This window comes from Pecten maximus, chromosome 15, assembly GCF_902652985.1.
Source record: "Pecten maximus chromosome 15, xPecMax1.1, whole genome shotgun sequence".
Classification (NCBI taxonomy): Eukaryota; Metazoa; Mollusca; class Bivalvia; order Pectinida; family Pectinidae; genus Pecten; species Pecten maximus.
Window position 1 is genome coordinate 37,499,348 of NC_047029.1, and position 122,465 is coordinate 37,621,812.

The 122,465-nt window shown below is 37.5% G+C and overlaps 4 protein-coding genes and 2 long non-coding RNA genes across 7 annotated transcripts; 3 read left to right on the forward strand and 3 right to left on the reverse strand.

Moving 5' to 3' along the window:
- Positions 1-30,921: 30,921 nt before the first annotated feature.
- LOC117343612 (gem-associated protein 2-like) lies at positions 30,922-38,051 on the forward strand. Its single transcript, XM_033906048.1, is given in 9 exon segments — positions 30,922-31,130; positions 32,511-32,592; positions 33,246-33,335; positions 33,497-33,523; positions 33,526-33,555; positions 35,118-35,273; positions 35,853-35,921; positions 37,145-37,255; positions 37,665-38,051. Coding segments are annotated over 9 exon segments (792 nt in total). The 5' UTR covers positions 30,922-31,002; the 3' UTR covers positions 37,764-38,051.
- A 4,125-nt stretch (positions 38,052-42,176) lies between these two features.
- Positions 42,177-47,495, reverse strand: LOC117343616. Its single transcript, XR_004536044.1, has 3 exons — positions 47,465-47,495; positions 44,733-47,292; positions 42,177-42,431 (listed from the first exon to the last, which is right to left on the reverse strand). It is a non-coding gene; the product is annotated as an uncharacterized LOC117343616 (long non-coding RNA).
- Positions 47,496-47,627: 132 nt separating this feature from the next.
- On the forward strand, positions 47,628-48,519 carry LOC117343617. The gene is made up of 4 exons (XR_004536045.1): positions 47,628-47,663; positions 48,020-48,273; positions 48,305-48,342; positions 48,413-48,519. It is a non-coding gene; the product is annotated as an uncharacterized LOC117343617 (long non-coding RNA).
- Positions 48,520-50,577: 2,058 nt separating this feature from the next.
- LOC117343615 (coenzyme Q-binding protein COQ10 homolog B, mitochondrial-like) lies at positions 50,578-63,266 on the reverse strand. Its single transcript, XM_033906050.1, has 5 exons — positions 63,140-63,266; positions 60,555-60,812; positions 54,229-54,421; positions 53,070-53,171; positions 50,578-51,515 (listed from the first exon to the last, which is right to left on the reverse strand). Exons 1-5 carry the CDS (start codon positions 63,217-63,219, stop codon positions 51,351-51,353), a joined length of 798 nt encoding a protein of 265 aa, XP_033761941.1. The 5' UTR covers positions 63,220-63,266; the 3' UTR covers positions 50,578-51,350.
- A 177-nt stretch (positions 63,267-63,443) lies between these two features.
- Positions 63,444-83,847, forward strand: LOC117343613 (splicing factor 3B subunit 1-like). Its single transcript, XM_033906049.1, has 19 exons — positions 63,444-63,507; positions 64,785-64,978; positions 65,320-65,409; positions 65,901-66,018; positions 68,103-68,176; positions 69,177-69,591; positions 69,733-70,178; positions 70,556-70,759; positions 71,017-71,118; positions 72,689-72,955; positions 73,511-73,781; positions 75,026-75,171; positions 76,007-76,279; positions 76,808-77,029; positions 78,415-78,597; positions 78,919-79,283; positions 80,538-80,810; positions 81,692-81,908; positions 82,437-83,847. Exons 1-19 carry the CDS (start codon positions 63,480-63,482, stop codon positions 82,593-82,595), a joined length of 4,047 nt encoding a protein of 1,348 aa, XP_033761940.1. The 5' UTR covers positions 63,444-63,479; the 3' UTR covers positions 82,596-83,847.
- Positions 83,848-86,249: 2,402 nt separating this feature from the next.
- LOC117343618 (corepressor interacting with RBPJ 1-like) lies at positions 86,250-112,138 on the reverse strand. 2 transcript variants are annotated; one of them, XM_033906053.1, is made up of 11 exons: positions 111,976-112,138; positions 110,828-110,922; positions 109,967-110,045; positions 109,472-109,536; positions 107,233-107,384; positions 106,653-106,756; positions 105,693-105,778; positions 104,464-104,561; positions 89,005-89,079; positions 87,074-87,701; positions 86,250-87,019 (listed from the first exon to the last, which is right to left on the reverse strand). In XM_033906053.1, exons 1-11 carry the CDS (start codon positions 112,045-112,047, stop codon positions 86,911-86,913), a joined length of 1,563 nt encoding a protein of 520 aa, XP_033761944.1. In that variant the 5' UTR covers positions 112,048-112,138; the 3' UTR covers positions 86,250-86,910. The 2 variants fall into 2 exon arrangements, with proteins under 2 accessions (XP_033761944.1, XP_033761942.1); XM_033906051.1 differs by having other exon boundaries at positions 86,250-87,701.
- Positions 112,139-122,465: the final 10,327 nt, after the last annotated feature.

Consider the following 122,465-nt stretch of genomic DNA (forward strand, 5'->3'; position numbering starts at 1 on the left):
ATGTCGAGGACAGTATCTCCTTCACTAAATGTCGGGGACAGTATCTCCTTCACTAAATGTCGGTGACAGTATCTCCTTTACTAAATGTCGGGGACAGTATCTCCTTCACTAAATGTCAGGGACAGTATCTCCTTCACTAAATGTCGGTGACAGTATCTCCTTTACTAAATGTCGGGGACAGTATCTCCTTCACTAAATGTCGGTGACAGTATCTCCTTCACTAAATGTCAAGGACAGTATCTCCTTCACTAAATGTCGGTGACAGTATCTCCTTCACTAAATGTCGGTGACAGTATCTTCTTCACTAAATGTCAAGGACAGTATCTCCTTCACTAAATGTCGGTGACAGTATCTCCTTCACTAAATGTCGGGGAGAGTATCTCCTTCACTAAATGTCGGGGAGAGTATCTCCTTCACTAAATGTCGGTGACAGTATCTCCTTTACTAAATGTCGAGGACAGTATCTCCTTCACTAAATGTCGTGGACAGTATCTCCTTCACTAAATGTCGGGGACAGTATCTCCTTCACTAAATGTCGGGGACAGTATCTCCTTCACTAAATGTCGGGGACAGTATCTCCTTCACTAAATGTCGGGGACAGTATCTCCTTCACTAAATGTCGGTGACAGTATCTCCTTCACTAAATGTCGGTGACAGTTTCTCCTTCACTAAATGTCGGTGACAGTATCTCCTTCACAAAATGTCGGTGACAGTATCTCCTTCACTAAATGTCGGGGACAGTATCTCCTTCACTAAATGTCGGTGACAGTATCTCCTTCACTAAATGTCGAGGACAGTATCTCCTTCACTAAATGTCGGGGACAGTATCTCCTTCACTAAATGTCGGTGACAGTATCTCCTTTACTAAATGTCGGGGACAGTATCTCCTTCACTAAATGTCAGGGACAGTATCTCCTTCACTAAATGTCGGTGACAGTATCTCCTTTACTAAATGTCGGGGACAGTATCTCCTTCACTAAATGTCGGTGACAGTATCTCCTTCACTAAATGTCAAGGACAGTATCTCCTTCACTAAATGTCGGTGACAGTATCTCCTTCACTAAATGTCGTGGACAGTATCTCCTTCACTAAATGTCAAGGACAGTATCTCCTTCACTAAATGTCGGTGACAGTATCTCCTTCACTAAATGTCGGGGAGAGTATCTCCTTCACTAAATGTCGGGGAGAGTATCTCCTTCACTAAATGTCGTGGACAGTATCTCCTTCACTAAATGTCGGGGACAGTATCTCCTTCACTAAATGTTGGAGACAGTGTCTCCTTCACTAAATGTCGGTGACAGTATCTCCTTCACTAAATGTCGGTGACATGATCTCCTTCACTAAATGTCGGTGACAGTATCTCCTTCACTAAATGTCGGTGACAGTATCTCCTTCACTAAATGTCGGGGACAGTATCTCCTTCACTAAATGTCGTGGACAGTATCTCCTTCACTAAATGTCGGGGACAGTATCTCCTTCACTAAATGTTGGAGACAGTGTCTCCTTCACTAAATGTCGGTGACAGTATCTCCTTCACTAAATGTCGGTGACAGTATCTCCTTCACTAAATGTCGGTGACAGTATCTCCTTCACTAAATGTCGGTGACAGTATCTCCTTCACTAAATGTCGGTGACAGTATCTCCTTCACTAAATGTCAAGGACAGTATCTCCTTCACTAAATGTCGGTGACAGTTTCTCCTTCACTAAATGTCGGTGACAGTATCTCCTTCACTAAATGTCGGGACAGTATCTCCGTCACTAAATGTCGGGGACATGATCTCCTTCACTAAATGTCGTGGACAGTATCTCCTTCACTAAATGTCGGGGAGAGTATCTCCTTCACTAAATGTCGGTGACAGTATCTCCTTCACTAAATGTCGGGACAGTATCTCCTTCACTAAATATCGGGGACAGTATCTCCTTCACTAAATGTCGAGGGACAGTATCTCCTTCACTAAATGTCGGGGACAGTATCTCCTTCACTAAATGTCGGGGACAGTATCTCCTTCACTAAATGTCGGGGAGAGTATCTCCTTCACTAAATGTCGGAGACAGTATCTCCTTCACTAAATGTCGGGACAGTATCTCCTTCACTAAATGTCGGGGACAGTATCTCCTTCACTAAATGTCGGTGACAGTATCTCCTTCACTAAATGTCGGGACAGTATCTCCTTCACTTAATGTCCGGGACAGTATCTCCTTCACTAAATGTCGGGACAGTATCTCCTTCACTAAATGTCGGGGACAGTATCTCCTTCACTAAATGTCGGTGACTGTATCTCCTTCACTAAATATCGGTAACAGTATCTCCTTCACTAACTGTCGGGGACAGTATCTCCTTCACTAAATGTCGGGACAGTATCTACTTCACTAAATGTCGGGACAGTATCTCCTTCACTAAATGTCGGTGACAGTATCTCCTTCACTAAATGTCGGTGACAGTATCTGCTTCACTAAATGTCGGTGACAGTATCTCCTTCACTAAATGTCGGGGACAGTATCTGCTTCACTAAATGTCGGTGACAGTATCTCCTTCACTAAATATCGGTGACATTATCTCCTTCACTAAATGTCGGGGCGAGTATCTCCTTCACTAAATGTCGGTGACAGTATCTCCTTCACTAAATGTCGTGGACAGTATCTCCTTCACTAAATGTCAAGGACAGTATCTCCTTCACTAAATGTCGGTGACAGTATCTCCTTCACTAAATGTCGTGGACAGTATCTCCTTCACTAAATGTCGGGGACAGTATCTCCTTCACTAAATGTCGGGGACAGTATCTCCTTCACTAAATGTCGGGGACAGTATCTCCTTCACTAAATGTCGGTGACAGTATCTCCTTCACTAAATGTCAGGGACAGTATCTCCTTCACTAAATGTCGGTGACAGTATCTCCTTTACTAAATGTCGGGGACAGTATCTCCTTCACTAAATGTCGGTGACAGTATCTCCTTCACTAAATGTCAAGGACAGTATCTCCTTCACTAAATGTCGGTGACAGTATCTCCTTCACTAAATGTCGTGGACAGTATCTCCTTCACTAAATGTCAAGGACAGTATCTCCTTCACTAAATGTCGGTGACAGTATCTCCTTCACTAAATGTCGGGGAGAGTATCTCCTTCACTAAATGTCGGGGAGAGTATCTCCTTCACTAAATGTCGTGGACAGTATCTCCTTCACTAAATGTCGGGGACAGTATCTCCTTCACTAAATGTTGGAGACAGTGTCTCCTTCACTAAATGTCGGTGACAGTATCTCCTTCACTAAATGTCGGTGACAGTATCTCCTTCACTAAATGTCGGTGACAGTATCTCCTTCACTAAATGTCGGTGACAGTATCTCCTTCACTAAATGTCGGTGACAGTATCTCCTTCACTAAATGTCAAGGACAGTATCTCCTTCACTAAATGTCGGTGACAGTTTCTCCTTCACTAAATGTCGGTGACAGTATCTCCTTCACTAAATGTCGGGACAGTATCTCCGTCACTAAATGTCGGGGACATGATCTCCTTCACTAAATGTCGTGGACAGTATCTCCTTCACTAAATGTCGGTGATAGTATCTCCTTCACTAAATGTCGGGGACAGTATCTCCTTCACTAAATGTCGTGGACAGTATCTCCTTCACTAAATGTCGGGGACAGTATCTCCTTCACTAAATGTTGGAGACAGTGTCTCCTTCACTAAATGTCGGTGACAGTATCTCCTTCACTAAATGTCGGTGACAGTATCTCCTTCACTAAATGTCGGTGACAGTATCTCCTTCACTAAATGTCGGTGACAGTATCTCCTTCACTAAATGTCAAGGACAGTATCTCCTTCACTAAATGTCGGTGACAGTTTCTCCTTCACTAAATGTCGGTGACAGTATCTCCTTCACTAAATGTCGGGACAGTATCTCCGTCACTAAATGTCGTGGACAGTATCTCCTTCACTAAATGTCGGGGAGAGTATCTCCTTCACTAAATGTCGGTGACAGTATCTCCTTCACTAAATGTCGGGACAGTATCTCCTTCACTAAATATCGGGGACAGTATCTCCTTCACTAAATGTCGAGGGACAGTATCTCCTTCACTAAATGTCGGGGACAGTATCTCCTTCACTAAATGTCGGGGACAGTATCTCCTTCACTAAATGTCGGGGAGAGTATCTCCTTCACTAAATGTCGGAGACAGTATCTCCTTCACTAAATGTCGGGACAGTATCTCCTTCACTAAATGTCGGGGACAGTATCTCCTTCACTAAATGTCGGTGACAGTATCTCCTTCACTAAATGTCGGGACAGTATCTCCTTCACTTAATGTCCGGGACAGTATCTCCTTCACTAAATGTCGGGACAGTATCTCCTTCACTAAATGTCGGGGACAGTATCTCCTTCACTAAATGTCGGTGACTGTATCTCCTTCACTAAATATCGGTAACAGTATCTCCTTCACTAACTGTCGGGGACAGTATCTCCTTCACTAAATGTCGGGACAGTATCTACTTCACTAAATGTCGGGACAGTATCTCCTTCACTAAATGTCGGTGACAGTATCTCCTTCACTAAATGTCGGTGACAGTATCTGCTTCACTAAATGTCGGTGACAGTATCTCCTTCACTAAATGTCAAGGACAGTATCTCCTTCACTAAATGTCGGTGACAGTTTCTCCTTCACTAAATGTCGGTGACAGTATCTCCTTCACTAAATGTCGGGACAGTATCTCCGTCACTAAATGTCGGGGACATGATCTCCTTCACTAAATGTCGTGGACAGTATCTCCTTCACTAAATGTCGGTGATAGTATCTCCTTCACTAAATGTCGGGGACAGTATCTCCTTCACTAAATGTCGTGGACAGTATCTCCTTCACTAAATGTCGGGGACAGTATCTCCTTCACTAAATGTTGGAGACAGTGTCTCCTTCACTAAATGTCGGTGACAGTATCTCCTTCACTAAATGTCGGTGACAGTATCTCCTTCACTAAATGTCGGTGACAGTATCTCCTTCACTAAATGTCGGTGACAGTATCTCCTTCACTAAATGTCAAGGACAGTATCTCCTTCACTAAATGTCGGTGACAGTTTCTCCTTCACTAAATGTCGGTGACAGTATCTCCTTCACTAAATGTCGGGACAGTATCTCCGTCACTAAATGTCGTGGACAGTATCTCCTTCACTAAATGTCGGGGAGAGTATCTCCTTCACTAAATGTCGGTGACAGTATCTCCTTCACTAAATGTCGGGACAGTATCTCCTTCACTAAATATCGGGGACAGTATCTCCTTCACTAAATGTCGAGGGACAGTATCTCCTTCACTAAATGTCGGGGACAGTATCTCCTTCACTAAATGTCGGGGACAGTATCTCCTTCACTAAATGTCGGGGAGAGTATCTCCTTCACTAAATGTCGGAGACAGTATCTCCTTCACTAAATGTCCGGGACAGTATCTCCTTCACTAAATGTCGGGACAGTATCTCCTTCACTAAATGTCGGGGACAGTATCTCCTTCACTAAATGTCGGTGACTGTATCTCCTTCACTAAATATCGGTAACAGTATCTCCTTCACTAACTGTCGGGGACAGTATCTCCTTCACTAAATGTCGGGACAGTATCTACTTCACTAAATGTCGGGACAGTATCTCCTTCACTAAATGTCGGTGACAGTATCTCCTTCACTAAATGTCGGTGACAGTATCTGCTTCACTAAATGTCGGTGACAGTATCTCCTTCACTAAATGTCGGGGACAGTATCTGCTTCACTAAATGTCGGTGACAGTATCTCCTTCACTAAATATCGGTGACATTATCTCCTTCACTAAATGTCGGGGCGAGTATCTCCTTCACTAAATGTCGGGGACAGTATCTCCTTCACTAAATGTCGGGGACAGTATCTCCTTCACTAAATGTCGGTGACAGTATCTCCTTTACTAAATGTCGGGGACAGTATCTCCTTCACTAAATGTCGGGGACAGTATCTCCTTCACTAAATGTCGGTGACAGTATCTCCTTCACTAAATGTCGGGGACAGTATCTCCTTCACTAAATGTCGGGGACAGTATCTCCTTCACTAAATGTCGGTGACAGTATCTCCTTCACTAAATGTCGGGGACAGTATCTCCTTCACTAAATGTCTGGGAGAGTATCTCCTTCACTAAATGTCGGAGACAGTATCTCCTTCACTAAATGTCGGGGACAGTATCTCCTTCACTAAATGTCGGTGACAGTATCTCCTTCACTAAATGTCGGTGACAGTATCTCCTTCACTAAATGTCGGGGACAGTATCTCCTTCACTAAATGTCGGTGACAGTATCTCCTTCACTAAATGTCGGTGACAGTATCTCCTTCACTAAATGTCGGGGACAGTATCTCCTTCACTCAATGTCGGTGACAGTATCTCCTTCACTAAATGTCGGGGACAGTATCTCCTTCACTAAATGTCGGGACAGTATCTCCTTCACTAAATGTCGGTGACAGTATCTCCTTCACTAACTGTCGGGACAGTATCTCCTTCACTAACTGTCGGGGACAGTATCTCCTTCACTAGATGTCGTTGACAGTATCTCCTTCACTAAATGTCGGTGACAGTATCTCCTTCACTAAATGTCGGTGACAGTATCTCCTTCACTAAATGTCGGTGACAGTATCTCCTTCACTAATGTCGGGGACAGTATCTCCTTCACTAAATGTTTGTGACAGTATCTCATTCACTAAATGTCGGTGACAGTATCTCCTTCACTAACTGTCAGGGACAGTATCTCCTTCACTAAATGTCAGGGACAGTATCTCCTTCACTAAATGTCGGGGACAGTATTTCCTTCACTAAATGTCGGGGACAGTATCTCCTTCACTAAATGTCGGTGACAGTATCTCCTTCAGTAAATGTCGGGGACAGTATCTCCTTCACTAAATGTCGAGGGAATACTGGAATGGTAAGCGTTGTTATTAATGCGTGTGTTACCCGTCATGATATACCCTTTCTAAAATTTGGTAAACTTTCTTTAACTCTGGTGATATGACCCTGGGATATTGATATCCTGTTCCAGTAACGATGATAACTCCATTTCCACCTCAGCAATACTTCTGTTTGTATTTTGTTAGAAAATGAAGTAGTCTATTTGGAAAATAATAGTTTATCATAAAAACTGAAAGAATAAGCAATATGTTTTCGTTATTTGAAAAACATTTTGGAACTAACAAGTATATATTAAGCTAGCTAGCGAAGCTTTGAAGCATACGAACCAGGTCGATATTAATCAGCCCAGTACCGGTAGGACTTGAATGCGGTCACGTGTCTTACAAAAAAATGAAAAAAAATATGCGACATCAAAGCGATGGCTATCTGATTCCACAGCGACCAATTAGAAACCTTTAGAGAAGGAACATGTCCTTCCTCTACATATAGACTGACCTGGTGTTCTCTATATCAGGGACGACGATATTGGTGCTGTAGGCGCCAGTTTATCTTCAGAAAAAAACATAATTCTATAGACCAGCCATTGTCGTAGATATGATATATATATTGAGTATTGAAAACGTGAAGGAGCACCGGGAAGAATTATTATAGAACTCACCTGTCTGACAATGAGTGTGTAGTATTATAGAACTCACCTGTTGGATAATAAGTGGTATTATTATAGAACTCACCTGTCGGATACTGAGCGGTATTATTATAGAACTCAACTGTCTGATAATAAGTGGTATTATTATAGAACTCACCTGTCTAATAATAAGCGGCATTTTTGTAGAACTCACCTGTCGATAATGAGCGGTACAATTATAGAACTCACCTGTCGATAATGAGTGGTTTTATTATAGAACTCACCTGTCGGGTAATGAGTGGTATTATTATAGAACTCACCTGTCGATAATGAGTGGTATTATTATAAAACTCACCTGTCGATAATGAGTGGTATTATTATAGAACTCACCTGTCTGATAATGAGCGGTATTATTATAGAACTCACCTGTCTGATAATGAGCGATATTATTATAGAACTCACCTGTCGGATAATGAGTGGTATTATTATAGAACTCACCTGTCGATAATGAGTGGTATTATTATATAACTCACCTGTCAATAATGAGCGGTATTATTATAGAACTCACCTGTCAATAATGAGCGGTATTATTATAGAACTCATCTGTCCATAATGAGTGGTATTATTATAGAACTCACCTGTCAATAATGAGCGGTATTATCATAGAACTCGCCTGTCCATAATGAGCGGCATTATTATAGAAATCACCTGTCGATAATGAGTGGTATTATTATAGAACTCACCTGTCCGATAATGAGTGTGTATAATTATAGAACTCACCTGTCTGATAATGAGTGTGTATTATTATAGAACTCACCTGTCTGATAATGAGTGTGTATTATTATAGAACTCACCTGTCTGATAATGAGTGTGTATTATTATAGAACTCACCTGTCAATAATGAGCGGTATTATTATAGAACTCACCTGTCAATAATGAGCGGTATTGTTATAGAACTCACCTGTCTGATAATGAGCGGTATTATTATAGAACTCACCTGTCTGATAATGAGCGGTATTATTATAGAACTCACCTGTCTGATAATGAGCGATATTATTATAGAACTCACCTGTCTGATAATGAGCGATATTATTATAGAACTCACCTGTCGGATAATGAGCGATATTATTATAGAACTCACCTGTCGGATAATGACCGGCATTCCTTAATACTGTTGTACCTCTATTCCATAGCTGTGTTCCATAGGAGGAGACAAGAACGGGGTCCCGGAAGAACAGGGGATTTTCTCCCGTGCTTTTTCTGATTAAGGCGACATGGTTAAGGTTGATGGTCGAAGTTTCTTTGATAACGGAGATAAAACAACATAATGCGATTGTAGTTTCTTAGTTATTATAATTCAGACATTTTGTGCTCGTTTATTTCTATTGGTTAATTTTCCATACTCCGTTAGTAACATCCAAATTGATTCGATATTCATTGACATGTTCCATTAGCACGGTTCACTTGGCAGTAGACTGGATTACCTGCCTTAGTACCATTTCTCTCCGCTAGGCTGCGCTCATGAATACGTATTTTCGAAGCGAAGCCTAGCGGAGAGAAGAAAAACTACGGCAGGTAATTCAGTCTACACTTGACAGATGTTGACTACTGAAGGGTCAGAGGAAGGCTTTGTGATCGACGTCATAGTCACATTAGGAAAAAGTCTACTTCACCGTGCGATATGACGTCAGATATGTTCGACTTTAATTGAAATACCCGGTAGTTCCGTTGTCGCCACCTTTGATTTTGGTTGTATGATGTTTGCCGGTGACTTGTTAATATTGTCAGAAACTGCTGGGGGACTCCAAGTCCTCTACTGTACAGAATGGAACTTGTCTGTTTACCCTGGTAGGACCATGATCATCCCACCTTCGATATAGGTAAAATGGTAACCGTGGTAGGACGTATTCTAGATAAAATGGTAACCGTGGTAGGACGTTTTCTAGATAAAATGGTAACCGTGGTAGGACGTATTCTAGATAAAATGGTAACCGTGGTAGGACGTATTCTAGATAAAATGGTAACCGTGGTAGGACGTATTCTAGATAAAATGGTAACCGTGGTAGGACGTATTCTAGATAAAATGGTAACCGTGGTAGGACGTATTCTAGATAAAATGGTAACCGTGGTAGGACGTATTCTAGATAAAATCACGAATAAGCATAACCAATAACTAGTGACATGAGTTCTCAAAACGAGAGTAAAAAAGTAATTTTAAGTTTGTCAATATTTTAATATGCGAAAGTGTTTCATTAAGTTTTGATTTCGAGAACGTAACTTCTAAATAGCTAAAGATATGTTAAAAAATGCCCAGAATACAGACTGTATAACATGTAATTTTTAGTTCCATTTTTAGATAGTAACATGCCTTCTTTTCCTAGGGTGTTTATTTGCTCCAATTAGTTCGGGTATTCAATGACGTGCTCCTATGATAATGATTTCGTTGACAGATGTCCACTATTAGGGTAAAAACACAAGGTTTCAAGGGATGCATGTTGATGAAGATCTTGTGAAGGTTCCATGTTCGACATCATTATCTCATTCGGTAATATTATCACGATTTCGATGTTTGCTGATATACCTAGTGGTTCTGTTGTCACTTGTTCTCAATTGACCTTAATTTGTATGGCGGGTGTCGCCGTGACCTAGATTTGTATGTCGGGTGTCGTCGTGATCTAGATTTGTATGGCGGGTGTCGCCGTGACCTAGATTTGTATGGCGGGTGTCGCCGTGACCTAGATTTGTATGGCGGATGTCTTCGATGAAGCAGAAGACGCTTAGCATTCCGGGACACCTGATCATATTCTTATTTTACTTATTTCTGAGGTCTTCAAGCAAATCTTTAATTTGTGTTCATATTTCCCCTCGTTTAATCGGTTTTTAGTTAGAGTTAGTTAGAATTCATACTGGGACCATACACCAGTCATACTGAGACATACACCAATCATACCGAGACCATACACCAGTCATACTGAGACCATACACCAGTCATACCGAGACCATACACCAGTCATACTGAGACAATACACCAGTCATACTGAGACAATACACCAGTCATACTGAGACAATACACCAGTCATACTGAGACCATACACCAGTCATACTGAGACAATACACCAGTCATACTGAGACCATACACCAGTCATACTGAGACCATACACCAGTCATACCGAGACCATACACCAGTCATACTGAGACAATACACCAGTCATACCGAGACCATACACCAGTCATACCGAGATCATACACCAGTCATACTGAGACCATACACCAGTCATACTGAGACAATACACCAGTCATACTGAGACAATACACCAGTCATACTGAGACCATACACCAGTCATACCGAGACCATACACCAGTCATACTGAGACAATACACCAGTCATACTGAGACAATACACCAGTCATACTGAGACAATACACCAGTCATACCGAGACCATACACCAGTCATACTGAGACAATACACCAGTCATACTGAGACCATACACCAGTCATACTGAGACCATACACCAGTCATACTGAGATCATACACCAGCGCTTGCTAGGTAAAAGAACAATGAAAACAAACATATATTGTGACAAAATATTCCATACGGATTTTTTTCTTCTTCTGAATATGTAAGGTACTTTAAATGTTCAGTTTCCGATATATCAATTAGTGTTTTAGAAATGTTGGAATGAATATTTCTGACATATCAGTCGAGGAGTTTACTCTGAGCCATCGTCTTTATGGATCCACGAGACTTGCATGTTGATCCACGAGACTTGCATGTTGATCCATGAGACTTGCATGTTGATCCACGAGACTTGCATGTTGATCCACGAGACTTGCATGTTGATCCACGAGACTTGCATGCTGATAAATGTCCAATCTAATTAGGATTGAGATGGTCATTCTCACTACGTTACATTCATTCACCTCTAACAACATCCCACAGGGGGTCACGTCAGGGTGACCTTTTGGATTAGCCAATCAAGTAACTACTTCCAGAATCTTGGAATTGAATTTTATATGTCTCAATTAGCATGACTAGAGTGCATAGCTTGCATAATCTGTCAATTTGCTTCAAGTTATTTCGTCCCCAAAAGCATATAGCTATATACATGCTGTACCGAAATGGTTTGCGTCAGATGTATGTTGTGACGAAAAATTTTGCTTCGATGACATTGACAAATTGATAATTCGCCCTAAATGTGAAATACACACATCTCAAAGGTCATCAGAACGTGACCCCTCATGGGATGTTGTTAGATGTTCATGTAACGTAGTGAAAATGACCATCTAAATTTTAATTAGATTGATAAATGTCATGTTTGTATTGCTCAATGGAAAGAAATAATACACAACTCTTTGATGGTAGGAGACTATACAAAATTGATATTTTTTATTATACCAAGAGGACATATTCTTTTCATGTCATCTTTAATATAAACAAACAATCTTAACAATTACGTACAAAGAGAGCATGTTTTCCGACAAGATGTTTTCGCTGTTTCTACATAGACTTTACATATGAAGTCCAGTCCGTACGCGGCACAGTTTGGTACAGTGTCGACACACGGCGCTGGAAGAAACATAACAAAATGTTAAAACCGAACGACAAATTCTTAAAATCAATACCATTAAAAAGCTGACAAACAAACACAGCTATTGTGTCGCATAATGTCACAAAAAGGGAACGTGGGCACAATGTATGCACAATTGAAAAACAGAAAAAGGAGCGTCAAATAATGTACAAAGATGAGTACATTGTACATGCTTTACTAACAAAACCAACGATCTTTGATAGCTGTCGTAAAACATTTATGCAAAGTTAAGGTTAATGCAAATAGCAATATTTGTGCAATATAATTCACAGCAGCCATTTGTATTTCAAGGTCAAAAGAAAATCGAATTGTTTATGCTTCTATAAGGTCAAATCTTGTCAAACAAACGCTCACAATACCCGCTAGTTTGTCCAATATGTCTGATCCACATGAACTTACTGTGTTCTCCTAAAACTTATAATTTACGCAATCCCCCCCCCCCCCCCCCCCCCCCCCCAAAAAAAAAATAATTTAGAGACAGCTTAACAAATTAAATGTCAAGAGCAAGACCCATGGTTAGCCCTGACACACACTAACAATTGATCAATTATATTTGCTATTCACATGAACCTTATGAACATATGTGATTTCGTATGTAATCTGTGTGATTTTCTTTTGAAAGCAGAATATTGATTGCTTACCGTATATAGATAGGTATATAAATCAAATGGATTACTAGATATCGTTTAAAATACACCCTTGGCAGGCAGAACATATTACATATCCCAGAAGGTAACTTTACATTAACCTCGCATTGTTGTTGTTTTTCAATCTCCAATCGCAAAACATTATTATCATAAGAAAATCTCTTCACGTGCTTAATCTATGTTACTCTCAAAGTTCTATTCTTATGGGAGAAAATATAGGCTGAGAAGATTTTCAATTTTTCATTCTTTTCATTGCTCTCGTGTGTAGGCTTTCTACCCCTCTTCGCCTTTTCCCGTAAAACCATTCTCGTCTCCGGAGGAACCTTATTCCCCGAGGTGATAGATATCTTAGAAGGTCTCACATAATGTGAGTTTGTGTCTTGACAATTGTCAAATCACCAATGGTCGCCTTCATCTACGGCTAACGACGAAATGATTATGATTATTATAAGAACATTGCGTTTGTTTTTCATTCCGTAATACAGATATAAAGGCAGATGTGAGTTTTGAACGTTTGTTTATCGTTTGATGGTGCCCAGCTGGAGTGTACGATTCTTTGTGTGTTTTCTATGATCCTGTGAAAGTCCACAATATCCACAAGGACAACTTCTAAGTTTAAATCAATTCGAGGAAACACCATTAAGGCATCAAATATGTAAAAACGTGACATCTCATTAAACCAGACATTACCCCAGGGTTTTTAAAAAGATATTCCTGTTTCACGTGACGCTCGTCATCAATTCCCATGTCATCTATCAATGACAGGGATACAGATGTCAATTATCTATCAATGACAGGGATACAGATGTCAATTATCTATCAATGACAGGGATACAGACGTCAATTAGGGTTCTGAACGAAAACAGCAAAAAAATGTACGGAAGATTGGAATTCGAACTAAATAATCGGAAAACAACAGTAAATATACTAAACATAGGTCACAACACGAATAGGACCAGAAACCGGGGAGTCTAACGAACGGCATATGGCGCCTGATTTATCAGTCTGGATGTTATAGAGATTCAAAATCGAACACGTCCTCCCAGAAAAAAATTAATCTCCCCACATACATGGAACACGATGTACAGTAGAGTTAAAATAAAATCTGTTATAACTTGATGGTTGTTACAATTGAAAAGTTTATGTTGAATCATTATCATAATTACTTCCAAACCTTTGGGAATACATTAAACGGAAATAGTTTTCGAATCTGAAGGAAGCTGTGTACGGTACATACCAAATCCTGTCTTTAAAGAGCACATGTTTCGGCTTCAAAATTCGATAATGCAACAACCGGGACGTACAAAAGAAAATGGAACTCTTACTTGTCTATAAAGGCCACATTTCTCTGATAGCTTTCATAGCCATACTCGACTCGGCCAGTCAATGAGGCTAAATGTGACACAGTAACTACTTTCTTCCTTTAGAGGTATCGCCTGTATATCGCCTGTATATATCCTGTATATATCGCCTGTATATATCGCCTGTATATCGCCTGTATATATCGCCTGTATATATCGCCTGTATATCGCCTGTATATCTCGCCTGTATATCTCGCCTGTATATCGCCTGTATATCTCGCCTGTATATATCGCCTGTATATCGCCTGTATATTTCGCCTGTATATCGCCTGTATATATCGCCTGTATATCGCCTAATACATTTCATTAACTCCATCAGTGGAAACGTAATCCCTTCCGACTAAACACTTCTCTATCACATCCCCAACTCGCCTTGATTTGCATTCTCTTTTTCATTTCGTTAGTCCTTGAAAATCTGTTTCACCTTAAATTGGTCCAAATAGCATCTAGATGGTTCTCCTCGTATCAATCACTAAATTGTATATCGAAGCATACTAAGACTCTGTACACGGGTTAACTCTAAATGATAAGTATTCCTAATCTGTTTATAGATATTACATTGCTCAACTAAAAGTAAGACTGTCGGCTGGGTCTTGTTGAAGTGATGAATACATACCGTTTGTAGACGTGACTGTCTTAGCGGCAGAGGTAGTGGTTCCAATCACTTTTGGTATGTATGTCGTTGTCGTGACGACAGAGGTAGCACGTTTACTGATTGGTGTAGATGTTTCTGTCGCTGTCGTGACGACAGAGGTAGCATGTTTACTGATTGGTGTAGATGTTTCTGTTGCTGTCGTGACGACAGAGGTAGCACGGTTACTGATTGGTGTAGATGTTTCTGTCGCTGTCGTGACGACAGAGGTAGCACGGTTACTGATTGGTGTAGATGTTTCTGTTGTTGTCGTGACGACAGAGGTAGCACGTTTACTGATTGGTGTAGATGTTTCTGTTGTTGTCATGACGACAGAGGTAGCACGGCTACTGATTGGTGTAGATGTCTCTGTCACTGTTATGGCGGACGAAGCAGCCAGTTGCGTGACTGATGAAGATGAGTCATTAACAGCAGTACCTGATTTGGTAAAACGACATAGATGTATTTCAAAACATAAGTAACCATGTACTCGTCTTACAATATCTGATATGATTTTCGTAAAATCTTTATCAACTTTTTTTTTATTATCATTTATTTTGCTTTTTTGTTTATCAAAAGTTAGATATACATGTATGTGTATTTAAGACCTGTGGACAGTCGACACTTGACGGTAACGTTCACATCCTGACCGTTAATCTACAATGGTCAGTCAATAACATTCGACATATTCAGCATTTTCTGTGTAAAACTACGAACCTGTTAATCAACTATGGCAATGAGTTACAGTTCTACAGTAGAAATACCGATGTACCCAATGTACCACGTGAGCTTGCTCCTGATTGTTGGTGTCTATCAGTTTATTTTAAACATTTTTTTCTGCTCGTCTGTCGTCAAATTTATTAACGTTGAAATTCCTATAATCAGTGGCTGTCTACCGAAATACCTGAAGTGGGTCAATTTAGATTGGATTAAATTGCTTAGTGCAAAATAACATGTCATGATACAGTCACTTTTTATTGTAAATTTCGTACAATTAATTATAAATTTATTGTTGAAACTGGCAGATGTCACCAGATTGAGTATAAGGAAAGAAAATGTCCACGTCGTAATAGTCAACAAATTGGTGATGAATTTCGTTATTTACTTGAATGTACAACATTATCTGCTCATATAATTTTATGCATAGACAAATATTGCTGATCAAGACCAAATATCATTAAGTTTACTGAACTGATGAATACAACTAATGTTAAAACACTCATGAAAATGTGTACTTTTGTCAGAATAATTGATAACATAATTTGACCTTGATCAAAATGTGAACGTTATGTCTTGAAAGAGTGCTGTGTATCGACTACGAACACTACAATTGTATGTGTTACGAGGGCGGACTGATAAGTTGTGAGCCTCGTATTGAAGGACGTACTCAAGGATGTTGTTTTTATGTCCTACTGTTCTCTGGCTATATAAGGCCATGAACCCTAGAATTGGTCTCGTTTGGTAAGTTTATAACGACGAAGTAGCACTCTAAAGTAAACAAGACAAGCAGCTTTTGCAAAATGGAAAACATCGGTTAAGGTTAGGGTGAAAGAGTCTGTCATTGCCATGGCTGCCATTCACGATTGTGGCTTTAAATTGATTGAGCATCTGCCTTATTCGCCAGATCTCGCTCCATCAGACTTGCATCTATTTCCAAAACTGAAAACAGCTATTTCAGGCACCATAACCCTAACATGCAGTGGATGACTTTCTGAACAGCCCAGAAAAGGAGTTCTATAAAAGTGGCATTGACACCATTAAACACCGCTGGGAAAGGTGTATAGATACTGAAGGGGATTATGTTGAAAAATAATACAATATGTCCGGCAACATTCAAATCCTTCAATATGAGGCTGACAACTTATCAATCAGCCCTCGTATATTGTAAATATGCTTTCTCTTTACATCATGTGAAACGAGAATGAAAATTGATTTGAATTTTGCCAAAGTCAATCAGCAGTTTAACCTCAGGATGGATACTATAACAGACGAAGCATTACACCAAAGGACTGTACAAAACACATAAGTTATCAGTAACTTAAACACACATTGTGAGTCAGATAAAGTAGAATCAAAACACATAAGTTGTCAGTAACTTAAAGCACAAATTGTTAGTTAGATACAGTAGAGTCAAAATACATAGGTTATCAGTAACTAAACACCAATTGTGAGTCAGATACAGTATAATGAAAATACATAAGTTATTAGTAACTTAAAACACACAATGTGAGTTAGATACAGTAGAGTCAAAACACATAAGTTATCAGTAACTTAAAACACAAATTGTGAGTTAGATACAGTAGAGTCAAAACACATAAGTTATCAGTAACTTAAAACACAAATTGTGAGTTAGATACAGTAGAGTCAAACATATAAGTTATCAGTAACTTAAAACACAAATTGTGAGTCAGATACAGTAAAGTAAAACACGAAATAGATTCCATGGGAAGGTGCACTAACTCCATAATTAAATTAACTTCATAATATTGTATTTGAAAAGAATGTCAAACAGATATGAGCGTATTTCGAAACGGGTCACTATTCAAATTATAGACAGTTGTTGTTTTGCATTTTTTCCGTGTCTAATCTCATTGCGAAAAACAATGTTTTGAATGTAAAAATTACAAACTTTTCCCCAAAAAACTTCAATAAAATTATTTACTTCAATAATTCAAGTAAAACCTTGGAAATCTGTACAAAAAAAACTTAAGATTTAAATGTGTTAAAAGGAATTTTCACTATAAAATATTCTCACCGCCTGGCCAAGGGCACCGCACGCCAACACCTTTGATGTCACCACGTGTGTCTCCGGTCACGTGGTGTAGACAATGAGAGAGATCCGCCTCCACGCCCTTACACGTTATATCCATATTATGTATCAGACAGTCACCTTGTCCTTCGTCGACATGCTGAATTGCCTGTGCGTATCTCCTGGAACCGCACGTGACAAAATTAATAGATAAATAGATGTTTTCCCTAATTGTATTACAGCTGTAGGTCATACTGTATAATAACTGTATCACTAAAGGGTTCATGGCAAATGACATTTTCTGGCAGGAAGAAGATATTCGAATTGCAGTCTTACTCGCCGAGGGACTGTGACGCCCCTGCAATAACTAAATCATATGGAAATGGATACGACAGATGATGTAATAGTTAATGTAACATTTCAGTAACCTACCAAATACGCAATGGCATTCAATTCGGTCACATTTCAATGACAATATCTCAATATCTCCAGATGTGTAAGATTTTTTTTTATTGATATGAATACAGTCACTGTATTACAAGTCTTTTATATATTTAATGTATATAGGGAGAAGACATAGCTAAATCCTTATAACGCGAGCCTATTCCTTTGTTATACGTTTGACAATAGAAACTTTTAGATAAAGTTGAGGTTCAAACAGAGAGTACCGATTATATTGAGTTTGATTTACCTTGGTCAGGATCCTGAACCTTAAGTCTTTCTCGATTGAGTTGAAGTTAACCCTAACTGAGGCTTTAAAAGCCTTTCGGAAATAAATATGTAGTATTTAAAGCAAATATTGGTTATGAAAAAGTAAGCCGTTCGGAAACAAAAGAAAAGGTACCAAGTTCCAAAATACTACAAAAAATGCTCCTCCCAATGGCTTGTAACAGAAAAGAATCCATTAATGAAGTGATCTTTTGCAGGGTTTAGGTTAAACTATAAGGATTAACATAAAATTAGTATTTTATGAAAACCAGAGTGTCTCTCATCATAAACCACTACGCTGTTTAGATAACACTCCGTTGTTTGTGTTATAAATCTATAACATCAAAAATATATTCAAGTTAATCAATGATAAGTTATAGACCTCATCTCATTCTGGTGGTCATAACTCAAGGTTAAAGAGTCAAAGGTCATCTACACGGGACGCATTGCTGCATAGAGGCGCGGGCTTTGGTATTTGTAGACATTAGCCGAATGCGTGAAGGCCATCTACCTCTTTCGTGCCCCGCAGAGAGGGCGTAAGAATTGTACCTGCTGCAGCCATTACACGACAGTAGGGGGCGACTAATTCTGGTATTTTATATCTTCTTTCTAAACTTTCCTGTTACTTATCTCTACATTGACAGTACCTCACTTTTAGGCCTTTAGTTGAGTGTTCGCCGCTGTGAGGAAGGTTTTGGGTTCTGTCCCCTGGCCGAGACATACCAGAGTCATTAAAAACGGTAGTTGCTACTCCTGCTTAGCGCTCAGCATTTTTGGAGTTGGACGACTGGTTGATCCGTTGTCAGTATAATGTGACCGGGTGGTGTGTCCTGCTGGGTGTCTTCGGCAGTATGCTTCAGTGAGATAGCACTATAAATCGGCAAAGGTTCCGGCCTATCACAAGGAGACTTAACACGTACATACCGCAGTCTCCCAAAACACACATACGCACTCACTACACGCATGCATGTTGGACGCACGGGAGGCTGTCCTTAAATGACCTTAGCTGTTAATATGACATTAAACAAATAAAACGAAACCAAACCAAACGTAATTTTAACTCAGAAAAAGTAACAATGTCAAAACACAAACAAAAGTATAGATTTACTTGGCGACCTGGGTAAATATGATCAGGTGTTCAAGGAGTGTTTCCATGACAACATCCACTACATATAAATCCTGCTATATATTTCAAAGTCATATTATAAATATAATTGATGGTACTTGTATAATGCATAACGCTACGTTGATTGGTGAGTTTCGTGTGAATTGGCCATGGTATCCGTGTGGAAGGCCTGTCTCGGAAAGGCTTATTTCTTATTAACCAAGAAACCGAGTTCCAGTATAGAAAGTCGGAGATGGGCTAATACATGACATCGATATAGACATGGGGAGGATAACGGATGTATTGGAAATAACATACAGAGTTCATCACGGGAAAAATTGATTAATGATTCTTATTCAGATCTGTCTTCATTTCTGCGAGCGTCTGGTGCCGTCGACAGGACATGGTCAACCTATTAACCTCTGACCTAGTTACTGGTATACTACTGCAGTCTTAGCCAAAATATCCCTGACAAATACACTAATCATATGCATTGCCTTCATTTCTGCGAGCCTCTTGTACTGCAGACGATGAAGCGTCAGCCAATTAGCCTGTGACCTAAGTATGTAGTCTTAGCCAAAATATTTCCGATAAACCCGTGATAGCCTTTGCTTGATGCATTATTATTTTGCTTTTTGCTAGAAAATTTCTTGAAATAAAAACTATATAACATGAAGAAGGGTACAAATCATCCGTTGTTAGGTATTATGGTGTGAAGTGACGTCATTTCCTTTTCGTTTATCTTCTAAATTTCCCTGTAAGGTTTTTTGGAAGATAATGATGATTTAAATATTTGAAACTCGAGCGTCTAAAATAAAAAAGAGAGAAAAATATGAGATGATTTCATGTATCTCGAATATTTGAAGAATGACTTGTTTGAGCGGCTATATGTTCCCATGGTAGTGGTGATTTGGTTATTTTGTTTAACATCCCATTAACAGCCAGCGTCATTTCAGGACGTGTCAGGTTTGGAGGTGGAGGAAAGTCGGAGTACCTGCAGAAAAACCATCGACCTACGGTCAGTACAAGACAACTGCCCCATATGGGTTTCGAACTCGGAACCGAGAGGTGGAGGGCCAGTGATAAAGTGTCGGGACACCTTTTAAAACCACTCCGCCAGCGCGGCGGTAGTGGCGGCAAAGTATCTCATCAATATAGTGTTAAATGTATATGTATTATTATAGTCGAGTGTCTATGGACAAAGATATGTGTATTGGCAGTCGAGTGTCTATATGGACACATCCGGTACTCCTCGGGAAATCTGCATTATCACACTTTCAGCGACAATACCCGATGAGTTCAGGATATCTATGGACAAATATGTAATTATAAGTCGTTTACAATGCCCTCAAGCTCAGAAAAAAATACAGTTGTATTTAAAAATGTCGTGATCTTTCTGCAGGATAACGATGACAAATCATCTACGGAAGACACGAAACATTCGCCATTATATGTACGATGTTTCCGTTTAGTGAATAAATCAGTCGTGTGAGGGTTCCGTCCGCACTCTAGTCGAATTTTAGACATATCCAGCTAAGTATAACAAACGAGGGATTAGTTTATTTAGTTTGAAACACTTGTTGTTGGTTCTTGATGTTCTTTTGTCTTTTCGCTTGGAAGTATATTTTGTAATATATTGTTGTGGAATCGAGTGGTGTAACATGGCAGGATTGAGTTATCGTATCTGTATGACGATGTTGTCAGACGGAACAGCAACGACAGGAATAAACGTCTGTATTGCTCTGAGGTCTAACCGATAACTGAGGGCTAAAACATAGGTAATATAAAGGCACGAGGCCTTCCGGAGGATAACTACCCGGAATCCTCGGAACCGTACGTAAAATACAATGCTGTTCCACAACATTCCTCCCCGTTTACTAAGAGTGCGATACGTTATAAAAGACAAAAGGTCAGCATGAATTCTATACAATAAAACTACAGTACTAAATGGTAAAGTATACTTGCACTCTGATGAGGTTACTGAGAGGTGACCATAGCAGATGATAACATCGTGTCGTTTTTAAATTGTATATAAAAACTATGATTCATCACAGCTAAACTCTTAAAAAACAGCTAGTAACAGTAGTCCAAGTAATGTTATCAAACCTACAAAATATGTGTTTGTTATAAAACTTGGAACTTGATCACAATACTTGTATCTTAAAATGGAAATGTAACTAAAATAACAGATTTTCTAAAACCGGGACTATGTACAGCAAGTTCCCACCGGTCCTGTTTTTGAAACCTAGTACACAGTTGTGTACTGCATTGTAACTATTGTACATGGCGGGTACTACTGGAATATATAGAATTGGCATTGGTGGAGGAGGCAGTGTGGTTGGTACATGTACTTGATAGGGAGCATATGGAGGTGGCGATGAAAGTGGTTGAGGTGGAAAGCCCGGTACACCTTGATGAGGGATATATGGCGGTGGTGGTAGAGGAAAGGAGCTGGTATTAGGAGGAGAATGATGCTGATGTAGATGTTGATGAGTTAGATGTTGTTGCCGCTTTTGACGATACTCATGCTGAGTTTGGCGTACATCACACAGGTTACTTGGCAAATTCATCTGGATTTTCTTTTTCCTGTGGACTCTTCTTCTCCTTTTTTTCCTTTTGCTTTTATGCCATTGTCCAAAGTGCTCTCGATACTCTGTATGTTGCTTCGCGTCCGAACAGACTCACCCTCCATTTGCACCCTCGCGTCAACCATCTTACCTTTGTGTTCCCCTGTGGTGCATTTCACGCTCTCGCTCCCTGTTTCAGTTGGTTCATTTTCTCTCAACTTATTCTCTTTAACAATTGTAATGGCATCTTCTAATGATTTTGCCAATTCGTTGTCCACAACTGTATAGTAGTCTTCCTCTTCCATCACAGTTTTGAGGAACATGTCTATAGCTGTACGTTTGATGGTATCCTCCCCACACTTCCAATATACAGCTGTAGCTAAGTTTGTGATCCTATCAGCGTAATCATCAAGTGATTCACTAGAAACTTTTGAAACAAGGTACAGCTCTTTCCTACATATAGTCACAAGCTCATCATAACTTAACGAATGCATATTTACAACGATAATCAGAGTACCAAGTTAAGGACCGAGTATCCCTAGCTACAGATTATACTACAGACAAAAATGAAAATGTACAGTACAGTATAAGAACTCAGAGAAACATGTACATCAGGTTATACCTGATTACAAATATCTACAACACATGGGGAAAATTCAGATAGCCATGCACGTCAGAGTATCCGACATTACGCAGTATCCGTTTACAATAATGAAAAAAAGACTAACAATTTACAATACAAGCACATGTATCAGAATACTTCACTCGTTAGAAAATCCGACATTGTACGATATCCGATGATGTGTCTTAATATGAACAAATTTAAGTACAGAGAAAACATGTCAAGAGTTATCGCTGGGCACAAAGTCATATAATCATACTACTTTTGCATAACGGCTGATGAGATTACCTCACCTAACCACATACACAAAAGTTAAATATGTATTGAATCCAAATATGGCGTCTCGTTCCGTCCGTGAACATGTATTGAATTCAGATAATGGCGCTTCGTTCCGTCCGTGAACACAATTTAAGTGTATTTAATGTATGAATACAACAACATAGCATCAGCTTCCTCCCCGCCTAAAAAAATGCAGGCCGAAATGTATCATACAAAAAGTAAGCCGACACAGCAAAGTGTACAAAATAATTTTAAAAAATCACAGAAAAAATGTTTAGAATACCTGTGTGACAAAAATGGATTAAATAATCCAATGTGATGTAGTTAATATTCACAAAAAAGCAACTTCAGTAGACAACCAGCGTTAGCATCCGAGTCGACAATAAAGCTAGCTGAAACAAGAAGTTCTTTTGGTAAATGTATAAAATATGTATACTAAATGACACAGGTAAACTGTACAATGAAATGAATAATAAATGCACAGAGTAAAGTGACCATTCAATTCAAACAAGTGGCAGGGCATCGGCTAGTACCAACGAGTGATTAGCCAGTGAAAACAGCTCACGTACCGAACCACAGGTAAACTGATCAGGTATAGGTCCTATGCGTACACAAAGGAATTTGTACAATCTACATTATTCTCAAAAAATCAAAACTGAAAAATTATACAAAGTTATAACAATGGTCACAAAAGGACATTTCAACCGGAAACAGAACTGTACAAAGCCGGGAAACATCAAACATGTGCATACTGCAAAAAGCTAATGGGAAAACTAAACAATGATTCTCACAAAACGTATACAAAATCTATCACATCTCACTCGATTTCCGAGGGTTCAGGCATATAAAATCCCACTTCTGACACCAATTGTTATGGGTTCGAGTGGTGTAACATGTCAGGAATGAGTTATCATATCTGTATGACGATGTTGTCAGACGGAACAGCAACGACAGGAATAAACGTCTGTATTGCTCTGAGGTCTAACCGATAACTGAGGGCTAAAACATAGGTAATATAAAGGCACGAGGCCTTCCGGAGGATAACTACCCGGAATCCTCGGAACCGTACGTAAAATACAATGCTGTTCCACAACAATATCACCTTAATTGTCGTTATTCAGCATGATTTCTTTGACGTGTTTCTATTTCGGGGAATCGAACCCCGGCCGCCTAGGTGAAAGTAAAGTGTGTTACCTCTTCGCCACCCAACCACCTAGCTGTAAAGCACTTAGCTGATCAACGTATGTCACGTGATATTTCGAGTGACGTTTTAACACCAACAGGTCGTCGTAGGTTTAGGTGATGACCCCATTGGTAGGTGTATCACAGTTGGGACTTGTGTGAAGAGCAATAAAGACAAAGGAATCAAATGACGTAATACCTACTCTTCCAGCCTCATCATCCGGCACACAACCTTGGCAGCGTTGTGGTCCCAACGGGCGTCCATCACTGTGCCCCAATGTCCTCCATAGAATAACTCAATCAGGCCCTCGGTCTGATCATCTCGGAAACGTACGGCCATCCCTAACAAGGATAACTGATTAGGTCTACAATGTATCTACAAACGGACGGACTACAATGTATCTACATACGGACGGTCTACAATGTATCTACAAACGGACGGACTACAATGTATCTAGGTACGGACGGTCTATAATGTATCTACGTACGGACGGACTACAGTGTATATACGTACGGACGGACTACAATGTATCTAGGTACGGACGGTATACAATGTATCTACACACGGACGGACTACAATGTATCTACAAACGGACGGACTACAGTGTATATACGTACGGACGGTCTACAGTGTATCTACACACGGACGGACTACAGTGTATATACGTACGGACGGTCTACAATGTATCTACACACGGACTGACTAAAATGTATCTAGGTATGGACGGTCTACAATGTATCTACACACGGACGGACTACAATGTATCTACAAACGGACGGACTACAATGTATCTACACACGGACGGACTACAATGTATATAGGTACGGACGGTATACAATGTATCTACACACGGACGGACTACAATGTATCTAGGTACGAACGGTATACAATGTATCTACAAACGGACGGTCTACAATGTATATACGTACGGACGGTCTACAATGTATCTACGTACGGCGGGATGCCACTGAGGGCGGGTGCCACTGAGGGCGGGTTGCCACTGAGGGCGGGTGGCGACTGAAGGCAGGGTGCCACTGAGGGCGGGGTGGCACTGAGGGCGTGCCACTGAGGGCGTGCCACTGAGGGCGGGATGGCACTGAGGGCGTGCCACTGAGGGCGGGGTGCCACTGAGGGCGGGGTGGCACTGAGGGCGTGCCACTGAGGGCGGGATGCCACTGAAGGCGATGTTTAAGGATTATTACTAGTAGAGCTGTTATTAAGAAGTGATGGTATCTACGGTTTATCATTATGTTTAATGTAAAAGTATTAACTGTTTAAAATTCCTGATGAAGTACTAGTACCAAAAATTGTTGAAGCTCAAGTTTAATTTTGATAATTATCAGGAAGTGCATAACTTTTAGCATACATGTATGTACTTTCTAATGGTATAATGCACCTGTCATGAAACGGAAAGCTAATAATTGTGTCACCGGATAAATATTCATAGTTACCTGCTTACCTTGCGGTTCAGCTGTGAATAATGTTTTCTCTGTATATTGTTCATGTATCAATATATTTTGCCTTTGTTGGTAAATAATCAATATAAGATTTGTATATACAATGATTTTATTTCGATAGCAAACATGCTTACTTTATATGTTAGTAACGTAATGTAGGCAGTCAATCATTTGTAACGACGCCGGGTTATTTATTAAATAGCAATTAAGGAATAACTCACCAAATAACAAACGAAGCCTAAAGAAAACCATCATCTGTTTTCGGATACAGTTTTGTGCTTGACGATATATTAGTCAGTGTTTAGGGCTGTAATGCCACTCCATGTTATATTTGTAAAACCTTTCAAAAAAAAAAAAATAAATAAAAAAACCCCCCAATAGTGTCAACCTAACCATCTGAACGTCGAAAGTGGAAACAATTTTGGACACGTCAAACTTACCCGACATAATATTCTGACCTAATCTGGATAAAAAATCCGAACCCATCTGGACATATACACACCTGGGCATGACATATATCCTGACCTAATCTGGACATAAACATACCTTGTCATGACATAAAATCCGAACCCATCTGGACATATACATACCTGGGCATGACATAAAATCCGGAACCCATCTGGACATATACATACCTGAACATGACATATATCCTGACCTAAACTGGACATATACATACCTGAACATGACATAAAATCCGGAACCCATCTGGACATATACATACCTGAACATGACATATATCCTGACCTAAACTGGACATATACATACCTGAACATGACATATATCCTGACCTAAACTGGACATATACATACCTGAACATGACATATATCCTGACCTAATCTGGACATATACATACCTGAACATGACATAAAATCCGGAACCCATCTGGACATATACATACCTGAACATGACATATATCCTGACCTAAACTGGACATATACATACCTGAACATGACATAATATCCGGAACCCATCTGGACATATACATACCTGAACATGACATAATATCCGGAACCCATCTGGACATATACATACCTGAACATGACATAATATCCGGAACCCATCTGGACATATACATACCTGAACATGACATAATATCCGGAACCCATCTGGACATATACATACCTGAACATGACATAATATCCGGAACCCATCTGGACATATACATACCTAGACATGACATAATATCCGGAACCCATCTGGACATATACATACCTAGACATGACATAATATCCGGAACCCATCTGGACATATACATACCTAGACATACATAATATCCGGAACCCATCTGGATATATACATACCTGAACATGACATAATATCCGGAACCCATCTGGACATATACATACCTCTTGTACCTAGACATGACATAATATCCGGAGTCCATCTGAACATATAAGTATATACCTGGAAACGACATAAAATACGGAACCCATCTGGACATATACATACCTGGACATCAAATACAATCTGGAACCCATCTGGACATATACATACTTGGACAAGACATAATATGCGGATATGCGGAACTCATCTGGACGTACACATACCTGGACAGTTCATATTGGAATGGCTCTTCGGTACCCATCCGACCTGTTAACAATTTTTTTTAACAGAAGGATTAGTTTAATCCATACAAATTCATGGACAGACGGTGTAAGTTCAGTTTTGCTTCATTGAAAAAGATGAAGTACTTCCAGTATGTGTAGCCTTTCACAAACAATACCACAGTTAAAGCTCTGTCGGTATCATAACATGTCAAAAAGATAGGCGAATTCATTTTATTTATTTATGGGCACTTTATTTTACAGAAATTTAAATAATCGTTATATACCGTATAAAATCATAGAAATGGGGGAATTTGTTTATCGGCCCGGGAACAGCCAGGGTCGTTTTGAGTCTACTTGTAGTAGTTGGTGACTATCTCACTAAACAACACACTGTAAGCACGTACCTCGGATCTAACCGACTGAGCTATGCCCCCCCCCCCCCACCAACCAAACAGGCTTTAACAACTTACGCCATAGTTATATTGTATTTTCCATGATTGGCTGGTTTCGTCGTTGAGGTAGATGTAACATCGACCTTTATGTGCACAATGGAGGGATCTTCGTCCGATTTGCGAGAATGAGAAATTACACCATAAAGTCCGCATACATATTGTACAGGGACTAGCACTGGCTAGGCAATGGTCCGAGAGGAACAACAACAACGCGGTCACCTGAAAAAAGACATCAAATTTCAACAGAAAAACATTCTCAATGATAATGAGAAAAGCTATTGTTTCTTTCGAAAAAGAAAGTTCGTAGCAAGATATGTAAGAGTTATGACACAGTCACGGCACGTGGGAGTTTTACAGAGCGAGTAGAGTTACCGCCCTTAAAGACGAGACTAGTACCTGTGCACTTAATTGGCTCTTCCAGATCACATTATAATTTCCAGGAACCCGACATGGTGACTTTTATTCAAGTACGTTGTACTTTGTGTTTTAACCGGAGAAGAAAAATGCGGTCACCGACATGACTTCAACTCCATAAAGGGCAGTTCCCGGTAAACCGTAATTTCGAACAAGGTAATTAAGATCTAATTGTGTAACTGCCGGTGAGAGAAAGGAACGATAGCTATTGACAACGGTAATGAACGATAGCTATTGACAACGGTAATGAACGATAACTATTGACAACGGTAATGAACGATAACTATCGACAACGGTAATGAACGATAATATGTACGGATTGATAAATCCCTACCGACTCGGTTAGGGAGTTTGTCGCCCTGGTAAGATACTAGCTACTTAATACTAGCTCGACTCTTTTCAGTCTTATCTGTAGAGCATCAGGCTATTAAAACCAGGGGTCCCGGGTTCGATCTCAAGTGGAGGTATTGAAAACATATAATGACCCCTGTTAAAGCAAACTTAACACTTATCACAAAAAACGGTTATAATTTTCCGTCACAAAAAAAAAGTGTCGACAATTCCCCAATGGAGGCCAATCGTCAGTACAGCGTCAACAGGGAATCGAAATGGTTAATCGGTACATAACTTTACTTGTAAACTAGCCGGAATTATTCCACCGGGAGTCAGTAAATCGTTGGCTTACGAAGGCTATATTACACCATTCGAATAAGAAATACTTCCACTGTACATTGTAGATCATTTTAGTCTACGTAGTACGTATACCTATAGTATAAATGGTCAAATTTCACTTTGTACACAAATCTGCTATAAAATGAATTACCTGGATCAACATGGCTGGTTTCCTATCTTGTCGACCTTTTTCTATAAGGTGGGGCATGAATGTACACCGAATGTACACCAGAGTCGCGACATGCTTTAGAAAAAGCACCTTATCTTCTATATTGGCGACAAATCGTGACCCGCCTACCTATATAATAATGATTCAACTTTACATTATTTTTATGGCCTATCAAAATAACATATCATAGATCAAGCTGATAAAAGGCTTCATGGGCCTGTGTCGTTCTGCAGAGAAGTGAAGTCTTTATTTGAAGATAACCAAATTCGTGTTAATTTACAAAAGTTGATAGATCATGGACGAAGAAGGTCAAGTTGATATCCTTTTGTTCAGTAAATTTTACATGCTGAATATAATAACATTGAAAGTGTTGTATTAAGGAACAAATCCTTTGACCCCTGTGACCTTGAAATACCTTTTCATGTAACCTTATATCCCAGCATCAATGGGTAGGGCCCATGTGACTTTTTACAGTATCTAATCACGCCCAGAAACAGAACTGTCGGTTGGCGATGACGTGATGATGACAAAAAGATAGACTTCTCATTTCCGTGCTTGAAGTTTATTCTACATCTCCCTCTTTTCTTCTCTCCTCGATATGAGAGTTCAGAATACAACGAAAGTGCCATTATAATGTGAAGTGCCATTATAATGTGAAAACATTAGGTTAATCTAAAGGTTACATAATGTAACCCTGGTAAATACTAGCCGCAATAAACCGCTCGGCTAGGGAGATCTTCTCTTTAGCTCGATCGGTTGAGCATAAGACTAGTAAGCCAGAGGTCCCGAGTTCGATCCCAAGTCGAGGCAGTGATTTAAATTTAATTAATCATGCGCTCTTTACAATAATTAACTTCCATAGCCGAGGCGTACAAAAGCTTTCTAATCGTGTAATTTAACAATACGAACAATGTGATATGAATACTCGGAGAGCATTACCCTCAATTTATACATTTCACTGGTGGCAAACAAATGATGCCATACATGGTAAGCCATCATAATACATCAAACATGAACATCATATATCTATCATAACCTGGCAACTGAAACACAACTCTATGAATAGTTAGTTTGTATATTTTGTATACAAAGCTGTGTTTTCCTACACAATTAAGGGAGGAGGCTTGAGGCTAACCAATCTTTAGACTTCAGCATCCAATCTAGGAGACCAAATCCAAAGAGAATGTTGTTCGAATGGCCTGGTGTTGTGGTTGATGATGCTCCGTAGAAAGAACTATCATTGATTACTGAAACCACATCCGAAGTACAATCAATAACATCCGATTCCATACCAAGGGGTTGATCTCAAAACCAGGATCCTGAACAGGAACTCGGGCTGATTTTACAGCTTGCTGTAAGTGTAAGAACAAATTGACAGAGTTGGGTTCACGTAAAAACACATTTTAAGACGGTCAACGTGTACTGTTTTTCCCCCTGATATTTCCCCGAAGTCCTTCATTGAAATACTTTGCTCAATTAGACCGGTGGATTTTTTTTTTTTTTTTTTTTTTTGTCAATGGGAGTGGTCAACGGCACCAAATCTGTAATAGGAAGGAGTAATTAATACCTCGCACGTCCCAGGCTTCGAACTAGCGACCTCTGAACACAAACGCTCTGCCACTCTACAAATTTCCCCTATCCTGAGTAAGTAAGATCGATCACCTATATACTCTCGATCTACTTTCACAAATATGAATGAAGACCAGCGGTATGATTTAGAAAGCAACACTTCTCTATTACACTTTCTTTTATTTTACAGTCATGTTACTTCATACCCAGTGATGCCACTTTTTGTAATTTTGATATTGGAGGAATTAAATGATGTCCAATCCTACATGTAGGTTTTTGTCACTTTTTGGCAAATACACAAGAGTAAATATGAGTAAAAGTAGAGATTATAAGGTCATCTTACTAGCTCAGACTTACAGGGATTTCGCTTGAGCCTAGTGCATGGTAGAGGATGTTTGTCTTAAGAGCGACAGGTCACTAATTCGAGACCCAGCGCGGTATTGTTCATTACTCCTTCCTAGTTGCTTATTTTAAACTAACTAGTGCGTTTAAAATATTTGTTAACATTTTTTTCGTCCAAATAGGTACATGTATAACAAATCACGGACAAGCTTGCTGATGGCAAAATGTGAAAGGTAACATGTGGTTGCTTTTAAGACTGTTGAGCACGTGCTCTCGTTCCGGTAAAGTGAAAGTAGAAATTTTGGTATATTAGAGTTGTGTCCCTTAATATGTTTCTACCGGAAGTTCGGGAAATGTGCGTTCGTCGGAGTTGTTGATGTTTTTATCCAAATCGTAGACGACAGATATTATGGAGGACGACAGTTCTGATGATGATGTCATGCAACCTGCTTTGCTGGTGGATGATGATGGAATCGGAGATGAATTCGACCTTGATATACCCCCAACATCAGGCAGTGAATATCTGAAGCGAGTTCGGTAAAATGAAAATAAATATCCTGCCACGGGATACTACAGGCAGCTGTAGTCTACTAGTCTTGATAGCGTCTGTTTGACGTTCTGTAGCCTAACTATAAGAAAACTTTATCGTTTACATTATTAAAATATGCTATTTATTTTTATATGGATTAACATATGTTCTTATCGGGTAATACATGGGGCTATTTATTTTTATATGGATTAACATATGTTCTTATCGGGTAATACATGGGGTGATACCACAGGAATTTGACGTTCTACAGTAAAACCCGTAATGTATTGCTTGGGACTGACGATTCATCTATATATAGAGAATACATGGTCATTGTCTTAAAATATAAGCTGTATTTTGGCGAGGGTAAAGAAAGACAAAAGTGGCGAGCCTTGGCATTCTTTCTGTCCCGAGCCAAAAATACAGCTTATATTTTAAGACACTGACCGTGTATTCTATTTATCCTGCAACAGACATAAAAATAATCATTTTGAAGTGAAAAGATGTCAAAAATGACAGAAATATGTTCGCGTTTTAAACGTAGTTTCACTTTGAAGTAGTCAGTCGAACTGACGCACGTGCTAAGATTCCAAAATACAGCTGTTTTCCTTCACTGCCGTATACATTATTGTACATGTGCAGCAAAAATATATACAGTGGGTGTATTCCAACATTGCGGTGGCAGTTATAGGATAAATAATGTTATGATGTAACCATAAAACGTTATATCTAATTTCTATCATTGGTTTATCATGGGAATATTTCTTATATGAAATACAAGTGACACGGATGATTATTTACAATATCATTTAGTTTAATTGCTGAAGACAACATTTTTCTATTGTAGAACTGATCACTGGTGTATTTATATATAAAGAACTGACAGAAACACTGAAAGTTTTACTTTTAATTGCAACAAAGACACTAACAATAGCAGCTGATGTCTGTAATCAAGCATTGTAAGGCTTTTTATTGTACATTACACCCGGTGAAATTGAGTGATGTGGCTAAACTGTATTACACTAGGTGAAATTGATTGACAGGGCTAAATTATTGTTAATGTAGTGAAAATGAGGGAAGTTATCTCCCTTATTTGGTTGGAACTCATTTCCCAGGTGAGCTCGTATAGAATCCCGCGGGGTGTCCGAGAGCACTTTTCGATCTTGAACCTACAAACAGCTGGACACAATAACATGAGGTACTCACTACTAGAGAAGAGACAAAAGAGTCAAAAAGATTTTTTTTTTTTTTTTTTTTTTTACAAAAATTTCAATATATTTGTCTTGTGTAAGTGAGTTTGACTGTATTTTGTGTTTAATAAGGAAACTGCAATGTGGCAGAAATTGACTTTCTGAAATAATCTGTATTTGTTTTATGATTTTCTGCAGACAAGAAGCTAAAGGATGTCCTAAAGTAGTAGTAGCTGAAGTGGACCAGGCTGGATTTCGTCAAACTGTTCTAATCAATCAGGTAAATCAACACTTAACTCTGGAACAGATTAGTACCGATATCACTGTTTATATACAGCAATAACTGAAACATTTAACTCTGGAACAGATTAGTACCAATATCACTGTTTATTTATATACAGCAATAACTGAAACATTTAACTCTGGAACAGATTAGTACCGATATCACTGTTTATATACAGCAATAACTGAAACACTTAACTCTGGAACAGATTAGTACCAATATCACTGTTTATTTATATACAGCAATAACTGAAACATTTAACTCTGGAACAGATTAGTACCGATATCACTGTTTATATACAGCAATAACTGAAACACTTAACTCTGGAACAGATTAGTACCAATATCACTGTTTATTTATATACAGCAATAACTGAAACACTTAACTCTGGAACAGATTAGTACCGATATCACTGTTTATTTATATACAGCAATAACTGAAACACTTAACTCTGGAACAGATTAGTACCAATATCACTGTTTATTTACATACAGCAATAACTGAAACACTTAACTCTGGAACAGATTAGTATCGATATCACTGTTTATTTATATACAGCAATAACTGAAAAAGCCTAGAGAGGCCAACACAATATCAAGTCAAAGTCACAGGATGGACTATAGAAATTGAAATGTTATTTGTTGCTATAGGCGACCGGCTGTCATCCTGCTCCTAGAGGGTATGCTTTTGACCTTGCTTGGCAGCGTACACAGGTGGCTAACTTTGCAGAGCTAAGACAGGTAAGTTCTTCAGTAAATCTTTTATCAAACACATATCTGTACACTTTCTTTCAATGCATGTGAGTAAGCAGTACAACATATTTGACAAATGAATCAGTCTACTTTATTTATCCAGATGTTACCAAGGTAACTGTAATTGTTATTATTTTTTCAATTTGCAGAACTTGGCAAGGCAAAAGCTCTCCGAAAAAAGCATTCAATCATTCAACAAAGGAGTTTGGTATGTTTGATATTTCTGTAGAACAAATGTAGTTCCTAAAGAATGTTGATCTTTATGAAAAATGTTTGTCAATAAGAGATTCTCTTTTGTATCACCCTATTTATCCTGTAGTAAGACATGAGGACAAACAAAGTGGGGCAGGTTTATTGTAGGAAAATGAATTAACATTTGTTAACTATTACTGAGCTGCACTTTACATGGACAGGGTTTTTGTCAGGCATTGGGCTATTACTAGACCCTGAAATATCTCCAGGCATGGGGTTATTATCTGGCATAGGCTTATAACCAGACATGGGGTTATTACCAGGCATAGGGTTATTACCAGAAATGGGGTTATTACAAGGCATGGGGTTATTACCAGACCATGGGTTTATTACCAGGATTAGGGTTATTACCAGACATGGGGTTGTTACTAGACCATGGGGTTATTACCAGACCATGAGGTTATTACAAGGCATGGGGTTATTACCAGACCATGGGGCTATTACCAGACCATGAGGTTATTACAAGGCATGGGGTTATTACCAGACCATGGGTTTATTACCAGACCATGGGGCTATTACCAGACCATGAGGTTATTACCAGACCATGAGGTTATTACAAGGCATGGGGTTATTACCAGACCATGGGTTTATTATCAGACCATGGGGTTATTACAAGGCATGGGGTTATTACTAGACCATGGGTTTATTATCAGACCATGGGGTTATTACCAGACCATGGGGTTATTACAAGGCATGGGGTTATTACCAGACCATGGGGTTATTACCAGACCATGGGGTATTACCAGACCATGAGGTTATTACCAGACCATGGGTTTATTATCAGACCATGAGGTTATTACAAGGCATAGGGTTATTACAAGGCATGGGGTTATTACCAGACCATGGGTTTATTATCAGACCATGGGGTTATTACAAGGCATGGGGTTATTACCAGACCATGGGGTTATTACAAGGCATGGGGTTATTACCAGACCATGGGGTTATTACCAGACCATGGGGTTATTATCAGACCATGGGGTTATTACAAGGCATGGGGTTATTACCAGACCATGGGGTTATTACAAGGCATGGGGTTATTACAAGGCATGGGGTTATTACCAGACCATGGGGTTATTACAAGGCATGGGGTTATTACCAGACCATGGGGTTATTACCAGACCATGGGGTTATTACCAGACCATGAGGTTATTACAAGGCATGGGGTTATTACCAGACCATGAGGTTATTACAAGGCATGGGGTTATTACCAGACCATGGGGTTATTACAAGGCATGGGGTTATTACCAGACCATGGGTTTATTATCAGACCATGGGGTTATTACAAGGCATGGGGTTATTACCAGACCATGGGGTTATTACCAGACCATGGGGTTATCACCAGGCCCTGGAATATCTCCAGGTCTGGAGTTTTCACAGATTAGTGTGGTAAACCCCAGTTGATATGTGATAAAGCTGTTTTTCTGAATTGTATCATATTAAATTTTCATTCGATGATATCGGAGCAATTTTTATTTTTTTGAAAATTTTACATGAAAACATTGATATTGTTTCTGGCAGCCTGCAGGCAACGATGTGGAGGGTTGGTGCCGACTTTGTTTCGGGAGATTACAACCTGCTGGGTCAAGACCACAGGAAGTAGTACCCGAGGAAGGTGAAGATAAAATGGAGAGAGGAACTCTTCCCTTCCTCAACATCGTCATGGCGATGGACCAGGTGATGTCTTTTTTTTTATTTCAAAACATAAACAATTATTGTTTTATCCTTAATTATAAAATAAAATAATTGGGATGAGGAATATACAATTTCTGAGTTCTGACTTGCACTTTGCCACAGGAGTTATTCCCCCTGAAATTTTAGCCAACATGGGAGGTAGGGCTAGAATCAGAAGGCAAGATGTTGGCACATTTCTGCTGTGTGTGGCAATGAGTAATCTTAATAAATTTCTCAAATATGCAAGGATGGAAGGTGTAAATTCTTTTCACTGCCAAACAGGAAATATATGAATACATGTATTCAGAGAAAGTGAACCTTGCTGATTATGTCTAGCCCACGAAACAAAATTTGGCAAATTGCTCACGTCATGTTGTAGAAGGAAAACCCACCAAGACGAGTCCTGCCCCAACCTTGTTCTCTTATAATAACTGGAGTTTACTGATATGTTGCGATACTTTGGAAGCTTTCATTATTCCTACTTATTTATAAGAGTTTTCTGGTAAATTACCCACAATGTGCAGTTTTAGTGAGAATTTATAAAAGTTCCAACATTGACTGGATGCCTCGTTTGTTTGGCAGGCTGTACTTGTCAAAGTCCTGGAGTACCATGTCAACTGGTTCGAGGCTACAGGATTTACAGACAGACAGGTGTGTATTGTGATTTTTTATTTTGGCTGTGGCGGCAACGCAAATGTTATACTCCAAAAATGAAAAAAAAAGATGTTATACTCCATCAGTGTTTATTATTTCTTCCACTTTTTTCCGCTGGTAGGGTGTCCGAAACTTTTCTTGAAAACCATAAAGCAGAATTTAATGAGACTTATATGAGTGTTTGCAATTTCTTTTTTTTCATCTGTCATCAATTCAGCAGGACCACAGCCTCTGATTGATCGAAGTTTAGATTTTGTCTGATCTTGATGTAATTTGGTATACATGATGTATAGGTAAAGTATGGCAAAGCAAAAACAACCGCAGTGTTCATTTTTTGGAAAAAACAAAATGGCCCTATTTCCTGCCTTTGATTTGTTGAAATTTCAATATTGTCTGATTTTGATGAAATTTGATGTGTAGGTACCTCATTGGACATTCTCATTTTCGTAACCTCACTCTCACATTTCCTGGTCTCTGATCAGTCGAAATGTAGTTATTGTTCAGTTTGGATGAAAATTGGTGTGTTGGGGTATTGGGGACTGTGAATGCAACTGAATTGGTTTTGATATACTTTGACATAACAAACACTATTTCAATATCAACTTCTTCATTTACGACTGCAGGGGTTGTTTGGGGACATATGTGTCCACCATTACAATAAGCACTAATTATTTTTCTTCTTCTTATTGTGGATGAATTTGTCAGACTCATTAATTGAATTTTATTAGATGGATCTTATTAAAACAATAACATCTTGGCCATGGGATGTGCATTCGATCATTTACTGGCCTCTGATTGGTTGAAATTTAGATATTGTTCGATTTCTATGAAAACTGGTATATAAGGGTATTAGGGAACTGAATTCAACTGCATGGGTTTTGTTGCAATGGCAACCACACAGAGGCTTCTGATTGGTTGAAATTTAGATATTGTTCGATTTCAGTGAAAAATGGTATAAAGAGGTATTGAAGAGGACTGCATGTTCAACTGCATGGGTTTTGTTGGCATATGAACCACACAGAGGCTTCTTATTGGTCGAAATTCAGATATGGATTGATTTTTATGAAAATTGATCGATAGGGGATTTAGGGGACTGTGAATTCAGCCGCATGGGTTTCATTGATATAGTCACAACATCTGCATCTTAATGGTACTATTGGGGGTGTTTGGGGGACTTCTGTTTCCCAGTATATTTAGTATTTGTTTACTATATGTTACAGGGGTGCTGGTTCTATGCATTACTGGCTTGGCTACAGAAACCTCTAATACCTGAAGCTTGCTCCCTCCTGCGCTCGCTGGCAAGAGGGGCGGCCAATCTCCGAGCAACTTTAGTGAGTATTACCTTTCTGAATATATATGTCTCCAGGCATTTTTCATGGATAATTTTATTTGTCCAGCAATAAGCCCAGGCAACTCACAGAGATTGACTCAAATGTATGGGTTATGCTTGTGTGTTTAACCACAGTATTCATGTGTGGGCTTATTGCTAAAAGAATATCGCCTAATGCACTTTTTGAAGTTACAATATGTTGTTGGCCATTGAATGTATTTCAGGTGTGTCAATATGTTAAATTTTGAGCATACATTAAAAAAAAAAAATTCTTTTTTTCTATTTCTTAGTTTTTTAAAATACCATATATCTAATGTCATATTTCCTCAGCATTATGTATTATGTTGTTTTTGAGTTCCTGTTTTTAATAACGTACGTTATCTATTAAGAATAAATGTTTCTATTTTCAGGACTCAGCAGATAGCCCCCACCTGGCGCCACTTAACTTGTTCATCTGTTTAGTGTCACGCTACTTTGACCAATCAGATTTAGCCGACCCAGTATCTTGACACCAACAGGAAATTTGATATTCTGTGAACAACCAAACTCAAATTCAGGATGTCAGTCTTCTGAATAGCATGACAATGGAAAGGACGGCAGAAATTCACAAGGGTCGGCAAAAATTCACAAAGGACGGCAGAAATTCACAAAGGTCGGCAAAAACTCACAAAGGACGGCAAAAATTCACAAAGGACGGCAAACATTCACAAAGGACGGCAAAAATTCACTAAGGACGGCAAAAATTCACAAAGGACGGCAAAAATTCACAAAGGACGGCAAAAATTCACTAAGGATGGAGGAAATGCACAAAATTTAAGCCTAGAACCAAATTCATTCATTTTTTGCCGAGAATGAAGTTTTTCAGTTTTAGTTTGTGAATTTAAACTGGAATTTACAACTACATGTTCATTTAAAAGCTGACAAGCGCTGATAAAAAAAATGTCCGGGATTGTAAGGAAGCTGTTTCTGAAATTAATAAAAAAATACATGTTTAAAAATTAATTTCACTGTCAGAGCATGTCAATACATCACCCGGCAGAACTGATTATGACAAGGCAGTCATTCTGTGTCAGAGCTAAGTGAGAAAAGATTATTCATATACAAATAGAATAAACCAGGTAATTAGCTGTTCTCTTTCCAATTCAATGAGGTTTTCTTTTCAACAATAGACATTGTCATTAATATGTCAGCTATTTTTTATGTGGTAAGAATGAGTTTGAAATGGAAGAATGGGGTAAGAATGGAACAGGAAGAATGAATTAGGAATGGAAGAATGGGGCAATGATGAATTAGGAATGGAAGAATGTGGTAGGAATAGTTGAATGATCTTCTGAATGTTGATTTATAATTTTGTGAAAAAAGATGGGTGATAGATGAATATACATCTGTATACAGGAATGTATTGGTAAAGGTTTGTATGTGTTGATTTGTGAATGTACAAGGAAAGTGATGAAATGTGTAAAGTTATGAAATGTAAGTATCATCATATACATACAGTCAATGTACAGACAAAAAAGGACGCCTCATATCACTTTAGTACAATGTACTACATTTGATTTATTCAGTTAGCAGTATTTTGTCAGTTTTTTTTCCAGACTAGTCCAGAATGTCACCTAAAATAATGATGACTCTCAAATGAGATAGTATAGCAGGTGCTTAAATTTAAAACAGGAAAAGCAAGATTTAAATATTCAAGTTTCAAAATAATAAAGATATTGTTATGATTTCGTACGGAAAAATGATTTGGGGACACAGCATGTTTGGATAAATCTAAAGTTCTCTTATGTGGTGTTCAGGTCTTGGATAAATCTAAAGTTCTCTTATGTGGTGTTCAGGTCTTGGATAAATCTAAAGTTCTCTTATGTGGTGTTCAGGTCGGTCTTGGTCATTTGGATGTTTGGGTGATTCTATATTGATTTTTGTATATTTTAGATCAATTGAATGTCAGTTTTAGACAGGAAAATATGTTTTTTGATGTTTTTAACAAATAAAAGCAGCCTTTTAACTCAGTTTCTGAGTTGTGATATAAAATTAAAAACGTTCAACAGTAGGACACCTTATCAAGGCATTTAACTTGTCCTTCAGAGAAGGAGACAACAAATTGATGTTTTGACTCAATACTGTGTAGAGGAAGTCCAGACAAGCTTGTGAGAACTAGGTACAACCTAAACTGATATAATATTGAATGTTTGTGTCGAGTTAAAGATCAATTACTGGAAGAGACTCCCAGGACTATTCTAGTGAAATGTTTATCAGGACCACCTATAGAACCAATTTAATCCAAACGGTACCATATAACAAGAGGCAAAGAGGGCCTGTATCGCTCACCTGGCACTGCAGCAACTTTGAAGTTGATTTAGGTTATTTCTGCAGATACTATGCTGATAACTACTCTATTCAAATATCAGTAGGCTAGGTTTCTTCATGTCAATAAATTTTCTAGTTCTTCATTCCAGTACACAACTGGCCTAATATCAGGTCTCTTTGCTAATGAGAAATCAGTGTTTGAAGAATTCAGCCTACTTGACCTTGAATGTAGGTCAAGGTCATTCATTTGAACAAACTTTGTAGCCCTTTACCCTAGCATGATACAGGCCTAATATTGAAGTTATTTGAAGATTTTAGCCTATTTGAACCATGTGACCTTGAATGAAGGTCAAGGTCATTCATTTGAACAAACTTGGTAGCCCTTCACCCCAGCATGCTACAGCCCTAATATTTAGTCTGGGGGCTTCTAAGTTATTGAGAAGAAGTCGTTTGAAGGTTTTAGCCTATTCGGCCCATGTGACCTTGAATAAAGGTCAAGGTCATTAATTTGAACAAACCTGGTAGCCCTTCACCCCAGCATGCTACATGCCTATTATTAAGTCACTGGGCCTCTTGGTTATTGAGAAGAAGTTGTTTTAAGATTTTACCCTATTTTGACCAATGTGGTTTGGTTTGGTTTATTAGTTTAACATCCTATTAACATCTAAGGTCATTTAAGGACGGCCTCCCGTGCGTGCGACAATGCATGTGTGTGGTGAGTGCGTATGACCCATGTGACCTTGAATAAAGGTCAATGTCATTCATTTGAACAAACTTTGTAGCCCTGCACCAAGGCATGCTACATGCCTAATATTAAGTCCCTGGGCATCTTGGTTAATGGGAAAGAAGTTGTTTAAAGATTTTACCCATTTGAGCCTTGTGACCTTGAATGAATGTCAAAGTCATTCATTTGAACAAACTTGGTAGCCCTTCACCACAGCATGCTACAGGCCTAATATTAAGTCCCTGGACCTCTTGGTTATTGAGAAGAAGTTGTTTAAAGATTTTAGCATATTTGACTGCTGTGACCTTGAATGAAGGTCAAGGTCATTCATTTGAACAAACTTGGTAGCCCTTCATCCCAACATGACACATGACCAATATCAGGTATCTAGGCCTCTTGGATTTTTTAGAAGACGATTGTTTGATGGGAAAAGTTGACGCCGGATGGCCCGACGGCCGGATGGACGACTGACGCTGCACCAATACATAAGCTCACTTGCCCTTTGGGCAGGTGAGCTAAAAGTCCACCGCATAGGAATTCTTCCAGGCAAATATGAACAACATCAATTTCTTAGTTTCAAAGAAGAAGTCATTTATAACCCAAATCAACCCCTTTTGGCTCAACCCCTCAGGTTTCAATCCTGCCAATTGTATAATTTTGAATCCCCACCCCATAGGGATACTGTAAGTCAAATATGTGTGATATCCATTCCTTAATTTCGGAGAAGTCGTTTATATCAATTTAGCTAAACTGACCCCTTTTGGTCCCACCCCAAGGGTGTCGGCCAATCAATTTGTACAATTTTGAATCCCCATCCCATAACGATGCTTCCAGACAAATATGAGTGATAGCTACCGAGAAGAAGTCTTTATATCATCATAGCCAAATTGACCTCTTTTGGCCCTGCCCATCAGGACCTTGGGGAGTCAACCCCAGCATTTGTAAAATTTTGAATGTCAACAACTTGCTTCCAGTCAATTTTTGTTTAATTCCCATCAGCGGTTATGAAGAATTCTGCCATGTTTGCTATGCAATGCCAGTTTTGATTGGTTTAAAACCATGTATTATTTTCCAATAACCCACGCTCGTGCCAATAATACACGGTCGTGAGTCACGGCTGTTACAATTTTATATATCTAAAATTCACCCGTTTCATAAAAGGTTACTATAGCCGAGTGGGCTAATGGGTTAGTCTTTCAATAAATTTTTATCACGACGCAAGTTCGAATCCTACGGAGGCCCCCCTTTTTGTCTTTTTTTGTCTTTTTTTTTCTTCTTTTTTTTTTTTTTTAATTTTCAAAATCAATGCCATATGATAGATGCTCTTGATCGTAGTACTGTATTGCCTGTATATTTCATAGCAAATAATGCAATACTCAAGAAATAAATTTCAAGGTTTTCTCAGGGTTTTTCTTTGCTGTTTTTCTATTAGAAAGAGGTCGATCTCGGAACTAAACAGTAAATAATTTACTTAAGAAATAATCAACTTTGAATCGTGTATTGTTGCAGGATATACAACTCGGCCTTCGTTATTAATTTAATTGCAAAATATCCTCGTCCTCGTTGTATATCCTGCAACAATACACGAATCATCGTTAATTATTTCTTAAGTAAATTATTGGTGGACAGATGGACGCTGGACCCCACATTATAGCATAAGCTCATGAGCTAATAAACAACATTCATTCCCCAGATGTATAGAATTTCATTTATGATTTGCTCCTGAGTTATGATTTTTACTGGACTAATCCTTCGTCCTTTTTAAATAGCTAGGGGCTATAGATTACTTAAGAGTGTTCTTAGTGAACTAGATAACCCTATATGATGTTTTAGGTTCTGAACTTAATCCATTTTATCGGATAAAGGTAGAAAAAACAACATTGAAGACTTCTTATAATAACAATGAGATTTATTTCACTAAAGCATCACATCTGTTCAAATATTGCTGTACAATAGACCGAGTGTGACATTTTAAAATCTACACATTTCTAACACTTAAAAAGGCTTGGCATAAAAAGTACAATCAATGATTGCAAAGCTCTGTGGTACCAAGCAAAATATTAAGTTTTCTTCAAAATGTTTTTTTCTCAAAACAGGTTTGAGACAAAGTAGTTCGCAAATAACAGCATCATAATGAAACATGCACCTCAGAGAAGCTGAATCAGTACATGTCCAGAGTTTTACCTACCCTGGTAACTTATATGTTACCTATTTCTGTGAACAACAAGCACTTGGTTCCCCTATACTATACATTACAGTAAAACCTGTAGATTTGTATTTATGGGGATGTATTCTCACATAGAAATATAGTAAAAATACTTAAACTCCTCATAAAGAGGTATGGATGTAGTGATTTATCAAATATCTTCACAGATTCTGTTTTAAACGATTTTTTCCATAACTTTGAAAGGGAAATATTAGTATCTAGAAATAATTGAACACCGGTAGATATCATACTGTAAACGTGGACATTTACGCAAGGGGGGAATTTACATATGTATTATATTTTGATATCAATTTGCATTATTTTGAACTACGAAGGTGGATCGATCATGAAAATTACCCCAACGCATATAGTTTACATATCGAAATCGCGAAATTACCCCCCCCCCCCCCCCCCCCCCAAAAAAAAAAATAACCATGTTTACAGTACTTACAGTTGAATCTTTTAGAACTACACTCATGAACCATATTAACAGCTTACATAATTCAAATTCCACTCTATACACTAAACGGTTGCACGTGTTCAACACACGGATAAATAATCTTCCATTCTTGAGAATTCTCTCACTTAACACACTCAATGTTTTTAAGTTTTATAAAACTCCTCTCGCACAAGTTCATCATGCAGCAAATTGGGGAAAAGTTTAGAAACTCACTAGTATTGGATTATATTTTATGCTTAACAATACATACTAATTACAAGGTAACACTTGTACATGATAGTAAACAAAAGGATTATGGGGTCACAAACAAATACCTCAATGAAATAAAATGACCAAATGATATCGTTTTTCTTCAAATGAAAAAATATAGAGGTAGCTGTAACAAATTAAATTCATCTTCCATCAACAGAACTTAGCTAAAGCTCTTTTTGCCATCCTATTTGGTTACGCATGATAATTATTATTTATTGCAAATGTTACAATCTGGTCAGCGGAAAGAAAGAAAGATCCATTATTTTGAGTTACAACACCCTAGTCTTGTAGTTCTCTAGCTTGACTTACATGTAAAGGGAAACAATTCAGTAACTCTCTATCCAAGGCTTTATAAGAAGTAAGAACAAAAAAATCATATTCACTAAAATAAACCCTTTGAATTTTTGCAGCACTTAATATAAAAAGTTCTCAAACTGGGTTTAATGTCCACAGAACAGTTAATGTCATATGAAAATGGGTGTCAAGGAGACACCAACAGCTAGGGCCATATGAGAATGGGTGTCAAGGAGACACCAACAGCTAGGGTCATAAGAGAATGGGTGTCAAGGAGACACCAACAGCTAGGGTCATAAGAGAATGAGTGTCAAGGAGACGCCAACAGATAAGAGACACCAACAGTCAGTGTCATGAAAATGGGTGTCAAGGAGACACCAAGTCAAGTGTCATGAGAGAATGGGTGTCAAGGAGACACCAACAGCTAGGGTCATAAGAGAATGGGTGTCAAGGAGACACCAACAGCTAGGGTCATAAGAGAATGGTTGTCAAGGAGACACCAACAGCTAGGGTTATAAGAGAATGGGTGTCAAGGAGACACCAACAGCTAGGGTTATAAGAGAATGGGTGTCAAGGAGACACCAACAGCTAGGGTTATAAGAGAATTGGTGTCAAGGAGACACCAACAGTCAGTGTCATATGAGAATGGGTGTCAAGGAGACACCAACAGCTAGGGTTATAAGAGAATTGGTGTCAAGGAGACACCAACAGCTAGGGTTATAAGAGAATTGGTGTCAAGGAGACACCAACAGCTAGGGTTATAAGAGAATGGGTGTCAAGGAGACACCAACAGATAAGAGACACCAACAGTCAGGGTCATAAGAGAATGGGTGTCAAGGAGACACCAACAGATAAGAGACACCAACAGTCAGGGTCATAAGAGAATGGGTGTCAAGGAGACACCAACAGTCAGTGTCATATGAGAATGGGTGTCAAGGAGACACCAACAGTCAGTGTCATATGAGAATGGGTGTCAAGGAGACACCAACAGCTAGGGTTATAAGAGAATTGGTGTCAAGGAGACACCAACAGCTAGGGTTATAAGAGAATTGGTGTCAAGGAGACACCAACAGCTAGGGTTATAAGAGAATGGGTGTCAAGGAGACACCAACAGATAAGAGACACCAACAGTCAGGGTCATAAGAGAATGGGTGTCAAGGAGACACCAACAGATAAGAGACACCAACAGTCAGGGTCATAAGAGAATGGGTGTCAAGGAGACACCTAACATGCACCTCAGAGAAGCTGAATCAGTACATGTCCAACATAAAGTTTTACCTACCCTGGTAACTTATATGTTACCTATTTCTGTGAACAACAAGCACTTAGTTCCCCTATACATTACAGTAAAACCTGTAGATTTGTATCTATGGAGATATATTTTCACATAGAAATATAGTAAAAATACTTAAACTCCTCATAAAGAGGTATGGATGTAGTGATTTATCAAATATCTTCACAGATTCTGTTTTAAAAGATTTCTTCCATAACTTTGAAAGGTAAATATTAGTATCTGGAAATAATTGAACACCGGTAGATATCATACTGTAAACGTGGAAATTTACGCAAGGGGGGAATTTACGATAATTACACGGAGTCCTTTTGATCGCGAAAATTTCTCCCATGCATATTATTTTGATATCAATTTGCATAATTTCGAACTACAAACGAAGGTGGATCGATCGCGAAAATTACCCCAACGCATATAGTTTCCATATCGATATCGCGAAATTACCCCCCCCCCCCTCCCCCGAAAAAATAACCACGTTTACAGTACTTACAGTTGAATCTTTTAGAACTACACACGTGAACCATACTAACAGCTTACATAATTCAAATTCCACTCTATACACCAAAGCGGTCGCACGTGTTCAACACACGGATAAATCTTCCATTCTTGAGAATTCTCTCACTTAACACACTCAATGTTTTTAACTTTTATAAAACTCCTCTCGCACAAGTTCATCATGCAGCAAATTGGGGAAAAGTTTAGTAAGTCACTAGTATTGGATTATATTTTATGCTTAACAATACATGTACATACTAATTACAAGGTAACACTTGTACATGATAGTAAACAAAAGGATTATGGGGTCACAAACAAATACCTCAATAAAATAAAATGACCAAATGATATCGTTTTTCTTCAAATGAAAAAATATAGAGGTAGCTGTAACAAATTAAATTCATCTTCCATCAACAGAACTTAGCTAAAGCTCTTTTTGCCATCCTATTTGGTTACGCATGATCATTATTATTTATTGCAAATGTTGCAATCTGATCAGCGGAAAGAAAGAAAGATCCATTATTTTAAGTTACTACACCCTAGTCTTGTAGTTCTCTAGCTTGACCTACTGTAGATAAAGGGAAACAATTCAGTAACTCTCTATCCAAGGCTTTATAAGAAGTAAGAATACAAAATTCATATTCACTAAAATAAACCCTTAGAATTTTTGCAGAACTTAATATAAAAAGTTCTCAAACTGGGTTTAATGTCCACAGAACAGTTAATGTCATATGAAAATGGGTGTCAAGGAGACACCAACAGCTAGGGCCATAAGAGAATGGGTGTCAAGGAGACACCAACAGATAAGAGACACCAACAGTCAGTGTCATGAAAATGGGTGTCAATGAGACACCAACAGCTAGGGTCATAAGAGAATGGGTGTCAAGGAGACACCAACAGCTAGGGTCATAAGAGAATGGGTGTCAAGGAGACACCCAACAGCTAGGGTCATAAAAGAATGGGTGTCAAGGAGACACCCAACAGCTAGGGTCATAAGAGAATGGGTGTCAAGGAGACACCATGACAGAAAATTACAAAGAGAATACAAGGAGGGGAGCCATGCCCCACGCACCCCAACAGAGGTTTCACATTCACATTTCGTGTGACTTTCTGCATGCACATCAGAAACAGCCCAGCAACATGCCTGTCTAACAAATGCTTTTCCCTTGTGTTGCAATCAGGCCATCTCCTACAATAAGTCAAAGTTTAGGTGTCAACCACTAAGACTTACTGTAGGATAAATATATATCACAGCAAGCTATCAGTCATTCATACTGTATAACAACTTATTAACACTGAAATACCGGGAAATACTTAAAAATCAACAACCTGACTAAAATACCTGTTTTCAGCACTGCCATGAAAACCAACTATAAAACAATTCAAAGGCGTAAAAACACACATTTAACCTTCTAATATCTGTCTCGATAGTAATGTTGATTTATTATGATTGACAAGCTGTATCTGTTACCAGCTATATTAGAGGTTAAAAGGTCACAAATATTAGAATTCAAAGACTTTTTTTTTTACAATAACAAAAACAGGATGAACAAAAATCAAATACCGTATAACAAAACAGAAAGCCGTAGCATTGTCAAAATATATTGATGCCTTGAAAATCATCAAATGATGCACATGTACCAGTAATTTAGGTAGAATTTCTTATCAGTATATCCCTATGAAAATAGCATATATTAGTCCTCTCACAGTCATACCAGGTAAACAAAACCTTGGATTACAGTCACAGTCATACCGGGTAAACAAAACCTTGTATTACAGTCATACCGGGTAAACAAAACCTTGTATTACAGTCATACCGGGTAAACAAAACCTTGGATTACAGTCACAGTCATACCGGGTAAACAAAACCTTGTATTACAGTCATACCGGGTAAACAAAACCTTGTATTACAGTCACAGTCATACCGGGTAAACAAAACCTTGTATTACAGTCACAGTCATACCGGGTAAACAAAACCTTGTATTACAGTCATACCGGGTAAACAAAACCTTGGATTACAGTCACAGTCATACCGGGTAAACAAAACCTTGGATTACAGTCATACCGGGTAAACAAAACCTTGTATTACAGTCATACCAGGTAAACAAAACCTTGGATTACAGTCACAGTCATACCGGGTAAACAAAACCTTGGATTACAGTCATACCGGGTAAACAAAACCTTGTATTACAGTCATACCGGGTAAACAAAACCTTGGATTACAGTCATACCGGGTAAACAAAACCTTGGATTACAGTCACAGTCATACCGGGTAAACAAAACCTTGTATTACAGTCACAGTCATACCAGGTAAACAAAACCTTGTATTACAGTCATACCGGGTAAACAAAACCTTGTATTACAGTCACAGTCATACCGGGTAAACAAAACCTTGTATTACAGTCATACCGGGTAAACAAAACCTTGGATTACAGTCACAGTCATACCGGGTAAACAAAACCTTGTATTACAGTCACAGTCATACTGGGTAAACAAAACCTTGTATTACAGTCACAGTCATACTGGGTAAACAAAACCTTGTATTACAGTCACAGTCATACCAGGTAAACAAAACCTTGTATTACAGTCATACCGGGTAAACAAAACCTTGGATTACAGTCACAGTCATACCGGGTAAACAAAACCTTGTATTACAGTCATACCAGGTAAACAAAACCTTGTATTACAGTCACAGTCATACCGGGTAAACAAAACCTTGTATTACAGTCATACCAGGTAAACAAAACCTTGTATTACAGTCATACCGGGTAAACAAAACCTTGTATTACAGTCACAGTCATACCGGGTAAACAAAACCTTGTATTACAGTCACAGTCATACCGGGTAAACAAAACCTTGTATTACAGTCACAGTCATACCGGGTAAACAAAACCTTGTATTACAGTCATACCAGGTAAACAAAACCTTGTATTACAGTCACAGTCATACCGGGTAAACAAAACCTTGTATTACAGTCACAGTCATACCGGGTAACAAAACCTTGTATTACAGTCATACCAGGTAAACAAAACCTTGTATTACAGTCACAGTCATACCGGGTAAACAAAACCTTGTATTACAGTCACAGTCATACCGGGTAAACAAAACCTTGTATTACAGTCATACCAGGTAAACAAAACCTTGTATTACAGTCACAGTCATACCGGGTAAACAAAACCTTGTATTACAGTCACAGTCATACCGGGTAAACAAAACCTTGTATTACAGTCATACCGGGTAAACAAAACCTTGGATTACAGTCACAGTCATACCGGGTAAACAAAACCTTGTATTACAGTCATACCGGGTAAACAAAACCTTGTATTACAGTCACAGTCATACCGGGTAAACAAAACCTTGTATTACAGTCACAGTCATACCGGGTAAACAAAACCTTGTATTACAGTCATACCGGGTAAACAAAACCTTGTATTACAGTCACAGTCATACCGGGTAAACAAAACCTTGTATTACAGTCACAGTCATACCAGGTAAACAAAACCTTGTATTACAGTCACAGTCATACCGGGTAAACAAAACCTTGTATTACAGTCACAGTCATACCGGGTAAACAAAACCTTGTATTACAGTCATACCGGGTAAACAAAACCTTGTATTACAGTCACAGTCATACCGGGTAAACAAAACCTTGTATTACAGTCATACCGGGTAAACAAAACCTTGTATTACAGTCATACCGGGTAAACAAAACCTTGTATTACAGTCATACCGGGTAAACAAAACCTTGGATTACAGTCACAGTCATACCGGGTAAACGAAACCTTGTATTACAGTCATACCGGGTAAACAAAACCTTGTATTACAGTCATACCGGGTAAACAAAACCTTGTATTACAGTCATACCGGGTAAACAAAACCTTGGATTACAGTCACAGTCATACCGGGTAAACGAAACCTTGGATTACAGTCACAGTCATACCGGGTAAACAAAACCTTGTATTACTGCTGTCAGAATTAAAGCTTTTTAATTCTAGGCTTCAGATCCTCACGAAAACAAAAATCTCAATAAGGAAGAAACACTACATGTTAAATACTATTTCTTAATTCACTATGGATCATGAGTGACTGTTTGATACATGTTTTCTTTTGTGGTTCCTATTTAAACATACCGTACAGTAAAGACAAATTCCTGTTAAAACTGTTCTAAATGTTAATCAATGAGTTAGGGATAATTTCGGGGACAATATTTTGAGATTTTTACACATATTTTTGTGAAAAATCTTGCTGAAATTTTCAGAATGCATCGCATTATAAAGGAAAATCCCATCCACTTTGTTAAAAATCTTAAAATTCTCATAACTTTTACGACTGAATTATCCTAGAGAAGCAGCTATGATTGACAGGACATAGGTACTCTAGTAGAAAATAATTGTCCTAGTGAAAAAAATAAATGTGGACCCTGGGTGTCACAGATAAATATCCCCCCACTATCCAGACCATTATAACCTCTGTCATTTACTTCTCGCATTGAAAGTACTGGAAAAACCCCCAACTCCTAAAAATATATATACTACACATTGAAAATTTCAGCCAAAATTCATGCCCAGGAGATCTTAACTATCAAGGAAATTATTTCTGGAATATTTACATTCAGTATGCTTGAAAGAATTGACGAAAATTGCATTCACTTTTCTAACAACATCAGCCTCATCGGTGTGTAGTAATGTCAGGGACCGCGTCACCACAGGTATAACTTTTCGCCATGGGATTTTTTCTTCTTCACATGTCCTTTTAAATAAACATGATCAATGTAATATTTACATAAATCAAATGTTGTTACGGTCTCCTGCCGTGCCACGAACTCCCCGACACTTTCCGGCCAAAATGGCTGTTCTCTCTCCCGACATCACTCCCTGGTAAAACACATGAAACAAGAGGCCCAGAGGAGCTGTATCGCTCACCTGGATTTCATGAGATATGAAACAAGAATGATGATTAAGTATATTATTCACTGGTATTGCTATGTCAATATATCATAGGCATTTTATATGGGTATGCGAGGTTTTTATGCCAAAAAAATACATTAATCCATGAAATGAAATTGAATTTTGGTGCAACCCCATAGGGATGCTACCACACAAATGTGAGTGATATCCATTGCTTAGTTTCAGGAAAGAAGTTGTTTAAACCAATTGACCCCTTTTGACCCCGCCCTCTGCACCCAAATTGACCCCTTTTGGCCCCACCCCTCAGCCCCCTGGGAGGTCAACCCCAAAATTTGTACAATTTTGAATCCCCACCCCATGACCATGCTACCATACAAATGTGAGTGATATTCATTGCTTAGTTTCAGAGAAGAAGTTGTTTATATCAATTTGAACAAAGTATGGCATAAGCTCACCTTGGTCCTTCGGACCAGGTGAGCTAAAAATGCATTTTCTAATGATTGGATGCTTAAACTGATAAAATAAAAATAATCATTATATAAAAATAAGGAATGAACTTTATTTTTTCAACATTCATGAGGTCATAACAACATTGGCTTTCTGGACATATTTACCATGAATCGCTAATGCTGTTATGACCCCATGAATGTTGAAAAAATAAAATTTTATTCCATAAGAATCCCTAAATTCTATGTCAGCCTTATAGGTGGTGAAAGCCTTCAAGTTATGTTAATGACATGAAAGGGTCAGTTTGTAACCCTGATATACAAACATAACTTAGTATGACTCTAGATCTACAAAACCAGTTAAAAAACATGGTTACATAAAAATTGTGTTTTAAGATCTGCAACTTGTTTATGATAAAACGAAATGAGTAGCCAGTGACATGAGTAGCCAGTGATAGGATATCTGTATGTAAAATAAATATTATATACTGGGTATATTAGAAAGATATCCCACTGTATCACTAATAGTGCAAACACAAAATTTTTACAAAACTTCAACACGATAATTTACTTTCGTGCCGCATATGATAAATAAATTATGTTAAGAAATGATCACCTCTATAATATTTCTTCAGGGTAAAAGCGCCGTCATCAGAACCAATTGGGATACGATTAATAAAAACGTTAATTATTCTGCCCTAAGTCCAGTCTTCGTCAATCCTTGTACTTGAGGATTTGTGGTTTCTGGTCCCGTATGGATGCTGGACCGTGCAGTGACCGTGCTCGCTTAAGAAAGGACATCACCATCTGCTTGACCACCTGGTCGAAAAACATGTGTGACATGTTGGAGTATACTACTGACCGGAATTCAAACGAAACCTACAAATAAAAGTCGTTGTTAAAATATATTGTGGATATGTTCATATAAGAGTGAATACAACACAAAATTACAAAAAATGTTTGGCCAATTCTTGATAATAATTCATATTAGCTTGTTAATTGATGACAACAACTTACCAGTGGAAAATCATTAAATCCACTAATCAATTATCGTAAGATTTCTTTTTTCATGTACATATTACAGGGTAATATAGCAAAAAAAATAGCCAAGAAAAGACTGAGAACATATTACAGGGTAATATAGCAAAAAAAATAACCAAGAAAAGACTGAGAACATATTACAGGGTAATATAGCAAAAAAAATAACCAAGAAAAGACTGAGAACATTTTAATAGATATAACTATTTCAATGACCAACCAAATAAATAATTTATAATTAGTCACGGCTCAGCAAAAACATTGTCTGCTCATCCTGATGAGCAGATTTTGTTGCCTCTCAAGTGACTTTTATTGTCAACTAGTCTGTTGGTCGGGAGATTTTTTCATGTGATTCTATGTACTTTTTATTGGATTTGTTTGTAATGGCAGACCAACCTAAGAAAAACGAAGACAGTTGTCTTGAGAGGTTCAATTCAAATGAAAACAAGTATTTTCTTAAGTCAGTGTTATATTTTATCTAGATTCATTGAAAAAAAATATTCCAATTTTTTCATGAAATTGGTCTATTTTGCAATGTTTACACTAGCTCTATCATTGGACGTTATATATCTGGACTAGTTTTAAGTTTTAGCGAGCACAGGCATTAGAAAGCAAAATTTGGTTTTACATTTAAATTTTCCGGCCTAGTGAATTTTTTGTCCAATGGACAAGTGCCTTAAAAGTTTTTGCCAGGCCCTGAAAACAAAATAGGGTTTTCTTACTGATTCTGAACAGTGATTATTATTATTACCTAAAACTGATTTCCCAGTAACTCTGCTGACCCCATTTTTTTATCGGATTCATACACATTATACCTCATTCTTCTTTGAAGAATTATGATTGTATTTGTAAAAAAAAATGGGATCTTCTATCAACTACAAACAATTAACTGTAAAATACAGGGCCTATTCCAATAAAATAATTACCTAATGGGCTTACTCTAGGTTTGTTAAACAGGAACCATTAACAGGAGTGATTCGTATAGCACTATATTACCATGTATGTCATTGTCCAACACCATCTATGTACAGAAATTCTTTATTTCTGAAGTTACTATGTGAGATAAATAATAACCCATAACCCTAATATAGGGTACTGCCCAGTACTAGTGGGATTGTGAATAACCCCACTTTAATCAACATGGAAAGGCCAAGCATTGCTTACAATGAAGTTCCTCTCCGTATATGGAGAGCAGTGCTTTCAATGAAACCCCATTCTAATTTTTGCTCAATCCTAGTTTTCAAGGGAAAAAATCTATTTTCAGTGAATATTATTAATGAGCTGTGTACTTACAGAAAAGTCGAGGGTACATGAGTGGTGTACTTACAGAAAAGTCGAGGGTACATGTGGGGTGTACTTACAGAAAAGTCGAGGGTACATGTGGGGTGTACTTACAGAAAAGTCGAGAGTACATGAGTTTGGGTTGCCTGGGATACCAGGACCGAATTTCCATATAGTCAACAAGTGGTTAAACAGTACACCGTCTGTACACTCCGACTGGAAACAGAAAAATGTACTCAGATTAGATAGATCAGACAACCAGGTACATGACAATTATATATATATATATTTGTCAAAATTTTATGAATACTGTAACATTCATGAAACAATATTTATGAAATATAATGGTACAGATATAAGAATCAAGCATACCTGTAATTATATTACTGATGTGGTATAAATGCCATGAGTACCGTGAAATAAATTACATCAACACAGGTATTTCTTAATCCTGTTTAGAGGTCTAACAGTCAAACACTGACCAAAATATGAGTTCACTGTTGACCAGAGATCCTCTACACTGTCGAAGTCTGCCAGTCTTAGTCTAACACAGGGCTATAGAATATTATGTCACAGCTTTTCTATACACATTATAAAAAATGTATTATATGTTAGCATTGTGGGGTTTTCAGATTTGCTTGCATCTAGAGCTTTTGAAATTGTGAATCCTTGTTAGACATACATGAAGAAATATATATACATGTATAAAAAAAAAAAAATTGCAATTAATACTGCATGTGCTTTCAGGCCTTCTATATACGTATATATGTGTGTTGAGTTTCCAAGTTAAAACTTAAACTGTAGCTAACAAGCTAACTTCATACATGTTTCTACATATCTATCTGATTTTTTAACACCGGGGAGCCTGTCAGTGTAAGCCATTTTTGTCATCTACAACAACAGCAGTGACATTGATATCATATCAGATTCATGTTCAATCTCATGCCATTTCACTGTGTGTGGCGTAGCAGCTAGTATATTAATGTGTCATTATATTAATGTGTCGTTATATTAATTTGTCGTTATATTAATGTGTCATTATATTAATGTGTCGTTATATTAATGTGTCATATTAATGTGTCATTATATTAATGTGTCATTATATTAATGTGTCATTATATCAATGTGTCATTATATTAATGTGTGTCACGGGAAGTCAGTATTCTGTCATGTAATTAACTAATGTCCAACATTAAATTCCGCTACAACATTTACGTTCAGATTCAAGGATTTTTATTACTGAGATATTTCTATAGCAGTTCTCGGGTCTTACTTTGACAAGTCGAGGCTTCGCTAGTGTCACTATGGAGGTGTATTTCTCCATCAGGGGAGGGAACCCAATCTCCAATTTACACTTCATCTGGTTGGGGCGTCTGGCAGTCACAGCTGATTTCTTACACCAAGGTACAAATTCGGAGTAATGCTCCACTTCAGACACGATCTTGTACATTTGTTCCATCGTGTACCTAAACAGATCAAGGTTTTACTCATGTTTTATACAGGTAAACAGACCAAGGTTCTACATAACTCATGTTTTATACAGGTAAACAGACCAAGGTTCTACATAACTCATGTTTTATACAGGTAAACAGACCAAGGTTCTACATAACTCATGTTTTATACAGGTAAACAGACCAAGGTTCTACATAACTCATGTTTTATACAGGTAAACAGACCAAGGTTCTACATAACTCATGTTTTATACAGGTAAACAGACCAAGGTTCTACATAACTCATGTTTTATACAGGTAAACAGACCAAGGTTCTACATAACTCATGTTTTATATAGGTACACAGATCAAGGTTCTACATAACTCATGTTTTATACAGGTACACAGACCAAGGTTCTACATAACTCATGTTTTATATAGGTAAACAGATCAAGGTTCTACATAACTCATGTTTTATACAGGTCAACAGATCAAGGTTCTACATAACTCATGTTTTATATAGGTAAACAGACCAAGGTTTTACATAACTCATGTTTTATACAGGTACACAGATCAAGGTTCTACATAACTCATGTTTTATATAGGTAAACAGATCAAGGTTCTACATAACTCATGTTTTATACAGGTCAACAGATCAAGGTTCTACATAACTCATGTTTTATACAGGTAAACAGATCAAGGTTCTACATAACTCATGTTTTATACAGGTAAACAGACCAAGGTTCTACATAACTCATGTTTTATACAGGTAAACAGACCAAGGTTCTACATAACTCATGTTTTATACAGGTAAACAGACCAAGGTTCTACATAACTCATGTTTTATACAGGTAAACAGACCAAGGTTCTACATAACTCATGTTTTATACAGGTACACAGATCAAGGTTCTACATAACTCATGTTTTATATAGGTAAACAGATCAAGGTTCTACATAACTCATGTTTTATACAGGTAAACAGACCAAGGTTCTACATAACTCATGTTTTATATAGGTAAACAGATCAAGGTTCTACATAACTCATGTTTTATACAGGTACACAGATCAAGGTTCTACATAACTCATGTTTTATACAGGTAAACAGATCAAGGTTCTACATAACTCATGTTTTATACAGGTACACAGATCAAGGTTCTACATAACTCATGTTTTATACAGGTACACAGATCAAGGTTCTACATAACTCATGTTTTATACAGGTAAACAGATCAAGGTTCTACATAACTCATGTTTTATACAGGTACACAGATCAAGGTTCTACATAACTCATGTTTTATATAGGTAAACAGATCAAGGTTCTACATAACTCATGTTTTATACAGGTAAACAGATCAAGGTTCTACATAACTCATGTTTTATACAGGTAATTATAAACAGACCAAGGTTCTACATAACTCATGTTTTATACAGGTAAACAGATCAAGGTTCTACATAACTCATGTTTTATACAGGTAAACAGACCAAGGTTCTACATAACTCATGTTTTATACAGGTACACAGATCAAGGTTCTACATAACTCATGTTTTATACAGGTAAACAGACCAAGGTTCTACATAACTCATGTTTTATACAGGTACACAGATCAAGGTTCTACATAACTCATGTTTTATACAGGTAAACAAATCAAGGTTCTACATAACTCATGTTTTATACAGGTAATTATAAACAGATCAAGGTTCTACATAACTCATGTTTTATACAGGTAAACAGATCAAGGTTCTACATAACTCATGTTTTATACAGGTACACAGATCAAGGTTCTACATAACTCATGTTTTATACAGGTAAACAGATCAAGGTTCTACATAACTCATGTTTTATACAGGTAAACAGATCAAGGTTTTACTCATGTTTTATACAGGTACACAGATCAAGGTTCTACATAACTCATGTTTTATACAGGTAAACAAATCAAGGTTCTACATAACTCATGTTTTATACAGGTAATTATAAACAGATCAAGGTTCTACATAACTCATGTTTTATACAGGTAAACAGATCAAGGTTCTACATAACTCATGTTTTATACAGGTACACAGATCAAGGTTCTACATAACTCATGTTTTATACAGGTAAACAGATCAAGGTTCTACATAACTCATGTTTTATACAGGTAAACAGATCAAGGTTTTACTCATGTTTTATACAGGTACACAGATCAAGGTTCTACATAACTCATGTTTTATACAGGTAAACAGACCAAGGTTCTACATAACTCATGTTTTATACAGGTAAACAGATCAAGGTTCTACATAACTCATGTTTTATATAGGTACACAGATCAAGGTTCTACATAACTCATGTTTTATACAGGTACACAGACCAAGGTTCTACATAACTCATGTTTTATACAGGTACACAGACCAAGGTTCTACATAACTCATGTTTTATATAGGTAAACAGACCAAGGTTCTACATAACTCATGTTTTATACAGGTAAACAGACCAAGGTTCTACATAACTCATGTTTTATACAGGTAAACAGACCAAGGTTCTACATAACTCATGTTTTATACAGGTAAACAGATCAAGGTTCTACATAACTCATGTTTTATACAGGTAAACAGACCAAGGTTCTACATAACTCATGTTTTATACAGGTACACAGACCAAGGTTCTACATAACTCATGTTTTATACAGGTAAACAGACCAAGGTTCTACATAACTCATGTTTTATACAGGTACACAGATCAAGGTTCTACATAACTCATGTTTTATACAGGTAAACAAATCAAGGTTCTACATAACTCATGTTTTATATAGGTACACAGATCAAGGTTCTACATAACTCATGTTTTATACAGGTACACAGATCAAGGTTCTACATAACTCATGTTTTATACAGGTCAACAGACCAAGGTTCTACATAACTCATGTTTTATACAGGTAAACAGACCAAGGTTCTACATAACTCATGTTTTATACAGGTACACAGATCAAGGTTCTACATAACTCATGTTTTATACAGGTAAACAAATCAAGGTTCTACATAACTCATGTTTTATATAGGTACACAGATCAAGGTTCTACATAACTCATGTTTTATACAGGTCAACAGATCAAGGTTCTACATAACTCATGTTTTATACAGGTAAACAGACCAAGGTTCTACATAACTCATGTTTTATACAGGTAAACAGACCAAGGTTCTACATAACTCATGTTTTATACAGGTCAACAGATCAAGGTTCTACATAACTCATGTTTTATACAGGTAAACAGATCAAGGTTCTACATAACTCATGTTTTATACAGGTACACAGACCAAGGTTCTACATAACTCATGTTTTATACAGGTACACAGATCAAGGTTCTACATAACTCATGTTTTATACAGGTACACAGATCAAGGTTCTACATAACTCATGTTTTATACAGGTACACAGATCAAGGTTCTACATAACTCATGTTTTATACAGGTAAACAGACCAAGGTTCTACATAACTCATATTTTATACAGGTAAACAGACCAAGGTTCTACATAACTCATGTTTTATACAGGTAAACAGACCAAGGTTCTACATAACTCATGTTTTATACAGGTAAACAGACCAAGGTTCTACATAACTCATGTTTTATACAGGTAAACAGACCAAGGTTCTACATAACTCATGTTGTATACAGGTACACAGATCAAGGTTTTACATAACTCATGTTTTATACAGGTAAACAGATCAAGGTTCTACATAACTCATGTTTTATACAGGTAAACAGACCAAGGTTCTACATAACTCATGTTTTATACAGGTACACAGATCAAGGTTTTACATAACTCATGTTTTATACAGGTAAACAGACCAAGGTTCTACATAAATCATGTTTTATACAGGTACACAGACCAAGGTTCTACATAACTCATGTTTTATATAGGTACACAGATCAAGGTTCTACATAACTCATGTTTTATACAGGTACACAGACCAAGGTTCTACATAACTCATGTTTTATACAGGTAAACAGATCAAGGTTCTACATAACTCATGTTTTATACAGGTAAACAGACCAAGGTTCTACATAACTCATGTTTTATATAGGTACACAGACCAAGGTTCTACATAACTCATGTTTTATACAGGTAAACAGATCAAGGTTCTACATAACTCATGTTTTATACAGGTAAACAGATCAAGGTTCTACATAACTCATGTTTTATACAGGTAAACAGATCAAGGTTCTACATAACTCATGTTTTATATAGGTACACAGATCAAGGTTCTACATAACTCATGTTTTATACAGGTAAACAAATCAAGGTTCTACATAACTCATGTTTTATACAGGTAAACAGACCAAGGTTCTACATAACTCATGTTTTATATAGGTAAACAGACCAAGGTTCTACATAACTCATGTTTTATACAGGTAAACAGATCAAGGTTCTACATAACTCATGTTTTATACAGGTAAACAGATCAAGGTTCTACATAACTCATGTTTTATATAGGTAAACAGACCAAGGTTCTACATAACTCATGTTTTATACAGGTAAACAGACCAAGGTTCTACATAACTCATGTTTTATACAGGTAAACAGACCAAGGTTCTACATAACTCATGTTTTATACAGGTAAACAGATCAAGGTTCTACATAACTCATGTTTTATACAGGTACACAGACCAAGGTTCTACATAACTCATGTTTTATACAGGTACACAGACCAAGGTTCTACATAAATCATGTTTTATACAGGTACACAGACCAAGGTTCTACATAACTCATGTTTTATACAGGTACACAGATCAAGGTTCTACATAACTCATGTTTTATACAGGTACACAGACCAAGGTTCTACATAACTCATGTTTTATACAGGTACACAGATCAAGGTTCTACATAACTCATGTTTTATACAGGTAAACAGACCAAGGTTCTACATAACTCATGTTTTATACAGGTACACAGATCAAGGTTCTACATAACTCATGTTTTATACAGGTACACAGACCAAGGTTCTACATAACTCATGTTTTATACAGGTAAACAGACCAAGGTTCTACATAACTCATGTTTTATACAGGTAAACAGACCAAGGTTCTACATAACTCATGTTTTATACAGGTAAACAGATCAAGGTTCTACATAACTCATGTTTTATACAGGTAAACAGACCAAGGTTCTACATAACTCATGTTTTATACAGGTACACAGATCAAGGTTCTACATAACTCATGTTTTATACAGGTAAACAGATCAAGGTTCTACATAACTCATGTTTTATACAGGTAAACAGATCAAGGTTCTACATAACTCATGTTTTATACAGGTAAACAGATCAAGGTTCTACATAACTCATGTTTTATACAGGTACACAGATCAAGGTTCTACATAACTCATGTTTTATACAGGTAAACAGATCAAGGTTCTACATAACTCATGTTTTATACAGGTAAACAGATCAAGGTTCTACATAACTCATGTTTTATACAGGTAAACAGATCAAGGTTCTACATAACTCATGTTTTATACAGGTAAACAGATCAAGGTTCTACATAACTCATGTTTTATACAGGTACACAGACCAAGGTTCTACATAACTCATGTTTTATACAGGTAAACAGATCAAGGTTCTACATAACTCATGTTTTATACAGGTACACAGACCAAGGTTCTACATAACTCATGTTTTATACAGATTCTTTATACCAAAATTCAAGCACTTTTTCTCAATTTTCCAACTCGATTACTTTTGTCCAAACTTTTGTTTTTGTTTTTTGTTTTCATCTTTAACATTTAACATTTTATTACTTATTATCTTTAATGGCTGTTGGCTTGTGTTACAGAATCAAATATAGAAATACTGTCACAAAGTTATACAGTTATGTTATTTGTATCTTTTGATTATATACTTGTATACATGCAGTAAGTGACTTGTACTGGTGGGTCGATCTATTTTAATTAGCCACCACATAAGTACAGCCAGTCCTGGTACATGTTCATAGAGTGTGTGGTAAGAACCATAATGTTCTGTATGAATCATAATGTTGTGTCAACATTTGTCATTTCTATGGGTGCAATACACCCGATCTTTGCAAATCATATATGGGTGGGCTTACTACCACATAGGTTTATTGGAAGAGAAATATGGTAATAAGGCTAACACAAATTTTACAGATGATAATTTAAAAAAAAAAAGTAATTGACCAACCCTAAAACTCTCCTCTCTGAATACTCCTTTCTTGTATCAGAGACGATGCCTGGTATACCGGGTACGGAGAACAGGTCTCGGCTTTGCTGTAGATATGTTAGCTTGTGTTGTCTATGTGACACTTCCTCTGTGGTGCTGGAGACTTGGGGAACAGTAAACAGAGTCCTCTGGATCTGTACTGAGTGACATTTTGTCTTTGACTGGCAGCTGGTGTTATTGATCTGATCTTTATGATAACTTGTAAGTAAACGACAGCATCTGAAAAAGCAAAATATAATTGCTTCCGATAACTTTAAACTCACCTAAATCAATTTCTGTTTTTTAATTTTTGATTATACAATGTCTTTGAAAATTTTATAACATAGGCAGTGTCAGAAAGAGCAAATATTATTATACCATACCTAATAGGATAATACAAACCCTTCATTAGCTACCATTTATATATATAGAACAAGTTGTTATGCAAGATGCTTTACCTGGTAATGTGCAAAACCATTAGGCCAGGGTCTCTATTAGCTGAATCTGAATGTGAAGTTATAAGCGAACTTCATGTTACTCCCTCGAAAAATATTCATTTATACAAAACTGAAACAATTGTGTCTCATTTTGTACAGTTGGGCTGTTGTATGACAAAACTACCACCTATAATGAAAGAGTTAAATTAAGGCCCTGAAAAATGTCAGAGTTATGGCTAGAATGCAATCTGACATAATGTGTAAAATTTGGTCTTTGGTCCCGAAGAAAGACTTATTTTCCTATTGTAATAGGAGCCTTCAAACACTATCCGGATGCTCTACCAATTGAGCTACCTGGTCGCCAGTATTCATCCAAGTTTGGTTCCACTACTTTATAATACACCGGTTAACACTACACATATTGTTTGGGGGCAAAATAATTTCAGTTCAGATGAAGGCCTTGATTGGATTTGGAAGTTATATATCCCTACCAAAAGTCCCTAGAATTGGTTCACGGTTTGATAAATGAATTTGAAGCCTTGAATGTCCGAGTCACAGGAGTTTGACTTTCTTTCAATAAGAATTTGATAATCCATATTAAAATAATCAGTACTCTATTCTGTACAGATACAGTTGCTTAAGCACAGGTGCTTGACTCGTTTTTATTTATAAAATAATAACATATAAGAGTACACTCATTTATATGTACTCTTAATTATATGTTATTATTTTATAAAACGAGTCAGGCACCTGTGTTCACCTGGCAGTGGCTTCGGTCTGTGTTAGACGTTATCGTCTCTTGACCACCTTAATAGATTTCAGTTCATCAATACATCTTGTTGCGCCTTGTCCTTGATTAAAAAGTTTTTCATCAATATAACATTGTTGTGGTTCCGTGGATTTCTTTATGATTATATACAATTTCTCCACCTCTTACAGTTTATGTACAGTTTCCACATAATAAATATCACTTAAAAATTTGTAAAAATTGTCTCACAGTCCTTTTTTTTCTTTTATATATTGGCTTGTAGATCTTTAAACACAAGTTGGGTGAAATTTTATTAGCAGGTCTTTCCAATGCTTGTTGAGTCTATTTTTGAATTGATTAATTGCCTCACTTTCTACCACTTCCTCTGACAAGTTATTCCAGTCATTGATTACTCTTATACTAAAGGAGTTTGTTCTGATGTTCAGTCTGGTTTGGGGCTTCATAATTTTGTATTTGTGTCCTCTAGTCCTCCTGTTTGTCTCTATTTCAAAGAAATCTTCTTTTTCGAGGTTGTCTATTCCCTTGATTATTCTGAATGTTTGAATCATATCCGTTCTTTTTCTTCTATATTGTAGGGACGGAATGCCAAGTTGTTTAAGTCTTTGCGGATAAGATTGGTTTTTAATATCTTTCACTAGTTTTGTAGCCCTCCGTTGTACTTTCTCAATCATTTTTGTGTCTCTTTGATTCATAGGATTCCATACACACACTGCGTATTCCAAATGGGATCTGATTAGGGATTTGTAAAGTGGTAGAAAACATATCCTTGTCTATATGATTAAAGTTTCTTTTCACCAATCCAGTTATTTGATTTGCTTTTTTCACCGCCTTCTCCACATGTTTACTGAATTTTAGGGTTTTGTCCACTACGTATACTACACCAAGATCTTTTTCTTCCTCAGATTGTTCAATGTCTTCTTGTCCTAGTTTGTACACATGGTTTGGGTTGTTGTGGCCAAAATGCAAACTTTTATATTTACTGTAATTGAAGTGTAATTGCCAAATATTTGACCATTCCTCCAGTGGCTTAAGTTACAAGATGCAAACCCTCTTTACTATAAACTCACATTGATAGATCGTTTAACTCCTGTGTCTGTGGTCTTGTGCCGAACAACTAGATACGTACCAAAATGTTTGGCAACAGAAAACGTCTGGGTACCGAAATGTGCGGATGATGAAACGTCCGAATAAATCTTAAACGGTCAATGCCCTATCCAATAACCATAAACTGGTTTGATAACATTTATGTGCCTAGGTCTACTCAGTACTGCACCACGTCCGTTATTCAATACATTTGAATGAAACTAAAGAAATGAGATCAATAACATTGTTGAATAGATTGTAACAATCATAAATCCTACCTTTCTTTCTTAGATTTTTGTCTATAAGACGATAAACACCGCTGAAATGGTTCCTTCTGGCGAGCGATATGTCGAATCATTTTGTCCTTAGGAGACCATAGCGCTTACGACCTTCACCTTGACCCAGACAAGTGGAATAAATTATTTTCCGGATATTAACGGAATTTCATTGCATATTCACTTTGAAGCAACTTATATGAAAGATAGTTAGACATTATTAAAATAGATTGATTTCTCACTTAGGAAAATCAAATAATAGCGTACAATGTACTTGATATCAGAAAAGAAATATTTTCGGTAAACTTCGTCAGTGATATTATGGGATAGATAATTTTGCAAAATGGCGACGCAACCCACAACAAGGGAAGGTACGTGTATGTTTACATTATTTACAAGAATAAGACCTAAACTAGGAGCATGACAATGCTGTTGAAAATCACTTTTGAATGTTTTTTTTACGGATCATAACAATCGGAGAACTATTGTAGACGATTCGGTGTCACAATGGCGAAGAGTCTAATCATATGCATCGTAAAGACGTAAGTTGGTACGTTAAAGAACGTGGTGTAAACGTTTGAACTAATCATTTATAATAGGCCTACCAAGAGAAATACTCTAACAATCTCCATTCAACGACAGACAGGAGCAATGATGTTTGGTTTGTTGTAATTGGTGTTCTGATTAATTGATTATTCGTACATCCGGTTATGTTTACACATTGATTAGGCCTACAAGTTAGTAGTAGACCTGGAAATTAAGGTAGATGCACATATTAGTATTTACGATAGAAAGTTAAGAAAACTTTTAACGTTTTGGCCTAATGTATAGCGTTCTCACTATTTTGACCATCTGTATCAAACTGCTATCAATTACGATAAAATAAGGAATTGGGGGGGGGGGGGGGGGGGGGGGGAGCATGTCCATTTACATAAAGGTTTATCAAAATCATGTAAGAGAATTGAGAACTTTGACTTGAGAGGATATTATTGGATATCTAGTGTTGGACCATGGCAAACTGCTTTATGACTTTTGAATTTCCCCAATACAAATTAAACCATGGTTGGTCGGGTTGCACAGTGGTAACACACTTGCCTTTCACCTAGCTATATAGGTGGTTTGATTCTCCGGTCGGGTGAAAAGGTATGGGGTCACCTGCCTGACCATGTGGGTTTCCCCCAGGTATTTTGGTTTCCTCCCACAGTAAGAACCCTCATGTGCTTCCATCCGGGCCAACACAATTAATATAAGTTGATATAACTTGTTTCGTAATTTTTGTAAAAGAAATAAAGTTTACATTAAAACATAATGTCACATCTTCTCTTATAAGAGGTTCAAGTCTGCCTGATTACTAGGGAAGAAGTCTGTCTCAGTGTCTGATTGCAATGGCAGATATGCGGGAATCCCATCTGCGGCACCTGTCAAAAGTTTCTTGACGTACCCGTGCTTAACCTCTAACATTTGTTGGGAGCTTTCACAATTAATATCAATCAATAAATTGTCTATAACTACACAGTCTCTATTTATCAAAAGCCTGTTAAGTTGTATGTTTTCCTTATTGAGTCATTCCATCTAAACAGTCCTTGACTGTCTACTGTTTTAAATTTCAAATTGATTCTAAATCTTCTTTATCTTCTTTCTTTTTCAGAAATTGAAGAACAAGTGCGAAACTTACAAAATAAAACAAAGAATTTGTCAGCAGCAAATGTTCCTCCTGCAGAGGATGATGATGAGTCCAGATTGGGTTTAGGAGAACTTGCACAGGATGATTATATTTATACAACAGATAAACACAAATTTGCTGGATATGATTTATCAATTGCAGCAAATGAAGAACCAGATGTAAGTTATCATTAGATGTATGTCTTTGGTTACTTGGTACCAAGACCTTTTATCCAAATGCTAAATTGTCTTGGATTATAAAACAATACCTACAAGTAATTTTGAAGTACAGTACAGATCAAAAAGTCCTTCATGAATCCACCAGAATTTGAAATTTTGCAACTAATGTTTTTAGGTAGTTTTTGTGTGCAAACTTGTAAATATGAATTGGTGCATTAGTGAGTTGTGTTTGGCAAAAGCAGATGCCGATTGCAAGATGTTCTGGTAAAAAGCTAAGAGCTGATATTTCCAAGCTTAGATATTGATTTCATAGCTCTGGAATATTTCATTTTCTATTTTAGGAAGATGTTGAAGATACAATTGTTCCAGGGAAATCCAGATCAACATATACAGCCCCTTTGAACTTGCTAAACGACACACTAAAAGACAAAGTAAGTATGGCCTATTGTAAAGAGAGAGAAAAGGATGATGGTCAAGTACAATGAAAGTACATAATAGCAAGTTTATCAGTTGCTCTGTATAATTGAGTACATTAAATTTTAGAATTAGCTTATGATTGGTATAAATAAGGCTGTAACAAGTACCCAGGTATAGGAATCTACAGATACCCGGGTACGGGTTGGGTTGCAAAGATTGAGTACCTGAGATAGACATAGATATAAGGTTGGTATCGCCGATATTTGTAATTTTCATTCCTGGTGTATGGAATTAATGTGGCATCCTAATAGTATGTCATTGGAAATGGAACAGTTCAATCAGACCTCAGATTATCCATATATGGCATGGTTAGATTTTCTACCTGTGCATTTGAAAAAAAATTATTTTAAAAAATGTGTCCTAAATTTCAGTTGACCTTAATGCTTTAGTGGAAAAAACTGTTTTTTCCTGTCTTTTATTTTGTCATTTTGTGTTTTATCCACAGGACTATGATCCGTTGGCAGATCGACGACCACAGAGAGTTTCTGATAAAGGTGGAAACTACCGCCCTCACCTGCAGTCTCGAATCATCTCCCCAGAGCGATATGACCCCTTTGCAAACGGTTAGTATCATTGTCTCATTTTCTAATTTTCTTAATTTTGATAGTCAACCTTCCTTAATTATATGTTGGACAGCAAAGCATTTGGACATATTTTTGTATCATAAAGAATCAAAAATATAATGTTCCTAGTTGAAAAGTTAAACAGCTAAATTTATTTGAAAAAAAGTTTCTTACAATATTCAAACAAAAGTATTGCTTGACTGCCTTGCTGTCTTTCTTACCTATGGGAAGGGGTTTTCTCATTCCTTATGAATTCATGTATTACCTGTACGTTGTAACTTGTATGACTGCACGAGAACACACCAAGGGGAGTTAATTACAGATATTCGAAGGCAACATATTAATATAAAGTGTTTGTATGTTCAACAAGAAAAATATATGTTCTGATTCTAATTCCAATATTTACTTTAAACTTCATTGAATTTTTGAAAAACATTTAATGTGTACAACTTTATTCAAAGTTTATTTCTTTAACCATGGACTGAATGGAATATCCCTCTGTCTATAAATAAAACCAGGAATCGGGAAGGAGATGACAGAACGATCACAACTTGACACAGTGACTTTGGGTATTTCTAACAAATTACTGGCACTTAAATCAGATGAAAATTTTTGTTTTTTTTTTCAACCAGAAACAATGGATTTGAGAAAACAGCTCAAATGAATATTATAAAGAGGTGTTTGCAAGAAAAAGAAAACATAACATATTTTCATTCATGTTTGGTATGCGCTTTGAAAAACAAACAAGTGTACAACAAGCTGAGAAAACAGTTTAGAATTTCTCTTTAAGGGAAGATAAGAATATGGATAGTGTTTATCATTTATTAAAAGACATCTTCCAGGGAACACGATCGGGAACCATTTGGTTTTGATTTGTAAATTCAGATTTAGTATGCATTTATACATAAGTTTGTGATATGACTGCATAAGCTTAGTGGAATGATTGCTTTGCTTGTTTGAGGAGAGAATATTTCAAACATGTATCGGATAATGATAAGTGTTGTGAACAAATCAAGTCAACCCGATACTAATAAGAATTATCTTTCCTTTCTAGCACCGAGAATTCGTTTGGAGAGATTTCAGCAGAACAAGACAGCAACTTGAGGTTTAAACACCTCGTATATTAACAAAAATTTCATGTAATTATTTCAAGTCTTCAACCAATTAACTTTCTAAATAAATTGAAAAGATTACACTGGACAATTACGGGAAAAAGTACATTGTATTGAAGTTGAAATATTTCGAGTGAATTCCATGGAGTAATTATAATTCTGCATGTTATAATAAACAATGGATTTTAGGATGGCCAATCCTTAGGTCTAAGCTCGTGGAATAGTTTCCTTTCAGAGGTTCATACATCTATAGCTAGGTCTGTATAACCATGCAATGTGTTTTCCTTTTTTTCTCTGGGTTGTATAGAATTACATTTAATATGCAGACTAATTTTAGGCACATGATGATGAGGGACAAGACATTGGTCATACCCCAGAAGATGGATACGTACGTATATTAATTATGGTTGATGGCACACTTGATGAGTCAGGTTCAAAGTGTCACAGGTCAGTGGGGTTTTGTCTGAAGATCTCACAATCAGCATTGTCTTATTATTTCCAGTGCTTGACCAGTCTGATTCTTTAAAAAGAAGAGATTTAGATAGTTTAAATTTCAAGTAAAACATGGAATAATTGAAAGACAAAAAAGATACAATTTCAATACAAAAAAAAGTTTTTTTTAGAAATGTTAAATTGTTGACACTATTTCAGACCTTTATAACCAAAGATCTCGGACATGTGAATATTCTTCAGACAAAAGCATCAAACATTATCCTTTTGTTGAAGAGTGGAAGATCCGATGCTGGGAAGAGGCATCATGTTGTTGGACAATTGAAAAACTTCGGATTTGAAGGGGAATTGTATTCAAAAGCTTTTGTTCAGTAAAACTTAATTCCACTAACATCAGGATCTTGTTTCACTGAGTTGGTTTTCAATTATACTGAATAAATGGAGAACAAGTGCTTTGACATCACTAATGTTTTGTAATCGTGTCACGGCCTGTGTCGTGACCTGTCTGCTTTATCATTACAGGAGGAGAAACTCCCGATGTTAACGCCTACACCTACGCCAAAGTCAGGGCCTCACAACTTTTGGACAATGAAAAGGTAAATAAAGAAATACTAGTATTCAGTTTGGTAAAGTATTCTAGTTTTGTAAGTGTTGACAATGAAACGGTAAATAAAGAAATAATAATATTCAGTTTGGTAAAGTATTACAGTTTTGTAAGTGTTGACAATGAAACGGTAAATAAAGAAATAATAATATTCAGTTTGGTAAAGTATTACAGTTTTGTAAGTGTTGACAATGAAACGGTAAATAAAGAAATAATAATATTCAGTTTGGTAAAGTATTCTAGTTTTGTAAGTGTTGACAATGAAACGGTAAATAAAGAAATAATAATATTCAGTTTGGTAAAGTATTCTAGTTTTGTAAGTGTTGACAATGAAACGGTAAATAAAGAAATAATAATATTCAGTTTGGTAAAGTATTATAGTTTTGTAAGTGTTGAATTATAATGATATAAACTTTGCACAATCAAAATCTAATGGAATCTATTGTACATGGCAAATTCTTACTCTCATAGATTAGCACAACCTACAAGAATAAGAACTGTACATGCTGTTTACATGACTCCGTGCCATTCAGCTTTGCCTGCTAGCCCTTGATCTCTGTAATCTCTGTATATTTATGTTTGTTGTCTCTTGTAAAATTGTTACAGTGTTGGTATGACAGGACAGCTTTGTTAAAATATTACAATGTTTGGTATGACAGGACACCTTTGTAAAACTTTTACACTGTTTAGTATGACAGGACACCTTTGTAAAACTTTAAGATGTTTAGTATGACAGGACACCTTTGTAAAACTTTTACAATGTTTGGTATGACAGGACAGCTTTGTAAAACTTTTACAATGTTTAGTATGACAGGACAGCTTTGTTAAAATATTACAATGTTTGGTATGACAGGACAGCTTTGTAAAACTTTTACAATGTTTGGTATGAGAGGAGTCCAATGTAAAACTTGATGATGTTGGTATGACAGATTTCTAACATAAAACTATTAAAAAATAAGTATGACTATTAATATGTCTTGGTTTTCCTATAGAAACGACTACAGCAGCAGATGGTGGAGAAGGCCAAGTCAGGTGACCTGCGAGTACAGAATGGGTCCAGTGGTGACGCAGGAGTCAAGGTTCAGCAGGCAGCTCCACAGGAGAAGAAGAAACGTCGATGGGACCAAGCCTCAGATGACACACCGGCAAAGAAAACAAAGAGTACATGGGATAAGGAGGAGGCAGCGACCCCGTCAAACAGTCGCTGGGATGAGACCCCAGGCCGTGCCAAGGGGGCTGAAACACCAGGTGCCACACCAGGACAGAGTACGAGAATGTGGGACGCTACACCTGGACATGCTACTCCTGGGGCTGCCACACCAGGGCGGGGTGATAGTACCCCAGGGCACCAGGCCACGCCCAGCTCACGCAAAAACAGATGGGATGAAACTCCTCGCACAGAAAGGGGTAAGCTAGACATGGTCCGGTCAATCTTTAGGAGATTTCACTCACTGATAATTTATTATTACTCAAAGCATTTCATTGGAGTCAAGATCTGCTTTTTAAATGTAACTGATTTATATACATCTGCTGCTTATTTCATTTCAGAAACCCCAGGACATGGTAGTGGTTGGGCTGAGACCCCAAAGACAGACAGGGGTGGGGACCTAATACAGGATACCCCCACACCGGGAGCTAGTAAACGACGGTCACGTTGGGATGAAACCCCGGGGGCAACACCTGCTGGTAACATGACCCCAGGGAACATGACCCCAAGTATGACCCCTGCTGGACATACCCCAGGGGGCTCCACTCCAGTGGCCTTCACTCCCGGTGGAGGTACGCCAGGAGGATCAACTCCGAGTGGTTTTACTCCTACGGGGAAGACACCCACAGGACAGAAGGCCATGGCCATGGCCACCCCTACTCCAGGCCACCTCATGTCTATGACGCCAGAACAGCTTCAGGCCTACACCTGGCAGAAAGAAATTGATGAGAGGAATAGACCCTTGTCTGACGACGAACTGGACACCATGTTCCCTCAGGGCTATAAGGTAAGTTATTAACATTGACGGTATGTACAATTAACATTGACAGCAGAATAAATAAGAGGAATGTAGAGGTACTGTTGATAAATTTTGACTTTGAGTATTTGAATGTGTGACTTTAGAATTAAATTGGTATTAAATCTAATATTGTTTGGAAAATTAAGTTTTCCACTTATATCACTTTTTCATTTTATTTGAAAAATGCTGTATATATAAGCAACACAAAATAGATAAATTAGTTAATAAATAGATAGATAAATAAACAGGAAAATATTTGAAATAAATGAACATTGACAATTAAGAGAAATAAAGAGTAATAGTTTTTGACAATGATTGTTACTGCGACTTCAAAATTAAATCTAGAATTGTTTGATAATTATAAGGTATTACAACCACCTGCGGGTTACATCCCAATCAGAACACCTGCTCGGAAACTGATCGCCACACCTACACCTATGGCAGGAACGCCTCAGGGATTTCGAATGCAGACGCCAGACAGCAAGGGAGTCCAGGTTGTGGATATGCAGCCAAAGGGCAATCTCCCGATGATGAAACCCGATGACATGCAGTATTTCGACAAATTATTGGTAAGTGATTGTACAAGGGTTTCTAACTTAGAAATTTTCTTCCTTTAATTTTCAGGAAAAATTTTGGAATATCGTGTTTTATTAGATTATTTTTTTTATGGTTGTTTACCTTAAAATGATCAATCTTTAGTTAAAAATAACTTCAATAAAACGTTTTGATGAGTAGTTAAGTGGATGCTAGAATGCAAATTTCTGCTATGAAAGGTGTGTCTTGAAGAATCTTTAACCTGACTAAAGTAATCAAATTTCTTTTTCAGGTTGAAGTGGACGAGGAAGCCCTGTCACCAGAAGAACAGAAGGAAAGGAAAATTATGAAGCTTCTGTTGAAGATTAAGAATGGTACTCCTCCGATGAGAAAGGTAGTGTACATGTCCTGGAATTATAAATAATGGTACTCCACCAATGAGAAAGGTAGTGTACATGTCCTGGAATTATAAATAATGGTACTCCACCAATGAGAAAGGTAGTGTACATGTCCTGGAATTATAAATAATGGTACTCCACCAATGAGAAAGGTAGTGTACATGTCCTGGAATTATAAATAATGGTACTCCACCAATAGAAAGGTAGTGTACATGTCCTGGAATTATAAATAATGGTACCCACCAATGAGAAAGGTAGTGTACATGTCCTGGAATTATAAATAATGGTACTCCACCAATGAGAAAGGTAGTGTACATGTCCTGGAATTATAAATAATGGTACTCCACCAATAAGAAAGGTAGTGTACATGTCCTGGAATTATAAATAATGGTACTCCGCCAATGAGAAAGGTAGTGTACATGTCCTGGAATTATAAATAATGGTACTCCACCAATGAGAAAGGTAGTGTACATGTCCTGGAATTATAAATAATGGTACTCCTCCAATGAGAAAGGTAGTGTACATGTCCTGGAATTATAAATAATGGTACTCCACCAATGAGAAAGGTAGTGTACATGTCCTGGAATTATAAATAATGGTACTCCACCAATGAGAAAGGTAGTGTACATGTCCTGGAATTATAAATAATGGTACTCCACCAATGAGAAAGGTAGTGTACATGTCCTGGAATTATAAATAATGGTACTCCACCAATGAGAAAGGTAGTGTACATGTCCTGGAATTATAAATAATGGTACTTCACCAATGAGAAAGGTAGTGTACATGTCCTGGAATTATAAATAATGGTACTTCACCAATGAGAAAGGTAGTGTACATGTCCTGGAATTATATCAGCAAAAAAATTTTAAAGTTCAACAATTTTGTATTATTGCTAGTGAACACAATTTTTCAAACATTGTTGTGTTTGTAATAAAACAGCTATATATTGTGTCATAGATTCTGATCCTTAATGCAGATTTCCTTTTGTGAAAATACTCCATTTTTAATAGTTTTTGAAATAGTATACTTGTTAGGTATGTTACAGCATTGACACCAACACATGAAAGATGTCTTTATAACACAAATTGTTTGTTGTGTATAAGTTTTCATTGTTAAGGAAAATTATATACAAGTTAAGTTGTTATAATGATACTATTTGTTTGATAAGAGGGTATCTGTCAAAGTTTGCCACAAAATTATTGGAATAGCTTCAAACTGTAAAATAAAGTACCAAGAAATATATCTTATTAGTCCCCTATCAATGAAACCATGGGGCTGTAGGTTTCCCATCTGTCATGTTGTACCGATGTACGTAACACCAAAGTTCATCAGTGCCCGAGCAGCTTCATTCCTCAAGGGATTTTGATCAAACTTCACATAATGATAAATGACCATAATATCTCAGATGTATTCGAGTTTCAGTTAATTTGAATCAAGGTCAAGGTCACTTGATAATTTCAGTGGGAGCCCATAGAGGACTTGTATGACTTTAGTAATACCTAGTGTACTTATTCAGTATGTAGTATATATATCAATACCAGATTAAGATTGCATTCTTCCTTGTAGGCTGCGTTGAGACAAGTGACAGACAAGGCGCGTGAGTTTGGAGCAGGGCCCCTGTTTAACCAGATCTTACCACTCCTCATGTCTCCCACACTCGAGGATCAGGAGCGTCATTTACTGGTCAAGGTCATTGACCGCATCCTGTACAAACTGGACGACCTGGTACGACCGTACGTCCACAAAATCCTTGTCGTCATTGAACCTCTGCTGATTGATGAGGATTACTATGCTCGTGTGGAAGGCAGAGAAATCATCTCAAATTTGGCAAAGGTAAGAAATAAAGAAAGTGGTACCTGGTGTTGTTTCAAATAAGTTATTATTATCAGGTATTACTTTGTTGGATAATTCAAGTGGACAAACTCGATGGAAAAAGTTTAGAAAAAAAATTGCATCAACTTCTGTTAAAATGATACTTTAATTCTAGTATAAAATTGGGCCAAGCAGTTTAATTCTAGTATAAAATTGGGCCAAGCAGACTGTTCTTGAAATGAATATAGGAATGCAAAATAGTTTTCGAAATGAATGTACAGGAATGCAAATGAGATCTATCCCTTTTTCACCACTCATTCAATATCAATGAGGTAGAGTTTCTCTATCAAACATCCGATCCCATATATACCCTAACCCTACCCCGCATCTACTTCCAGAAAAACCCACAAAACACTTCAATTTTCAATCCTCAAATTCCAGCTCTCAAATTATTAATTGCTTAACCATAAGGATGTATAAAGATGGCAGTAACAGTTAAATGATAACAAACTTAACCATAAGGATGTATAAAGATGGCAGTAACAGTTAAATGATAACAAACTGTGTTGATTGTAGGCGGCAGGCCTTGCGACCATGATCTCCACCATGAGACCAGATATTGACAACATGGACGAGTATGTACGTAACACAACTGCACGAGCCTTTGCCGTGGTTGCCTCTGCCCTTGGTATCCCCTCACTACTACCCTTCCTTAAGGCTGTCTGTAAGAGCAAAAAGAGCTGGCAGGCTAGACATACTGGCATCAAGATTGTACAACAGATCGCTATCCTCATGGGCTGTGCCATTCTGCCCCATCTGAAAAATTTGGTGGAAATCATTGAACATGGTGAGTCCAATCGGCCACATGCTTATTTCCAGCAGTTGATCTTTACCTTTTTTCAATGGATCATCTGTATTGTTGTTTTACTGCTGAAATTTTTAAATCAATTATCAAACTAAAATAATTTGAATTCTTTCATATCGGAATCCTTCATCATGTCTTAGTATGGTATCGTTGTGTACATGTTAACACTCGTGAATTAGTGATCCTTATTGTCACTGTAGGTTAAATATTTCTGGTGTAACTGTTAATACTCGTGAATTAGTGATCCTTATTGTCCCTGTAGGTTAAATATTTCTGGTGTAAATGTTAACACTCGTGAATTAGTGATCCTTATTGTCACTAGGTTAAATATTTCTGGTGTAACTGTTAACACTCGTGAATTAGTGATCCTTATTGTCACTAGGTTAAATATTTCTGGTGTAAATGTTAACACTCGTGAATTAGTGATCCTTATTGTCACTAGGTTAAATATTTCTGGTGTAAATGTTAACACTCGTGAATTAGTGATCCTTATTGTCACTAGGTTAAATATTTCTGGTGTAACTGTTAACACTCGTGAATTAGTGATCCTTATTGTCCCTGTAGGTTAAATATTTCTGGTGTAACTGTTAACACTCGTGAATTAGTGATCCTTATTGTCCCTGTAGATTAAATATTTCTGGTGTAAATGTTAACACTCAGGAATTAGTGATCCTTATTGTCCCTGTAGCTTAAATATTTCTGGTGTAAATGTTAACACTCGTGAATTAGTGATCCTTATTGTCACTGTAGGTTAAATATTTCTGGTGTAAATGTTAACACTCGTGAATTAGTGATCCTTATTGTCACTGTAGGTTAAATATTTCTGGTGTAAATGTTAATACTCGTGAATTAGTGATCCTTATTGTCCCTGTAGGTTAAATATTTCTGGTGTAAATGTTAATACTCGTGAATTAGTGATCCTTATTGTCCCTGTAGGTTAAATATTTCTGGTGTAAATGTTAACACTCGTGAATTAGTGATCCTTATTGTCCCTGTAGTTTAAATATTTCTGGTGTAAATGTTAACACTCGTGAATTAGTGATCCTTATTGTCCCTGTAGGTTAAATATTTCTGGTGTAAATGTTATCACTCGTGAATTAGTGATCCTTATTGTCACTGTAGGTTAAAATTTCTGGTGTAAATGTTAACACTCGTGAATTAGTGATCCTTATTGTCCCTGTAGGTTAAATATTTCTGGTGTTGTAAGATTTGCGAATTTGTTACAGGTCTCGTAGATGAACAACAGAAGGTGCGTACCATCACAGCTTTGGCTCTGGCTGCTTTAGCTGAGGCAGCCACACCGTACGGTATCGAGTCATTTGACAGCGTCCTCAAACCCCTCTGGAAGGGTATTCGACAACACAGAGGAAAGGTAAACTAACATCAATATTGAAGTTTATAGTATGGAGTTGAACTGTTTTAAAAAATCACCAAAAAATGTAGTGATGTTTGTTTTGAAAGTCATAGATTAAAAGTCATTGCTATTTTAAATGTTTTAAATGAGACCCATCTGTAGAAATAAAGATAAAAAATTCAATTGTACATTTAGGTTCACATTTTCACATTGTACCATCTGTACCGGTTCACATTTTCACATTGTACCATCTGTACCGGTTCACATTTTCACGTTGTACCATCTGTACTGGTTCACATTTTTACATTGTACCATCTGTACTGGTTCACATTTTTACATTGTACCATCTGTACCGGTTCACATTTTCACATTGTACCATCTGTACCGGTTCACATTTTCACATTGTACCATCTGTACCGGTTCACATTTTCACATTGTACCATCCGTACCAGTTCACTTTTTCACTGTTACCATCTGTACCAGTTCACATTTTCACATTGTACCATCTGTACCGGTTCACATTTTCACGTTGTACCATCTGTACTGGTTCACATTTTCACATTGTACCATCTGTACCGGTTCACATTTTCACATTGTACCATCTGTACTGGTTCACATTTTCACTGTTACCATCTGTACTGGTTCACATTTTCACATGGTACCATCTGTACCAGTTCACATTTTCACATGGTACCATCTGTACAGGTTCACATTTTGTCCTTTTTCTTGTATAATCTTATAAAACTTTTTTCAGTTTACCTGAATTTTTATTTTCATGAAAACCAACACTATCTCATTTTCCATTTACTGTAGTCAGTCCACATGTCTATAATAATTTTTACGTATGTTGTAGGGTCTGGCAGCTTTCCTCAAGGCCATTGGTTATCTCATTCCCCTTATGGATGCTGAGTACGCCAACTACTACACCCGTGAAGTGATGTTGATCTTAATTCGAGAGTTTCAGTCACCTGATGAAGAAATGAAGAAGATTGTGTTGAAGGTGGTAAAACAGTGCTGTGCCACTGATGGTGTGGAACCCCAGTACATTAAGGAGGAAATCCTACCGCCATTCTTCAAACACTTCTGGAACCAGAGGATGGCACTTGACAGACGAAATTACAGACAAGTATGAAATGTCTTGATGATATTGACAAATCGTGAATCCGCTTTTCTATGACATTGACTCAATATGAATCCGCTTTTCTACAACAATGACTCAATGATGAATCTACTTTTCTACCACATTGACACTTCGTGAATCCACTTTTCTACGACATTGACACTTTGTGAATCCACTTTTCTATGACATTGATACAATGTGAATTCCCTTTTCATTGACAATGACACAATGTGAATCCACTTTTCTACGACATTGACACTTTGTGAATCCACTTTTCTATGACATTGATACAATGTGAATTCCCTTTTCATTGACAATGACACAATGTGAATCCACTTTTCTACGACATTGACACTTTGTGAACTTCAATGAGGTTAATTGGAAAGTTGATAATTTTTGTACATACTTTTGTTAATTTTGAGAATCAGATAATGTGAACTTCAATTTGAAAGAAAACATGTCATTAATTTTAAGCGATATTTGTTTCTAAGATATGAAGCGTGATCATTAAAAATGTTTTTGTTTTGTTTTCAGTTGGTTGATACAACAGTGGAAATAGCGAACAAGGTTGGGGCGGCTGAAATCATTGGGCGTGTGGTGGATGACTTGAAAGACGAGGCAGAACAGTACCGTAAGATGGTGATGGAGACGATCGAGAAGATCATGGGTAATCTCGGAGCCGCAGACATCGACTCGCGACTGGAGGAACAGCTGATCGACGGCATTCTATATGCATTCCAAGAACAGACCACAGAGGTGCGTCCGTGTGTTCCAATACTTACAAGCATTTACGCCAAACGTTACTGCTGGGTCTGCTATATGTGATGTAAAATGTTTATCAAAAGCAGATTTATATCAAATAGTTTTTAGTTCATAGTAAACTTTCAAATAGTGTCAAATTTGTCAGATGAAAAGTTCATGCCAATGATTTCGATTTTCCACTTTCTCCCTATTTTTGAATTTATTTGAAAATATAACGGTCCTAGTAACAGGAAGGTCTATAGCATTCAGCAGTTTTTACTTTCTTTGTCGTGTATATGCTTGGCTCGGTTTGATACAGGCATATGTGTTGGACTGCGAAACAGAGCCTTAAATCTTTTTTATCTTCGAGAAGTTATTTAAATGAAAATGACTTGATTTGTGTTGTATTGTAATTAGATGTAGGAGAGGAAAACAATTTCCCCGAGAAAGAGTAGTCTTATCCAAGTATTTTGAACTTTTTAAGACTGTATATTTATATTTATTATGAAGGAGTTGCAATATAAGAGACTCTGTCAGACAATATTTACTCCAAAAATGATTGTTATACCTTCAAATTATTGAGTTATAAAGAGAGTCCCTGAAATGGGATCAATGTAGATTTACCTTGATAACTGTTCCATGGTGTTAAAGTGAGATTTTCCATGGAGTTAAAAAGAGATTTTCCATGGTGTTTAGAGTTAAAGTGAGATTTTCCATGGTGTTTAAGTAAGATTTTGTATACTGAGAATTATGTACTGAATGAAGCTGAATGTTTTTATGAGGAAAATATTTCAGGTTTGTCACTTTATAATGCATGTGTCAATTTTCATCAATGTGAAGGTGATAACATAAGTTTGGTGAAAAAGCAAGTAAGTTTATAGAATGTAATGATTTCCCTCCAAATGTCTTGAAACTGTTAACTATTCTTTTCTCTGTCATATTTAAAATAATCTGTGATTATTTAACTTGTTAATATCTTTCTGATTACTTCTAAAAATTGATAAAATTTCTGTTGTAGAATCATTTACTTTCTGTAAGCTGATGTTGTAATTCATTGGTTAGATTTATAATGCAAAAATATCAAGTTTAAGCAGGAAAATTTCAAATATTTTTTCCATTCTTTTGACGGTACAGAAATTGAACATTTTTGTATGATGATTATATTTCTTTTTTTGAAGCAAATGATGTGTTTATACGAAAATCTATTCAGAAATGACAGTTTGAATGTTAAAATTTGATTTAAAAACATGTCACAAAACTATTAATTCCTTGCATTGTAGCATGTTTGTAATATTTAGATGAAGATAACATGATGTATATTGTGTATTGCATTGTTGGAAATTGTATTGTTTATTGAATAAAGGTTATTAACCCAACAACAATTATCTTTACGCTTACAGGATGTGGTGATGCTGAATGGCTTTGGTACAGTCGTCAACTCCCTAGGCAAGCGTGTGAAACCCTACCTACCCCAGATCTGTGGTACCATCCTGTGGCGTCTCAATAATAAGTCTGCTAAAGTGCGACAGCAGGCTGCAGACCTCATCTCCCGTATCGCCATCGTAATGAAGACTTGTCAGGAGGTTAGTGTTACAATTTTGATAAGTCCCCTTCTGGTGAAACCATAGGTTTCCTCTCCATCCGTCTTGTATGTATGAACATAACACCAAAGATTGTCAGTGGTCTAGCAGCTTCATTCCTTGAAGGATATTGATCAAACTTCACACATTGATGAATGGCCACAATATCTCTAGCAAGCTAAAGTTTTAGGGTTTTCTGGTCAAGGTTAAGGTCACAGTTCCTATTTTTATCTGGTAGGGGATGTGAATTGCTTTAAGCAATACCAGATATGCTTGTTATCTATTAAGATGTATCTTTTACTGTTATGACATATTTAATTTCAGGAACGTCTGATGGGCCATCTTGGCGTTGTGTTATACGAGTACCTGGGAGAAGAATACCCGGAGGTGCTGGGTAGTATCTTAGGAGCCCTTAAGGGCATTGTTAATGTCATCGGAATGACCAAGATGACCCCTCCTATCAAGGACCTGTTACCCCGTCTCACACCTATCCTCAAGAACAGACACGAGAAAGTGCAAGAGAACTGTATAGACTTGGTGGGTCGGATAGCCGACCGTGGGGCGGAGTATGTGTCCGCCCGTGAGTGGATGAGGATCTGTTTTGAGCTCCTGGAGTTACTGAAGGCACACAAGAAAGCCATCAGAAGGGCAACTGTCAACACATTTGGTTACATTGCTAAAGCCATTGGGTATGTGTACACCTCTGATTCTGTATATTGCCCGTTATATGTAGCTGTCAAAATTCATGATTCTGTATATCGCCTGTTATATGTAGCTGTCAAAATTCATGATTCTGTATATCGCCTGTTATATGTAGCTGTCAAAATTCATGATTCTGTATATCGCCTGTTATATGTAGCTGTCAAAATTCATGATTCTGTATATCGCCTGTTATATATAGCTGTCAAAATTCATGATTCTGTATATCGCCTGTTATATATAGCTGTCAAAATTCATGATTCTGTATATCGCCCGTTATATGTAGCTGTCAAAATTCATGATTCTGTATATCGCCCGTTATATGTAGCTGTCAAAATTCATGATTCTGTATATCGCCCGTTATATGTAGCTGTCAAAATTCATGATTCTGTATATCGCCCGTTATATGTAGCTGTCAAAATTCATGATTCTGTATATCGCCTGTTATATGTAGCTGTCAAAATTCATGATTCTGTATATCGCCTGTTATATATAGCTGTCAAAATTCATGATTCTGTATATCGCCTGTTATATATAGCTGTCAAAATTCATGATTCTGTATATCGCCTGTTATATATAGCTGTCAAAATTCATGATTCTGTGTATCGCCTGTTATATATAGCTGTCAAAATTCATGATTCTGTATATCGCCTGTTATATATAGCTGTCAAAATTCATGATTCTGTATATTGCCTGTTATATATAGCTGTCAAAATTCAGGAAAAAAATCCTTGTTATATCACATTTGAATATAAATGAAGTTCAATTAGACTGTAAAATGACTAGAAAGCTGACTGTTTGTACATGTTCCTCAGATGCATCTTCTTATAGCGTCTTATCAGAGTTAAGACTTCACTGTTTAAAGATTTCTAAAAGAAAACCACTTAAAAAAAGTAAGCATTTCACTTGCATTATCCACAAGATTGCTATGAACTGTTACAAGGTAAGGGTGACCTTTATTTAGAGGTCAGATAAGACAGATGCAAATACAACTTCCAATAATACTTAGTGCACCTCATAAAACAATTTTAGTTACAAACTTCTTTCATGCTATGGATATTCTTTATTAGACGTATGTACATGTTTCAAACAAGGATATTCTATACGAGATTTATCTACACATTTCACAAAAGGATATTCTTTAATATGAAATGTATGTACACGTTTCAAACAAGGTGATGGTTTTACATAGTACATAACAAGAAGTAATACTTGTATGATGTAGAGAATCTTTATTTTAACAGTCCCCATGACGTGCTGGCTACTCTACTGAACAATCTCAAAGTACAGGAGCGACAGAACCGTGTATGTACGACAGTGGCCATTGCCATTGTGGCCGAAACGTGCTCACCCTTCACAGTACTACCAGCCCTGATGAACGAATACCGTGTTCCTGAACTTAACGTACAGAACGGTGTACTCAAGTCTTTGTCTTTCATGTTTGAATACATCGGTGAAATGGGCAAGGATTACATTTACTCCATAGCTCCACTACTAGAGGACGCCATGATGGATCGGTAAGTCACATTGTAACATACATCTCCCGCTACATTGTACAGGACGCAACATATTGAATTAATTTGGGAAAGCAACTGTAGAACATAGTATCTTATGATTGTGATGTTAATCTCAGTTTTATTGTGTCCATTGAAATACAGAGTTGTATTTAATGGTGTGATCTCTGTCTAAATTGTTGCTAACAAAATGAAGTGCTGCATATCTATCTGAACCAACTCAAAGGGACAAGTGATTAGTTCATTAATGCAGGTGTTTGGATATATGTGATTTCATAACAACTGGTTTATAACACTGGCAGTAGATAAATGACAGGTCTAGTGGTGTCAGATGTTTGGCGTTCTACTGTAGTGTTTATATGTGGAATCATATACCTATTAATGTACTTCTGGAATGAAGATGTTTACTCTTTTAGATGTAAGTGTATGTCGATGTATTAAAGTGTAATTGGGGTTTATTAGTCTCCTACCGGTGAAATAAAGGTTTCCTCTCCATCTGTCGTGTTATGTATGTATCTGTGTAAATATGTAACACAACAGTTTGTCAGCATTCTAGCCAGTTCATTTTCCTTTTAGGGATTTTTATCAAACTTCACACAATGATAAAAGACCGTAATATCTCGGACAATTTTCCGTGTTTTTGGTTCAAGGTTACTTACTATTTTTAGTGAAGGATTGTAGGGGATTTTTATTACTTTACCGATCCCAGTATTCTTGTTGAATAAGAATAATGTAATTAATATATATATTGGTGACATCAGGTATATTCCGACGGAATTTTTGCATGATACACCAGATCTTAGGTATTTAACTTTGTTCCTAAAAAGAGGCAAAATTCTAATAATGGAAATGATATTTAAACTGTTGAGATTTCTGTGTTACAGAGATCTGGTCCACAGACAGACATCAATGGCTGCCATACAGCACATGGCTCTGGGAGTGTTTGGTTTCGGCTGTGAGGATGCCCTTACACATTTACTCAACTATGCCTGGCCAAACATCTTCGAGACATCCCCTCATGTTGTCCAAGCTTTCATGGGGACTATTGAGGGAATGAGAGTGGGACTGGGTCCATCTAAAGTTTTACAATACACAATGCAGGTAAGTGGCACAGGGCCAAGTTCATTGATGCTTTTTAACACACTAAAATGTATATTTTCAAACTCGTGTGTAAGGGTTTGTGTATTGATATGCAGAAATAAAGGTTTTATAGCCGTTAGGTCTAGCTATTCTGACAACCTTTTCATCATCATCCGACATGTGTCCAAAACAAATAATCAAAATTTGGTTAGAATTATCAGCATGATATGGCAGTTTGATGGCCTTGACTGACCCCAAAGGGTTGAGGTTTCATACCCAAAGTAGTCAGATATGTGGTAAAATTTATATTTATTCTGTCTTCGGTGGCCATTAATACTTGTGGGCCACCTTGTGTAAATCAGTGTTAAAAATGGTAAAGGTTATTCCAGTAAAATTGGAGTTATTGATAAACTATAGTATCATTACTGTTGAATTTAATTTCAAAAGCTCAGGTTTTATTTCAAAATCTTGAAGATATTGATAAATTGTAGTAGTTGCGTAATTGTTCAATCTTCACAAATGATTATCAGAATGCTATTGTTATTTCAGGGACTGTTTCATCCGGCGAGAAAAGTTCGTGATGTGTACTGGAAGGTGTACAACACTGTGTATATTGGTGCTCAGGACGGTATGATCCCCGCTTATCCGCGTGTACCTAATGACGCCAAGAATCATTACATCCGATATGAACTTGACTACATTCTCTGATCATATCACTCATCCTCATGACAAAATAACAGTTTTCACCAGAAAATGCTTCATCCGATTTATCCACAGATTGGCGAGTTCGGATAATGAGTTAATGCGAAGATGTCTTTGTGTTGTACAACTCTCCAAGTGTGGAATGTCTCCACTTTGTGTTAGATGTGACATCAACTCTCCAAGTGTGGAATGTCTCCACTTTGTGTTAGATGTGACATCAACTCTCCAAGTGTGGAATGTCTCCACTTTGTGTTAGATGTGACATTAACTCTCCAAGTGTGGAATGTCTCCACTTTGTGTTAGATGTGACATCAACTCTCCAAGTGTGGATCGTCTCCACTTTGTGTTAGATGTGACATTAACTCTCCAAGTGTGGATCGTCTCCACTTTGTGTTAGATGTGACATCAACTCTCCAAGTGTGGAATGTCTCCACTCTGTGTTAGATGTGACATAAACTCTCCAAGTGTGGATTGTGTCCACTGGTCTGAATTGAATGTATCTTGTGTGCAAATTAAAGATAAATTGTCAGGATTTTACTTTGAAATTCACACATATAGTAAAAGCACAGTATTGTGCAAGATAGGAGACATTAAAAGAAGATCATGGCAAGAAAAATAATGTTCAAACACCTAATAAACATATTTCAAAGCATAAAAAACTTTCCAAATTCCAATAGTAACATCTCCAAAATTACAAATGAAAAAGATGGATTTGTTATTAAATAATTTCTTTGAATACTCCGTATAACAGTTCAATAGAAAGTCAAGAATGTAAAGATGTGCTTCTAGAGTTTCCAGTAAAATACTACCATAACTAGTGGTATGTATATGTATCTCCTTGTGAAACGGAACACATTTTATTTTGTTGGTGGTGAAGTTATTGTACAGACTTCTGGTCATTTAAACACTTCAGGATTGTCATGTGGTTTCTGGATTTGAATGAAGAGGAAACATCTGTGGAAATCTTGTAAAAATATACCATGAAGTGAATTTTCTAAAGGCTTAAAAAAAACTGTATAGAATAATTGTGACATGTGATGTCCAGTGTGCTATGAAGTAGATTTTCTCTGCTTGGGCAGGCAAAGATCATGTTGTCCTGTGTCTATGTACAGGCGACGGTTGTGATGTCTGCGTACTTGACCAGGTGACAGTCGTGATCACCAACTACCAAATTTAGATGATTGTGTAACATGAGTTGCAACAGTGTCTATTGTTATGATATTGTTAATAATCATGATGTAATAAATAATGCACAGGATTATTGTCTTTTTTATGGTTTTCTGGATTGTAAATATATCCCAGTATCATGATTATTACACTTGTCTATGGTGTGAACATCAATTTAACAGCTAATTGTTACAATGTCTAAATTCCTATATAGCTCTGGTTCTAATTACACATGTACACATACTATTATAAAATATATACTTTTGGTGAACTCAAAATTTTAATGTCCGATTCAAACAAATTCATCAACAGACTACAACTAGGATGCATTGGCACAACTACAAAATAATACTTGCCGTTAAAACAATATGCAGAAACTTCAATTTCAACACCATAATTTAGCAGATAATGTACAGGGAATTACAATAAAAAGAATACCACTGAATTAGTTACATTATAGTTTATCTTGCTGTTTAAATAATAGAAATTATCCAAAATTTACCAAAATAATTAAACTATGGGGTTGGTTTATCTGCCCTTTTATTTGACATTATACAATTACAGCGCTTTGTTTCTATCAATATGATGATTTATGGAGCGGAGATGACCAATGTCGAATGAGGCTGAGAATGCTAAAGCTATATATGATTTATGGAGCGGAGATGACCAATGTCGAATGAGGTTGAGAATGCTAAAGCTATATATGATCACATGCCATTTAAACGGCATCTTATTCCATGATATTCACCACAACCTTGTAAATACTGCATCTTTATTTAATTAATAAAACATGGTAATGTGCATGCACTCTCGGGCAACATGTAGAAATGCGTCTGACAAATCTGTTTGGCTGAAATTATGTGATGTCAAAGAAAACTCGAACAAGCATTTACCACGGACATATAGTGCAATTCAATGTAGACCAATCGTCTGTAGTTATGCATATTGCATTTTGGGACCGATCGGAAAACAACATGGCGGACAGGCAGCCATCTTTGATTTTGACAATTGATGTTTGTTATCGCTATTTCTCAAAGTTTTGAAGGGATGTTTCTCAAATTTCATATGTAGGTTTCCCTTGGTCTGTAGTTCTGTAGCTATGCATATTACATTTTGGGACTGATCGGAAAACAACATGGCCGACAGGCAGCCATCTTGGATTTTGACAATTGAAGTTTGTTATCGCTATTTTACAGTTGGTATAGAAGGGATCTTTCTCTAATTTCATATGTAGGTATGTTCCCTTGGTCCGTGGTATTGCATTTTGGGACCAATCTTAAAACAACATGGTCGACAAACAGCCATTATCGCTAAATCTCAAATTTCATACAAGTTCCCCTTGTTTGAAAAAGTACTGGAGGGATGTTTCTCCATTTACACAGATTAGTAAGAGGAAGAAAAAAATAGAGAGAAGATCAATCTGACATGGAACCTATAAAGATCATAAAATGGTGGGTGCCAAGATCCCTCTGAGATCTCTTGTTGAACAAGTCAAAAAACAACATGGCAAACAGGCAGCCATCTTGGATTTTGAGAATGGAAGTTTGTTATCGTAATTTTACTGTATACTGAAGGGATCTTTCTCAAATTTCATATGTACCGGTAGGTTCCCCTTGTTTGAAAAGTACTGGAGGGATGTTTCTCAGTTTACACAGATTAGTAAGAGGAATGGAAAAATAGAGAGATCAATCTGACATGAAACCTATAAAGATCATTCAATGGTGGGCGCCAATTCAAGATCCCTCTGGGATATCTCGTTTTTTTTAATATTCAAATTTTTGGACCAGGACCCTGTTTTGACCTTAATATCAATTCACAACAAACCTGCAGTTCAGAATTCATTTTAAATCTGAATTAAACACACAAATAGGAACTACGGGAGAGAGGGACCTCTTCATTACTTCGTAAGGAAAAGTGACTTCAAACCTTATAATCCACGATGGCCACCTGTCGGCTGTCCCGATTTTTACGAGCACAAACATGTCAATGACAGTGAAGTATTGCAATCACTTACATGAATTGTCTGTGACATCAAGAGTTTCTCATTTGTTTGCCTTTCCAACTGCATTGAACCATTTCAGTTGATGTGGTTAGTTGTATGTAATACAATTTATAAAGGAATGGGGGTTTAGAAAAATTGTCATCCAACTGGTAGTACGGAATTTACGACTTCTGACAGCGAGCTCTAGATCTAGTGCTAAAATCACAAACACTGACACAGAAACAGTTCACAATATAATTATAAGAAATATGTCTGTGAAAATATATGCGCAAGCTCCTGCTTCAATGGCAATTGAATGAACAGCCAACGCAGAATGCCGAGTATTGATATTTAATCCCAGTGTTGGCCTGGAGTAATAGTCCTGTACATAATACGCTAAGTAACTTTACCTACAAAATACAAACAAGTGTGTAGAACCAGTTAGTAATAAAGTACCCAATGTTAAACAGTAGAGAAGAAAACTACCATATAAAGACAATTAAAGGCAGACAGTCTCAACATTTCATTTATTGTCAACTTGGGAGGCACACTTTTACAGTATAAAATTAGATAATTACCCAATTAAAATTTTACATGATCATTGAATGATTATCATTGTACACGACTGGTAGAGTTACAGGTAACCAGTCATCGTTTAAACACATTCCAGCCAAGTGTCCAGCTGACAGAACTAGGTCACCTCCTTTATAATGTCACCTGAGTGATAGATACTGGAAACTTCATAGTTTGATGTTGTTGTTGTTGCTAGTAATCTCCCTCAATTCATATAAAAAATTTGTTTGAACATATTTGATTTGTTTCCCCTTTCTTGCCTTTGAAAAACGAGAGAAAGTCATCATTGCCCTTTTCATACCTTGGATTTGGAAAATGTTGAAGGTTTTTCTGCATGGAGAAACCGGCATTTCAATTAAAATTTTACAACTAAACCTAAGCAAGGAGTGAACCTTCAGGTTTACAAAAAATATTTAAAGTATTCTCATCTATTTACCTGATACAAAACAGTTCTCCAAATATATATTATGTTGTATGAATGGAGTCTTTAAATTATGATGCTGCATCATTAAATGAATATTATCAATGACAAATTAATAGGTAGGACAATGATTGTAAACAGACATGCTCAGATAAATGTTTTTTTTATGATCAAACTCATCAGTCACTGTCGGAGGTGTCTCTCTGTCTGCTGTGGTGATTTCTGTATCTGTTATCTTCACCTTTCCTTCCTTCTCTTGACCTCTGACCTTTATCTCCTGACCTTGACCTATGTTGTCTTTCATTTGACCTTGACCTCTGCCGTCTGTCATTTGACCTTGACCTCTGCCGTCTGTCATTTGACCTTGACCTGTGTCGTCTGTCATTTGACCTTGACCTGTGTCGTCTGTCATTTGACCTTGACCTGCGTCGCATGTCATTTGACCTTGATCTATGTTTACGTGGAGAAGGACTTGCTCTTCTCCCTCGGTTATCTCTCCTGAAAAATTGATGATGTTCACGATTATCCTGACTGTAACGAGAGTCCTTTTTATCTTGACTTTGATGCCCATTTTGCCTGGAGTCTCTCTCCCTTTCCATCTCGTGCGAATGTTTTTTGTCCTGATTTGGTTTTCTAACAGATTTCGCCCCTTCATCATCACTAGAATCGTGTCGACCCCGTCGACTTGGTGGTTCCCTCTTTATACGAGGTCTATCATCCTCACTAGAACTACTGTCCCTGGGTTTTCGGTGATTTTTACTCTGTCCTGGACGTCCTTTCCTTCCTCTTTGTACTTCCTCTGAGGAGCTACTGCGAGATCTGCGATGTGATGCCTTCCATTTATCTTCTGAGCTGTTACGGTGCCGGGGCATACCAAGACGGTTCTTTTCTCTGTTTCTGTGTGGACTGTCATCACAGTCCATTCTCTGTTGGTGTCTCTCTCTTGGCCTCTTTCTCACTGGTTCATCATCTGAAAATAAAACAATGAATATCAGCTTAGCAAAGGTATATTTACTGACATACAAGTATCTAACATTTTATATTTTCTTTAAATGTGCAGTTACACCAGTAGATTGTGTGCCTTTGTTTGAAATTATAAATTGTATTTGAACTCCAAAAAGGAATATTATTGACTCTTTCCTAAAGTTCTTTCATGAGAGTATTTACTCTACAGAATACAGAAATATTAATAAAATTGCAATTCTCATTAAAAATCAATTAAACACGGGCAAAATACAACCCAGATTTGCAGTGAGGCGCTAGATAAAAGGGGATCAGGACCAGGTGTTTAAGAAGGGTAAAAGTCTTCAGTGTCAGAGGCGGTACCCACCAATATCTAGGTCAAATCAGGGATACCCACCATACATATCTAGGTCAAATCAGAGATACCCACCATACATATCTAGGTCAAATCAGGGATACCCGCCATACATATCTAGGTCAAATCACTGATACCCACCATACATATCTAGGTCAAATCAGGGATACCAACCATACATATCTAGGTCAAATCACCGATAGATACCTGCCATACATATCTAGGTCAAATCACAGATACCCGCCATACATATCTAGGTCAAATCACCAGTACCCACCATACATACCAAGGTCAAATCACCGATACCCGCCATACATATCTAGGTCAAATCAGGGATATCTACCATACATATCTAGGTCAATCACCGATACCGGCATAATACATATCTTGGTCAAATCAGGGATACCCACCATACATATCTAGGTCAAATCACCGATAGATACCCACCATACATATCTAGGTCAAATCACGGATACCCGCCATACATATCTAGGTCAAATCACCGATACCCGCCATACATATCTAGGTCAAATCACCGATACCCGCCATACATATCTAGGTCAAATCACCGATACCGGCATAATACATATCTAGGTCAAATCAGGGATATCTACCATACATATCTAGGTCAAATCACCGATACCGGCATAATACATATCTAGGTCAAATCACCGATACCCGCCATACATATCTAGGTCAAATCACCGATACCCACCATACATATCTAGGTCAAATCAGGGATACCCGCCATACATATCTAGGTCAAATCACCGATAGATACCCACCATACATATCTAGGTCAAATCACCGATACCCGCCATACATATCTAGGTCAAATCACCGATACCCGCCATACATATCTAGGTCAAATCACCGATAGATACCCACCATACATATCTAGGTCAAATCAGGGATACTCACTGCATCTAGAACTTAATCAATTGAGGCCACTCACCTGAGCTTTCACTGTCACTACTAGAGCTGTCTGACTGGACCATTTTCTTATGTTTTCGTTTTTTTGGACTTTCATCTGTAAGTAACAATAATTTCTTAATTAAACATAATCAATTGCTTCAACACCTGAAATGTTAATTTAGATATTACGCGGGAGATCAATTAACAAGAGATCCCAGAGGGATCTTGGCGCCCACCATTGAATGATCTTTATAGGTTCCATGTCAGATTGATCTTTTCTCTACTTTTCCCTTCCTCTAAGTCTTACTAATCTGTGTAAATTCAGAAACAGCGCTCTAGTACTTTTCAAACAAGGGGAACCTATATATAAAATTTAAGATTTAGCAATAATGGCTGTCTGTTGTTTTTGGATTGGTCCCAAAATGCAACACCAGGGACCAAGGGGAACCTACATATGAAATTTGAGAAAGATCCCTTCAGTACCTTCTGTAAAATAGCGATAACAAACTTCAATTGTTAAAATACAAGATGGCTGCCTGTCGGCCATGTTGTTTTCCTATTGGTCCCAAGATGCAATATGCAGAACTACAGACCAAGGGGAACTTATAAAAATGTTTGAGAAAGATCCCTTCAGTACTTTCTGAAAAATAGCGATAATAAGTTTCAATTGCCAAAATCTAAGATGGCTGCCTGTCGGCCATGTTGTTTTACGATTAGTCTCAAAATGCAATATGCATAACTATGCACCGAGGGGAACCTAAATATGAAATTTGAGAAAGATCCCATCATTACTTTCTGTGAAATAGCGATAACAAACTTCAATTGTCAAAATCTAAGATGGCTGCCTGTCGGCCATGTTGTTTTCTGATAGGTCTTAAAATGTAATATGCATAACTAGGCACCAAGGGGTACCTATATATGAAATTTGAGAAAGATCCCTTCAGCACTTTCTCAGAAATAGCGATAACAAACTTCAATTGTCAAAATCCAAGATGGCTGCCTGTCGGCCATGTTGTTTTCTGATTGGTCTCAAAATGCAATATGCATAACTAGGCACCAAGGGAAACCTACATATGAAATTTGAGAAAGATCCCTTCAGTTCTTTCTCAGAAATAGCGATAACAAACTTCAATTGACAAAATCCAAGATGGCTACCTGTCGGCCATGTTGTTTTCCGATTGGTCTCAAAATGCAATATGCATAACTAGGCACCAAGGGAAACCTACATATGAAATTTGAGAAAGATCCCTTCAGTTCTTTCTTAGAAATAGCGATAACAAACTTCAATTGTCAAAATCCAAGATGGCTGCCTATCGGCCATGTTGTTTTCCGATTGGTCTCAAAATGCAATATGCATAACTAGGCACCAAGGGAAACCTACATATGAAATTTGAGAAAGATCCCTTCAGTTCTTTCTTAGAAATAGCGATAACAAACTTCAATTGTCAAAATCCAAGATGGCTGCCTATCGGCCATGTTGTTTTCCGATTGGTCTCAAAATGCAATATGCATAACTAGGCACCAAGGGAAACCTACATATGAAATTTGAGAAAGATCCCTTCAGTACTTTCTCAGAAATAGCGATAACAAACTTCAATTGTCAAAATATAAGATGGCTGCCTGTCGGCCATGTTGTTTTCCGATTGATCTCAAAATGCAATATGCATAACTAGGCACCAAGGGGAATCTACATATGAAATTTGAGAAAGATCCCTTCTGTACTTCCTCAGAAATAGCGATAACAAACTTCAATTGTCAAAATCCAAGATGGCTGCCTGTCGGCCATGTTGTTTTCCGATAGGTCTCAAAATGCAATATGCATAACTAGGCACCAAGGGAAACCTACATATGAAATTTGAGAAAGATCCCTTCAGTACTTTCTCAGAAATAGCGATAACAAACTTCAATTGTCAAAATCCAAGATGGCTGCCTGTCGGCCATGTTGTTTTCCGATTGGTCTCAAAATGCAATATGCATAACTAGGCACCAAGGGGAATCTACAGATGAAATTTGAGAAAGATCCCTTCAGTACTTTCTCAGAAATAGCGATAACAAACTTCAATTGTCAAAATCCAAGATGGCTGCCTGTCGGCCATGTTGTTTTACGATTGGTCTCAAAATGCAATATGCATAACTAGGCACCAAGGGGAACCCACATATGAAATTTGAGAAAGATCCCTTCAGTACTTTCTGAGGATTAGCGATAACATAAATCGGTGATTTGACCTAGATATGTATGGCGGGTATCCCTGATTTGACCTAGATATGTATGGTGGGTATCGGTGATTTGACCTAGATATGTATGGCGGGTATCGGTGATTTGACCTAGATATGTATTATGCCGGTATCGGTGATTTGACCTAGATATGTATGGTAGATATCCCTGATTTGACCTAGATATGTATTATGCCGGTATCGGTGATTTGACCTAGATATGTATGGCGGGTATCGGTGATTTGACCTAGATATGTATGGCGGGTATCGGTGATTTGACCTAGATATGTATGGCGGGTATCGGTGATTTGACCTAGATATGTATGGTGGGTATCTATCGGTGATTTGACCTAGATATGTATGGTGGGTATCCCTGATTTGACCAAGATATGTATTATGCCGGTATCGGTGATTGACCTAGATATGTATGGTAGATATCCCTGATTTGACCTAGATATGTATGGCGGGTATCGGTGATTTGACCTTGGTATGTATGGTGGGTACTGGTGATTTGACCTAGATATGTATGGCGGGTATCTGTGATTTGACCTAGATATGTATGGCAGGTATCTATCGGTGATTTGACCTAGATATGTATGGTGGGTATCAGTGATTTGACCTAGATATGTATGGCGGGTATCCCTGATTTGACCTAGATATGTATGGTGGGTATCTCTGATTTGACCTAGATATGTATGGTGGGTATCCCTGATTTGACCTAGATATTGGTGGGTACCGCCTCTGACACTGAAGACTTTTACCCTTCTTAAACACCTGGTCCTGATCTCCTTTTATCTAGCGCCTCACTGCATATTGCATTTTGAGGCCAATCGGAAAACAACATGGCTGACAGGCAGCCATCTTGTATTTTGACAATTGAAGTTTGTTATTGCTATTTCTGAGAAAGTACCTTTCAGTACCTTCTGTAAAATAGCAATAACAAACTTCAATTGACAAAATCCAAGATGGCTACCTGTCGGCCATGTTGTTTTCCGATTGGTCTCAAAATGCAATATGCATAACTAGGCACCAAGGGAAACCTACATATGAAATTTGAGAAAGATCCCTTCAGTTCTTTCTTAGAAATAGCGATAACAAACTTCAATTGTCAAAATCCAAGATGGCTGCCTATCGGCCATGTTGTTTTCCGATTGGTCTCAAAATGCAATATGCATAACTAGGCACCAAGGGAAACCTACATATGAAATTTGAGAAAGATCCCTTGAGTTCTTTCTTAGAAATAGCGATAACAAACTTCAATTGTCAAAATCCAAGATGGCTGCCTATCGGCCATGTTGTTTTCCGATTGGTCTCAAAATGCAATATGCATAACTAGGCACCAAGGGAAACCTACATATGAAATTTGAGAAAGATCCCTTCAGTACTTTCTCAGAAATAGCGATAACAAACTTCAATTGTCAAAATATAAGATGGCTGCCTGTCGGCCATATTGTTTTCCGATTGATCTCAAAATGCAATATGCATAACTAGGCACAGAGGGGAACCTACATCTGAAATTTGAGAAAGATCCCTTCAGCACTTTCTGAGAAATAGCAATAACAAACTTCAATTGTCAAAATACAAGATGGCTGCCTGTCGGCCATGTTGTTTTCCGATAGGTCTCAAAATGCAATATGCATAACTAGGCACCAAGGGAAACCTACATATGAAATTTGAGAAAGATCCCTTCTGTACTTTCTCAGAAATAGCGATAACAAACTTCAATTGTCAAAATCCAAGATGGCTGCCTGTCGGCCATGTTGTTTTCCGATTGGTCTCAAAATGCAATATGCATAACTAGGCACCAAGGGAAACCTACATATGAAATTTGAGAAAGATCCCTTCAGTTCTTTCTTAGAAATAGCGATAACAAACTTCAATTGTCAAAATCCAAGATGGCTGCCTATCGGCCATGTTGTTTTCCGATTGGTCTCAAAATGCAATATGCATAACTAGGCACCAAGGGAAACCTACATATGAAATTTGAGAAAGATCCCTTGAGTTCTTTCTTAGAAATAGCGATAACAAACTTCAATTGTCAAAATCCAAGATGGCTGCCTATCGGCCATGTTGTTTTCCGATTGGTCTCAAAATGCAATTTGCATAACTAGGCACCAAGGGAAACCTACATATGAAATTTGAGAAAGATCCCTTCAGTACTTTCTCAGAAATAGCGATAACAAACTTCAATTGTCAAAATATAAGATGGCTGCCTGTCGGCCATATTGTTTTCCGATTGATCTCAAAATGCAATATGCATAACTAGGCACAGAGGGGAACCTACATCTGAAATTTGAGAAAGATCCCTTCAGCACTTTCTGAGAAATAGCAATAACAAACTTCAATTGTCAAAATACAAGATGGCTGCCTGTCGGCCATGTTGTTTTCCGATAGGTCTCAAAATGCAATATGCATAACTAGGCACCAAGGGAAACCTACATATGAAATTTGAGAAAGATCCCTTCAGTACTTTCTCAGAAATAGCGATAACAAACTTCAATTGTCAAAATCCAAGATGGCTGCCTGTCGGCCATGTTGTTTTCCGATTGGTCTCAAAATGCAATATGCATAACTAGGCACCAAGGGGAATCTACAGATGAAATTTGAGAAAGATCCCTTCAGTACTTTCTCAGAAATAGCGATAACAAACTTCAATTGTCAAAATCCAAGATGGCTGCCTGTCGGCCATGTTGTTTTACGATTGGTCTCAAAATGCAATATGCATAACTAGGCACCAAGGGGAACCCACATATGAAATTTGAGAAAGATCCCTTCAGTACTTTCTGAGGATTAGCGATAACAAGAATTGTTTACGGACGGACGGAGGGACGGACGGACGGACGGACGGACGGACCACGGACCACGGACGCAGGGCGATTTGAATAGCCCACCATCTGATGATGGTGGGCTAAAAACTAAATCTAAATTGATCTAAATATTCATGACTGTATATACACCATATACGCAGCTTTTATCATAGAGTTAATTTACCAATCTTTACCTGGTATATTATCAATCGGTTTCAACATCGCATCGGTAATAAAACAAGAGATCCCAGAGGGATCTTGGCGCCCACCATTGAATGATCTTTATAGGTTCTATGTCAGATTGATCTTTTCTCTACTTTTCTCTTCCTCTAAGTGTTACTAATCTGTGTAAATTCAGAAACAGCCCTCTAGTACTATTCAAACAAGGGGAACCTATATATAAAATTTAAGATTTAGCGATAATGGCTGTCTGTCGGCCATGTTGTTTTCGGATCGGTCCCAAAAATGCAATACCAGGGACCAAGGGGAAGCTGCATATGAAATTTGAGAAAGATCCTTTCAGTACCTTCTGTAAAATAGCAATAACAAACTTCAATTGTCAAAATCCAAGATGGCTGCCTTTCGGCCATGTTGTTTTCCGATTGGTCTCAAAATGCAATATGCATAACTAGGCACCGAGGGGAACCTATATATGAAATTTGAGAAAGATACCTTCAGCACTTTCCGAGAAATAATGATAACAAACTTCAATTGTCAAAATCCAAGATGGCTGCCTGTCGGCCATGTTGTTTTCCGATAGGTCTCAAAATGCAATATGCATAACTAGATACCGAGGGGAACCTACATATGAAATTTGAGAAAGATCCCTTCAGTACTTTCTGAGAAATAGCGATAACAAACTTCAATTGTCAAAATCCAAGATGGCTGCCGGTCAGCCATGCTGTTTTCCGATAGGTCCCAAAATGCAATATGCATAACGAGGCACTGAGGGGAACCTACATATGAAATTTGAAAAAGATCCTTTCAGTTCTTTCTGAGAAATAGTGATAACAAACTTCAATTGTCAAAATCCAAGATGGCTACCTGTCGGCCATGTTGTTTTCCGATTGGCCTCAAAATGCAATATGCATAACTAGGCACAGAGGGGAACCTACATATGAAATTTGAGAAAGATCCCTTCAGCACTTTCTGAGAAATAGCAATAACAAACTTCAATTGTCAAAATACAAGATGGCTGCCTGTCGGCCATGTTGTTTTCCGATTGGCCTCAAAATGCAATATGCATAACTAGGCATCAAGGGGAACCTACATATGCAATTTGAGAAAGATCCCTTCAGCACTTTCTGAGAAATAGCGATAACAAACTTCAATTGTCAAAATTCAAGATGGCTGCCTGTCGGCCATGTTGTTTTCTGATTAGTCTCAAAATGCAATATGCATAACTAGATACCGAGGGGAACCTACATATGAAATTTGAGAAAGATCCCTTCTGTACTTTCTGAGAAATAGCGATAACAAACTTCAATTGTCAAAATCCAAGATGGCTGCCGGTCAGCCATGCTGTTTTCCGATAGGTCCCAAAATGCAATATGCATAACGAGGCACTGAGGGGAACCTACATATGAAATTTGAAAAAGATCCTTTCAGTTCTTTCTGAGAAATAGTGATAACAAACTTCAATTGTCAAAATCCAAGATGGCTACCTGTCGGCCATGTTGTTTTCCGATTGGCCTCAAAATGCAATATGCATAACTAGGCACAGAGGGGAACCTACATATGAAATTTGAGAAAGATCCCTTCAGCACTTTCTGAGAAATAGCAATAACAAACTTCAATTGTCAAAATACAAGATGGCTGCCTGTCAGCCATGTTGTTTTCCGATTGGCCTCAAAATGCAATATGCATAACTAGGCATCAAGGGGAACCTACATATGCAATTTTAGAAAGATCCCTTCAGCACTTTCTGAGAAATAGCGATAACAAACTTCAATTGTCAAAATTCAAGATGGCTGCCTGTCGGCCATGTTGTTTTCTGATTAGTCTCAAAATGCAATATGCATAACTAGATACCGAGGGGAACCTACATATGAAATTTGAGAAAGATCCCTTCAGTACTTTCTGAGAAATAGCGATAACAAACTTCAATTGTCAAAATCCAAGATGGCTGCCGGTCAGCCATGTTGTTTTCCGATAGGTCCCAAAATGCAATATGCATAACGAGGCACTGAGGGGAACCTACATATGAAATTTGAAAAAGATCCTTTCAGTTCTTTCTGAGAAATAGTGATAACAAACTTCAATTGTCAAAATCCAAGATGGCTACCTGTCGGCCATGTTGTTTTCCGATTGGCCTCAAAATGCATTATGCATAACTAAGCACAGAGGAGAACCTACATATGAAATTTGAGAAAGATCCCTTCAGCACTTTCTGAGAAATAGCGATAACAAACTTCAATTGTCAAAATTCAAGATGGCTGCCTATCGGCCATGTTGTTTTCTGATTAGTCTCAAAATGCAATATGCATAACTAGATACCAAGGGGAACCTACATCTGAAATTTGAGAAAGATCCCTTCAGCACTTTCTGAGAAATAGCAATAACAAACTTCAATTGTCAAAATACAAGATGGCTGCCTGTCAGCCATGTTGTTTTCCGATTGGCCTCAAAATGCAATATGCATAACTAGGCATGAAGGGGAACCTACATATGCAATTTTAGAAAGATCCCTTCAGCACTTTCTGAGAAATAGCGATAACAAACTTCAATTGTCAAAATTCAAGATGGCTGCCTGTCGGCCATGTTGTTTTCTGATTAGTCTCAAAATGCAATATGCATAACTAGATACCAAGGGGAACCTACATCTGAAATTTGAGAAAGATCCCTTCAGCACTTTCTGAGAAATAGCGATAACAAACTTCAATTGTCAAAATCCAAGATGGCTGCCTGTCGGCCATGTTGTTTTCCGATAGGTCTCAAAATGCAATATGCATAACAAGATACCGAGGGGAACCTACATATGAAATTTGAGAAAGATCCCTTCAGCACTTTCTGAGAAATAGCGATAACAAACTTCAATTGTCAAAATCCAAGATGGCTGCCTGTCGGCCATGTTGTTTTCCGATAGGTCCCAAAATGCAATATGCATAATGAGGCACTGAGGGGAACCTACATATGAAATTTGAAAAAGATCCTTTCAGTTCTTTCTGAGAAATAGTGATAACAAACTTCAATTGTCAAAATCCAAGATGGCTACCTGTCGGCCATGTTGTTTTCCGATTGGCCTCAAAATGCAATATGCATAACTATGCACAGAGGGGAACCTACATATGAAATTTGAGAAAGATCCCTTCAGCACTTTCTGAGAAATAGCAATAACAAACTTCAATTGTCAAAATACAAGATGGCTGCCTGTCGGCCATGTTGTTTTCCGATTGGCCTCAAAATGCAATATGCATAACTAGGCACAGAGGGGAACCTACATATGAAATTTGAGAAAGATCCCTTCAGCACTTTCTGAGAAATAGCAATAACAAACTTCAATTGTCAAAATACAAGATGGCTGCCTGTCGGCCATGTTGTTTTCCGATTGGCCTCAAAATGCAATATGCATAACTAGGCATCAAGGGGAACCTACATATGCAATTTGAGAAAGATCCCTTCAGCACTTTCTGAGAAATAGCGATAACAAACTTCAATTGTCAAAATTCAAGATGGCTGCCTGTCGGCCATGTTGTTTTCTGATTAGTCTCAAAATGCAATATGCATAACTAGATACCGAGGGGAACCTACATCTGAAATTTGAGAAAGATCCCTTCTGTACTTTCTGAGAAATAGCGATAACAAACTTCAATTGTCAAAATCCAAGATGGCTGCCGGTCAGCCATGCTGTTTTCCGATAGGTCCCAAAATGCAATATGCATAACGAGGCACTGAGGGGAACCTACATATGAAATTTGAAAAAGATCCTTTCAGTTCTTTCTGAGAAATAGTGATAACAAACTTCAATTGTCAAAATCCAAGATGGCTACCTGTCGGCCATGTTGTTTTCCGATTGGCCTCAAAATGCAATATGCATAACTAGGCACAGAGGGGAACCTACATATGAAATTTGAGAAAGATCCCTTCAGCACTTTCTGAGAAATAGCAATAACAAACTTCAATTGTCAAAATACAAGATGGCTGCCTGTCAGCCATGTTGTTTTCCGATTGGCCTCAAAATGCAATATGCATAACTAGGCATCAAGGGGAACCTACATATGCAATTTTAGAAAGATCCCTTCAGCACTTTCTGAGAAATAGCGATAACAAACTTCAATTGTCAAAATTCAAGATGGCTGCCTGTCGGCCATGTTGTTTTCTGATTAGTCTCAAAATGCAATATGCATAACTAGATACCGAGGGGAACCTACATATGAAATTTGAGAAAGATCCCTTCAGTACTTTCTGAGAAATAGCGATAACAAACTTCAATTGTCAAAATCCAAGATGGCTGCCGGTCAGCCATGTTGTTTTCCGATAGGTCCCAAAATGCAATATGCATAACGAGGCACTGAGGGGAACCTACATATGAAATTTGAAAAAGATCCTTTCAGTTCTTTCTGAGAAATAGTGATAACAAACTTCAATTGTCAAAATCCAAGATGGCTACCTGTCGGCCATGTTGTTTTCCGATTGGCCTCAAAATGCATTATGCATAACTAAGCACAGAGGAGAACCTACATATGAAATTTGAGAAAGATCCCTTCAGCACTTTCTGAGAAATAGCGATAACAAACTTCAATTGTCAAAATTCAAGATGGCTGCCTATCGGCCATGTTGTTTTCTGATTAGTCTCAAAATGCAATATGCATAACTAGATACCAAGGGGAACCTACATCTGAAATTTGAGAAAGATCCCTTCAGCACTTTCTGAGAAATAGCAATAACAAACTTCAATTGTCAAAATACAAGATGGCTGCCTGTCAGCCATGTTGTTTTCCGATTGGCCTCAAAATGCAATATGCATAACTAGGCATGAAGGGGAACCTACATATGCAATTTTAGAAAGATCCCTTCAGCACTTTCTGAGAAATAGCGATAACAAACTTCAATTGTCAAAATTCAAGATGGCTGCCTGTCGGCCATGTTGTTTTCTGATTAGTCTCAAAATGCAATATGCATAACTAGATACCAAGGGGAACCTACATCTGAAATTTGAGAAAGATCCCTTCAGCACTTTCTGAGAAATAGCGATAACAAACTTCAATTGTCAAAATCCAAGATGGCTGCCTGTCGGCCATGTTGTTTTCCGATAGGTCTCAAAATGCAATATGCAAAACAAGATACCGAGGGGAACCTACATATGAAATTTGAGAAAGATCCCTTCAGCACTTTCTGAGAAATAGCGATAACAAACTTCAATTGTCAAAATCCAAGATGGCTGCCTGTCGGCCATGTTGTTTTCCGATAGGTCCCAAAATGCAATATGCATAATGAGGCACTGAGGGGAACCTACATATGAAATTTGAAAAAGATCCTTTCAGTTCTTTCTGAGAAATAGTGATAACAAACTTCAATTGTCAAAATCCAAGATGGCTACCTGTCGGCCATGTTGTTTTCCGATTGGCCTCAAAATGCAATATGCATAACTATGCACAGAGGGGAACCTACATATGAAATTTGAGAAAGATCCCTTCAGCACTTTCTGAGAAATAGCAATAACAAACTTCAATTGTCAAAATACAAGATGGCTGCCTGTCGGCCATGTTGTTTTCCGATTGGCCTCAAAATGCAATATGCATAACTAGGCATCAAGGGGAACCTACATATGCAATTTGAGAAAGATCCCTTCAGCACTTTCTGAGAAATAGCGATAACAAACTTCAATTGTCAAAATTCAAGATGGCTGCCTGTCGGCCATGTTGTTTTCTGATTAGTCTCAAAATGCAATATGCATAACTAGATACCGAGGGGAACCTACATATGAAATTTGAGAAAGATCCCTTCAGTACTTTCTGAGAAATAGCGATAACAAACTTCAATTGTCAAAATCCAAGATGGCTGCCGGTCAGCCATGTTGTTTTCCGATAGGTCCCAAAATGCAATATGCATAACGAGGCACTGAGGGGAACCTACATATGAAATTTGAAAAAGATCCTTTCAGTTCTTTCTGAGAAATAGTGATAACAAACTTCAATTGTCAAAATCCAAGATGGCTACCTGTCGGCCATGTTGTTTTCCGATTGGCCTCAAAATGCATTATGCATAACTAGGCACAGAGGAGAACCTACATATGAAATTTGAGAAAGATCCCTTCAGCACTTTCTGAGAAATAGCGATAACAAACTTCAATTGTCAAAATTCAAGATGGCTGCCTATCGGCCATGTTGTTTTCTGATTAGTCTCAAAATGCAATATGCATAACTAGATACCAAGGGGAACCTACATCTGAAATTTGAGAAAGATCCCTTCAGCACTTTCTGAGAAATAGCAATAACAAACTTCAATTGTCAAAATACAAGATGGCTGCCTGTCAGCCATATTGTTTTCTGATTGGCCTCAAAATGCAATATGCATAACTAGGCATGAAGGGGAACCTACATATGCAATTTTAGAAAGATCCCTTCAGCACTTTCTGAGAAATAGCGATAACAAACTTCAATTGTCAAAATTCAAGATGGCTGCCTGTCGGCCATGTTGTTTTCTGATTAGTCTCAAAATGCAATATGCATAACTAGATACCAAGGGGAACCTACATCTGAAATTTGAGAAAGATCCCTTCAGCACTTTCTGAGAAATAGCGATAACAAACTTCAATTGTCAAAATCCAAGATGGCTGCCTGTCGGCCATGTTGTTTTCCGATAGGTCTCAAAATGCAATATGCATAACAAGATACCGAGGGGAACCTACATATGAAATTTGAGAAAGATCCCTTCAGCACTTTCTGAGAAATAGCGATAACAAACTTCAATTGTCAAAATCCAAGATGGCTGCCTGTCGGCCATGTTGTTTTCCGATAGGTCCCAAAATGCAATATGCATAACGAGGCACTGAGGGGAACCTACATATGAAATTTGAAAAAGATCCTTTCAGTTCTTTCTGAGAAATAGTGATAACAAACTTCAATTGTCAAAATCCAAGATGGCTACCTGTCGGCCATGTTGTTTTCCGATTGGCCTCAAAATGCAATATGCATAACTATGCACAGAGGGGAACCTACATATGAAATTTGAGAAAGATCCCTTCAGCACTTTCTGAGAAATAGCAATAACAAACTTCAATTGTCAAAATACAAGATGGCTGCCTGTCGGCCATGTTGTTTTCCGATTGGCCTCAAAATGCAATATGCATAACTAGGCATCAAGGGGAACCTACATATGCAATTGGAGAAAGATCCCTTCAGCACTTTCTGAGAAATAGCGATAACAAACTTCAATTGTCAAAATTCAAGATGGCTGCCTGTCGGCCATGTTGTTTTCTGATTAGTCTCAAAATGCAATATGCATAACTAGATACCGAGGGGAACCTACATATGAAATTTGAGAAAGATCCCTTCAGTACTTTCTGAGAAATAGCGATAACAAACTTCAATTGTCAAAATCCAAGATGGCTGCCGGTCAGCCATGCTGTTTTCCGATAGGTCCCAAAATGCAATATGCATAACGAGGCACTGAGGGGAACCTACATATGAAATTTGAAAAAGATCCTTTCAGTTCTTTCTGAGAAATAGTGATAACAAACTTCAATTGTCAAAATCCAAGATGGCTACCTGTCGGCCATGTTGTTTTCCGATTGGCCTCAAAATGCAATATGCATAACTAAGCACAGAGGGGAACCTACATATGAAATTTGAGAAAGATCCCTTCAGCACTTTCTGAGAAATAGCAATAACAAACTTCAATTGTCAAAATACAAGATGGCTGCCTGTCAGCCATGTTGTTTTCCGATAGGTCCCAAAATGCAATATGCATAACGAGGCACTGAGGGGAACCTACATATGAAATTTGAAAAAGATCCTTTCAGTTCTTTCTGAGAAATAGTGATAACAAACTTCAATTGTCAAAATCCAAGATGGCTACCTGTCGGCCATGTTGTTTTCCGATTGGCCTCAAAATGCAATATGCATATAACTAGGCACAGAGGAGAACCTACATATGAAATTTGAAAAAGATCCCTTCAGCACTTTCTGAGAAATAGCGATAACAAACTTCAATTGTCAAAATTCAAGATGGCTGCCTGTCGGCCATGTTGTTTTCTGATTAGTCTCAAAATGCAATATGCATAACTAGATACCAAGGGGAACCTACATCTGAAATTTGAGAAAGATCCCTTCAGCACTTTCTGAGAAATAGCAATAACAAACTTCAATTGTCAAAATACAAGATGGCTGCCTGTCAGCCATGTTGTTTTCCGATTGGTCTCAAAATGCAATATGCATAACTAGGCATGAAGGGGAACCTACATATGCAATTTTAGAAAGATCCCTTCAGCACTTTCTGAGAAATAGCGATAACAAACTTCAATTGTCAAAATTCAAGATGGCTGCCTGTCGGCCATGTTGTTTTCTGATAGGTCCCAAAATGCAATATGCATAACGAGGCACTGAGGGGAACCTACATATGAAATTTGAAAAAGATCCTTTCAGTTCTTTCTGAGAAATAGTGATAACAAACTTCAATTGTCAAAATCCAAGATGGCTACCTGTCGGCCATGTTGTTTTCCGATTGGCCTCAAAATGCAATATGCATAACTAGGCACAGAGGGGAACCTACATATGAAATTTGAGAAAGATCCCTTCAGCACTTTCTGAGAAATAGCAATAACAAACTTCAATTGTCAAAATACAAGATGGCTGCCTGTCAGCCATGTTGTTTTCCGATTGGCCTCAAAATGCAATATGCATAACTAGGCATCAAGGGGACCTACATATGCAATTTTAGAAAGATCCCTTCAGCACTTTCTGAGAAATAGCGATAACAAACTTCAATTGTCAAAATTCAAGATGGCTGCCTGTCGGCCATGTTGTTTTCTGATTAGTCTCAAAATGCAATATGCATAACTAGATACCGAGGGGAACCTACATATGAAATTTGAGAAAGATCCCTTCAGTACTTTCTGAGAAATAGCGATAACAAACTTCAATTGTCAAAATCCAAGATGGCTGCCGGTCAGCCATGTTGTTTTCCGATAGGTCCCAAAATGCAATATGCATAACGAGGCACTGAGGGGAACCTACATATGAAATTTGGAAAAGATCCTTTCAGTTCTTTCTGAGAAATAGTGATAACAAACTTCAATTGTCAAAATCCAAGATGGCTACCTGTCGGCCATGTTGTTTTCCGATTGGCCTCAAAATGCAATATGCATATAACTAGGCACAGAGGAGAACCTACATATGAAATTTGAGAAAGATCCCTTCAGCACTTTCTGAGAAATAGCGATAACAAACTTCAATTGTCAAAATACAAGATGGCTGCCTGTCAGCCATGTTGTTTTCCGATTGGCCTCAAAATGCAATATGCATAACTAGGCATGAAGGGGAACCTACATATGCAATTTTAGAAAGATCCCTTCAGCACTTTCTGAGAAATAGCGATAACAAACTTCAATTGTCAAAATTCAAGATGGCTGCCTGTCGGCCATGTTGTTTTCTGATTAGTCTCAAAATGCAATATGCATAACTAGATACCAAGGGGAACCTACATCTGAAATTTGAGAAAGATCCCTTCAGCACTTTCTGAGAAATAGCGATAACAAACTTCAATTGTCAAAATCCAAGATGGCTGCCTGTCGGCCATGTTGTTTTCCGATAGGTCCCAAAATGCAATATGCATAACGAGGCACTGAGGGGAACCTACATATGAAATTTGAAAAAGATCCTTTCAGTACTTTCTGAGAAATAGTGATAACAAATTTCAATTGTCAAAATCCAAGATGGCTACCTGTCGGCCATGTTGTTTTCCGATTGGCCTCAAAATGCAATATGCATAACTAAGCACAGAGGGGAACCTACATATGAAATTTGAGAAAGATCCCTTCAGCACTTTCTGAGAAATAGCGATAACAAACTTCAACTGTCAAAATTCAAGATGGCTGCCTGTCGGCCATGTTGTTTTCTGATTAGTCTCAAAATGCAATATGCATAACTAGATACCGAGGGAAACCTACATCTGAAATTTGAGAAAGATCCCTTCAGCACTTTCTGAGAAATAGCGATAACAAACTTCAATTGTCAAAATCCAAGATGGCTGCCTGTCAGCCATGTTGTTTTCCGATTGCTCTCAAAATGCAATATGCATAACTAGGAACCAAGGGGAACCTATATATGAAACTTGAGAAAGATCCCTTGAGTACTTTCTGAGAAATAGCGATAACAGGAATTGCTTACGGACGGAGGGACGGACGGACGGACGGACGGACGGACGACGGACCACGGACGCAGGGCGATTTGAATAGCCCACCATCTGATGATGGTGGGCTAAAAAACATACTGGTTCCTAATACTTGTTTTTGGGTATAAAAACAATTTAATGTTTACCTGAATCTGATGAAGCTGACTTCCTTCTGTTTTTCTTTTTCTTTTTAGATTTTTTACTGGATTTGTGTTTTCCTTTATTTTGAAGTTTGTTCAATCTCCTGTTGGTGTAAAAGCAATGATCATAATAGTTCATGTCGGCTGTATCAAAGATCAGATTAATATCATCATTCATCCCATTGAGGGCCAGCTAGGGGATCCCAATTAGAGTTATAAGTTATGATCAGATGGCGTTCACCTGAGCTGTATTATAGATAAGATTAATAGAATTGATCATTGATTGGGGGGGGGCAAGGGGGCAAGATTTGGGTATACAATTAAATCTGAGTAATGGTTAGATAGAGTTCATCCCGGCTGTGCCATAGAACAGATTTATAGAATCATTCATCCCCTTGGGGGTAAGATCCCACCCGAAGGGGAGTTTAAGAATTTATAATGATTTATAATGATTGCTGAGACTTCTATATATCTAAGTTATAGGTTACTGTAAACGTACATATTTTAGCGGTAATTTTATTTTAGCGCTTTTCGCGCTGGAATCCTTGCGCTAAATTATGATTGCGCTTATTACTTTTTGTACGTTCTATTTCTATAGAAAGTTCTGTGGATGCGCTAATTCATCATTGCGCTGACTGGCTAAAATCTGCAAATGCGCTAAAATTTGATTGCGCTAAAATAAGTACGTTTACAGTATTCAAATTACCACAGCACAGAGGCCCTAACACCCCTCTATTCCTTGTATTACCACAGCACATAGGCCCTAACACCCCTCTATTCCTTGTATTACCACAGCACATAGGCCCTAACACCCCTCTATTCCTTGTATTACCACAGCACATAGGCCCTAACACCCCTCTATTCCTTGTATTACCACAGCACATAGGCCCTAACACCCCTCTATTCCCTTGTATTACCACAGCACATAGGCCCTAACACCCCTCTATTCCTTGTATTACCACAGCACATAGGCCCTAACACCCCTCTATTCCTTGTATTACCACAGCATATAGGCCCTAACACCCCTCTATTCCTTGTAACTGTCTGTGTCTTTTTTCTTTTCAAGACGGTATGTTCCTTTTACATAATTTACTGTCCAGTTCAGTTTTGTAATTGACATTTCTAAATACCCTAGGTACCACAGGTAAAATACATAATTTCACACCTTTCTGCTATATTGAGATTAATAGATAAACAATCTTTTTTTTTAATATCTCTTGTTTTTCTTTCCTTACTTCAACAGCTTTTTCTTCTGTTTAGGTGTCAGTGACTTTAGAAACTGGACTTCAGGGTCATCTTCATCCTCACTGTCAATGATTTGCTAAAATAGAACAAAATCAGTTTGTAAGAAGGACATACCCTAGTACAATGTTTCCTCTAACAATCTAGACATAAAAAATAAGTAAAGTTGGAAGTCTTGATTTAATCGGTGTTTAATGGTCCCTCAAAATATTTGGCCAAACTTCTTTGTTCAAAGCTGTAAGAAGGAACTGATAAATAAAATACAAATGGATGAGCATATCAATTTTATAATTATATTAGTCATGATTATGGTAAAAATATGTATTTCTTCCCATAGACCAAATAAGAAATAGAAATGACCATGTAGAAGCCGAGTTTCAATTTAGAAGTCACGGTAATCCTGTACCAAAGAAGAGAAAAAGTCAATTCAGATCCGAGGAGGATTGTACAGAATATAATAATTATACCTGTAATATATACAACACCTTAAAACACTGATTGAGAGTGAGATACAGTAGAGCCAAATATTTCCTCTGAGGACTCGAACGGAGGAAAAGTAGGTCGAAAGAAATGTAACAAAATCTCAATGGGAAGGTGCAACTGCTCCATAATTATGGATTTATTTTAATTAATTTCATATTTTTCTTACATTGGATATATATCAAAAGAAGATCAAATCTGAAAAGGATTACTATTTGAATGAATTAAAGCAAGAGAAGCAGGTTTTGATAAAGCTTGGGACTGAAGTCCACCAACAGACTTATACAAAAGTCACAAGACTTAAGTGTTGAATTTCTTTGACAACTGTTAATAGATTATAACCAGCTGGTTCATTATAAATGACTTTTTTGTTCATTAAAAATTAATTTAACAAGAAGAGACACACAATGGTATAACAGTTCACCTAATGCAATATTAGTGTTAAAATACATATATAATCTTATATAAATTACCTCATTGGTTGCTCGAGGATCTGACATTCTTCCCATGATGCTCTGTTTCAAGGCAAATCCATCCTCCTGCATACTCTCCAGCAGAGACGAGGCACTGTTTTCAGCTACAAATCCATACAATAAATGTTTTACAAAACTTACTTTGTTGTATACATACAATTAGCCATATAATGAGTTCAGTGTCTAAAATAAGGTTTTATTTATCTAACGACAAACTCACATTTGTACAGTATGGAGTCATAACACAGAAACAATAAATAAGCTGTCAAGTGTAGTTATTAAATTGACTTTTCCTAAGAAAAAGCAAATTTACACTTAAACAACCACATGATTTTTATGTCATACGATGTCATAAAAAAAAAAAAAGGTCAATAACAATGCTTCTTTCAAAATAGCTTTTGAGCTTTTTAAAACTCTTCTTTAATTTCCAAGTCATTATTGACATTTCATATGTACAATTAAAGAGAGAAAATTACACTACTCCTGTGTACTTAGTGACAAGGTAATTTTTTTTTTACAGAATTATACAGAAAATGTCTTTTCTGAATCTATTGTGACATAAATACATACTGTTACTTACGTTGTTCAGGTTCAGCCGTGAGATCTTTCCCAAACAGTGGACATATCTTGTCAGTGTTAACGTGTCCCCACTTACGACATTTTATACAGCGCACATTTCTCACCTCCACACCAAACGGCTGATCCCGGATCATTTCATCATCCTTAGCATACCTATAATGCAAAGCCCAGTCTGTTTTTACTTTGGCATAATGTTTCAAACAAATCATTAAATTGAAGTACAAGTCATATCTATAGACAATTGCTAGTCATTTCTACCTTTGTGTGATAATTTGGAAGGAATACATTATGTAAAATATGTCCCTTTAAGACAAAAGAAATACAGGTACTCGTAAATGAAATGTTTCATACCATCCAGGTGACCAGTGCCCGTGTGATCCATTTGTTCAGGTAAATATTGTCAGAGGTATTTATTTTGTTCTTGTTAAATTTGAATTACTTTCTTTCCTCAACAATGTTCAATATAAACCTTTACATATCAATAACAAAATATGGATTGTAAATGTCAGACAGAGCTGAGGGTCCCTAGGTTCAAACCCAGGGCAACACTATAATGTCTTCAACAAAGAAGAGGTACCCAGGGCAAAACTATAATGTCCTCAACAAAGAAGAGATTTAATCACCTGACACTGCAGAAATTATATTTATCAGCCAGAAATTTGATTTGGTAAATAATTCAATAAATCTCGGTTGTATCTTTACTTGTTTTCTGGGATTATAACCCAAGTGAGACTTGTCTTCTTGTAGTAGCTGGTGACTTCCTCACTGAACAAGATATGGGAGGCTAGTAGAGTACATGTATGGTAAGTTATAGGGGACAAAACAGAAGAGGCAGGTCTGAAATATCAGGTTCCTTAGAAACACAAACCTTCCTGAGTAGGGGTCAAACCACTTCAGAACTTCACTCGAGGTTTATTATTCTCATGTTTTATTGACCGAGTTATTGTGACTCGATGTTTGTACCAAAGTATTGTTCTTGTAATGTATCATTATTCTAATGTTTTATTGTTCCTGTAATATATCATTATTCTAATGTTTTACTGACCGAGTCATTGTGACTCGCTGTTTATACCAAAGTCTTGTTCCTGTAATATATCATTATTCTAATGTTTTATTGACCGAGTTATTGTGACTTGCTGTTTGTACCAAAGTCTTGTTCCTGTAATATATCATTATTCTAATGTTTTATTGTTCCTGTAATATATCATTATTCTAATGTTTATTGACCGAGTTATTGTGACTCGATGTTTGTACCAAAGTATTGTTCTTGTAATATATCATTATTCTAATGTTTTATTGTTCCTGTAATATATCATTATTCTAATGTTTATTGTTCCTGTAATATATCATTATTCTAATGTTTTATTGTTCCTGTAATATATCATTATTCTAATGTTTTATTGACCGAGTCATTGTGACTCGCTGTTTGTACAAAGTCTTGTTCCTGTAATGTATCATTATTCTAGTGTTTTATTGTTCCTGTAATATATCATTATTCTAGTGTTTTATTGTTCCTGTAATATATCATTATTCTAATGTTTTATTGTTCCTGTAATATATCATTATTCTAATGTTTTATTGACCGAGTCATTATGACTCGCTGTTTGTACAAAGTCTTGTTCCTGTAATATATCATTATTCTAGTGTTTTATTGTTCCTGTAATATATCATTATTCTAGTGTTTTATTGTTCCTGTAATATATCATTATTCTAGTGTTTTATTGTTCCTGTAATATATCATTATTCTAATGTTTTATTGTTCCTGTAATACATCATTATTCTAATGTTTTATTGTTCCTGTAATATATCATTATTCTAATGTTTTATTGTTCCTGTAATATATCATTATTCTAATGTTTTACTGACCCAGTCATTGTGTTCCTGTAATATATCATTATTCTAATGTTTTATTGACCGAGTTATTGTGACTTGCTGTTTGTACCAAAGTCTTGTTCCTGTAATATATCATTATTCTAATATAATGTTTTATTGACCGAGTTATTGTGACTTGCTGTTTGTACCAAAGTCTTGTTCCTGTAATATATCATTATTCTAATGTTTTATTGTTCATGTAATATATCATTATTCTAATGTTTTATTGTTCCTGTAATATATCATTATTCTAATGTTTTATTGTTCCTGTAATATATCATTATTCTAATGTTTTATTGACCGAGTTATTGTGACTCGATGTTTATACCAAAGTCTTGTTCCTGTACTATATCATTATCTACACTTACTGTTCTCTAGGTGCATTGTATTTTCTCTGCCAGTCAAACTTCACCTCTGCCTCTCCTTCTTCCTGCTGCAGAACATATATAAATCACCAGTATATGAGACTTCCATCTTTGGTAGAAGATACAGGATGTTAAAGGCCAGCACTGATGTTACCAACCACAAAATAATCTGTTTTTGTACTTTTAAACACACTATCTTACATTAGTGTTTGGTATTAATTAGAATATAGTGTGTGTTGTGTAACAACTGTTGGAGTCTGTTACAAACAGAATGTAAGAAGAAACCATGAGTACTGACATGCAAATAAAACCCTTACACTTCTAGGATACTAAATGCGAAACTCAAATAGATATTTACTAGACATTCAAGTATTACTTTCAAATCACTGATATTTTTACCAATAGTTATTTCTCTAACCTTGTATAGTCAACATCTTAACTGAAATGCATTAACATATTAAAAAAAAAAAAATTTAACATTAACAAATTAAGAAATACCTCTTTCTTCTTCATTCCTGGTGGAGCATCATACATGAAACTCAACCCTAGTTTTGCCTTTTCATCTCCAAGCAGAGCTCTGTGAATCAAAAGAGATTTTTATGGTAAATAGATTAAATCACATATTCCTGGTTTATCTATACTGAATAAGAAATAAATAAATTCTTTTCCATATTGTTTTAAGCTAAACTCTTTGTTATCCAATACAAACATAGACATTTGCCTATTTCCCTATGTCTTTTACTGATCTGTACAGTTTAATTCCACTACAGGACAAATCAGAATATAATCAATCAATACATGAGCTGCAATATTTTCGTTGATGTGATGATATTTAGTCTGATTTATTACTCATAAATGATGTAACTGACTTTAGAATGACAGACATTCTGACAAGAAAGTGAACAGGACACCATGGTGGCCTTGGCTTGGTGATGGTTTAAAAGAAAACATTGTTTCTCGCAAATTTTGTGATAACATTAATTATTTATAACACACAAAACTTCCAAACTTGCAGGACATGAAAAATGATTTCAGCATTACTGGTCATTTGGGCAAGTTTTGGTTCAAAAGTACAGGCCTAAACAATGGTCCAATTCAACTGAATTTGTAGTATCTTGGGTTATCCTAGATCTAAGGAAAAAGTAGAGTTTACAAGATATTTAGCACTTGCCAACTGGGCAAGTAGTCACAAATATTTACTTGTCCACAGACCAAATCTACTGGCCTGGGCAATCAGAGCTGTCTTTTTTCTGACCCTGACTTGTTTTATTATATCATATGAAATGAAAACTAAAAAAAGTTGTAAAGTATAACCTTATTATGATCTCCCACCTCTCTTTCAATCTGAAACAAACATACCTGTTTCTATACATGTCTTGTTCCTTCTGATATTGTGCTAACAAGTCTTCTTGTTTTTTCTTATCAAACTGGGTTTTTTGTTCAGCCATCCATACCTTAGATAAAAAAACCATTTATAGTATGGATTTAGGAATAACAATTATACTGTTAATGTATAGTTACTATAAGCAGAGACATATATACAGAGAGATTGGTAACTCTCTATTTGCCCTTGTGTTAACATAGTGGCCCCTGACCTTCCCACAATCCTTTGCGGTCGCTCGGTTCAGTCTTCACTTGACGCCATATTAGAGAAATAGTGAAAACCACACACATAATTATCGATAATTTCTATTTGAAATCATCAGCAAGATCCAATTATGTGCTTTAATTTTATTAATATCAAATTAAAGTGCAGAAGTGTCATCAATATGAAATATATCACAATTTGCTGTCCAAGTGTTTGTATTTTGAGTATGAAAGTCAAGCACACCGCAGGAAAGATCGGCGGGAATCTCCAATTTTCGAAAAGTCCCTATTGGATTTTCGAGAATACGGATAAATGACAACAATGTGCATGATAAACAAGACCATATTCCATAAGTATGATAGTTTTTGGTTAATGTGGTAACTTTTGTAGTGGCCAAAATAAAACAATGTGCTTTTTGTGTGTATTTAAAATGACGATGTTTTGGTCTGACGTAATGGCGGATTAACCAGAACATGTCGAATAGTTCCAGTCCATCGATACACAACACATGCGGAAAGCCCGATTTACCTGTGCTCGCGTGTGTTTGATAGGGGACAGGGCGCTCTCGATAAGGGATATGCTTGAGTGGCAACGAATAAAAGGAGCCACCACTTGTACGGGGAAATAGCGATGTTACTTATCTCTCTATATATGTCTCTACTATAAGTAGAAAGTTATGACTTTTCAGACTAAATCTAAACTTTTGAAACCCATTCATTAATATTATGCCCGATATTACAATAATCATACATTAATGGTCTTATACATACAATAAGAATACTGGAGTAAACGCTATCTGTATTTGAGTGTTTTTTTGTGTATTGGAATTTGTGGACCTATTCGAGAAAAAAAAAATAAACCTGTGGAAATCAGACGGGATTGACGAACCTTGGAGATTCAAAGTTTATATTCATCTTACCCGCTTTATATTTTCCTTGCTGGCAGGATGGAAAAACTTCTTGGTCATATAATTATTGAATCCCTTCCCCATCTTGATGCTTTAGTGGAACAGTGATGACTACTTCTTTACTCCTCTTGTCGTTTTTCAGTCGTTGGTAAACAGGAAGCTGCCAGATATGTACTTCCGGTAGAAGCGCAGTAAAAGATATTATGAAAAATAATTTAAAATATTGTCTTTTATAATTTAAAGCAAACCATCCTTTCTTAATTTACAAAACATTGTAGAGGAGACCCTTTCTTACACTATGTAATACGACATATTAAAATGAAAGTAGATGCTATTTATAGATTTGGGTTGCCCATCCCTCTTAATTTCCTACGACTTCCTAGGTCCTAGCTGACATCCTTGTTAAATTTGTTTTTATAAGACAAACTGACGTACAGTTCCTGCCCCTGATTACAGGTAATGTTGTGAGTTTGACGTTTTTGATTAAGTGGTCATTTCCATATCATTTTTTTTCTATGACTTACCATATACTGTTATTTTCGTTTTCTAAAGTTCTTTTAGTTAGATCTACCAGAAACAAAGCTGTTCTGTTCAATAAGATTTATTATCTACACATACAGTGTATAATGGTTGACCAGTTACTTTTGATAATATTATATAGCCTATTCCACATCAACCCAAAGTTGACAAACTGAAACGGTGACAAATTACTACTATAAATAAAAACATAATAACATGTACATGCATGTGTAAAAGTTCAAGGAGTAGTAGTGTGCAACTAGCCAGGATCGAACCCACGACCCTCGGCTTACTGGTGCGCCACTCTACCGACTGAGCTAAAGGGAAATTCGCCATAGCCCGAAGCTAGAAGGCGATCATTCAACTATGTACAGTATTACACTACTCCCTCCTTTAAACGTGTTCGCCCCCGGACACACCAACCCAGGTTCTATCTCCAAGGAAGCCTCTTGCTTTCACTAGAGTGGTCTGCGACACCAATGTAAAAGTTCAATGAGTAGTAGTGTGCAGTCAGCCGGGATCGAACCTGCGATTCTCGGTTACTGGTCCACCGCTCTATAGCTACCGATCGCGACTGAGCCAAAGAGAAATTCCGGGTCCCCCTAACCCGAAGCGAGAAGGCGACCCTACAACTCTGTAGAGTATTTACAATTAAAACCCGGCCTGCTACACATGTATATGTGTGAACATAAACGGAGATGTTTACCATTCCTCATAAAGAAATATATATTGCATAAGATGGTAACATCTTTTTACTACACCATACATCACAACACACATTTCAGAATATTGAACATTCCTGAGTAAAATGTTGATGTATGGACAGGCTGTTCTGTATCGCTCAATTAGGGAATGACATATTGTATGGAGCTTGCATGTTCGATCTCTGGTAGATTGATTAATCACTTACTCACCTTCATGTTGCAGTTTTTGATAAAAACACAAGAAAATTTTGTGTGCATTGGCTAAAAGAGATTGAGGAGTATTAATTAAGCGTTGGAACTGAGGAACCAAGGTTGACATGGTGTTGAGTGTTTGGTAGATTGAGATAAACTTGTTGGAATGGAGGAGGGGATTTATCTTGACCAGCATCAGACTGGGAAGCTAGGAGTCGTGGGTTTGACCCTTATCGGAGACACACTATATATAGCTACCTGTACCCTGTTACATTAGTATAGTTTGAGTAACTCGTAACCCACAGTAACGGAACTAGAATGGGCTAATGGCCAGTTGGTAGCTCAGTTAGTTAGAGCATCTATCTAGAGTTTAGTGGTCCTAGCTCAATTTTCTGTTTTGACTCTACACTTTTATTTTATTTTACATAATTTTTTTCTGTCCTCGATGTGCCTGATGTATCCTCTGTATACCACATCTCTGACATATCTGTCTAATATTTGTACATTGAACTGTTTGCTTAAAGAGCATTACCCGCAGACGGACCGGTAAACGGCACATCTCCGATCACTAAATAACTTCAGTACACGTTTCTATGTGACAAAATTAGAGGCTTTCCGACTTTATTTCTTGAAAAAAATTACAGGATATGTATTTAAAAGATGTTTTAAAACTCAACCTGAGAGGGAAATGTATGGAATATAACGGCAAATCTTCTTTGTAAATCGCCGCTGCCTTTGAAGTTATCACTGTGCGGCACTGTGCATGTGCTTGTTTCTTTGATGTGTCAATCAAATAAGACTCCACTTTATAGCGGGGACTTATTGCGGGTTGCGATTAAATAAATAATATTTTAAAAATGAGGTTTTGATATCACTTTTCAGCGTTTTATAAGGAAAATAAAATGAAAAATTCAACAATTCCAACAATCTGTCATGTGTAAAAAATCTTTTTCTATCAGCCAATTTTTCTGATCTCTCTGCGGGCAAGCCTCTTTAAATAGTTAATGGTATTGTTTTATTTTATGTTTTTTTGTTTGTTTTTACCAGGTGAGCGATACAGGCCCCATGGGCCTCTTGTTTGTATTTTGTTTTTATTTAGATCATACTCTTGTTAATCTGTTGTAGTTTAATTTTCATCTGAAGACAAGAAGATAAAGGCATCCTCCTGAGAAGAACAGATGGCAAGTTCAGGTAATTACCTGTATTCTTACTCACAATAATGTAACAAGTTCAGGTAATTACCTGTATTCTTACTCACAATAATGTAACGAGTTCAGGTAATTACCTGTATTCTTACTCACAATAATGTATGTATGCAGGGTTTCCAACAGGAGGGTAATGATAGAATTTAACTGAAATTGTAAAATGTACATTTAGTGTCTCACCAGGTTTTTTAGCCAAATGAAATTCATGTCAGCTGATGGTAATTTCACTTTAGCCTGGTGGTGGGCAATTCACTAGAAGAGTAATGCGTTGTTTTATCTTTCACTCCTGTTACAGATGTAAATTATTACACTTTAATGGTTTCTATATCAAATGATTGTGAGAACACAGTTAAGTGTTCAATTAACATTTTGAAAATTAACTTTGTGAGAATTTGAAAAATCCCAAGTTGAGAAAATTGAAATAACACACATCCTGTCAAGTTCATGATTTTGATGTGTGTTGTGGCTCGTCTGCTAGGTTTCATGATTTTGATGTGTGTTGTGGTTCGTCTGCTGGTTTCATGATTTTTATGTGTGTTGTGGTTCGTCTGCTAGGTTTCATGATTTTGATGTGTGTTGTGGTTCGTCTGCTAGGTTTCATGATTTTTAGCCCACCATCATCAAATCGCCCTGCGTCCGTGGTCCCTGGTCCGTCCCTCCGTCCGTAAACAATTCTTGTTATCGCTATTTCTCGGAAAGTACTGAAGGGATCTTTCTCAAATTTCATATGAAGGTTCCCCTTGGTGCCTAGTTATGCGTATTGCGTTTTGAGACCAATCGGATAACAACATGGCCGACAGGCAGCCATCTTGGATTTTTTTTTTTTTGTAACTTACATTTTATTCATCAAAATATATATGTATACAGGTACAAATTACATAATTTAATTCATTTTTTTTTATTATCCATGCATGCCACGAACAAAAACAACCACAGTGTTTTTTTTGTGTATTGGAATTTGTGGACCTATTTGAGAAAAAAAAATAAACCTGTGGAAATCAGACGGGTTGACGAACCTTGGAGATTCAAAGTTTATATTCATCTTACCCGCTTTATATTTTCCTTGCTGGCAGGATGGAAAAACTTCTTGGTCATATAATTATTGAATCCCTTCCCCATCTTGATGCTTTAGTGGAACAGTGGTGACTACTTCTTTACTCCTCTTGTCGTTTTTCAGTCGTTGGTAAACAGGAAGCTGCCAGATATGTACTTCCGGTAGAAGCGCAGTAAAAGATATTATGAAAAATAATTTAAAATATTGTCTTTTATAATTTAAAGCAAACCATCTTTTCTTAATTTACAAAACATTGTAGAGGAGACTCTTTCTTACACTATGTAATACGACATATTAAAATGAAAGTAGATGTTATTTATAGATTTGGGTTGCCCATCCCTCTTAATTTCCTACGACTTCCTAGGTCCTAGCTGAAATCCTTGTTAAATTTGTTTTTATAAGACAAACTGACGTACAGTTCCTGCCCCTGATTACAGGTAATGTTGTGAGTTTGCCGTTTTTGATTAAGTGGTCATTTCCATATCATTTTTTTCTGTGACTTACCATATTATGTTATTTTCGTTTTCTAAAGTTCTTTTAGTTAGATCTACCAGAAACAAAGCTGTTCTGTTCAATAAGATTTATTATCTACACATACAGTGTATAATGGTTGACCAGTTACTTTTGATAATATTATATAGCCTATTCCACATCAACCCAAAGTTGACACACTGAAACGGTGACAATTACTACCATAAATAAAAACATAGATACATGTACATGCATGTGTAAAAGTTCAAGGAGTTTGCAACTAGCTAGGATCGAACCCACGACCCTCGGCTTACTGGTGCGCTGCTCCACCGACTGAGCTAAAGGGAAATTCGCCATAGCTCGAAGCTAGAAGGCGATCATTCCACTAAGTACAGTATTACACTACTGCCTCCTTTAAACATGTTCGCCCCCGGACACACCAACCCAGGTTCTATCTCCAAGGAAGCCTCTTGGAGTGGTCTGCGGCACCAATGTAAAAGTTCAATGAGTAGTAGTGTGCAGTCAGCCGGGAACGAACCTGCGATTCTCGGTTACTGGTCCACCGCTCTATAGCTACCGATCGCGACTGAGCTAAAGAGAAATTCCGGGTCCCCCTAACCCGAAGCGAGAAGGCGACACATGTATATGTGTGAACATAAACGGAGATGTTTACCATTCCTCATAAAGAAATATATATTGCATAAGATGGTAACATCTTTTTACTACACCATACATCACAACACACATTTCAGAATATTGAACATTCCTGAGTAAAATGTTGATGTATGGACAGGCTGTTCTGTATCGCTCAATTAGGGAATGACATATTGTATGGAGCTTGCATGTTCGATCTCTGGTAGATTGATTAATCACTTACTCACCTTCATGTTGCAGTTTTTGATAAAAACACAAGAAAATTTTGTGTGCATTGGCTAAAAGAGATTGAGGAGTATTAATTAAGCGTTGGAACTGAGGAACCAAGGTTGACATGGTGTTGAGTGTTTGGGAGATTGAGATAAACTTGTTGGAATGGAGGAGGGGATTTATCTTGACCAGCATCAGACTGGGAAGCTAGGAGTCGTGGGTTTGACCCTTATCGGAGACACACTATATATAGCTACCTGTACCCTGTTACATTAGTATAGTTTGAGTAACTCGTAACCCACGGTAACGGAACTAGAATGGGCTAATGGCCAGTTGGTAGCTCAGTTAGTTAGAGCATCTATCTAGAGTTTGGTGGTCCTAGCTCAATTTTCTGTTTTGACTCTACACTTTTATTTTATTTTACATAATTTTTTTCTGTCCTCGATGTGCCTGATGTATCCTCTGTATACCACATCTCTGACATATCTGTCTAATATTTGTACATTGAACTGTTTGCTTAAAGAGCATTACCCGCAGACGGACCGGTAAACGGCACATCTCCGATCACTAAATAACTTCAGTACACGTTTCTATGTGACAAAATTAGAGGCTTTCCGACTTTATTTCTTGAAAACAATTACAGAATATGTATTTAAAAGATGTTTTAAAACTCAACCTGAGAGGGAAATGTATGGAATATAACGGCAAATCTTCTTTGTAAATCGCCGCTGCCTTTGAAGTTATCACTGTGCGGCACTGTGCATGTGCTTGTTTCTTTGATGTGTCAATCAAATAAGACTCCACTTTATAGCGGGGACTTATTGCGGGTTGCGATTAAATAAATAATATTTTAAAAATGAGGTTTTGATATCACTTTTCAGCGTTTTATAAGGAAAATAAAATGAAAAATTCAACAATTCCAACAATCTGTCATGTGTAAAAAATCTTTTTCTATCAGCCAATTTTTCTGATCTCTCTGCGGGCAAGCCTCTTTAAATAGTTAATGGTATTGTTTTATTTTATGTTTTTTTGTTTGTTTTTACCAGGTGAGCGATACAGGCCCCATGGGCCTCTTGTTTGTATTTTGTTTTTATTTAGATCATACTCTTGTTAATCTGTTGTAGTTTAATTTTCATCTGAAGACAAGAAGATAAAGGCATCCTCCTGAGAAGAACAGATGGCAAGTTCAGGTAATTACCTGTATTCTTACTCACAATAATGTAACAAGTTCAGGTAATTACCTGTATTCTTACTCACAATAATGTAACGAGTTCAGGTAATTACCTGTATTCTTACTCACAATAATGTATGTATGCAGGGTTTCCAACAGGAGGGTAATGATAGAATTTAGCTGAAATTGTAAAATGTACATTTAGTGTCTCACCAGGTTTTTTAGCCAAATGAAATTCATGTCAGCTGATGGTAATTTCACTTTAGCCTGGTGGTGGGCAATTCACTAGAAGAGTAATGCGTTGTTTTATCTTTCACTCCTGTTACAGATGTAAATTATTACACTTTAATGGTTTCTATATCAAATGATTGTGAGAACACAGTTAAGTGTTCAATTAACATTTTGAAAATTAACTTTGTGAGAATTTGAAAAATCCCAAGTTGAGAAAATTGAAATAACACACATCCTGTCAAGTTCATGATTTTGATGTGTGTTGTGGCTCGTCTGCTAGGTTTCATGATTTTTATGTGTGTTGTGGTTCGTCTGCTAGGTTTCATGATTTTTAGCCCACCATCATCAAATCGCCCTGCGTCCGTGGTCCGTGGTCCGTCCCTCCGTCCGTAAACAATTCTTGTTATCGCTATTTCTCGGAAAGTACTGAAGGGATCTTTCTCAAATTTCATATGAAGGTTCCCCTTGGTGCCTAGTTATGCATATTGCGTTTTGAGACCAATCGGATAACAACATGGCCGACAGGCAGCCATCTTGGATTTTGACAATTGAAGTTTGTTATCGCTATTTCTGAGAAAGTACAGAAGGGATCTTTCTCAAATTTCATATCAAGGTTCCCCTTGGTGCCTAGTTATGCATATTGCGTTTTGAGACCAATCTGAAAACAACATGGCCGATAGGCAGCCATCTTGGATTTTGACAATTGAAGTTTGTTATCGCTATTTCTGAGAAAGTACTGAAGGGATCTTTTTCAAATTTCATGTGAAGGTTCCCCTTGGTGCCTAGTTATGCATACTGCGTTTTGAGACCAATCGGATAACAACATGGCCGACAGGCAGCCATCTTGGATTTTGACAGTTAAAGTTTGTTATCGCTATTTCTGAGAAAGTACTAAATGGATCTTTCTGAAATTTCTTATGTAGGTTCCCCTTGGTGCCTAGTTATGCATATTGCGATTTGAGACCAATCGGAAAACAACATGGCCGACAGGCAGCCATCTTGGATTTTGACAATTGAAGATTGTTATCGCTATTTCTGAGAATGTACTGAATGGATCTTTCTGAAATTTCATATGTAAGTTTCCCTTGGTGCGTAGTTATGCATAATGCGTTTTGAGACCAATCTGAAAACAACATGGCCGACAGGCAGCCATCTTGGATTTTGACAATTGAAGTTTGTTATCGCTATTTCTGAGAATGTACTGAATGGATCTTTCTGAAATTTCATATGTAAGTTTCCCTTGGTGCTTGGTTATGCATATTGCGTTTTGAGACCAATCTGAAAACAACATGGCCGACAGGCAGCCATCTTGGATTTTGACAATTGAAGTTTGTTATCTCTATTTCTCAAAGTACTGAATGGATCTTTCTCAAATTTCATAAGTAGGTTCCCCTTGGTCCCTTGTATTACATTTTTGGACCAGTCTGTCCTGAAAACAACCTGGCAAACAAACAGCCATTATCGTTAAATCTCAATTTCTTATATAGCTAGGATTCCCTTGTTTGAAAAGTACTGGAGGGATGTCTCAATTTGCACAGATTAGTAAAATGAAGGGAAAAGTAGAGAAAAGATCAATCTGACATGGAACCTATGAAGATCATTCAATGGTGGGCGCCAAGATCCCTCTGGGATCTCTTGTTATGTGTGTTGTGGTTCGTCTGCTGGTTTCATGATTTTTATATGTGTTGTGGTTCGTCTGCTAGGTTTCATGATTTTTATGTGTGTTGTGGTTCGTCTGCTAGGTTTCATGATTTTGATGTGTGTTGTGGTTCGTCTGCTAGGTTTCATGATTTTTATGTGTGTTGTGGTTCGTCTGCTGGTTTCATTGTGAGAATTTATTTAAACATCAACTGAGCCATGAGAATTTTCATTTGATACTGTAAACATACATATTTTAGTGGTAATCTTATTTTAGAGCTTTTCACTGTTGACGCACTGCGCTAAATTATAATGGTGCTAACTATATTTTGTATGCACTTTTTCTACAGAGAATATGGGAATGAGATAGTTCTTCATTGCGCTAATTTTTAGCTCACCTGGTCCAAAGGACCAAGGTGAGCTTATGCCATACCGTGGCGTCTGTCGTCCATCGTCCGTCCGTCTGTCGTCCATCCGTCCGTCCGTCTGTCGTCCGTCCGTCCATCCATCCGTCAACAATTGACTTATTTGACTTCTTCTTCATAACCGCTGATCGGAATTTGATCAAATTTGGTCAGAAGCATCCCTATGGGTAGGGGACTCAAAATTGTACAAATGATAGGGCTGACCCCCTGGGGGCCTCTGGGGCGGGGCCAAAAGGGGTCAATTTGGCGCTATTGATATAAACGACTTCTTCTCTGAAACCAAGCAATGGCTATCGCTCATATTTGCCTGGTAGCATCACTATGAGGTGGGGATTCAAAATTGTACAAATGATGGGGCTGACCCCCCAGGGACCTGAGGGGCGGGGCCGAATGTGGTCAATCCGGCTATATTCATATAAATGACTTCTTCTCTGAAACCAAGCAATAGCTATAGCTCATATTTGCCTGGTAGCATCATTATAGGGTGGGGATTCAAAATTGTACAAATGATGGGGCTGCCCCCCTGGGGGCCTCTTGGGCGGGGCCAAAAGGGGTCAATTTGGTGCTATTGATATAAACGACTTCTTCTCTGAAACCAAGCAATGGCTATCGCTCATATTTGCCTGGTAGCATCACTATGGGGTGGGGATTCAAAATTGTACAAATGATGGGGCTGACCCCCCAGGGGCCTGAGGGGCGGGGCCGAATGTGGTCAATCCGGCTATATTCAGATAAACGACTTCTTCTCTGAAACCAAGCAATAGCTATAGCTCATATTTGCCTGGTAGCATCACTATGGGGTGGGGATTCAAAATTGTACAAATGATGGGGCTGACCCCCAAGGGACCTGAGGGGCCGGGCCGAATGTGGTCAATCCGGCTATATTCAGATAAACGACTTCTTCTCTGAAACCATGCAATAGCTATAGCTCATATTTGCCTGGTAGCATCACTATGGGGTGGGGATTCAAAATTGTACAAATGATGGGGCTGATCCCCCAGGGGCCTGAGGGGCGGGGCCAAATGTGGTCAGTCGGGCTATATTCATATAATTGACTTCTTCTCCTGAACCAAGCAATGGATATCTCTCATATTTTACTGGTAGCATCACCATGGGGTAGGAATTAATTTGAAATTATACAAATGATGGGTCCGACCCCCCTGGGGGCTGAGGGGCGGGTCCAAAGGGGTCAGTTTGCAGAATTTATATAAACGACTTCTCCTCTAAAACTAAGCAATGGATATCGCTCATATTTTACTGGTAGCTTCCCTATGGGGTGGGGATTAAAAATTGTACAAATGGTGGGGCTGACCCCCCCAGGGCGCCTGAGGGGCGGGGCCAAAATTGGTCAATTTGTTTAAACAACTTCATTTTATGGATTAATGCACTTTTGGCATTTTTAGCCCACCATCATCAGATGGTGGGCTATTCAAATCGCCCTGCGTCCGTGGTCTGTCGTCCATCCGTCCGTCCCTCCGTCCGTCCCTCCGTCCCTCCGTCCCTCCGTCCGTCCCTCCGTCCGTCCCTCCGTCCGTCCCTCCGCCCGTAAACAATTCTTGTTATCGCTATTTCTGAGAAAGTGCCGAAGGGATCTTTCTCAAATTACATATGTAGGTTCCCCTTGGTGCTTAGTTATATATATTGCGTTTTGAGACCAATCGGATAACAACATGGCCGATAGGCAGCCATCTTGGATTTTGACAATTGAAGTTTGTTATCGCTATTTCTGAGAAAGTACTGAATGGATCTTTCTGAAATTTCATATGTAGGTTCCCCTTGGTGCCTAGTTATGCATATTGCGTTTTGAGACCAATCTGAAAACAACATGGCCGACAGGCAGCCATCTTGGATTTTGAAAATTGAAGTTTGTTATCGCTATTTCTAAGAAAGTACTGAAGGGATCTTTCTCAAATTTCAGATGAAGGTTCCCCTTGGTGCCTAGTTATGCATATTGCGTTTTGAGACCAATCGGATAAACAACATGGCCGACAGGCAGCCATCTTGGATTTTGACAATTGAAGTTTTCCT

Excerpts from the sequence above, each read along its gene's own strand:
- LOC117343613 (XM_033906049.1), top strand. The coding sequence starts at position 63,480 with ATGGCGACGCAACCCACAACAAGGGAAG. Across the intron at positions 63,508-64,784 it reads GCAACCCACAACAAGGGAAG|AAATTGAAGAACAAGTGCGA; the intron begins GTACGTGTATGT and ends TTTCTTTTTCAG. Across the intron at positions 81,909-82,436 it reads TTTTACAATACACAATGCAG|GGACTGTTTCATCCGGCGAG; the intron begins GTAAGTGGCACA and ends TTGTTATTTCAG.
- LOC117343615 (XM_033906050.1), bottom strand. The coding sequence starts at position 63,219 with ATGATTCGACATATCGCTCGCCAGAAGGAACCATTTCAGCGGTGTTTA. Across the intron at positions 60,813-63,139 it reads CAAAAATCTAAGAAAGAAAG|ATGCTGTCGTTTACTTACAA; the intron begins GTAGGATTTATG and ends TTGCTTTTTCAG. Across the intron at positions 51,516-53,069 it reads CATGTACTCTCGACTTTTCT|GTTTCGTTTGAATTCCGGTC; the intron begins GTAAGTACACCC and ends TTTTATTTGTAG.
- LOC117343618 (XM_033906051.1), bottom strand. The coding sequence starts at position 112,047 with ATGGGGAAGGGATTCAATAATTATATGACCAAGAAGTTTTTCCATCCT. Across the intron at positions 109,537-109,966 it reads CAGGAATGAAGAAGAAAGAG|CAGGAAGAAGGAGAGGCAGA; the intron begins GTATTTCTTAAT and ends TATGTTCTGCAG. Across the intron at positions 104,562-105,692 it reads CAGAAGAAAAAGCTGTTGAA|GAGATTGAACAAACTTCAAA; the intron begins GTAAGGAAAGAA and ends TTACACCAACAG.